At 39.7% G+C, this 144,179-nt stretch overlaps 4 protein-coding genes across 11 annotated transcripts; 1 reads left to right on the plus strand and 3 right to left on the minus strand.

The window, feature by feature from the left end:
* Nucleotides 1–6,449: 6,449 nt before the first annotated feature.
* LOC131257968 (transcription initiation factor TFIID subunit 10) lies at nucleotides 6,450–24,893 on the plus strand. 5 transcript variants are annotated; one of them, XM_058258958.1, is made up of 7 exons: nucleotides 6,450–6,586; nucleotides 6,717–6,812; nucleotides 6,903–6,967; nucleotides 20,376–20,438; nucleotides 22,008–22,065; nucleotides 22,146–22,199; nucleotides 24,632–24,893. In XM_058258958.1, the coding sequence occupies exons 2-7, from the start codon at nucleotides 6,729–6,731 to the stop codon at nucleotides 24,710–24,712; spliced, it is 405 nt and encodes a 134-aa protein (XP_058114941.1). In that variant the 5' UTR covers nucleotides 6,450–6,586; nucleotides 6,717–6,728; the 3' UTR covers nucleotides 24,713–24,893. The 5 variants fall into 5 exon arrangements, with proteins under 5 accessions (XP_058114941.1, XP_058114942.1, XP_058114940.1 ...); XM_058258959.1 differs by having other exon boundaries at nucleotides 6,501–6,554; nucleotides 6,719–6,812; XM_058258957.1 differs by having other exon boundaries at nucleotides 6,579–6,602; nucleotides 6,719–6,812.
* Nucleotides 24,894–29,011: 4,118 nt separating this feature from the next.
* Nucleotides 29,012–94,987, minus strand: LOC131257969 (uncharacterized). 4 transcript variants are annotated; one of them, XM_058258961.1, is made up of 34 exons: nucleotides 94,587–94,982; nucleotides 84,997–85,058; nucleotides 84,785–84,877; nucleotides 83,730–83,901; nucleotides 83,448–83,563; nucleotides 83,138–83,224; nucleotides 82,897–83,013; nucleotides 82,521–82,584; nucleotides 82,260–82,402; nucleotides 76,588–76,635; nucleotides 76,387–76,455; nucleotides 61,170–61,245; nucleotides 59,903–60,033; nucleotides 48,212–48,271; nucleotides 48,023–48,092; nucleotides 47,864–47,928; nucleotides 47,714–47,775; nucleotides 47,507–47,630; nucleotides 47,372–47,429; nucleotides 47,069–47,181; nucleotides 42,613–42,690; nucleotides 42,458–42,520; nucleotides 42,213–42,308; nucleotides 41,970–42,079; nucleotides 38,399–38,588; nucleotides 35,469–35,583; nucleotides 31,608–31,720; nucleotides 31,323–31,400; nucleotides 30,586–30,660; nucleotides 30,307–30,435; nucleotides 30,144–30,200; nucleotides 29,969–30,049; nucleotides 29,786–29,859; nucleotides 29,012–29,329 (listed from the first exon to the last, which is right to left on the minus strand). In XM_058258961.1, the coding sequence occupies exons 1-33, from the start codon at nucleotides 94,708–94,710 to the stop codon at nucleotides 29,803–29,805; spliced, it is 3,096 nt and encodes a 1,031-aa protein (XP_058114944.1). In that variant the 5' UTR covers nucleotides 94,711–94,982; the 3' UTR covers nucleotides 29,012–29,329; nucleotides 29,786–29,802. The 4 variants fall into 4 exon arrangements, with proteins under 4 accessions (XP_058114944.1, XP_058114943.1, XP_058114945.1 ...); XM_058258960.1 differs by lacking the exon at nucleotides 29,012–29,329 and adding an exon at nucleotides 29,336–29,528 and having other exon boundaries at nucleotides 29,783–29,859; nucleotides 94,587–94,981; XM_058258962.1 differs by lacking the exon at nucleotides 29,012–29,329 and having other exon boundaries at nucleotides 29,567–29,859; nucleotides 76,594–76,635; nucleotides 94,587–94,981.
* Nucleotides 94,988–111,849: 16,862 nt separating this feature from the next.
* Nucleotides 111,850–116,425, minus strand: LOC131257970 (uncharacterized). The gene is made up of 2 exons (XM_058258965.1): nucleotides 115,621–116,425; nucleotides 111,850–112,837 (listed from the first exon to the last, which is right to left on the minus strand). The coding sequence occupies exons 1-2, from the start codon at nucleotides 115,947–115,949 to the stop codon at nucleotides 111,982–111,984; spliced, it is 1,185 nt and encodes a 394-aa protein (XP_058114948.1). The 5' UTR covers nucleotides 115,950–116,425; the 3' UTR covers nucleotides 111,850–111,981.
* A 4,338-nt stretch (nucleotides 116,426–120,763) lies between these two features.
* Nucleotides 120,764–122,929, minus strand: LOC131257971 (uncharacterized). The gene is made up of 2 exons (XM_058258966.1): nucleotides 122,566–122,929; nucleotides 120,764–121,707 (listed from the first exon to the last, which is right to left on the minus strand). Exons 1-2 carry the CDS (start codon nucleotides 122,892–122,894, stop codon nucleotides 120,852–120,854), a joined length of 1,185 nt encoding a protein of 394 aa, XP_058114949.1. The 5' UTR covers nucleotides 122,895–122,929; the 3' UTR covers nucleotides 120,764–120,851.
* Nucleotides 122,930–144,179: the final 21,250 nt, after the last annotated feature.

Below are 144,179 nucleotides of genomic sequence, written 5' to 3' on the forward strand. Positions count from 1 at the left end.
CATCAGTATGCTCTACCTGGGGAATGGCCTAGATCTCCCCCATGTGTGCTACATGTGCTATATTTAGCATTTCAGAGGAAAATTTCAGTGCAAGTCTCACCACACGTATTTGAAATGTTAAAGAATGCCACAAGACATAAGGACGATAAGAAAATTGTATTCCTCGATGTCTTGGACGTTGATGATGATACGATTAGTATAGAAGATCTCCCTATCTATGCATTTGTAACGATTTTCAATTCTGACAAGGTGGGCCATGGTTGTGCAATCCAGACCATTGGTCCATGGTATTCGAGCTTGGATGTACCATCCTAAAAATATCCTTGATAGGACAACATTGACCTTTTGGTTGCTGGCCTGCGGATTAGATGGTCGACTATAATGATCTACTCTACCCATCTGACACGTTTGATTTATATGTAGAGGAAGAGTCCTTTCCAAGTGAACCACATGATTCTTTTGAGACGTGTATAGACCACTCTTGATTTATATTATAATATGATTAGGGGGATGAACAAGTTGCCCGAGATGACTCTGGAATTTGAAACCACTCAGTTAAGACCACCTTCTGAGCCGTCAACACTTGATGATATAATGCCTTTACTGAGTAGTAACAATGAACAGAGTCTTCACATCAATGCGCCTACTGATCCACAATCTGTTTATGCAGGGCAGGGTGAGATGTATTTAGTGACAATTGACTCTCACCAAAGTGAAGAGCAAGAGATCATGTTTCCTTTTATTCTAAGAGAAGATGAATGAATCATTGGGCATATTATCACAGACCTCGATGTGAAAAATGAGTCTCTTTCAGCTGACTATCTCAACTCTCTAGAAGAATGCTTGGTATATTTTGCAGATTCAAATGATCTCATGATAAAAGAAATAATGGATGCCTTGCAAAACAATACTTTGGTGGTTGTTACTGACCAATAGAACCCTTATTTTGAAGCCCTTCCTTCCACATATCTTGAATGTTTACCATTAAGGGAGGAGCTGAAAGTTGAACCGAAGTCTGAAACTTCGGAATATGTTGAAACTACATCTCTTACTGAGAATTTCTCTGAATTTTATCTACTTGTAGTCTCTGATTCATTATGTTACACTAATTCTGAAACTTTCTCTGTCTCAGGTGAATCATATGTACTTTGAACACTTCAAAAGATTAAAAGGAAACTTTATGCTGAGGTCTACAAATTTCTTTTGAAAATCATACTCTAGGGCATCAAAGCCTATTACAAAAAGAGCTTTTGGATAATCTTGTTATGAAACCTACTGAGAAATTTATTAAAATACTGACCGAAGGAGGAATCTTGCCGCATGACTTAGTAGCTTTCCTTTGTTTTCTTAGTTAGGTTTACCGCTTTCAAAGAATTTAGGATTAGGATAGTTTGCTTATTATTTGTTAAGTCTTTTGTGCTAACCCATCTTCACACTAAGATAATTGAAAAAACCTAAAAAATTCATTCTTCAGGTATTATCTTTCCATTACTTCCCTTTTCTTTTTATTACCTTTTTTGCATTACATGTTTATTTCTTTTACATTGAAGATAATGTAGATTTTAGGTTGGGGGGTATGGATTAAACAAGCTAATCAGTGTTTTCTTAGTCTTTGAACAAAAATTGCGAAAAATTGAAAAATTGAAAGTTTTTTGAAAAATTAGAATTACAATATACTTAATGTTGATGCCTTATGTCTCTTGGAGTTTAGTCACTTGGGAGATCTCAAAATTAAGTTATGTCATTAATCCATAAGTAAAAGTTTTAAACATTGATCGAGTCATGATTTCACATGCCACATCTAGCAGTCACATTAAAGCTTCAGTCAACATTGAATTGTTAACTTAATGATTATTAAGTATGGAAGGAACCAACCTGGGGAAGTTGTCCATCATGTTCAATGGAAAGAACTGAAAAGAAGGAAAAAGAAAATACCTTGCTAAAAAAAAAAAAAAAAACAATTGTCATCGAAAATGACCACCTATTAAATATCTTTTAAAAGGTTGATATAGTGTGAAAGTCATCGATGAAAAAATCACAAGCTGGAGGAATAAGAGAGAGAATTAAAAGATGAACTGTAAAACAAGTTTCGGTTTAGATTTTGGTTGTCCTGAATGCTCTTTTAATTATCAATGTTATCATGAAAGTGATGAGTTGAACCTTTAAATATGATAAGTCTAAACTTCATTATACACCCATGAAACTCAATGTTTGGAATTGTTCTAATTGGAGGATTAATGCTTTGAACTTGATTATGAAACTTACCGAGTGCTAGAGTTTAGGAGAACGATTTACAAAGTGGAAGATATTAAGACCCTATGATTTAAATGATATAACATGTTATGTAAGTAGCAAACATAAATTTGATTAAAAAATAAAAATAAAAATTACTAGCTTGGTTGCACATAAAACAATGCTCAAATAATCAAGCAATGTGATTGAGGTTTTTTATAATATTACTCTGGAAACATCCTCATAACATGATTGGAAACTTTCTAAAAAGATGGGGCATGGTTGCAAAAGTAGAAACTATTGAGAAGTCTCTATGATTTAAATAATAGGGCATGAGGGCACAGATGATTACATACGTTACATATGTAGCTGCATGTGTGTGCGTGCATGCACATGTTAATAGACAGAAGTTAGCATGCAAGTCTTGGTGATGACTATATATGTGTATATGTCACTCATAATAATTTTGGAATAAACAAGCTCGACTTTGTTAGTGCTGATAGAACTACATAAATAAGTCATAGGAACCAATCATATACTCCTCACAAACACAAATGAGCCATGGCTACAACAAAAAAGGTACGGGAAACAACGAAAAACATCTAAGACGAGTATATTAAACATGTGAAGAGAGAAGACATATTATCAAGAAACCATCTAACCATTTAGAAGATGAAAAGATTTGCATGGTTCCCGGAAACAAGTTAAGAGAAACAAAATATATGAAAGTCTATAGAAAGAACCTGCTCGCTTAACATATTTTCCACCCAAACTAATTGCAACTTCAATAATGAATGGATGCCCTTCAAAAACTTGAGGATTGTATTTAAAAAGAAAAAGATAAAAATAAAAAAGAGGAAATCTTTTATGAAAATATTGCTATAGATCGAGCTTTAAATGTTAAAATAAAGCATTTATTTCTAGAGATGGTGAGTGCCCAAGTTGAGAATTGAATCATGTTGTAAAAAATTAGACAACGACCCTATCTATGAAACTAAAACTTGCCTACATAAGTAGCAACCACATATGGACACACCACTTGTGTAATCCCCAAGTGAAGAGATTTCCCCGTAGAACTAAGACACTACAGATAGCATTAACTAGCAAACACTTTTTTTTTTTCTTTTTAACACGCACACACACAGCACCACACACTCACGGCGCCGTAGTGGGATTTCACCACCTATGGGTACTCGAACCCTCAACCAGGTATTGAAACTCCTGGGAGTCTACCTCTGGAGTAAGAGCAAGGACCCACTAGCAAACACATCTAATAAGTACTGCAAACCAACAAAGGGTTGGAATGAAACAATATCAGATAATCAAAATATACAATTGGTTAAGGAAAGAAATGATCTCCAAGATGAAGATTGAGCAGTTACATCACCGATAGGATTGTTAAATTTAAGATTTATATAAACTACTTGATGAGAGGTCAGAGATTTCACAGACATCTAAGGACTAAAACTCCGTGCCCATATCTCTTGTTAAAGGAACAGCATAAACATGTTACAGTAGTTGTATTGAACCTGACTCAATCTTAAGGCTCCCAAATGTGGAGCCAAAACGTGCAAGTTCATGTTCATCTCTTGGCTAATATTTCATATTTTTCATATCCTATTGATGCTGGAATTATGGAGACCTCTAACTGAAGACTAGGGTAGGATATCTTGAATCTCGTTGCATGTAAAATTTTCTTTAGAAAGGCAAATCAAGCCACTTGATATGATCATTAGGTGGTTGGGTGACAAATGTGAAAATAATCATAATCCTAAGTTTGAGAGCTTTTACATTCATGTTCACTATATTTTTACATGCTTTTGTTTTAGCCCGTGATTTTAATAGCTATGTTATGGCCCGTGTGGCTTATGCTACATGGTGTAGCATAGCTTTAATGCTGCATGGCTCAAGTCACGTTTAAGCCAACACTACATGATAATTTACAAATATTACACTTTACATAGACTACACTAAAGATTATTAGGTTACATTATCAGTTACTTTTCACGACATTATTAAAAACGATTAATGTTTTCAACAAATTGTTATATTTTCAATAAAAATTAGTTAATCTTTTCAATGATTTTAATAAAATGATAAGTGTATATTAACAATATTAAATTACTTTAATTATACTTTTATACCTAATCATTGCCCTTAGTTTCCTATTACTTTAGATTGTGTTTGGTTGTACACTAAATGTCATGAAATTTTGTTAATTTTCATAATTAATCAGTCCAATTTGGTGCAAAATATAATAAAATTGGTGCAACCAAGTACAATCTTGGTGAAAAAAAATTAGAAATAACAAGTAAACTTATGCTACACACTATGCGGGTCACTACACTTCAGGCTATTCGCTATTTAAAACAATGGTTTTCAACTTTGGATGGAACAATGCAGGTGGATTACGACCATAGATGACCTTCTTTTTCATTGGTAGTAGATGGTGCGGCCACAACCTTTGTTTACAATGCCATGTTACCTAGTTTTAAGGGAAGCAAATTGCATTCTACTCCTAAAATGATCTTAGTCTAGGCAGGGGCTCTTTGAGGCTAACCATGATGTATGGATTGCATACACAGTGTCCATTCATCTTGCCATATTGTTTTAGGGTAGGAACAAAAAATGAGGAAAAGCTCAAGTGGACCACACCACAGGAAACAACAATAACAATGATGCCCACCTTTGAAACCTTCCTAGGAACCACCGTGATGCTTACTTACCATCTAACCTATTCGTAATATCACATTATGAACTGGTTAAAGGGAAAACACAAATATCAATTCAATCAAAACTTCAATGGCTCTCAATGAGTTTTGAACGTTGTGAGTTCAATCCCCATTGTGTGGTTCACTTGAGCCTTCAATTTGCCTCATTTTTGGTGATGTAGAGCGGGTTGCGGATAGTTTCGTGGTTAAGATGGATCAGAAAAGGCCTGGTCAATGACAGAAGTGATCTAGACCATCAAACCTTAAATCCAGCTTGCGCAACCTTGCATGGCTGGGTTGGGTGGCCAAAGTAGCTCGTCCTACCCCAAAATCTTTGCGAAATATGCTGGAATTAAGGTCTGACGGTCGGGATCACTTTTGTCATCGATCGGGCCTTTTATGATCCATCTTAGCCATGAAACTCTCTACGACCCGCTTTACATCATTTGGGCTTATATAATTGGCAAAATGGGCGGACGACGAGGATGAAACCCATACATCATGATGGGCCGCAAGAGCCCCTCCCTGGACTTCATCCAAGCAAGGCGAACCTAGACTCGGATTCAGTAGTGACTCCTACATGATGTATGTATTTTATCCACGCTGTCCATCCATTTTTTCCAAATCATTTCATGGCACAAGCCCAAAATTAAGACTGATCAAAATCTCAAGTGGACCACACCATACGAAGCAGTGGTGATTGAATGGACACTATTAAATATTTCATGGAGGGTACAAAAGTTTTGGATCACCCTGGTATTTGTGTTTTCCTTTCATCCGTGATCAACAAGTTGAATGGCAAATAGACATTACATCGAGCCTTGGGAAGTTTTAAATGGTGGGCATTTAGGAATTAGATCTACCTAATTTTTGGGATCTTTTCCTGAGATGAGCTTACAAAATTAATGGACGGCATGGATAAGACACATACATCATTGTTGGGCCCACAGCTCTTTTCCAGCACCGACCGGTACGGAGCTCGGTACGGGTGGGGTCACTATCAGTCCGGACGACACAAACTCTATGGCCCCACCATAATGTATGTATCTTATCTACACCGTCCATCTGTTTTATCAGTTCATTTTAAATTAATAGACTAAAATTGAAGCATATCCAAACCTCAAGTGGACCACACCACATGAAACAGTGTGAAAATGATGTCTACCGTTGAAACCTTCCTAAGGCCCACGGTAATGTTTATTTGTCATCTAGCCTCTTCATAGCGTCACACAGGAATGGATAAAGGGAAAAACACAAATATCAGCTTGATCCAAAACTTCTATAGCCCTCAGGAAGTTTTAGCCGTTCAATTCCCACTGTTTCCTATGGCATGTTCCACTCGGGCTCTGTATATGGCTCAGTTTTGGTTTCATACGCTAAAATTGGAAAAATATGGATGAACGGCGTGGATAAGACACATACATCACGGTGGGCCCTACTCAGTATGCAAACCGCACTTATTCATTCCCCTTCCGGTTGAGTATAAGCGTTTGAGTGCCGGCGTATCAAGCGTCACACGCGCCAGAGTATCAAATAAACTCTATCCTATAAAGTCTTCGGCTCCTGTTGTCTCCGCGTTTTCGAACGGGTTCGAGACCTCTTCTCCTTCCGGTCTCTGTCCCTCTTCTTCTCTCGATTTTGTGTTACTTTTTCATTTATGTGGGTGTGATTGTCAATGCCTTCGTAGCTTTTTGCACAAAAAATGGATTCTCGATGCCGCTATAAAAGAAACCTCTGAAATTTTGTCTCATTTTTCTTTTGTTGTAATTTTTCAGGTGTGACGCGATGAACCCATCAGGTGAAACAAGACACGACGACGATTCTGCACTATCTGAATTCCTCTCCTCTCTCATGGACTACACGCCTACCGTAATCCATGCTCCTCTCTCTCTCGTCCTTTTGAGAAGTGAATTTCCCTTTATGCCCTTCCTTTTTGTTCATATTTTCCCTTTGTGACAGATCCCTGACGAATTGGTCGAGCATTACCTTGGCAAGAGCGGATTTCAATGTCCCGACGTTCGATTGTAGGTATTTTCTCCCATTTCTCTCTCTCTCTCTCTCTCTCTCTCTCATCAGTACCGTGATTCTAGGTTTTTTTTTTTTCCCTTTCTTATTAAACCGACTACAACCCTTTTTAATGCCTTTAGAATTTTATGTTTCCACTTTTGCCCTGGAGAAATGCTTGTAAAAGATTGGTAGTTGGTGAAGTTAACCTACAGCCGGTTGGAGGTAGGGGTGGCAATGGGCTGGGCTGCCTGGCCGGATTGGGCTTGAAATCTAGGCCCGGTGTGCGGGTTGGGCTGGGCCAGGGCCAACGATGAATTGCACGGCCCACCTGGTCCTCTGCGCTAGTGTTTACCCTATGGTACATATGTGTTAATAGTGTAAACTATAGAGTTCATATACTAGTCTATATATAGTAATATAGAGAACTCTGTTACTCTGGTTGGGTATGGTAGATGATACACAGGCACTTATAAATTGTCCAAATTGTCGACTATAGTTTAGATTGGTGAACTTATACATTGATGAAATCATTTAAGTCCATGCATGTGGTGGTCCTGGTGGATAATCGTGTGGGGCACATGCTTGGCGGATGACTGATATGTGGCACAAAAAAACTTGGTACCTTGGAAGAGCACAATGATTCATGAACTCCCACTCACCAACTGTAAACTTATTATGCTTGTAGCATGTATGTAACTTATCTCAAACTTGTTGGGTAGGCTCTGGTTTGACCCTAATCCAGCCCGCCCGACCAGCCTGACCCTCTAAAGTGAGGGCCAGGGCCGAGCTAAGGCCGTAGCTTAGGGCTCTTGGACCGGTCTGGGGCCAAGCTCAGCTCAGCCCTAGACGAGCCCATTGCCACCCCTAGTTGTGGGCATAGTGTTGTCTTGTTCTCGGCAATTTCTTGGCTCGAAAGTTTCTTGGGAGAATTTCAAGATTTGAGGTTTTTCTTGGGATATTATTGGGAAAAGTTCACGAAAAATTAAAATATTTATTGTAAATTATGAAATGAATTTATATAATATATATATATATATATATATATATTAATCAATGTTTTAAATAGCGGTAGCGTGTTGCGTAGTGTTCAACCCTCAGTAGCGTGTAGCGAAATAGCGTAGCGTGTAGCGTAAGCTACACAATACTTCTGTTTTTTAATTTTAATTTTAATATATATATATATATGATAAATATTCAATAGTAAGAAAAAAGCAAAATATATAAAACAATACTTCTATTTTTTAATTTTACACTCATACGCACACCATAGTGGGCCCACCATAGAAAACAATGCAAATCCGCCCTTTCACGCACCTCAGTGGGCCCCACCATAGAAAATAATGCATATCCACCCCTTCACGCACCTCAGTGGCCCCCATGTGGGCCACACCATAGAAAATAATGCACATTCCACCCCTTCATGCACCTCAGTGGGGCCCACGTAGGCCACACCATAGAAAATAATGTACATCCCACCCCTTCATGCACCTCAGTGGGGCCCACGTGGGCCATACCACAGAAAAAAAGTATAAAGAACAAAAAATCGACAGTAACCGGCATTTTAAAAGGGAAAAAATGAAAATACCAAGTTATTTTCATTGTACATCGAAAAAATTCAAAAAAAAGGAACGGGCGTACCTATTTTTGTCTCAAGATGAGATTGAATCAGTGAAAACTGCAAATGATGAAGCTCCACAGCGATCGGTTTGCGTCTGGAAGTAGTTTTTCCAACTCAAGATTGAAGAGTGAGGAGATGAGCAACGTCAATAGCGTTGGTTTGCGCCTGGCAGTAGATTTTTGACCTCAACATTGAAGGGTGGGGAGAGGAGCAGCGTCGGCAGCATCGGTTTGGGCCTGTAAGAGGATTTTCGATCTCCAGATGGAAGGGTGGGGAGATGAGCTGCGTCAGCTGCGTCGGTTTGGGTGTGGAAGCCCTTTCGAATAGGTTTTTTTTTTTAAATAAAAATAAAAAAATTTTAGTTGTGGCTTGTGGTGTGAGTTCACCACTGTTTCATGCAGTGAAAAAACAAAAAAAAAAACACCAGACAGGTAGCGCATGCTACCTGCGTTACACGCTACGTATCCGTAGCGTACGCTACGACCCCTGTAGCACATGCGCTACGTAGCGTATGCTACAGGCGCTACTGAAAACACTGATATTAATATAAAAAATTCCTTTTTTACTATTTTTAGAGTTAATATGACGATAATTTATAATATTCTAGATTCTGAAAATCTTACGATAATGTCGTTAAGTGTATTTATTGTAATATTGTCATAACATTTTCAAAATCTCAGCGATATTTGTTACACTGGTTGTAGGCGATCAGTCCTCTGAGAGAAAAGCGACAAAGCCCTGTTAACATGGTTAATGGACTCAACAATCCGGATGGACTCATTTGGCCTTGAGTTGGGAGTCGCACAAATTGAGGTGTCAAACTGGATGTATCTGACTGAGTCCTAGTCGTCTTGAACGAGTTGCATGGGATTCGTCCAAGTCTTTCAACCCTGCCTGCTATAACTTATAAATTATAATGGGAAATGTCACTCTTAATCGTGTTATTCTATGAAAAAGGCCTGTGGCAGTAATGGCTGACCATTTTCTATTGAACTAGTTTCCTTGAAACACATCATGGATTATAAGGCTTTCGTGGGGAGCTTTACCATTTTCCCACTTACAGTTTCATAATGGTCTGATTCTGTCGTATAACGGTAATGCCAAAGGGCTTTTACCAATCATAACACTGTTCTTGAAGTCATTACTGGATATAGCCGTTTCTTAAATCATAATGGCATTAGGTTGTGGACTCTACGGCTACTTTATTTGCTAAAAACTGCCAGCTGTTTCTGGTGGGCTGGATGTTTTTCCATTTCTCACTTTCCTGTTTCATAGTTGTCGTTTCCATCATTTAATTGCATGTTTGGTGGCTGCTAGTGTCATGTGCTAAGTTGCTGAATCCATCCATCCATCCATCCATCTATTTATACACAAATATACAAAATTTTGAAAGAAAAATTAGAAAATCGTGACTGGTAGAAACACACGACACATGGTTTCCATGCACCCGAAAATTAAAAAAAAAAAAGTGCTATTTCATGCCAATCCAAGCCTAACTTTAGCAGTTCTTCTTCTAGCAGGTACAGGTTGCATATCACCACCATCATCATATAAGCCTCATCCAACTAATTGGGGTTGGCTAACATGAATCTTCTTCCATGATTCTACTCTATCGAGGACTATATCCTCAGTTAAGTCATAGGTCATCAATTTTTTTCTTACTACCTCCACTCACCTCCTTTTGGGCCATCCCCATCCCATGCCCTAGCCTTTAAGTTGAGCCAACTCACTTCTTCTAACTAGAGTAGTTCTTGGTTTCCATTGCACATTGCTAAAATATTTATGTCAAGCTCTCCTCATCTTATTACCTGCTAGTGCTACTCCTAAGTTACTTCGAATGCATTCATTTTTAATTATATCCTTCCTCTTGCTGCGTAAGCATCTCAACATCTTTCAGCTACACATCCTCTAAACATGTTGTTACTTGATTGCCCAACTTTATGTCCATAAAGCATGGCTGGTCTTGTAGCCATCTTATTCACTCTCCCCCAGTGTTCGAAATATCGGTATCGCACAATGTATCGCACCCTTGGGATACAGATACGTATCGGTTATCGCATGGGATATATCATTTGTATCGCATAGTTTATCGCACTTTTTGGGAAACATGGGGAAACATTGGGAAAATGGTTGAATTTTTTAATGAAACTTTGGGGATTGTTAAAAAGGCCCTTAATACACACTTTTAAATCATAACATCTTAAAAAAAAGATGCACATAATAAACTTCCTTTGTATAAGGTCCTAAGCTATGTGATGTTTAACTGAACTAGCGCAACTATATTTAAATTGAATGCATGATATTTATAAATATATCATAGTCATGTAGGAAAACACAACTAATTCATTGAAAATGAAAAGTTACACATAATAAACTTCCTGTGGCCCACGAATATTTCAACTGTGTACGTTCAATACTCACATTTTAGGTCCACTTGAGTATTGGATACGGCTCATTTTAGGCTTATTATGTTAAAAATATCTCAGAAAACGGATACCCGGGGTGGATTTCTCAAAAACATCACGTTGGGCCCCACCCATGTTTCCAATGCAGGAACTTCCTATGAAAGGCTTTCGTAAGAAATGGCTGTCCGCACGACACGCGGATTGCGTCCTACCCCTGCCTGTCTCTAACCCCGAACGGGCAGTTCTGTGGGTGGGCCCACCGTGCAGTATCTGTACGTCCAAGCCGTCAATACCTTTTGCTGATATCATTTTAAGGCTTGAACACAAAAATGAGGTAGATCCAACAATCAAGTGGACCACACCAAATACCAAATAATAAGCTTGGTTGCATTTAATAACCATGCGTGTGGTCCATTTTAGCGTTGAATCTGCCTCATTTTTGTTTTTATGCTTAAAATAATCTGAGAAAAAGGGTTAGACGACTTAAATGAAGGGAACAAACAAAAAGCAGCTTGATCCAAAACCTAAATGGCCCCCAAAATGTTTTTAATGGTCGATGCTCATTCAACACTGTTTCCTGTAATGTGGTCCACTTGAGATTTGGATATACCTCATTTTTAGTTTCACATTGTAAAATGATCTATAAAAAATAGATGGAAGGCATGGATGAAACACACATCATGGTGGGGCCCACGGAGCACTGACCACCAGCGAAAGGCTGGTGTTGCGTGGAGTAGCCAATCCGTTTCCGCTATAAATCCTGGCGCGGATTAGATACCGACTCTAAATCGCTACTGAAGTGACGTCACCAAGTTACGTGGGTCCCACCATGATGTATTTTTTCTATCCACACCGTCCATCCATTTGAATAGATCATTTTAGGGCGTGAGCCAAAAAATGAGTCAGATCCAAAGCTCGAGTGGACCCCACCACAGAAAACAGTGGAGAGAGTAACTTTCACCATTAAAAATTTCTTGAGGGCCACAAGAGATGGATGGTCAAGATGTTATTTGTGTTTTCCATTATTCCATATCTTCCTGGACTTATGAACAGATTATATCACAAATAAACATTATGATGGGCCCTCAAGAATGCTACGAGTTTCAATGGTGGGCGTCACTCTCTCCGCTTTTTTCTGTGGCGGGGTCCACTAAAGATTTAGATCTACATCATTGTTTGTGTCAATCCCTAAAAAATTATTTCCAAATTAATGGACGGTGTGGATACGACACACATTACCGTGGGACCTACAGAACACGGACACCACTTTATGCGATTGTACAGTGAGTAACTCACTACGCTTAGCGTACTGTATAAACTCATGTGAGGTCCACCACAATTTATGTATTTTATCTGCTCCGTCCATCCATTTTACCAGATAATTTCAGGGCTTTAGCCCAAAAATAAACCATATACAATGTTTAAATGGGCCACACCTTACAAAACAGTTGAATTGAACATCCACCGTTGAAACGCCCTTTTTGGCCACAGAAGTCTTGGATGATTGGATCAATCTTAAATTCGTATTTTCCCTTCATCCACGTCTATATGATCTTATTAACGGTTTGGATACCGATAAACATCACTGCAGGGCCCAGAAAGGTTTCAACGGTGGAAATCAGTATCACCATTGTTTCCTGTGGTATGATCCACTGCCCGTCTCTAAGTTTTGGGATCAACCCCTTAATTTAGATGGGAAAACAGATGGACGGCATGGATAGACCACATACATTAAAGGTGGGTCCAACTGAGTTTACCGAGTACGATAAGAGCGTGCTCAGTAAACCAGCTCCTGCGCCGATCCCCATTTCACCCCTCCCACGCCATCTCCTTCATTTTCGCTATCCGTCATGAGCGCTTTCCCTCTCCTTCACGCAGCGAGGGTTCCGGAGGAGGATTTCTCGTTCCGTTTCCTCAAATCCGGCCTGATTTCTCGCCGAATATTTGAGAAATCCTCACAAGCACGCTCCAATCAGTGAAGAAAGAGAGAAATTGAAGAAAATAGCAAGAAAAATTCGAAGAAAGAGGGATACAGATACTTACTTGTCGAATGACCAACCTCCGATCACTGCTACAGCATATGGCTACTAGTAGTCTCCGATTTCTCTCTCTCTCTCTCTCTCTCTCTCTCTCTCTCTCTCTCTCTCTCTTTTCGAATTCAAAATTTTTTGATTCTCCATAACCTACGGCATCGGCTTTTTATCGCTGTGGGTTGTTGGCTACGGACACTATTTGTCGATTTCTGACAATAATGGAGAAGGAAATACCACGATATCGTCTGATGTGGGTTGTATCGGCGATATCAACGATGTATCGCACGATATATCGTGCGATATCTGAATTTTTGGATTTCGGTATCTTCTGGGGGTTATCGGACGAGTTTCGTCTCGCTGGGGGCCAATAACGATAATATCGGCCGATAGTATCGATATTTCGAACACTGCTCTCCCCTTTAGTTTGACAATCACTTAAAGCTCTAGAGGCACATCTTCATTTCATCCACCCAGCTCTAATTCTACGAGTAATATCATTCTCAATCTCTCTGCTCTCACGAAGTATTGACCTAAGACATCGAAAATAGTTGTTTTAGGGTACTTCTTGGTCGACAATCTTAAATAATTCCTTGTCTCCACCTTTTTTTGTATACTAAAATTGCATTCCGTATCCTCCCTTTAGTCTGATAATTTTAAAGCCTTTAGATTCTAAAGCATTTCTAATGCAAGGGCATTTTCGCACCGGGGTCGAGTGGGGTGGCCCGTGGGATACATGGGCACACTTGGGGTGGGCGGCCTGTGTGAGGCGGGGCGGAACTCATGTGAAGTGGGGCCCACGATGGGGGGTTTAGCCAAGGTCCTAACCCATGGGATGTGGGGCCTGGGCTATGAGATAAAGGAATTGATTCACTATGCTCTACAAGTGGTTAATTGTCTTGCATCTAAGTGGTATCAAAGCAGGAGGTCTCGTGTTCTAGGCTCCTTATCGGAGGTGATTAATGCAGGGGCATTTTCACATCAGGTTCGAGCAGGGTGGCCTGTGGGATGTAGGTACACACTCGGGGTGGGTGGCCCGAGTGAGGTGAGTGGCTCGTGTAAAGCGGAACCGCATGTGAAATGGGGCCCACGAGGGGGGTTCGGCCGAGGTCCTAACCCATGGGATGTGGGGCCTAGGCTAATTTTCACACTGGGCTCGAGTAGGGTGGCCTGTAGGATGCAGGTGCACACTCGAGGTGGGCGGCCCGTTTGAGGCAGGTGGCTCATGTGAAGTAGAACCTCATGTGAAATGGTGCCCATGAGGGGGTTTCAGCCGAGGTCCTAATCCATGGGATGTGGGGCCTGGGCTATGAGATAAAGGGATTGATTCGCCATGCTCTATCAGTTCAAGCTTTTAGAGCAAGTGGTTAATTGTCCTACATCAATTCATCTATAGTTTTAGTTGCTTTTACCCTCTCCCTCATCTTGTCAGTCAAAACTATGCCATCTTTGCAAACAACATACACCTTGGGGCCTCTTCAATGTAAATGCCTTGGTAATTTGCCTATAACCAATGCAAAAAGAAATGGGCTCAATGCTCCCTAGTGTAAGCCTATAATAATTGGAAACACACTTGTTTTTCCACTAGCGTTCCTTACATTAGTTTTCGCTTCTACCTTCATATCTTTAATCATGTTAGTATATCCTCTTGAGACTGATTTCCTTTTCAGCACCCACCTGATTATGTCTCAAGACCATGTGGAGATCCTTCCTCCTCTCCATATATTCCTCCATTAGTTGTCTAAGTAAGAAGATAGCCTCAATGGTTGACCTTCCTAGCTTAAATCCAAATTGATTTTATGATACATTCATCTTGTGCCTCAATATTTTCTCAATCTCTCTCTCAAAGTTTCATAGTATGACTCATAAGTCTATTCCATGGTAGTTCGTGTAGGTTTTTATGTCTCTTTGATTCTTGTAAATAGGTGCCATGGTACTTTCCTCCATTCGTCTGATATTTTCTTTGATCTTACAATCTTATTTGATAACATCGTCAACTAAAACAATTCAATATCTTCCATTCTCTTCCAAAACCTCCATTGGCATACCATCTGGTCCTACGACCATTATATCTTCATTTTTCTTAAAGCTTCATTCACTTCATATATTCTAGTCATACGAAAGTATCTATGGTTTCTAGTCTCATTTGAGTTTATGCTTCCTTCCATTCAAAAGATTTTAGAGTAATTGTCATTTAACCGGTTCTGGAAGTAGCCCCTCCACATTTCCTTAATTTCATAGTCCTCAACTAATTCCCCTTTGGTGAGCGCTTTTAATTCATCTAACATAATCTAGGTTTGGAACTCCGGAACCCCCCTCTTCAAATTTTCTCTCCTACTTGTGTCCCCAATCTATTGCATACATTGTCATATGCCTTAAGTTTATCTTTACTGCTCTTTTCGTTCTTCTTAGCATTTTTATATTCTTTAAAATCTCCCTCGTTTCTACTCCCTTACCCAATGTATTCCAAAACGGTTACGTTACATCACGGGAACAGTGTTACCTGTTATGCGATACGTGTGTGTAACGTGCCACACTGAAAAAACACACCGTGATGATGGTACCATAAGGTCCACAACCAATGTATGGACCAATTTGGGACGTTATTTATCAACCGTGATGGTGGTGATTTAAGTCCATCGAGTGCCCCCCTAAATCGGCGACGCTATTTATTCAAATTTAATTTCGATTTTTTCTTAAAATTTCTTGGGGGGAATGATGTTAAATGCTTAGGGATGTGCATTAGTAGGATGGGCTCTATAACTTGCATAAGTTGTGGACCAAGTTGGGATCAATCTAATACTGTCAGGTTAATAAAATCATCAAGCAAGCTAAGACAAAATTTTTACCAAAGAGTGTACCATTACACCATCATAAACATATTCAAAACCACAAAAGAATACATATTTGGAATCCTCTTAAGTATTTATGATTTTTCTGATTTTTTTGGAATTTTTTGGCAGATTTTTTTTTTTTGACCGTTACGCCCTCCATTACGTGTAACAGTAACAGTGGCCTGGCAGCCCACTGTTACTGTTACGACACACTTTGTCCTTACCAAGTGTGAAACATAATCGCTTTTGGATCTCATCATTTCCTTCAATGAGATCTTGAAAAAAAAAAATCCTTCCTTCAATGAGCGACGTTTCCCTTTAGATGTTCTCCTAAACTTCTTTCACCACTTTCATCAACATTTCCCTTTCTATATATAAATTTGTTACTAAGTAACAACCGTTTTCTCTCCCCTATTAAATTCCACCACATCATTCTTGGACACCCATTAATTTCACTCTCCTGTTTCCATTTCTTAATGTAAACAGCTATAACCATTCACCTTTGCTGTGTACTCAAACTTGTGGTGTTTACATATTGATCATTTTGTCTTCCTTAGCAGAAACAAGTCCATCGGGCTTATACCTATAAATTTCACTCCCCTGTTTCCATTTCTTAATGTAAACAGCTACAACTATTAACCTTTGCTGTGTACTCAAACAAGTGGTGTTTACATGTTGATAATTTTGTCTTCCTTGGCAGAAAGAAGTCCATCGGGCTTATGTATGATCCACTTTTTAAAGGTAATTAAATATTTCATCTCTTTTTAAAATGTCTTTGCAGTGCTAGATTGTATGCCATGGCAAAATCGAGGCTAGCTTCTCCCATCTCATTTCTTCTCTCAGAGTCATATCCTCTATATACCCTCCCTATTCATATTCCCTACAATCTTTTCCTACATGACTATTTATGTGTCCTCCTTGTATCCTCTTTCCATTTGGCATTCCCGGCATTAGTTTGTCCATATAATGTCTTTATTTGAAAAATCTTGGCTAAAGTTGCAAAGAGGATTGGAAAAATTCAGCAGGATTTTCTTTGGGAAGGAAAAACTGATCATCATCGTCATATAAGCCTCATCCCAACTAACTGGGGTCAGCTACACGAATCCCATTCCACCATTCCATTCTATCAGGGCTTGGGAAGCAAGGAATGCTGACTTTAAATATCATCTGATGAAGTGGAGGAGGTTCAAAAACCCAAAGTTGATAGGGGGATTGGTATTGGTCGAATTAAGGAAGGAAACTGGGTCCTATTAATAAATGGTGGTTGCGCTTTGGCAATGGACAGGGCTCATTGTGGAGGCAAGTTATTGTGAGAAACTACGAGAAGATGTAAGAGGCTGGTTGTCAGGTGCTTCGAGGGGAAGCTGTGGCATTGACTCATAGGTGTGGAAGAACATTCGGCCTTCGACAAGTTCAATGAAGGTTTTGGTAGTGCCTTTACAGAAGGAATCAAATACAAAAGTCTGCAAGGTTGATAGAATCAAAATTTGGGAGGACTTATGGGTGGGAGATTCCCCTTTGGCTCAGAGATTTTCCAAGGCTTTGTTGAATCTCTCCTAAAAGATACTCTGATTAAGGAGTGTTTTTATATCCTGAGAGGTTGTCTTGAATGCTCTGGTTAGGAATTTACTGCATGATTCAGTTTCTTTTAGAATTATAGGTCCCTCAGTAGCTTTTTCTTTCCGTTGGATGAGCCAGATGAAAGGTTTGGGCTCACTCTTCGCCAGATAATTCTCTGTTAGGGTTTCTTTTTTGACAGGAAACACTCTCTGTTAAGAATTTCATTATGGCTCTCATTAAAATTTTAAAAAAAGCTAGTTATCTATACTCTTGTGTGCAAGAGTGGGTATCGCCGGCGTCATCTTGTGTGGAGGCTTTCGTGTTGCCAATAAGATTCTCACAATTGGTAATTCGAAGAAAATAATTGGGCTTGGCCTAACATTTGTTACATGTGCTGGGAAGGCTAGGAGCTGGTTGAACACACACACACACACACACACACACACACACACACACACACATATTTACATTGCTGTGGAAATCTGGTTGTTCTTCCTTCGCCTGTTCTAGGTTGAGTGGGTGTTCCTGGGCTGGCTTTGTTTGCTATTGTTGGGTTGGTCTTCCAGGCATTTCATAAAAGAGGAATAATTCTTTGGCGCATCGTCTTGCTTTGGCTTGAGCGAAATAGAAGAATTTTTAAGGTGCCTGCTCAATGGACTGATTGAAGGAAAAAGTTAAAGTCAATTTGGTTTCTCAAGGTATGTTGGCTAAGGAGTTCTGTAGTGTCTCCCTGTTGGCCGTCTCTTGAAATTGGTTGGACACCATCAAGGACTTTAGAAGAAAATCCCAAGGATAAATTTGAGCGGGAAGCCGCCTCCAGCCAATCGGTGGAAGCTGAACACTAATGGGTGTTCATCGGGGAATCACGGGCGATTTGGAATAGGTGCAGTGGTACAGGATGAACTTGGTGTGATCAAGATGTCATTCTCTGGTCTAATCGGTATCAGAAATTCCAATAGTGCTGAGTTGAAGAAGCAATTCTCACTCGCATTAAGCTTACTCGGGAATCTTACAAGTTAAAACAGGCATCTTGTGTTTGAAGGCGACTTGAGGGGTGCCATTTCTGGGGCTTCTTCCTCTTCTTGAGCCCCATGGAAAAGCTCTTGGTTAATGAAATTATTATTGTAGGTAGCAAGGCTGATCTTCTTCTTCTTCTTCTTCTTCTTCTTTTCATTTCTGCAAATTCAAATGTAGATTCTCTAGCTAAAAGTGGGTTGGTGAGTTCTTCTCTTGTATCAACAATTACTCTCCATTGCCTTAAAGTATAGCTAGAGCCCATCCTTTCTTCTTGTTAATATAATAAAATTCAGTGTTCTATTAAATAAAAGGAACAGAAAGGAGAGAAACAAAAGAATATTCAAAGACACCCTCCTCGCAGTTCTTCTTAGTAAAGATCAAGTCATCCTTTGTGAGTGGGGAAGTGCATTTGAAGTGTTCAAAGTGGTCCCTTTTCTGTCCTTTGTGAATGAGAAGTTACTATTGACAAAGCTCACTGCCCTCCTGTTAAGATGAGGTCTTGGACCCCTCCATTAGGTTGTTTGAAGCTAAATGTTGACAGGAGCTTTTTGGGTAAAATCCAGGACAGTTCGCCATTGGGGAGCTGTAAATGATGAACATGGTGTAAATTAGGTTTACCTTTTCATCACAGGCGGGGATGGGAAATGCAAACAGAGGGGAATTGTTGGCTTTAAAATGGGAGTAGGCAGGGATGGGAAATGCAAACAGAGGGGAGTTGTTGGCTTTAAAATGTGAGTAATTTATTTATTTTTGCAAATCAAGCAGGTGAGTCCATGATGGTTGAGGTTAACTTGACTTCTGCAATTGCACAGATGCAGGGAGATGTGTTCCCCCTTAAGATTTTTTCATTTAATCTAAATGACCTCAAGCTTAGATTCTGTCATATAGAAATTTCCTTTCATCGAGTCCCTAGAAAGGCCGATTGTATTATCAATTCTCTTCCAAAGGAAGGATTACATGGATCTTCTCTTTGTATAGGGACTAATATCCACTGCTTTGATGGACCTTGTATTTGCTTTTTTCTTAATAAAATAATTTGGCGGCCAACGAAAAAAGAAAAAAAGAAAAAAAAGTATCTCTGATATCTGAAATCGAGAAGAAGAAGAGAACGGACATAAAGAGGCGCGGAATGAAGTGAAGAGTTTTGTCATGAGTTGCACTACATATATACCTCCATAATAGAAGGTCCATGGGAAGCAGCGCTGGCAGCAGTCCCAAAGGCAAGGGAAAGAGTTCCATCAGTCCCAGTTCCAGTTCCAGAAGTGGTGAGTTTCTCGGACTGGCAAGCAAGGGGAAGCAAGGCACAGTCAGTTAAGGATGGGAACTGCTGCTTAAGTGAGTTGAGCGCTGAACTAAACGTTGATGTTACCTTATGCTCAATGTTATGAGTGGGCATAGGCGCACTTTCTCAAAGGTGGATTTTCAAAGTGGATACAACCATCATTATTTGGTGGGGAGACGAATGGAAGACGCCGTTCAGCATGAAGGAGGGCCTGTACCTTAAGGATATAGGAGTATAGTAGAGGGCCCTTCATAAATGTATCAGTAACCCGAGCCAAGCAATATAGGTTAGGTTGATGGGGTTTCTTCTAGTATGCTTATTTGTGTTGCTGGAAACCCTGTTCGAAGTGATGTACAATATTGGTCTGCGGTATTGTCATTACACTACATAATACATATATACCTCCATAATCTAGTACGCTTATTCATGTTGCTGGAAACCATGTTCAAAGTAAGGTATAATATTGGTCTGCTTCTTTATATGCATGCATTGATACTGAATTGTGAACTTGACATCACTACCTTTCCTGTTGAACATTTCAGTCATCTGTGTTTTCATACATTTTCTTACATGGCCAAAAAAAAAAAAAAAAATTGTAATATTTTAGGTTTGTTGGTCACTTCTCTCCGAGTTCTCAATGTGCATAGCTCATGGGCTATTATTTTAACCTTTCTTGCAGAATCAGGCTGGTAGCTGTTGCTACACAAAAGTTTATTGCAGAGGTTGCGGGTGATGCTCTTCAGTATGTCACATCTTGTTTTACTTTGACATTAGTTTTGTCTCATCTGTTTGTAGTTTTTCTAAACAAGGCTATTAGTGTATAATTGTTGTATTCTTCCTTCATTTGACATACTTCATGCTCAAAGAGACTGAAATGCTTATGAGATTTTAGAGCTATTTGCCTGGATGAATTAAAGTACAAACCTCAAAGAGCCTAAAATTCTTATAAGATATTAAAAGCAATTTGCATGTATGCATTAAAGTATAAACAAGGTATGCAAAAACGGTTATGTAACGGCCATAACGTAATGGTAACAGTGGCCATTGTTACGCATTACGGGCGTGTAATGGCCGTTATAGAAAAAAATGATCCGTAACGGCTTTGAAAAAACAGTTCCGTAACGGTCCGTTACAGGGCCAATACAGTTTTTTTTTTTCAAAAAAGAAAGAAGAAGAAGAGAGAGACTGGACCGTAACAGCCATTACGGCCCATATTGTAATGGTAATGGTTGTTACGATTACGGAATACCTGGAGTATAAACCTCTTTCTAATCTAAGCGCACATGAGGAAGAGGCTCATTTAGGGGCTGTTTGGATTCTCACAAAGTCATGTATTGCAGAAGCTGTTCTGGCTAGACAGCTTGTTCGTAGGTTGTCAAACTCATTTTTGCATGTATGGCCCCGCAGATACACACCCTGAAATGTGCTAGCGTGGCACTTGTATATGAGATCCAAGTCATCCATTAGGAGGTGCCAACATCTAGTTGTGCCCTGGGCCAATAACCAGGCTGGTCTGCTCATAGGGTGGGGACACGTGTAGGTACCAGGTTGTGGACTGTTGGTGAACTGTTTTTTAACCATCCATTTCTTTCCTACATCACCTGAAGAGTGGACTCTATGATTCTTGGGCAAGGGCATCCATGTAATGGACAGCTTGGTTCTTGCACGTCCTGTTGGCATGTGTGGGCACATGTCACCTTGGGCTATTATGTTCTTGGGATTAGTAAACTTCAGTGACATGTAAATTAATAAGCATGACCATATTGAGACAGGCAGCTCACTTCAAAGGGTCAAGCAGGTCATTGCATTCTAGTGGTACTGCTAGGCCCTGTTCTTTGTCCAGATGATTTTATGGAAGATTATAGCTCTTATGCATTTATGCTGTTTGCGGGTTTTGAATGTGCTAGGCCAAGCTGGCCGAAGTATGTCCAAGTCCAGCCCATGAGCCGAAGGACCTGAACGGAAGCCCATCCCAACAAAAAAGGGCTTGGGCTGGGCCAGGTCAGGTCTAACATCTAAATACTCTGCTGCTCATGAATGTTAAATAAGTTTGGGCCGGGCCCATCCTACTTGTTGGGTCTTTATGAGGATGAAAGCCATGTCCAGCCCAATTGACTATTAGGCCGAAAACTCAAGCCTGGGTCCAACTCACAGGCCCCAAGGCTGAGCCCAAACCTGACCCAGAATGGGCTGAATGTAGCCGGGCTGGGCCAGCCCAAAATAGCCAATTTATTGATGTTATCTTTATTGTCTGTTTTACCCTATCCTAGAATAGTCTGAAGCAATTTCACTCTTTCTACTCTGGAACCAGGCAGTGCAAGGCGAGGCAGTCATCAGTGGTCAAGGACAAGAGAGATAAGCAGCAAAAGGTGCAGTGGTTGTCCCCTAATCTGGTATTTTCCTATTCTTATTATTTTATAGCTGTTCATACTCAAATTGACTTTCACAGCAGGACAAACGCCTGATCTTGACGATGGATGACCTCTCTAAGGCATTGCGTGAGGTAAGCAAATTTTAGCACATCATCAAATCTTCATTCGTTTTGTATTTATTAGTGTAAGCTTACAGTTAGCCATGAGCATGAAATATTTTCCCTCCCACTAAGTGGTGGTTGATTATAATCAACCCATGTAATAGACTAATAGATAGTGCTTGATTGTAATCAACCTATGTAATAGACTATTACATAGCGGCTGTGGGACTTGTTCTCTCATTTCTGGTCCTAAGCCTGGATAAAGGAGGGTTGTGTCAGGTTGGCAACCAGCGTCAAACTTTTGCTAGAACTACCATTCCGGACAATTTGACATTCCACACCCTTTATAGAGTGGAATGGTGGAAAAGTGTTCATACAGGCAACCCCATTAGTTGGGATAAGGCTAGATGACAAGTGAAAATGGAGGTTTGCTAGTGTTTCTCTTGTGCAACCTCTAGATGGTTGCTTGTCCATCTTGAGCATCTTCGCTCTCGAGGGTTACTAGTTCTGGCGTGATTGGAATTGTTGAAATCATGGACTATCAAGCTATCTTAGCTGCCATGCTAATGGCATGGAAACGGATGGTTTACAGAAGCACTAATGGATAGAGAGCGAGGGAAGCGGGGAAGGAGGAAGTGCATTTTCCCTGCAATTAATGGGATTTGGGCTGTCCACATAGTCGCCACCAGTATAAAATGGTCCATAACAAGTGCCCATGTTGCATCGTAGATGCTCGTGATGAGAAAGCAGCCATGTCTGGCTTGCACGCGAGTGCCTCTAGTGAACATGAAAGTAATATTATAGATATGTGTGTCCATAATGTCCATTTTTGTAAACATGTTCAACTGGTCCTTGTCCATCAATTGAAGATTAGCGGGACTGCTAGCCTGAAAGTTCTATGCTGGTGACTGCTACTCAGTTGCATAGTTAGCAAAAAGCCATACAGCCAAAAAAAAGGTACAAAAATGGAAATGACAAAAATACAGAGAATGACGAGTTTGGGTTTATTATGGTTCTAATTCAATAAAAAGCAATGAAAAATATGGCTATAAATGCATGCATGTATATATTATGTTTAAATGAGATCAAATTAAAAAACTCAAATTAAAATGATTAAAATTTCTATCTGCAAAGGTAATCGAGTGGTGGGTTAACATTATTCTTTACCTCTTTGAAATTCTTCCCTTTCAAGTATGCCCCATATAAATTGATCCGTTACTAAAATCTTCCACCATTCACTCGACTCTATCAATGGTGGTTAGTCGGTGACTACCAATTTCTATTTTTAAATTTGTCCCCAAAAGTTTTTTTTTTTTTCCCAATTATGGAGTCTAAAACGAAGTTTTGCCAACTAAGGTGTGCACTGCAGCTGTTGTGACTATAGATAAATAGTATTTTCTATGAGAGCCAAATACATGTGGCGCTCAAGCAGACCAGTGATATTGCAGTGGGTGATTTGATGGGAGGTGTCAACCATGGATTGGACATGGCCTCTATCCACCTTGGTTCGGGTGCTCACAGCCATTCAAATGAGGGCCTGCAAAGCGGATATCTACTATGCATAGATACTATTATAAATAGGAGCAGTACTTATGTGGGACCCAAGCAGGCCCACCTGTGGTCATGGTGGTTCCTTGGATGGGAGGCATCAACTATGAATTGCATGTGGCCCCCATACACCCTGATTGGTGTAAAATGGACATTAAGACCATTCTGCATGCCCCAACTTGTATGGGTATGATTATGCAGTCATGCATTCGTGGGTCATTTGCATTTTACAGTTCAGTTCCTCCCATCCAATGGTATTTGTTGATCATCGGTGAGCTCACTTTGGCCCCGTGCACTGGATCATAGTAGTATAAACAGAACAGGCATTTTACATTTTCTCACTCCTATTTATTTACGGAGACTGCTAACTTCTCCATTTAGCAATGTTGCCAAAGCTTTTCAGTGACACATGGGACAGCCAAGCATTCATCCAATCTATCCATCCGTTCCATGCCACCAATGGCAAGCCATGATGCAAAAATCATACTGATCAGATGATTCAAACTGCTACATCAATAGAGCATAAAGGATGGATGGTCAAGATCGTGCAGAGAAACAAAATAGGTTCAATGGTCATCTCGAAGCATCTTTTCAACAGGCACCATCATGATTTGCCTATGTTTCCATAGAGGCACTTGGTCAGATGATGCCAACCATCAGATCTATGCCTCATGAAAACTGATGCTTACTAGCAGAATGACCAACATCCAAAGGATTACAATCATACGATCCAATGTGAATTTTGTATCATCACTTGTCACTCCTGGTATATATTGAATGGTTGGTCTGGACTGATGATTTACTGCCCATGCGTTGTTCAAAAGCTTTGGTGATGTTGCTAGCATCTCTATCAATGTGGTGCGCATTCACTTTTCCCTCTTATCACTAACTGATGCATCTTTCTTCATAAACAGTATGGCGTGAATATGAAACGCCAAGAGTATTTTGCTGACAGCCCCTCGACTGGAATGGATCCTGCTTCAAGAGAGGAATAGCAGTGCTTAGATCTGTAAAATGCATCACTATCGCTCCATTTGGACCAACTAGCCATTTACACTGCCCAAAACAATTGCAGGTGATCTTTGGTTTCTGTTTCTTCTGCCATCTGCTTCATTATCATACTTCTGTACTGCAATTGCCTCGATATGAGTAATTTGTATAAGTTAATATTGTGCATATGCCATTTTACAGAGCTGTCCGTGAAGATTCTCATAGATGCAGTGATTCCTATTATCTTGCATTAAGAGGGCCTGATCCATTGCCTCTGGAGGCATGGTAGTGAATGTTGCATCCACATTGTTTATTGCACACAACAGTAATGCGTAGTTGAGTGATGGACTGCTCATTCATCAGGTCCAATAGTGAATAGCCCATCAACCAAAATTCACATTTATTGGATGATCCTACCCCTTTGATCGGTGGGGTACACGAGCCTGCATTGGATGTTAAAGAAATTCACTGGTTAGATGATGGTAATTGTAAATGCAGAATAATACTTGTGTCTGGTCTATTCACTATTGGATATTCTGAATAGGGCTGGATCTGGGCCAGCGTGTGGTGGCCTGTAGAGCTGGACATGAGTCGATCCGAGTCGAGCTTGGCACAGCTCGGTCCTTGAGCTTGTCTGGCCAGCTCAGCTCGGTTCGGTCAGCAGCTCGGGCCAATTAGAGCCGAGTTCGATCCTGTGCGGCATTTTATCAAACACCTGGAATGCATCTTAAATTTCTCGTAGAATGCAAAACAGTAACGATATTTTACAGTATTTCATCAAACACCCAGCATGCAGCTCAAAATCCCAGCATGTGCAGTATCAAAATCAAACAAAATCAAACACCCAGCTAGCAGCATCAAAATCAAACACCCAGCATATCCATTCTTTCCTTGCCAACACTTCGTTGAGTCATTTCATCAAACACTCGGCGAGCAGCATCCATATCAAAATAACCGAGTCACTGATCTGATGCAATCAGAGTCAGTTTGAGTTGAGGTTCGATCCGAGTCAAGTTGAGCTCGGGCAAGCTTGAAATTTCAAGCTCCAAAAACCAGCTTGACTCGGTCCGAATCCAACTTCGAGCTGAGGTGAGTCAAGCTTTTTTGAGTCAAATCGAGCAAGCTGACCAAGCTAACTTGACTCGTGTACAGCTCTAGTGGCCTGGTCATTAATTGGGTCCGGTCCATTTAGTAAGCCTTATATTAAAGCCCAAGCCTGCAGGTTTGGGCCTGTGTATAAAATTTTAGAAGATCTAGGCCTAAGATCCACATGTCTATTATTTGGTCCTTTAAATCCAGGTCTGTAGCTGACCCATATCCAGCCAGGACCTACTCCCCATGGGCCATGGCACTGGTTCAGATCAAGTGGTATTTTCTGGAACATACCATGGATTAGTTTTTCTGGTAGTCTGTTTGGACACACCCTCCAGAAGGGCCTTTGAGGCCCAAACAATGTTTTGATTTCAGAGGCAGTTGACCCAATGTATGTATGTATGCATGCCATGGCCCAAGAATTGGGTTAGGCATATGTGTTGAATAGGGGCTGTTGGCCAATTAATTTAAACCATCCATTTTGTTTGCACTTTGTGGATCACCTGATGAATCCACCAACCTGATTCTTGGAGCCATGGCATCTACAGTTAGGGCCAAGACAAGGGCATGTAGATGGTCCCAATGCCTGTGAGCTTGAACCCAAAACTTTGAGCGTTGTTAAACAACGCAATGCTCATGTGGCATATGGGCCCCGATGTATTAACCAGGGTCAGGCCGAAGTATGTTCAATTGAGGTTATTTTCTCAGCGCGTCTGACTCATTCAAATGTGCGAAGGGCTCCATTTGTTAAGGACTGTATTACTGCTGAGAAGTGCCGCATCGGTAGCTTGTGTCCTGTGATCGAGGCCAGTCATTAGGTGGGCTGCACCTTTACAATAAAAGATGCGCATTGCTAGAAGGAAGACGACAGCTCTGGAATATTCAATGCCCAGTGGTAGATAGATCACCCTGATATCAGCCCAAGGCGTGCCACTGAGTGGGAATCCCAACAGCACAAGGCTAAGCGAGAGGAAGCTCAACCTGAAGATGAAATGGGCTCAGTAAGTTCCCTACTGAGCCTGGCCTGCTTAAAAAATCTCTCAAGCTCAAGATCCAACCCTCAGTATAAGATTGTTGGATCCGACGAAATCAATTTCTTAATGATATATAATTCATACGTATGCATGACTAATATACGTTACCATTACATGGTCCAGTCCCCCAGCACAATTGCTAACCCAAGTCCAATCTTTTAGATCTAACCGAACCAGCTAAGCCATCTAAGTCGAAGACCAACACAGCTGTCCAGGCCTGACTACCTCGCCCAACTTATTGAGGCCCTTGTTCATGTTGATCCTTACCTGATGTGGTCCTGCTGCAAATTGCCTCAATATTTCTTTTTTCAGTTTAAGAATCCAATATGGAGGTCGTGAGTTTGGTACAATAGACCCATTTTCAATTTCCTTCAATGGCCCATTGTCCAGTGAAACATGTGGGTCCCACAATTGCATAGCCCATACACCAAAATCTCCAAAATGGGAAATGCATGCCCTACCCTTGGGCCTTAAATTTGTGGATGGCATATGGAGGATGTAAGTGTATTGATAGGCAACATTCAAAAAAGAGGCCTAAATACTCAGTAGCCAAGGGGTTTCAAATTTTAGTGCAAGCGCCATCCACAAATGAGTCACTTCAGTTTTGGGTTTCAGAGCCATCTGCCTCCCCTAAACTGTCATTGGCTAGACTTGACCCTGGATCTTTCATCTTGTAGGTAGGGCTGCAACTACTTGGTCAGGTCGGGTTGTCGAGGTCCTCAGGGGGTTAGGTTTGAATTGAGCAGATTTTGGTCAGGTTGGAAACAATCATATGCATTTAGGTCAGGTTGGGTTTGGGTGTGGCACCTTGGGTTGGAACTCAGGTTGGGTTAGGTGGCGGTTTGGGCTCAGCTTGAACCTCAACCCAACCCAGCGTCCCTGAGTCGCACCCCCGCTGGTAAGGGCATATGCCCTAACCAACTCAACTATCGAGCTTGATGCAGATCATCTACAGTTGCCCAACAGCTCACCTTTCTAGTGGAGATCCTAAGCTCATGTCCACTGGTGAATGGTTTCGGTCAAGGCAAGAGTTCAAATATACCCAACTTACAAAACAATCAAACAAACATACGCACGCACGCGAACACAAATCCACTGATGAACGGTTTCGGTCAGTGCTAGAGCTCGAATATACCCAACTTATGCAAAACGGGCACACACAAACCTAAATGAAATAGGAAGCTTAACTAGTTGACTTCTATACCGACTCTTAACTGTAAGGCCAGTTGAAACCCAATGTGATATGAAGAAACCAATAGAATCATTAATAACAAGTATGCTTTTGAAGGAACGAGGGAGCCAATGCATCTCACCTTTCACAGTTAGTAACCTCTAAGCAAAGGATTCGATTTCTGCATGTTACCATGAAGTTTTCCAAAATGTCCACTTTGGATAGCTTGGGTCAATAATTCATGACAGTGGAGAGACTAAATGGATATTGTCCATAGAATTCAAGCTAGCTGGAAAAAGGTGTAAATAGAGTTTTATGTGATCGTAAAGGGAAATTTTATAGGATTGCTATGAGGCCACCTATGGTCATGAAGAACTGATACTAAGAACCATGCTGGTTAGGAATGAGTAGGTCCAAGTTGAAGGCTTTAAAAGGGTCAAATAAAGGCTCAAAAGGCCACCTATGGTCTAACTGAAGGTCTAGCACTTGATAGAGTATCTGAGGAAACATGATTCATGGAGCTGACCCCAATGATTTGGGATAAGGCTTAGATGATGATGATGTACTTGCTGCGTGTTTTGGTTCTTGATCAGACCAAGTTCTTGTCCAACAGTGAGTTTCCATCACCAATGACTCTTATGCGTGGGGCAAACCCAAGGCATTCAATAATGGTAATGGTAGTCGTAACGGCCAGCTTTATGGCTGTTACAGTACCAGCCCTTACCGCCCTGTAATGGTTAAAATTTTTCTTAAAGAAGAAAATGTATTGGCCCCATATCAGCCTGCTATGGGCCATTATTATTATTATCATTTTTTTCCAGAAAGGAATGGCTATTACAGCCCTGTATCACTTAACGGCTCCCACCATTACCATTACATAACCGTTTTTCAAAAACCATTGGCACACCACCCAATTGTTAGGTGATGGTGATCATCCTTACCCAATATAGAAGCTATGAAAAAGCCAGATTAGCTGCAACCACAATTCAAACCAAAATTTGGTGTGGTTCATGCAACATCATTCCCCTTCTTTATTTCATTCCCTACTTGTCATACCGAGCTTTTCTTTATATATTTTTTTAATTTTTTTTCGGTTTTTGATGAATACTTTGTCATACCGAATTTTGAAGTAGAGGCAGGACTAACCCTTTTCCAAACTAACTATTTTCACAATCAACAAGATCTCGTTCTTATTTATATGGACATATTTTGACAGGTGGATAATGTAGCAGGACAAACTTGACAGTTACCAAGAAAAAACGTGACTTAGGGCACTGGCAATGCTATATTGGAGTTCCAACTTTCAATTGATGAAAACTGCTACCCTGTAGAAAAAGAAGAAACAGAAGGAAAGAAAAGAAGAAGAAGAAGAAGAAGAGGAAGAAAGACACCCATCATTATCACTAGCATCGTCCCAGATATCTGGGGTATGCTTTTTCTCGTGATTGCTTTGCAAAAGTTCAATGTCCAACCAACCCTCCTCTACTCAGTTGATGCATCCAACTGGGTGGGATTTCAAGCACATACAGAGATCCATGGGAAAAAAAAATAAAAATAAAAACTCATCACTAATTCAACTGCTGACAACCAATTACTGAAAATACACAAATAGAATACATATTTTTGCTTTTGGGTTCAGCAAGCATTTGTAAGGTGTCCCGACACCAATCGTCACTATATAACTCAACACCCACATGATCACATAAAGGCGGGTTTGGCAGGAGCAAAGCACATTTACTCACTGATCAACAATGAATGAAAGAAATGCATACTCATCGTACCTTGGTATTTACAAAAATCAGTTCACTACTTCAATAACTTTTTGTATAGCATTCTGCTGTGCCTTGGTTAGACTCTGCAGATTCAATAGAACAAAACCGTGATATCAGAGTAATAAGATGGTGAAAAGGCATAACCTGGAATACTTCTCAGGAAATGTTTACTACTAGGGCATGAAATCCTACCTGGAAGAGATGATCAAACAGCGGTCTGTCACCGTTGGAAAACCTTGTGAAGAAATCCACCATGTACTTTGCCAGATTAATCTACAAAATACGATGTAAGAAGATGATAAAGTAAAGATTAAAATGCAAAACAAAGCATTGTTGAAGAAGCAGATTTTGTGGTAAAGTGGAAAACCTCATTAATAGGATCATCTCCTTTCAATATGTCATCTTCACAATCATCATCTTCACTCTTTGATTTTATAAAACACAAAAGAAAAGGACAGTTTTCAGACAATGGTAAAGGAGTTTGTGCATATAAAAAAATACATATGACAAAACAGATGGTCTTATGGTACCATATTCATGGCTTTAGCAAGAGCATCAAGATGCTCAATGGTGGGTCTGGCAGTTGCAGAACTCATTGAATATAACATATCTTGGCGAGGGTCAGTATCTGGGTCTTTAACTATCTCCCAATCACTATCCTGACATAACGAGTGGTGCATGGGAACAAATTTCAATTCTCTTTTTAAAAAAATCAAACATGAAATCATCACCACCACAAACACAACCCTCTCCCAGCTATTTGGGTTTGATGTTTGAGTCAAATGTAAAGGTTAAAATGCAATGATTACCTCATCATCTTCGCCACCATCATCCAGATGTTGTTCTTGAATCTCAATCAACATATCTGCCAATAACGCAAGGATCTGTAATGCCAAAACCACAAATGTTTTTAGTCGCAAGAGAAACTGGCTCATCAACTTGCAACCCAGATTTATGGGAACTCTGCAAAATCGAATCCATATCAACTAAGCCAATTTCAGTACAAATTAGTAGATTTTCAGTAATTGACCTCAGAAGGTCTTTATCAAGGACGTCAAATTTTTTCTAGTTGTTTAACTGTGTCAACAGGTGTCAATACGCTAGACATGCACAAACCCCATCTGCCAGTTGCATCCAAGAGAGGCACACATCGTCCCACCATTAGATGGCCAGGATCAATGTAATGACTATTATTAGTAGGGAGGTCGTGCGCATGCATAAGATCTGGGTTGGCCTGTCAGGTTTTGAGACCTGACCGACAATGGGACAGGATTGGGCATGAAACTCAGACCGGATTTGCCTCCATGGTTAATAAATGGGCTGGCTTGCTCCCAAGTTTGACAACATGTTCTGTCAAGGCCTGGTCTGGTTCAGGGTGCATGCCCTCTTTTTTACCAATTTAGGCTGGGCCTGGACCAAAGTACAGAGGCTCAATTAATAAGTGGGCCATGCTAGGACCTCACTTTCAGGCCCAATTAAAACATGACCATTCAGAGCACAATTGAATATGGCAATATTCACGACAATATAGCCACTCAAATTATACCTTTGCAGGAAGAGGCATCATTGTCCATTGATCTGGGGCTAATTTCGCTTTCGAACGAGTGGTGATTCCTGCAGTTGTCTAAATACACAGATGAAGGTAAGTCTCAAGGATTTTTATGAGCACCAACTAGATGTAGCAAGATTTAAAATCAGTGAACCAATTAGGCCAATACATGCCAATACAGCCATATGGTTCATGGATGATATCGATACATATCGCACAATACGTATTGGTTTCAGACGATACTTTTAAACCTTGAGAAGTAGTTGGGTACTGGCCATAAACCTTGATGAGATAGCCTTGCACATATATTTTTCCCAATTCTACATGCCGTGTGGAGAGCAACAAAGCCAGAGCAGTTGTTGTAACTTTAATTTGGTATGATCCCTGAATTTCTCCTGCAGTCGAACAATAATAGCATATTACTCTAAAACTAATTAAAATTTACAATCTTGATTAAGATTGAAAAGAACTCGTATTATGGAACAACAATCAACAACCAACAAATTCAGAGTAAAAAGAGTATAGAAGGTAAGGCATAGATATCATCACAAATGATTTTCTACTTGCACTTGACATTGCAAATAATAATTTAGAAAAGCATTGGGAACTACTCTTAGTTGTATTTATGTTTCTTTGCCTTGTGTATTACGTATATCTCTACAATATATAATGCCAATAGCTTTGGGCATTTTCGCTCTCACAATTAGTCTACACAAATTGGTTAAGAGGGTAAATTCAATATAAAAATGTAGCTACTTGGGAACAGATGGTTGAGATTTTACCGCACAAGGGATGGCTTAGATTGAACCCCCTTCCTTCACTTCTTTTAATGCATTTAGTCTAAGGTATTCGATCAATGTAACAGTGGTGTAACAGACCGTAATGGCCGTTACAGCCAAAATAAATAAAACTGTATCGGCCTGTAACGCGTACAAAGATTACGTAATGGCTTGTTACGTAACCATTTTTTAATACCTAGGTGTAGCCTGCACAACTTATCATATTCTCTCCGTGTAGCTGGCACAAAGAGGAGACCATGCGAAGCTCTACAGGGTCCACCGTGTTATATATGTAAAATCCACTTCGTCCATCAGGTGAGAACCATTTTAAAAACTTGACAGAAGATAAGGCCGATTAAAAAAGTCACAATAGCCACACCAGTGGAAACAATGTAAAATTGATCCCAAAACTGCTAGGTTCAAACAATGTGGCCTAGCTGAGTTTTTTATCAGGCTGATTTAGGTTTCTCTTCATCCTGAAGAGTACCTGATTAACAGGTTTGATGAAAGATACACCGCATAATGGTCCACACACATACCTATGGTCAGCATCCCATTCCCACTATTCCATGTGGCGTGGCCCACATGAGTTGTGGATCTGGCTGAATTTTGACCTTAGAACCAAACATTTAGCAAAAAGCCTGATGAACAGAGTGGATTTTACATTCAAAACATGGTGGGCCCAAAAGCTTGGGTGTTTTACGTGGTGCATGAAACAAGTGCTCTCTCTCCCTCATGCTAGTTTACATAATGTTCGGTTTTTTCTTAATCAATAGTTTTCCATTACTTATACAATAAACAACATCAGCTGCCCATGTTACAAGTAGTGCATGAGATAGTGAGTAGTGACACATTGACCAAAACGCAACTTAGACAAAAATTCAAATATTTCAAGAAACGGGCAGGAGCTCAATTGAACAAAGTATGAGCAGGAACAAATTTTTGTGCAGGGAAGCAATTGTTTTCAAAATGTCTGGAACTCTGAATGCCGACAAAGAGGGAGCTGGAGGAGTGGCATGTATGTAGAAGGTTTGTCCCATAGTTGTACGAAATGTGAGGGGAAGCAACAACTAATTAAAGTGAGCTTGGAAGCACCTATTTCAAAATGTTACCAAGTATAACTGAAAGGAAGTGGTAATGGAGCAGCATCTGGATAGAAGATTCCTGCAACAAAGCTTCCTCCAATTGGAACGAGAAGTTGAATTGACGAAAAATTATATCGAAGATGGGAGAGGGACCCCAATGTGCATATTGCCAAAAGGATAAATATTCCCAGTCTGTTCTCATACTTTTTTTTTTTTTTTGAGAGGTAATGATAAATTTATTAGAAGACTCACAAATGCGAGAAATAATACAAGCCCGGCACAAAAAGTGGCCACTCAAACAGAGGTGCTGACTGGCCCTGCCTTAGCATGGACCGCCCACTCGGCTACAAAATGGCCAATCCTTTGAATGACCTCATTAACCCCCAGACTGACATTCTGGAAGCATCAAGCATTCCTCGCTCCCCAAATCATTCAAAGGCTAGCCATGATGAGAAGCCACTAAACCACTTTTTGGTTCTTACCAACTCCTCCATGCCATGCCCACAAAAGCTCATCCACAGACTTAGGCATGACCCACCAAACACTGTTGGAAGATAGGAAATATTCCCACACCTTATAAGTGAAAGGACAATGAATGAAGAGATGATCAATCGATTCTTCACTGGCCAGGCACATGAGACAAATGTTCGGCAGGACCATCACTCTTTTAAAAAGACTGTCAACCGTGAGAATGCGCTGCCGACCCACCAAGCAAACGAAAGCCACTACTCTAGGGGGAGCCCTGTGGAACCAGTGATGGAACGGGTGATACGGCCGCGAGTCCGAAGACAACCTGGAAAGGAAAGAGGAGAACAATCTAACAGAGAGTTTGGCGGAGCTATTTCCTGTCCAGACTATCTTGTTGTCTTCAAGTAAATTTGCCTTTTCTGAAACTAAAAGATCCAGTAACCCCAACAGCTCATCAAATTCCTCGTCCTCAAGATCTCTACAGCAGGGAGGGAGCCAAACTGTGTTGTTCCCTTCCCAGGAATAACACTCTTCCACCCGAATAAATTTGTTGGGAGCAACCAAAGCTATCCTTGGAAAAACATCCTGTAACGCCCGCGAGCCACACCAAACATCCACCTAGAAACGAATACGGGATCCTCTTCCTAATATGAAAGTGATGCCTCTGCTGACTAACTGTTGCGTAGATGCAATACCTTTCCAAACACCTGAGGCTTTATATAGGGAGGAAGTTTTAACGAACCAACCACCCTCTTGTATGCCATATTTTGCAGCTATCACCGTCCTCTAATATCTGTCCTCAATGGAGAATCTCCAAATCCATTTCCCAAGGAGGACTATTCACGGTAGCTAAGGGTCTTATACCTGCCCCTCATTCTGCAACCAGCTTGCAGACCTCTTCCCACTTTAAGAGATGAAACTTGTGCCCTTCACTTGACCCATTCCAAAGGAAGTCCCTCCTAAGTTTCTCAAGCCTATCCAAGACAGATCTCGGACATTTAGACGGATAGAAAATACACCGGCATATTGGAGAACACCAACCTGATCAAGGTTAGACGACTGCCCTGGGGCTTTGTCCCCACACATAAAATCAACCACTTTTTTCACTTCTTCTGAAATGGGCCTTTCTAGCAATGAGGCATCAAGGGGGGAGAGTTGCTGAAATTGCAAATTGTCTAGCCTTGGTCTATCCCACTGGTCGGCGGAAAGCAGATTTTTGTAGGAGATTGCTTCACAAATTTTGTCTTTGTTTGTTGTGGTAGAGCCATCCACTTCCAAAGAACAAATTGTCTTTGTTTCATACTTTTGACAGGATAAAAATGCAAATAACAGATGGAACTCCTGAAAATTGTGCATCTACTTGGGTGTTCGGACATGCAACTAAGACGCAACCATAAGAGAATGCTTGAAGCACCAAGTAGCAAGCAAATCCATACATGCACTTACATTTTCCTTTATGTTTTTTAATAGTTACATGTGCTTGTTCATGCTGAACTCAGGTAGGTCAGGATAAAGTGGATGCATGCAAAAAGACAACAGCGAGATTTTATTGTTGATTCATTCTTTATGAATTTGAAGTTAACAATTTTTTACCATGTCAACCAACTTTCTGATTTTCTGAATTGAAGTCACAGGCACAAGAAAGCAACAAGAAATGGAAAATTAAAATTAGAATGATGATCTGGAATCAAGTTGAGCACAATATGTGCAATAAACTTGAGCCGATCTGACAAGGTGCAAAGTTGCCGCTTCAAAAACTACTAGCTATACGGGCAGCATTATCTAATTGATGTTTGTAAATAAATGCTCACCCTGATGTTTGGTCCATTCTGACATCACATAGGCAAGGGAATTCTCATGGCCTTCAGCTGGTACATTGATCAGCAAATCAATAAATTGTTCAACATTTGGGACACTCAGATGAACCTGGAGGAGAAAGGATTTAAAATACTCATAAATTATACAAAGATTTTAAATATAATCATCAAAGCTACCAATATTTCATGATATATTCGAGTGCATCCAGTCCAGTTTCAGTTTCAAAGTTCCTCAGCAAGTCTAATAAAAAAGAAGGAAGAGTGTGATGACTACTACTGTTTTTTCAATTTTCAGGTGACTAATCTAATTATGCATCCCTACCACCCACTGCAAAGCACTAAGCCAAAAGAAGAGTTTGATGCCTACTACTGTATTTTCAATTTTCAGGTGACTAATCTAATTATGCAACCCTACCATCCACTGCAAAGCACTAGGCCTACAAACATGAGAATGTCAAAATAATAGAGGTGGTAATGGTTACCACTATTACTGTTACGTAACTGTTTTGGAATACCTTGATCCAGATAGTAGAGCCGCCATCTTTCAATGGGAGGACGTATCATGTTTATTAAAGTGGCTCTATCAAACTTGCCACTTTATGTCCTTATTCAGATGTCTGAAGGTGTGTTCTGGACAAGCTAGATGAGATGAGATGAGACTTTTGATGGAGCAGAGATCAAGCATAAGTTTCATCTGTTGAGGTATGAAAAGCTATGCAAGCCCATAGATGAGGGGGGTGTGGGAATTAGGGAGCTGGATTCCATGAACTTAGCATTGCTATGTAAGCGGTTATGGAGGTTTGGCAATGAAGAAGAAAGGCTGTGGGGACTGAGAGAGGTGATTGCGACTACCATTTGAGTTATTATTATTATTTATTATCGTTACAAGTTTCACGGGCCGTGGATATGGAACAATTTCTTTGTCGCTGATAATATCACTGATAATCGGAAATGCGGGGAAACACAAGGAAAAGGGTGGAGTTTTTTAATGAAACTTCAAGAAATGATAAAATACACATTTGCATATTTATGAATAAAAAATGCAAAAAAGAATGTATACATAATAAGTTTCCATTTAATAGGATCCTAAAAACATGTTATCGTAAAAAAATTAGTCCAATAGTAACCAAAATAAGTTTATATAATACAAATGCATCCATCCATGATCTATATACACACATGCATGCATGCATACATATACACACATGCAAACATGCATTTCATAAAACAACCATACACCCATAAAAAAACTGTAATGGATTTTTTTTAGTAAACAAAATTTTGGCGATATTGATACATTGGCAATATTATCGAAAATCGCCGATACACTAGCGAGACGATCAACACTTGGAATTTATACAGTCGAAAATATTGGTGATACAAGTGACACCAAGAATTTACACAGTCGACAATATTGGCAATATATTGGCGGTGCTTAGCGTTATATCGCCAATACCTTTCTGATACTACTAGTGTTATGGATATCGCTGAGCTGGAGATACGGACGATATCAGGAATATTATCAATATATCAGGGATACTCCAAACAATGATTGTGACCAAGTATGAGGTTCAATGGGGGGTCATGATATCTTCTACATACAAGGCTTTAGGAATGTGAATGCAATTAAGGAGGGGGCGTCTTTCTTGATTGGCGAGGGAAACTGCATCCAATTTTGGGGGGACGTATGGTGTGGGGACAGATCATGGCAGGGGGGATTCCCAAGACTTGCTTGACTAGCTCCAAAGAAAAATGTGATAGTAGCTTGCTGTTATTATCTGCATGGAGATGGTGTGGTGTGGTGCCCTCGTCGTAGGGATATTTCAAAAGAGAAAATAGAAGAATTAATGAAATTATTGGAGTGGTTGCAACATTACCTCATCTGATTGGGCAAGGACTTGATGGTTTGAAAATCTCATTCTTCAGGGTGGTGTTCAGTCTGATCCTTCTATTCCCTATCAAGGCAGCTGCCACATTCGAACGAAACGGAGCACACTCACTTATTTTGGCATTATGGTGCACCCCCTAACCTATGGTGGCTACTTTTGTATGGTTGGTGGGAAGGAAGAGAGTTCTTGCCATAAATAACATTCAAAAGAGGTCCATGATTTTCACCAACATCTGTGTGATGTGCATAAGCGACTTAGAGGTGATTGATTATCTATTCATCCATTGTCCTTCCATACGCAAGGTGTGGGAGGAGTTTCTAAAGTTGTTGAGCGTAAGTTGGGTGATATTAAGTTTCTAAAGTTGTTGAGCATAAGTTGGGTGATATTGAGTTTCTAAAGTTGTTGAGCGTAAGTTGGGTGATATCGAGGAAACCTTCCCCTGGGGGGGGGGGGGGGGGGGGCGCATTGTTTTGATGGCAATGCTATGGAATATATGGGGGGAGTGGAATAGGCGTCGCTTCCAAAACATAGGAGGAATAGTGGAGGAGCTAAAGTGGAAGGTCAGGAGGGAAATGGAGTGGGTATCCAGATTGTGTGTCGTGGGTGTGAACAACCCTAAGTCTTTCTTTCGGATGTAAATTCAGGGCTGTATTCTTTTATGTCTTGGCTTTTCCCTACGTAGCAAAGCAATAAAATATCAATTATTCTTCCAAAAAAAAATCACATAGTTTGCACTCGTCTTGCCTTCTACAACACTTTAAATTTATCGGTTGGAGATGCGTGCTAAAGTACCTTTCCCAAAGCAAACATTAAGAAATTCTAGTTAACAAATGAAAACCACAAACAAAATTGCTGTAATATATTGCTTTACTAATTCCTGAAGGGTAAGTTGTACACAAACATTATCGCATGAAGTTCAAAAAAACAGACATATAAGTAAATTGAAACCAGTTGAGTTGTACATGTGGTTATGAGAGAAAATTCAGTTAACCTTGGACAAATTAAAAAAAAAAAAAGCTTCAAAAGAAAAATTACCAGTCTAGCAAGGATAAGCAGCAATGAACTCTTCAACCCTGCCATTTGACAAGACTGCATGCGCCTAACAATAGCAGCAACAAGGTCTCGGATGTGTTGTGACATTTGTGCAGGCAAGTGCAAAATAAGCTGCAGAATGTAGCTACCAACAAAAAGTGATCCAAAGCCATCCAAGACAGGGTCCAGGAGCCTGCATGTAGATTCTCAAGAATTTCAGCAATCAACACCACCAGGAAGATGAAGGGCCAGCCTATAAATATATGCAATCCCAAGTAGAACAGAAGTCCACGAGAATAACATTGACAACTAACACAGATGCTTTTGCCCTGCATGTGGTGATTTATGTAGTCATGCAGAATACCATTATGGTCCCTTTTATTAATGCCATTCTCTTTTCATTCCAAATCTTTCGACTTGGTATCAGACCAAGGTTTGTAGAGTGCTCATCATAACTAGTTCTGAAGAGCCCTTTGTTGGTGTCATTTCCTAACGAACAAAGGTCACCAAGCAAAAAGAACACACACACACACACACACACACACACACACAGAGCATGATTTAAGATCATTCTTTTATGATTATTGGGCAAGATCTGATTTGTGTTCTTAGATCAAAGGAATATTTGGAAAAAAGTAAATCAATTCATGATTTCTTGCCCACATAGTTTTTGTGGTTTTTTGAGATATGTTACAACAATCCAAAACTCCGTAAGTGGTTTCATTTTAAACCATCAAGATTTGAGGTGTGCATGCGGCTTTATTTTATTTTATTTTTTTAACAACAGTTTTCTAGCTAATATATATGTATTTTTTTTTCCTTTTATTTCGTTTGATTCGATCTTTGATCAATGTTTGTACGTATCGACGATATTGACCGATATATCCCACGATATATCTTGTATCCCACCCGTGCGATACGAAAGACATAGGTAGTGCCGATATATCTCACATGTCTGATTCGGTGAGCATTTTCGATTTCCAACCCCATTTTTTTGTGGAAATTATGTTAAACCAGTGTCAAATGATTATAAATCCATTGCTTCTTCATGTTTTCCATGAAAAATCATGGAGTCGGAGCTTTGATTTCGATATCCATTGGTTCTTCATGTTCTCCATTTTCCTTCAACCAGCTATCAATTGAGACTAATTTTGAAGTTTTTAGGAGTATTTGATGAAATTATCATCACATACACTCTAATTTTGAAATTTGAGTGTAGGTGGTCCAATTCGGGAAAATTTCAAATTTTCTCAAATTTCTCCCAAATTACTTGCAATGTTGCACTTCAAACATGAAACCAAGCATGTGTGAGGGTTGATCTACTGATTTGTTAAGTCCTTGTCAATTTTCAGAAAATAAAAATCATTTTTAAATAAAAATTAACAAAAAATTTATTATTATTTTTCGAAATTTCCCTTCAACTAGCTGTTGATTGAGACTAATTTCGAAGTATTTACGAGTTTTTGATGAAATGATAATCACATACACTCTAAATGTTGTTTTTTGAAAGATCACAGAGTTATATTAAAAAAGGGACAAAATACAGGGCACATTGGATGACAAGATCATGCATTGGGCTTTTCTTTTCTTTATTTTCTTTTTGGCCCATAAATCTGAAAAATACCAAGAAAATAGGAAAAATAAAACACCGGAATCCTTTTCTTTCTTCTTTTTTTTTCTCCTCGTATTTTTAACATGCATTCATTGGTGTCTTAAAACCATTCTTTGATAAGAATGCCGTCTGTCATCTTGGCATGTTGAAAGTCAACCAATAAGCCCTAATCAAACACAAATCAAGCATGCTTTGGTGAATTATGGCCAATTTCATTTAAATACAACAAAAAGAAGATGAAAAAAAAAAACAAATGATGGTTTACCCCTTTTCCCAATTTTCCCCAATGGGACGCTTCGCTTTGATTCATCAAATCCCACTTCAACTTTGTGTTTGATTCCTAAAATAGGCCTATACCCAGTCTAAACTAAGTTTTTAAGCTTCCTCTAGGATTGAAACAAAGAAAAAAGTGAAAAGGTTGAGAGATTTTTAAAAGAAAAACATAGATGGCCTTTATGGGCCTTTATGGGCATATCAGTTCGCATCAAGCAATATGGCCCATTTTTTTAGTAGTTCAATTGCCTCATATTGTGCAACAACAGGGGCTAATACAATAGGGTCAACCATGGTTATGTTGTCTGTGGATACCATCACACCTGAGCGATCGACTTTGGCTAGTTCTTATAGTGGTAGTCGTGGACTTCAGGGTGGAGGTGTTGGTGGTCGCTTTCAAGGCCGACCGGATTGTGGTGGACGACCAAGTGGATAGAGTGGGGGGTTGCAGTGATTTTGGTTGTGGTTGTAACTTGCATTAAGACAAAAAGCATAGGCTCTATTGCATTAACTGTGGTCATCACGCGAAAGACATGTTGAAACTTAGTTGACCAACCACCAGGGAGGGCCTCCTCTGCAGCTAAATAAGTTGGTAAGGGCACTCATGGTGCATCTCAAAGTTAGGCCTCTTTGAGTGGTGTTAGCAATTCTACAACTGAAGAATGAGTTGTTGTCTAGATACTCTCATGGGTGCTCATTCAGCTCATAAGATTAGCTCTAATCAGTGGTATATCTGCTTCTCCTTGTATAGTGTCTTCATTCTCTATGAGTCTGTACTAGATCATTGATTTTGGCACCTCATAACATATAACTAGTTTGAACTGTCCTAGATCATTGATTCTGGCATTTCATCAAATATAACTAGTTTGAACTCTCAATTCTTCTGCCACTCATCGTTATCTATGTTTTATGGTCGTGTTAAAATTGTTGATGGGTACCATAATGGAGGGAACAAGAACTATTATCATGTTATTTCTATATCTATCCTACAAGATCTGTTCATGCAGTATTGGGCTTGGAAAACCCAAATGCAGAGACAAACATCATGGGGTTAGAGAGGAGGAATAAGACATAATCCAGCAGAATCTCCAATCACATAGAAGGCATGAACTTAATTACGAGAAGCATCTGCAATTTCCATGGTTTACAAAGCAACAATGAGCTAACCATCAACCTTCCCATGGTTTGCAAAACAAGATTGAGCTGACAATCAACCAGTGTCTTAAATAGCGGGTAGCATGTTGCGTAGCGTTCAATCCCTTGTAGCGTGCAGCATAAGCTACACGATACTTCTATTTTTTAATTTTAAAATGGGAAAATATGATAAATAGTAAGGAAGAAAAAAGAAAGAAAGAAAGATATATATATATATATATTTAAGTACAAGCATGTTCACACAAGTTATTAATTATCATTTATTAACAGCCAATCTACATATGTAAACCAAATCAAATCATTATCACATCAACAGCTTTCTAAGCAAACCACTTTAATTAATAATGTCTAATTGAAACCACAAGTCACAAGTATGAATAGAAATTAAAATCCCACGGGTTCAAATACAAAATGCAATTATCATTTATTTAAAACAAAAGGCAGTGTACACTACAAGGGATTTATGCTATTTGCTAACACTACAGTGTTGTAGCCATGCTACATACAGTATTTGAAACACTGCAATCAACCTACCTAGAAGCTGCATTGAGAAGACTTTTCATTGTAAACCCTGGATCACTACCCCAGGCAAGCAACTCTTGCTTTCCTCCCAATAGAAGTGCAGCCAAACATTCTGTGGCATTCTGGCAAGGTGCAAAAAATATAACAAACTGTTAACTACTGAGGGAGGGGGTGTTCTATCATTTAATACAATCATGACAAAGGTAATTCAAGCAAACAACCTAGAAATATTAGTATCATAGTAGAGAAGCCTACCTGCATCTCACTATTATCATCGCTCTGGAGTATTATCCCGACAACAGAATTGAAGCAAACATTGTATACTGTTTTAACTATATCAATAGGAGCACCCTGTATGTAATCTAAATCACCATTAGTATCATATATGCAATAAATGACAGGACTGAAAGTATGGAGTGCATGTACTTGTAGACACGGTTCAATCAAAAGTAATATCTTCAAAAATGGATCAGCACAAATGACCCAGGGAGAAAACTTACCTTCACTAGCATGGTCAAGAGATCCAATGAGCCAGCAACTAATCCAATGGGCTGCTGTTGCGGCTGATACAAGGCGAAAAGATGTATCTCATAGTATAACTATTAAGCTATACATCTGAAAATAAGTATTCCTAGGCAACTATAACAAGGCTTACTTTTTCCAATATAGGCCCAATGAAAGGTAAAATCCTAGAAACAAGCGGCCACATACAACCAGGGGCGAGTTTGATAGCCTGAGAAGATGAAGGGAAGAATTCTGTAAGAGTGATGATCAGTGAGGTTCAAAGAAAACATAGTCCAACTGGTTAATAAGTTCTAACATGAAAAATCAATGGTTGCTAATTCATTTTGATTTCACAGGTTGACATCCAACTCATCAGCATTTTAAGAACACAGAAAATACAAGAGTAACAGTAAGCAGCAGAGTCCCAAGAGAGCATCTTTGAATCAGGTAGTCAAGTCTGGAGCATGGAAGTTGAAAGTTCCTATACCATTAACTCAGCATGCAATTTAAGACTGTAAATTTACCAAATAATACTACCTTCAACAAGCTTTCAGCCAGATCACAATCAACATCATCATAATCATTATCACAGCCATGTCCCAGCCATTTGGGGTCATCTTTAAGAACCATGTTTTGCCCATTATCAAGATGTGGAGCAGGGATTCTTTTCTTGGCAGTTGGCAGAAGTTCGACAACCGGCTGCACACTTGATATCAACCCTCCTTTACCTAGGTTGGGACAGCCTGCTGCATCGCTACCAAGCAATGTGAATAGTGAATTGAGAACAAAGCTCTCATGTATGTAGCTCAATAATCACAGGCAGAAGTAACCAACTGTGAAAGAGAATGCTTTATACTTGAACCTCCAACTTCCACTTATCCTCTCATGCAATGTACTCCTAAAATCTCTACACTATAGAATACATATCAAGAAAACATAACAAAATCCTCACTTACCCAAATCGTGTTTCTAGAAATGAACTCCAAAGAATATTAAAACTCAATTTGGTGGCAATAGCTTTGCTCGAAAATCATGGCTCCATATAAAGTAGATATCCATGGAAAGAAAACAGACCGGAGGTGCAAAGTTGTGCTCTACAAATGGTCAAGGTATACCAGAACACTAGCAAATATCAAACATAGGTAACTTTTCAACTTTCCATATGAGCAATCTGAGTTACTACTTTTCCCTATCACTTTCAGAAGTTGACACAAATCAAAAGGAGAGAGAATCTACTGAAAACACTCAAATCTAGGTCTCAACGGGGAGAAATATGCAAAAGCTCAAATCAATTCAGTAATTCAAAAAAGTCAAATTACATAAAAAGGTTTTATGCAGAATCAAAACACTAAACTGGCTCAAATTAGGAAACTAGCTGAAAAAACAACTTACCTATTCCGAACCTAGATTTACCTAATTGTCCCTACTCTATTGTTTCATATTTTATTTCATAATATTAAACAAGACAATACCATCAATCTACATCCCTCCTTCCCTCCCTCATGTGTGTGTGTGTGTGTGTGTGTGTGTGTTTTACATTATTGTAAATAATTAAAATACAACAAGCATCACTTTATCATAATAAGGTTGCCAGAATGCTGAACAGATGCAGGAAATGATGCACGAAATGGATACATGAAACATATAATTTATGACAGCATTATAATAGTTAGCTGGAAGCATGAAATGAATCTGGGAAGCAGGAAGTGAGAAACAAGGTGTCTGCAAACGAAAATGGATTTCCTGGTAACTATGAAAGATACCTTATCTCCTCTTCAATCACAATTCTCAAAATTAACCCAACAAGGAATTCTCGAAAACTGAATTTTGTGGAAATAGCTTTGACAAAACGCATCTCCATCTTAGGTATGTTTACGTGCAATCAGTGGTCAAAATATTGGTATCATATTACATATTGCACCCTTGGGATATGGATAGGTATCGGTATTCGCATGGGATATATTGGTTGTTGGAAACATGGGGAAACATTAGGAAATTGGTCGAATTTTTCAACGAAACTTCAGTGATTGTTAAAAAAGTCATCAATACACACTTACAAATCAAAACATTACAAAAAGCAAGTGCATATAATAGGTTTTCCTTGTATGGGGTCCTAATCTATGTGTTGTCTAACTGAATGGATGCAAGTATATTTAAATTCTATTAATATAATTTATAAATGTAAGAAGATGTGAATCTTAAAGATTTGTAAGAAATTTCATTTACTCGATTGGAAGGAGGTGTGTCAGCAATATCAGGAAGGTGGGGCTGGTGTTAGAAATCTTAAAGATATGAATCGGACCATATTAGGCAAGTGGTGGTGGAGACTTGGGACTGAAGAAGGGGCGATTTGGAACAACCTAATCAAATGTAAATATGGGCGCTCGCCCAATAGCTGGTGGTCCAAGGAGTCCTCCTATAGAGCTTCTTCTCTATGGAGAGGGGTGCTAAGCTCTAGTAAGGAAGTTCGCAATAGGATCGGGCACTCTATAGGCAAAGGAGACAAGACCAGATTTTGGGAAGATATTTGGGTTGGTACTTCAGCCCTGAAGGAGGACTTTCCCTCCATATTTCGTCTGGCTCCCAACTGCTCCATCACGGTTGCTGATTGCTACTCATTTCATGGCAATGAAGTGGTTTGGCATCCACCATGTAGAAGGAATTTCCACGACTGGAAAGTTGAAGAATTTGTGGCTCTTCTGCAGCGCATCGGCAATTGGCATCCTAATATTCTCCAAAATGATAGGTTGTTTGGCACCCGGACAAGAAGGGCCTATTTTCAGTGAAATCCCTATTTCTTTGCATAGGCAGAAAATCAGTGTTATCTGATGAGGTTATTACAGCTAAAGTGTGGAAATACAAAGTGCCTCCCAAGATTTCAATTTTTGGTTGGTTAGTGGGGAGAAGGAAAGTCCTTACTGTTGACAATCTAAGGAAAAGGGGAATGATAATATCAAACATTTGTCTTTGTTGCATGGCAAATGAAGAAACGACAGACCACCTATTCATTCATTGCCCGTTCTTCCATCAGGTTTGGTCAATTCTGTTGTCTTCGTTTGCGGTCTCTTGGTCCTTTCCGCATTCTACGGATCGTCTGCTCACAGCCTGGCATGGTGTGTCCCTGGATAAAGATATTGTGGTGGTTTGGAGAATGTCTCTTTTAGCCCTTTGGTGGGCAGTCTGGGAAGAAAGAAACAACAGATGTTTTAGAGATGTTTCAAATTCGGTACAGGTCATAGTTAAAAGGGTGCACCAATTTATATTCGAATGGGCCTCGAATGTCATTAATCTGTCTTCTTCTATTTTTTCTCTTTTTTGATAGGTGTGAGGCCTGCTATCTCAGCGGGTTTTCCCCCTTCTTGTTTTCTTTTGTTCTTTAATGAAAATCGCAGTTAATTCTTTTTTTTTAAATGTAAGAAGATGTGGAAACACAAGCAATGCATTCAAAAGCAAAAGAAGAATCACTAGATCAGGTTACATACATGTTTGATTTTATGTTTGGACACAAACATTGCAGCTGATTTGCAAGAAATTTGGAACTTTTGATTTTTTTTTCAATTTTCTGCAACTTGGCCCATCTCTTCCAAATCTCGAAAATGAAGCTCTCAAAAAACATGAAAAATCATGGATTTGTAACAATTTGACACTGATTTAACATGACTTACAGAAAAAAAAAAAAGAATCGAAAATAAAAAATGCTCACCGGATCGAACATGTGGGATACATCCCACTACTTGTGCGTTTCATGTCACATAGGTGGTATACAAGATATATTGTGGGATATATCGGCTGATATTGTCGATACTTAAAACACTGCGTGCAAGTTAAGCATTTTCTACTCATGAACATTTATTAGTCAAGCGATCAGCCAGATCAAAGACGTTCAAAGCACAAAGCAATAATTTGGTAAAAGGAGAAGCTAGGAAGCCTTTACATGCAATTTGAAAGAGAAGCAAACAACTAATGTTTGAACTTGGATATAGCTTCCAAGCACAAATACTGTGCAACTGGAAAATTTTCAAGAGGACACATTAATGCAGTCAATATATACCCTTACTCTTTGAGTAAGACAGTTTTGTGAGTCAACATTGAGCATTCTAGAAAAATCTATTAAGCAAGCAAGCTGAAAATCACACAAAATAGTAGACTGTTCAGATTAAATTCTGTAGAAGAGAGCCAATGCATACACGAGGGCACATAGACGCAAATACAGATTATTAATATGTATGTAAGCACCAATATGAAAGATGCATATAGATTCCATTTGTATGAAGGTGGCTACAAAAGTATTTATCTATTTAATAGAATGCAAGCAGATTATGTATGCATCTATGTAAGTATGTACCTGGGTATGCAACTAGAAAAACATACCGTAACATGACAATTTTAACCAAATAAGAATCGGAGAACCAGATTTAAATTCTTTAAGGGGATACTGTACATATAGAATCACAGTCGGACAACCTTCATACGTACCCCTAGTTGTCAACTGCTTAAGAAAGCTGTGATCTTTTACTAAACTAAGCACATGGTATGAACAACAAATATGTGTCAAATATCAGCATGCCATCATACACCATTCACATATCTGTACTCGATATCCTTACCTCCAAAATCTCAACAATGTCAATAGTAGTGAATGGGTCTGAAACATGTTCCGCCCACATGTTAAGTATCACAGGGGAGATAATTGGCTCTACAGATGTAGATGCTTCATGGCCTAGAATTCAGAAAGGGAGAGAGAGAGAGAGAGAGAGAGAGAGAGAGAGAGAGAGAGAGAGAGAGATGAAAACAAGGATAGATTTCTGTCACATACAAATCCAGACGAATATAACAGTAGCATACTTAAAGACACAAGATCTACAATGGATTAACATGGAAATCTGAACTTGATACCACTCAATACAGACCTGCCTTAATTGCTGCTTGCAGTGTTTCTAGTACTAAATGTAGGGTTTCATCACAAGCCTGCACAGAACAAGTACCATGCCTATTGAAGTTTTACTTCAGCCAACAAGTCAAATCTTAGAAAGGTCATGCATTACCTGCTTAAGAAGATCTAATAGTGATGAAAGTAAACCCATTATCTGAGGCTGTAGAATCCCCTGGCTCGATTCTGGTAAGAGCTGGGATATCGTTCGACAAGCACCTACTTTTACTGGTGGGGGACTGTCAACATAGCAATTCATTCGCAACAATCACTTTCGGGTTATTTATATCCGAAAACATCTACATTGGGAGAGAGTGCTTACACATCTAGAGCAATTGCATTAATAGCAGCACAGAGAAACTGATCAAGAACACTCTGGCCAATCTGGAGAATTTGCGAGAATTTTAGTTATGCAGTTGATAACAGGAGGCCAAGCTATCCAAGATAAAGTGGAAAAGATGATGTCAGCTACCACTGACGAAAACTTAGCAACTGTTGAAAATGCCCGTGCATGAAGGAAGGCATATTCATAAAACCCTGCATGTATAAAGGATAGCATCCAATTATTCCAAGGAATCACAAAGAAATCAAAGATCTTGCAGAAAAAGAAAATTAATAAAATAAGTTCTACCTGTTCCTGTATCTGCAGTGAGCATTTGCTCTAGAAGACTTCCTAATCTGAATTTGACTGATTCTGGAACCTGTAGGAAAAAGTCATTTACGTGAATCGATAGATATTTGAGTTCCCAATGAAAGAAGAAACTGCATTATAGCTGTGGACATAAATTCCAAGTGTATGCATGATAAGAAATAAACAAACCTGTGCTTCAGACAATGACTCTGAAAGAGAAACCATTGCGAACATAGCTGCCTCCCACAACTGCAACAATGAAAATTAAAAACTGAGATATTTTGTAGGTGAAAAGAAACAAAATAATTGAAACAAAAGCCTCATAGACATGAAAGTCAAGAAAAACTATAAAGAGAATGATCTGCTAATACAAGAGAAGATCAAGCACATCTTCCATTCATATGCAGATTGTACCAACCAAGAAATCATAAAATGTTAAATAAAAGACAGCTTGAGAAAACGGCCCTAAAGGAAGGCATGGAGGAAGTCAAGAAAATCTAAAGAGAAAATTACAGAATAAAAGAGGAGATCCTGCAAGTCCTCTGGTCATTTACAGATTCTGCCAACCAAGACATCATATATCAAGGCAGATAAAGGACAGCTAGAACAGGAGACAGCTCAATAACTCCTTCCACAAATGGAAGGAATTATAAAATTACTGTGACCCACTTATGCAAATTATAAAATAGAAAACTTCTGTGCCCAGAAATCCAGCAACAGAAAGTGCATAGCTATAAATGCACAGTAAATGGTAAGTTAAAACAGCTGACACTCTTCAGGACATCAAACTACTGATACAGTTAAAACAGCCAAGGAGCTCTCAATGGCAATCCTGCTCAGGTCACTGCAAGCTCTCTAAGCTCTTCATCAGAACCCAAACTTTGTCAAAGCAAAGCAGGCCATGTTAGACAGACCACCTGGTTCATGTCTCGTGCCAAGAATCGCCCCTAAACAGCTTTAGTTGTGTGTAAGTTTAACGAGCACAAAAAGGCAGGAGCACACTGCATCCAACGATGTACCTTCCGAGGAACCCAATAGAAGGAATTTCGTGTTTTTCCAATTAAGTCCATTTGTCTTCCTCCACTCCTAGTAGATACAGTCAGTCTTCAACCTAACCCAAGCCTATCTACCCACAGAAATACCAAGAGACAGTTACCTTGCCAGAGCATAAAGAATTAAATATCTATAACAACCAAACAATCATCCAACCCAAATCTAAAATGCTAAAGCAAAGGATAGAGAAAACAACACATACCATCCTCATGAATTCCAATGTTACATGAATTAAGTAAACCTGGCAAAAGCTTATCCCTTCATTAATACATAGGCAGTAACGATCCAATCAGCTACTTAATTGGTTAGATCTTTGTCACCCAAGATTACAACACTACTTCAACATCCAAATGATATTGACGCACCATTTTTCAACACTGATTATTATTAGAGAAAGCAATCATCATCACCATCATCTAAGCCTTATACCAACTAATTGGTGTCAGCAACATAAATCCTTTTTCTGCCGTTCCACACTATCAAGGGCCACAACAACACTCTGGCATTGAGTTTGGAACGCCATATTGTTCGGATTCATGTTGGAAGCTTTGGCATAAGTTTAATGCCAGCTGCCAACCTGATGCAACCCTCATCATTTATTAGGGTTGGGGACCAGCAATGAGAGCATAAAAATCCCATAGGAGCAATGTAATAGATTATTACATAAGTTTATTACAACCAAGCACTATCTAATAGTCCATTAGATAGACTGATCACAATCAACGAGTTGATTGTAGAGAAAGCAATATTTACAAAAATATATAAACAAGCACGGGAGAGATTAGGAGGACAACTGTCCACCCATGCTCCCAACAAGCCTGAAAAAGCAACTCCACTTCTTCCATCCCATGTTCCTTGAAAAGAGAAGACCCTTGGGCCCAATACAAAATACTTTCTTTAACCATGTGGAGAACACCATGTCAATCGATTCCAATCTATTGTTGGAACTCCTATTATTTCATTCTTAACATAAAGCCCATAGTATCGCAAGAATACACAGGTGCTATAATATTGATTCTTTAAAAAATAAAAATAAAAAATCACCCACTCACGCTTGAAAAGAAGCTTTAACAGATTCTAGAATAACCATTGCATTCTGTAGAAAGGGCATGCTTATTTTACCATTTACTGCAGCAATTACAAGCAAATGGGCAATGATTACTTTTTGCCAATGTTAGGATGGGAGATGGAAATACCCAGTCAAAATACACCAACTTACACTGACACAGTGTCAGTGTGACAGCAGGTCCCACTAGGATAATCCTGACCATCCAATCGATGGCCCACAGGCATGGTGTGTTGTAAAGGCCATTACGTAGATGTAACAGTGGTAACAGTTACACGTTACAGGGTCATAACAGCCATTATGAAAAAAACATGACATGTAACCACTGTTAATGGCTCGTTACGACCCCTTGTAAAGGCCATAACAGCCTTGCCACGGTCTGTTACAAGGAAAATATAGGTTTTTTAGACTGTTTTCAACGTCATGAGGCAGATACAAGTTTTCAGACTTAAAAAAAAAAAAAAAAAACCATAACGGCAGTTACGGGGGTTATAACTCGTAACAACTGTTACGGCCCGTATCATAAAGGTAGCAGTGGTGGCCGTTATGGCCACCGTTACTGTTATAGAATACCTTGCCCATAGGAGATTGGTCAATGTAGTTAGCATCATCAAATTGATATGATACTCAGATAATGGGCCGCCGAATTTTGAAAATGGAAACAAATAGGCCCCTTGGTGTTGTCAAACCTCACCGTAAATGCATGTAATTTCCAAAAAGTGTAATTATTACATTGTTACCTATCGAGTCTCATGCGCTGATGCGTTTTCGATTCTAGTTTCTCAGCGGTCTCATTCCCATCCAGTTTGGTTCCTATACGAACATGATGTGGTGTGATGTTTTGCCTATGGATGTAGGCCACATTAGCAGACTCTTGTTGTATGATCATGATGTGACACTATTCAGTCACTCGAATACGTGTTCATTTATGCATGAGGGTAGAATCCTATTCCATCCAAAAGCACCCCAGAAAAGAAGGGCGTCTAGAAATGCGATCCTAAAGATGTGAGGAAATTCCAAATTGAGTCTCTCCCTATAATAAATGCTAAAGAGTTTGAAAGGGAGACTAAAGTTGATTTGACCGTGTATATCCACGTGGCAAGTAAGGACACACCTAAGGTTAGTATGGAAATGCCACCTAAGGTTACACCCAAGGGTATTGTGGAGTTATCACCTGAGGTGAGTCCGGTATTTGAGGAGTCTAGTGATGTTATCCTAGAGGACATACCGGATGAGCTTACACTCGTTTGGAGCATTCAACATGCCCTAGATCTTATCCCTAGGTTAACTCTACCAAACCTTCCTCATGATCAAGTGAGTCTCGCCAAGGAAGCGTATCTGGAAAGGTAAGTAGATGAGCCTAGGAAGCCCATAGATCTTATTCCAGTGTTTGTCTCACATAAGTCATCAGAGTCCGCAGATGCATTTACATGTCATATCCATGATTCGCATGTTGAAATTAGAAAACGAATTAGCATGAGCAATGAAACATACAAGATATTTGTTGACTCTCATCACAGGTTCAGAAAGTTTCAAATAGGTGATTATGTGATGGTTCATATAAGTGCTAAGTGGTTTCCGCAAGGGACCATTAAGAAATTACAAGCCCGCAGTTAGAACCCTACGAGATATTGAGTAATTTGGGACAATGCATATGTTGTAGATCTTCCACCTGACATGGGTATTAAATCTACATTTAATGTGGAAGATCTTGTATCTTTTAAAGGTTCAGCATCTATACCTAGTAGCCTTTATTCAGATCACCACCTTGATCATGAATGATATCCCTCCCAACCCGTCCTAAGACCCTTAGCCTATACCTGACCAATGACCATTCTTCCTAACATCTACCTCTTTTGCTGTACACACCTACCAAGAGAGAAAAGATAAGAGGGCAACTGGTATGAGCGAGTGATTTCCACATGACATGGAGGTTACCAGGAGTACCTCATCAAGTGGAAGGGTAGGCCAAAGTCAGACAGTAAGTGGATCACAGAGGTAGAGCTTCAACGACAAGACCCGAATCTCCTCGAGTGTCAACATAGTTTTATTTCGCCAAAGGCAAAATCTCCTCAGCCGAGGGGAATTGATGAGGACATCGAAGCACCATATCAAAGGAGGGTTGAGCCAATCTCCTTATGCCTAGACGACCATTACATGGGACCCACTTGGCCCTATTTACATTCCTAACCACATTGAAGACCCCCACACTTGGAAGATACACGTTGGCTATATATAGAAACATGATGAACACATCGGACAGTTGGATCGAGTGGGCATGATGATCCGACGGTTGGATCATCATTATCAGACATCTTGACCGTGGACCTCCATGGGCCAAGAAATAGTTTAGTTGTTTAGTTTACTTGTATGTTTTGTCATTTTTTATATAGCTCATATTTGTGTTGAGAGTAGGGAGTTAGGAACAACTTTTAATTCATTAAGCGTATTTATGTTGAGAATCTTATCTGAGGGCGCCTTTTTGTAAAATGTCTTTTCTGAGACTTAAAGGGTTAGACTTCCCCACCCTAGCTAATATACATGTTATGAATGAAAGAGATTTCTCTAATTTTGCTTTGAGATTGCACAAAATTTAATCATGTGATTGGATTGGTGGTGTGAAACCACGGGAAGTGATTCCCTAGTTATCTTTTTTACTTTTCTCTATTCTCAACAATGTATTATCCTCCTCTTTTCTTTTCTCTTTCTACTTTCCCCAATCTCTCTCTTCTTTGATCTTTCTTGTCTCCTTAGAACCCATATCTAATCAAACCTTAACCCATCCAAAACGCTAATCCACAAACCCTAATTTTCAAAACCCTCCTAATTTTCCAAACCCAAATCCCCAAAATCTGAAAATCCCTTGTCCAAATAATAAATCTCTAATTCCCACAACCTGAAACCCATATTCTCAATTCTAGAAACCCTAAGTCATAAAATCCTTAACCCAAAATCTAAAATCCCAACCCAAAACCTCAATCATAATGTTCCAAACTTAATTCCTCTAATCCTAGATACCCAAACCCATTTCCCACATTCCCTAGCCTCTAAACCACCATAACATGTCAAAACTCGTACAAGACACATGATTTTCATTGAATTCAGATTTAACCCTATGCTAGGATGGGGGTTCTATCTCTCATAGGTCCAGTTAATAAGTAATTTATAAGATTCGCATTGCGGGATTCTCATAGGCTTGAAATTGAACATGTCACGAATTTAAAATTTCTGAATTTATAGTAAGTTAGCTTTATTTTGTCGTTCCATTGTTGTAGTTAATCCGTCTTTTAATTTCATGGCATCACTTAGGTTAAATCATTTCGTCCTACATCAGTTGAGAAAGATTTAATGATGATGATAATGTGAAGAAGAGAGGAAAATATTGAGAGAGAAGAAGGAGAGTTTGGAAGAGATGTTGTGTGTTAGGCTTGCTTGCCCTAACACATAATATTTTATTATAATAAAACATATACACCGCTGGAGAAAAGGGAAGTGTGCACGTGCACTTACACTAACCACCAAATCACATACACGATACATAGCATTCTATACTCCCCCTCAAGTTGGAGCATAAATGTTGATCATGCCCAACTTGTCACGAACACGATGAAGAGCATCTCGACTCAAGGACTTTGTAAGAACATCAGCAAGTTGATCCCCAGATTGAACAAAAGGAGTGACGATTTCCTTAGAAGCGACTTTCTCCCGAATAAAGTACCTCAATATGTTTGGTTCGCTTGTGGAAAACTGGGTTACGAGCAATATGGATGGCCGCTTGATTGTCATAGTGAAGAGGAACAAGATCCGAAGGAGGATAACCAAGTTCTTCAAGAAGGTTGCAAAGCCACACGAGTTCACACGTCGCATGAGCCATAGCATGATATTCTGCTTCAGCCGATGACCGGGCAACAACTGGCTGCTTTTTGCTCTTCCAGGTTATAAGATTGCCACCTAGGAAGGTACAGAAGCCGGATGTAGAGCAGCGATCAAAAGTACTACCTGCACAATCAGCATCGAAATATCCAGAAAGATGAAGATGACCATGAAACTGAAAGTGGATGCCAAGACCCGGGGATGATTTTAAATACCGAATTATGCGGTAGACAACCGTGAGATGGGAATTACGGGGAGCTTGCATGAATTGGCTAACAACCCCCATCGCAAATGAGAGACTGGGCGAGTAATAGTCAGGTAAATAAGTCCGCCTACAAGTCATCGATACATCTCGGGATCAGTAAGGAGAGCACCATCATCTCGTTGAAGCTTTTGTGAAGTATCCATGTGAGTGGTAGCAGGCTTGCACCCAAACATACCGGTCTCCATGAGAAGATCGAGCACATAATTTCGTTGTGACAAGACCAATCTGGATGATGAGCGAGCAACTTCAATTCCGAGGAAGTAGTGAAGACGACCAAGATCTTTGATCTCAAACTTAGTCTTCAAAAAATCTGACCTCCCTCATTCCAGCAGAATCACTACCATACAGAACAATATAATCCACATAGACAATGAGAACCATGATACCCGTCGATCGTCGACATATAAAGAGAGAATGATCGGCATGACTACGAACAAAGCCAAACTCCAAGAGAGCCTGACTAAATTTTTCGAACCATGCACATGGGGATTGTTTGAGTCCATAAAGAGCCTTCTTCAACCAACAGACAAGTGCAGGGTTGTGAGAAGCAACAAAGCCAGGAGGTTGATGAATGTAAACTTCCTCTGCAAGATCCCCATGGAGAAATGCATTCTTAACATCAAACTGAAACAAGGGCCATGATAAATTAACGACCAAGGAGAGCACGACGCGAATCGAATTAAGCTTAGCCACAAGAGAGAATGTCTCGAAGTAATCCACACCATGAGTGTGTGTAACCCTCAACAAAATGGGCTTTATAGCGATCAGTTGAGCCGTCTAGAAGAAACTTGATCGTATAAACTCATCGACAGCCAACAGGTTTATGGCCTAAAGAAGTGGCATAAGGTCTCAAGTATAATTCTTCTCAAGAGCAGACATTTCTTCTATCATCGCCTTCATCCAATCAGGACTCTAAAGAGCATGTGAGAGAGATTTAGGAATAGTCTGTGATGAAAGGGAAGCTGCAAACGACTGAAAAGATGGTGAAAGATGATCATATGAAATGAAATTACTAATGGGGTGTTGAGTACAAGATCGTGACCCTTTGCGCAAGGCAATGGGAAGATCTAAACTCGAGATAGGAGAGTCACCTGAGCCAACATCCAAAGTGAGCGGAAGGGTGGATGGCTGAGCGTGTGAAGATTTATCTCGACGATGATACACCTGCAGAGGCTTAGGCTCACCCATATCACCAACAGGATGCTGATTAGAGGGGAGAGAAGTTTTCCCATGATCACTAATAGAAAGAGGATAAGAGTCATACTCCTCCTAACTCGCAAGAGGATCACAGAGGGATCGGCCGAGAGCGGAAAAAAAAGAAAGAAATATCCTCAAAGAAAGTTACATCGGCGAAGACATATTTCTTGCGAGTTAATGGGTCAAAACATTTATACCCTTTCTGACTCCGAGGATACCCTAGAAAGACACATGTAATTGCCCTCGGGCTAAGTTTATCATTACTCTCATCCAAAATTTGAACAAAGCATGTACAACAAAAAACTTTAGGTAGTAATGGAAATGGATTATCATGAGGATACAATATAGTAAATGAAGATTTGTAAGACAGGATACGTGAGGGTATACGATTAATAAGAAAAGTAGCAGTTAGAAGAGCATCACCCCAAAAATGTTTAGGTAGATGCATACCAAGCAGAAGGGTGCAAAGCAATGTCAAGAAGATGACGATTCTTTCGTTCTGCAATACCATTTTGTTGAGGTGTGCAAGCACATGACGTCCGAGACAAAATACTAGGTTCCTATAAGAAGGATAGAAAGGCAATAGACATGTATTCCCTCCCCCCCCCCTCCCCCCCCCCCCCAATCAGAATGGAGGGATTTGATGGAACAATGAAATTGAGTGCACACTTCATGATAAAACACTTTAAACGCATCAAACACTTCACTTTTAGATTTCAAAAGATAAATCCAAGTCATGCGTAAATAATCATCAATAAAGGTAACAAAATATCTAAATCCAAAAGTCGAGGTAACCGGAGCTGGTAACCAGACATCCGAGTGAACCAGATGAAAAGGTTGAGATTTCCTCCCAAAAGAGCTAGGAGGAAACGTAACGTGATGATGTTTAGACAATTCACAAATATCACAGCATAATGGTTTAGTGACAGATAAGGAGGGAAACAAAAGTCTCAATCTAGCTATGGATGAGTGGCCTAAGCGGCAATGCCACCAAGTCATGGACTCTCGATCTAGATAAAGGGAACTAGAAACGACAACGGGTGTATCATCGAGAAGATAAAACGCCTCCTCACTCATGCCCCCCACCAATCACTCTCTTCGTCTATAGGTCCTGAAACAAACAATAAAAAGGGAAGAAGGTAATGGAACAATTGAGTGATTTAGTAAGAGAGCTAACAGACAATAAGTTTAATGAAAAACAAGGCACATGCAAGACTGAGGACAGACAAGGAAGAAAAGAGAGGGATGGAACCAATTCCAGAAATGCACTCTGAACTCAAGGATGGTACTCGAAGACCAAGAGAGGACTGATCGTCAGCAAGATGTGCCGAACGCTCGCGTGGCACAAATGAATGAGAATGAAGAGTGGAGACAGTAGCACACTAACACATGGTATAGACGGTCGTCAATGGGGGGAAGAGGATCCTGCATAACAACTTGATCTCGAACATGAAGATAATCAGAACTCAACCCAGCTAGGAACTGCAAGATACGAGTATCATCCAGCTGCTTATGAGCATGTTCATGATCCTCTTTACATTTGGAATGAAGAGGTTGATACATTTCCAACTCATCCCACATACCCCAAAGCGTCGAATAGTAATCTTTTAAGGATCTTGAGTTTTGTTAAAACCGACCAATTTCTTGAATAAGCTAGAATACCCGTGAAAAATTCTGAGAGTCCGAGAACATATCATGAAACGTATCCCAAATGCCTTTAGTCGAGGATAAAAACATCACTGAGTGGCTAATCGAGGAATCCATACTATTCAACAACCACGCAATAACTTGATAATTCTCTTTTGTCCAAGACTTGAAAGTAACATCTGTAGAGCTTGGGGGATCATCCAAAATATACGACAACTTGTCCCGGGCTCCTAAAAATACTTTTACAGATTGTGCCCATTGAAGATAGTTGTCACCATTCAACGTAGTGGAGATAATCTGCAAGGGGTTGGATTCAAGAGACCCTACGCCAAGAGATGAGGGCCCTTTGTCAGCCATAGGAGAGTCCAAGAGAGATAAATCTATGCCAAGAGAGCCCCTACGCCAAATAAGATTGATTCAAACAACTCTATCTCACTCAATCCTTCAAGATAATAAGAGATAAACCTCAAACAAATATCAATCATCCAAAAATACCATGAAACACAGTCAAAAAAGCCCTAACCGAATGAAAACGGCCCAGCCGCACGTCCGTTTGAGGTTAGAAACCTCTCAAACAGTAATCTTAAGTAAAAAATCCACCATGGGTAGCTTGGGAGCAAGATTTCGGTCCATCTTGAGCAAAGAAACCAAAGAAAAGCTTACCGATTTGAGGTAGATCGAAGAAAAACGGAAGATGGGGCTGATTTTCCAATTTCTCTATTTCGCCCAAAATACCATGAAAGGAGATCCAATAAATTCTAAAAAAATCATGACAAATCTTCTAAAATCAAGATCTATCAAACCCCTAGACTTTTAGCTTAAACGGAGTCCATGTGTCCGTACAATGCTGACGTCAGCAAGGTGACGTGTCGCCTCTCAATTTGTTGGATGCGGAATGCCTGGATCTATGCTCTGATACCAAGTAGAGAAAGATTTGATGATGATAATGTGAAGAAGAGAGAAAAATATTGAGAGAGAAGAAGAAGGAGAGTTTGGGAGAGATGTTGTGTGTTAGGCTTGCTTGCCTTAACACATAATATTTTATTATAATAAAGCATATAATACACCGCAGGAGAAAAGGGAAGTGTGCACATGCACTTACACTAACCACCAAACCACATACACAATACATAGCTTTCTATAGCATCAACTAGTCTATTGCCTTCTTAATCATTCTGTTAAGGGCTTTAACAATAATTATGATCAAATACAGGGTAGAGACTAAACCGCATCTAATGAGCCCAAGATCAAGCATATCCAACGAGAATTGAGTAAATTGCGAAGTAAAGATAGGTATAGTCCCTTCCTACGTCATAGGGAAGCTTGGATCAAGTTGGATAGGGTTTGTTTCTTCTACAAAATGTAGTTGGATGGGTTTTATTGCTTGTTAAAGAAGTTTAAACAATAAAGAGCAGTTTGTTGCTTGTTGGAAGGTATGTTGGTTTACATTGGGAAAATTAGTTTGAATTTGGGTAGGTAACTAGTGGAAGCTAGTTTTTATAAAGAAACTTAAAAAGAAAAAGAGCACTCCACACACCAAACCGTTGAATATTTGGTGCTATGCGATCAGTATGCGCGCCCTTTCTAAACCATGCGGTTAGGAAAAGGACAACACATTCAACCAGAACCCTTTCCATAGCAACCACGGGCTTTTATGCATGCATATGGGTGTAGTTTGCAACACAAACTCCATTATATAGCTTTTTTCCTGACGGATAAACTCGAGTATATAGTTGTATAATTACAACTGTATATCCACATAAAATAGGGCAACCGCATGATGCGTAGGTGCTGAATCTTTCTCCGATTGGACTGAGGCTCCACAGTCCAATCTGTTACTTATTTTGAAGTGTATTGATTGGATAGGTGGCGGCAGGTTCCAATTGGATGTCGTTTTCCTACTTAATCTTCAATTGCCTATGCATGAAAGCATCTGGCTGTATGATGCAGGATAATTAACCACTTGCTTTAAACGCTTGAACTGATAAAGTATGGCGAATTAATCTCTTTATCTCATAGCCTACGCCCCAAATCCATGGGCTCCACCTCACACGGGCCCCAAATACTTGGGTTCCACGGGCTACCCACCCCGAGTGTGCCCCTGCATCCCACAAGCCACCCCACTCAAGCCCGGTATGAAAATGCCCCCGCATTAATCACCCCCGGTGAGGAGTCTCGAACACGAGACCTCCCGCTCTGATACCAATTTGATACAGTACAAATTAACCACTTGCTCTAAAAACTTGAACTGATAGAGCATGGCGAATTAATCACTTTATCTCATAGCCCAGGCCCCAAATCCGTGGGTTCCACCCCCTCGTGGGTCCCAAATCCATGGGTTCCGCGGGCCGCCTACCCTGATCGTGCCCCTGCATCTCACAGGCCACCCCACTTGAGTCCGGTGTGAAAATGACCCCGCATTATTGTATATAATTGTACAATTGTAGATCCACATAAAATACATCAACCACATGATTTTTAGTAGCTGAATCTTTATCTGGTTGGACCTGCAAAACCACAATCAAATGGTTACTTATTTTGGACCTTCTGATTCGCTGCAGGGTCCAATTGGATAACATTTCTTGCTTAATCTTCAATCGACCAATCAACAAATCCCATCGACTCATTGTTATGAATGTATATCCTGGGTGCACCACTGAGTAATATATATAGTTATCAAATAAGCATATTAGCAAGAAACAAGGGAAGAGTAGAGCGAATTCAGGTGGAAGAGAAAGAAATGAGAATGTTGGAAGAACTTCAAGTTCATTTTACTCACTCTCCACCAATCTGTAGAACCAGCAAGTTTTGCTTGACAGGACTCAGTAAATCGTCTTTGTGCAGATTCTATTATAGCATCAATCCCATCAGCACCATAAGAAGCAACCACCTCTTCAAGTAACAAAAGCCCTGAAATGATTCCATTTATGGGGGAATGAGAAATTAAAAAATGAATACACACATAAAAGGAAAGCTACAAAAGCATGGAAACATTAAGAGCAAAAAAGTTGCAATTCATAACACAAGGGATTCACTACAACTTAAAATATATAGAACACATCAAGTTTAGACGGTCATCTAACTAGAGGACAGGGGCCTCAAAGGCATCTAAGATGGTACCGAAACCTATGATGTTTTGAAAAATAAAAAATAAAAAAAATCGCAATATTCCACAGTATTTTCAAAAGCAAAAGAAAAGCATAGGAATAGTGATATTTTAATTAACTCAAAGTAACATTTATAACAACATAGCCGCTACCTTGGAACTTTCCTCAATAACAATGATTTTACTTATTCCTAAATATTTATTTTTGATACTTATTTATCAATTTTCCCTATTTTAGATTTCTAGATTAGTTTCACTTCTGCAAAATCGTCCCCAATTTGTGCAGAGAAAAATCCACAATTTTAAATCTCCCGGGGCATGATTTAATCCAATTGAAGTGCTCAAGCAACATTGCATCAAACAATTCAGTCAGCATGGCAGCTAGAACCCTTGCAATTGATTGATAAGTAATCTCAAGCTGAGGGACAAAATAAGAATTACAAGATACCTAAAAGGATTTATCTTGAATCGCACATTGCACCAACCAAAAAGATAGGCGATAAACTTTTAGATGCCAAAGAGTACAAGAAAGAATTTTTCCGAGGCATAAAAATCAAGAGAACCTCCTATATCCATTCAGAAATATCAAGGAAGAACTTGTCATAAAAGAAAAGGAAACAACAGAAAAGGAAACCATTTTTATCATCAACAAAAGAATCAAAACCATATGCCCTTGAGATGATTTCTTCAACACAGCGAATGTGGAAAAATAGTAAGTTCAAAAAACGCAACCATAATTCAAAAAGCACATCAATGCCATGAAGAAAGGATTAATAGTGAATGAAAAACACGCAGATAAGGAATAAGTTCTAATATCTCACAACCAGCTTCAGAAAACGATCTAGGTTATCAACACACGAGCCACTAATCCCCTGTATAAGTTGTGCAATTTCCATACACAAGTTGAGCAACATGTCATATGGTATAAACAATTGCATACCTGAAATACGGCAACTACAGGTAGCATCATCCTCATCAGCAACATATTGGTTAGCATCTAACGACCAAGTATGAACCTATAAAACAGTCACTGATGAGCAAAATGAAAACTGGCATACTTTCTTGTTTAAAGAACATGAGCCTATATGATTCAAACAATTCCAAGAAAAATAGAATAGCACAATGTTAATTATCCCAATAAAAAAGGAATAGCACAATATTTAAAACCTAGGCAAGACCTTTACCATTTCTGTTGGCAGTTCAGTCCAAACGGGTCCAACCAGCATTCTGGCTTTGACCAGTTAGGAGTATAAATAAATAAGATGATAAACGCCTGCAGGGCAGTTGGTATTGTGTTTGGTTTGTAATAAGTTGGTCATGGGTTTTAAACCCACACAACTCATTTTAAATTTTACCCACAAACAATTGAAACTGACCATTCCAACTGGCCACAACGAGCAACCAGGACATGCAGGCGAATTGGACCAGATGGTTCAAAACGTTTCTTGCCCAAAACAGGTCCCAGGAGATCAAACCTTTTTCTGTGGCAGGTTTCAGTAAAAACCAGTCCAACCATTCAGCTGGTCCACATTTTAAAACAAGAGTAGCACATGAATGGATGCAACCAATCAGTAAATGCATTGCATAGCCAAAAAACAGCCATGCTCAGAGTTGTTGCAATTATAAGGGAGGATACCTAAAATGTGTGCACATTGTTTTAAAAGGAAAATAAAAAAGGCCAAGCATAAATAATACTGATTCCTGCTACTGATCTTATTTTCTTGTGGTAAAAAAGAAATGATTGTTGGTAAACACATTCTCAAGCACCAATTCTTGTAGGGCTGGAAATGTAAGTTTTTTAAACCAAAATGGTGTCTATAAATTTTTAAGACTGCTGATACCAGAATAATCGTTCTTTTTCCTCAGTCATTCTCAGTATTCAAAGATGGTTGTTCTGCTATGGTTCAGTCTAGGATTGCAGGCAATAATGAGAAATAATGGGTGTGTCGCTTATATGCGTACTCCTGAGGAGTACAGTCTTTTTTTTTTTTTAGTATTAGGGCTTCATTGTAATAATAATAATGATGATGATGATAATAATAAGAGGGGCATCTTATGTGTGACTACTCTCTTTTCTCTCCATTCTTCTCTCTTTTCTTTCTCTATCTTCTCTTTTATCATGTAAACATGATACCAGAGAGGATTGTAGTAACAGCTTTCATTTCTTTTCTTTTCTTTTTTCTTCTCCTCTCTTTCCTTTTCTTTTTCCCCATCTACCCACTCCAGGGTCTCCACCACATGTCCAGTGCCGGCAGCCCAATCTTAGGCCATAGGCTTCGATGTAGGGGCCAGTTGAGCCCAACCACAGCACTGGAAACAGTCTAAGGGACCAGCCGGCCCCCTTGATTGTAAGGGCAGCCCACTGGTCCAGTCACAAGGGCCCTTCCAAATTCTGGCAGCCCTATCAGCGGTAACCAAGACAGTTGTTGGGGCTCACAGGTTTCTCCAGAATTAACTGACGATAACCATAACCTCTAAGGGGCCAGTCAGCTTCCTCAATTGTACAGGCAGCTCCACCGGTCCAGCCCTAGGGACCCACTAGCCCTTCCAAATGCTGGAAGCCCTCTCGGGGGCCACCAAGACAGTTGTTGGAGCTTGCCAGCTCATCCAGAATTCACCGGCAGTACCCATAACCTCATCCTGGAGCATCGACATTGATTTCAAGTCCCAACCGAGTCTCGTGTTTGGACAACTTATCTGGAAGCCTCTAGTTACTCGATTTAGCCGTCATTCTTTGCACCAGCCACCACAGAAGTTGTCCCATCACTCCAAAAAGTGTGGTTGGCTTTCGTTTCAATCTAGGGTTTGCTCAAAATCCAGATCTGGCTCTTTTATGAGGTTTGTTGTAATCTAAATTCTTTTTTTCTTTTTTTTTGGGATTCTGTGTTTTTTGCAGCTTGATGCATAATGGCAAATAGCACCACAATGGGGGATCATAAAATTTGATTGATAATGGCAAGAAATCATTAGATGAACTGGTGGGGACAGTGCGGTGTGTGTGAGTGATTCAGGGTTCAATCCCTAACAATGTTACCTTTCAAAAAAGGAAAAAAAAAAAGGGCAAAAAATCATAATGATCATCTTTGGTTAGTAATAACCATTGTCAAACATGACCAAGGTATTACCCAACGAGGTTTGGGCGAATGGTCTTCACCATAGGTTTGCTCCCTATAGGTGAGGGTTCGATTCCCCTCCTTGGCTTTACCCGATACACGTGGTTGTGGGTGATTGCGTGTATCCGCAGGGATTAGTCTCACTTCAAAAAAGAGGTGGGGACACCTGTCTTCAAAAAAAAAAAAACATGACCAAGGTATTCGATAACAGTAACGATGGCCATAATGGCCAGCCTTATGGCTGTTACAATATAGGCCGTTATGGCATTATAACGGCCAAATTTCCTTTAAAGGAACAAAATGTATCGGCCCCTGAAAGGCCCGCAATAGCCATTACAGGGCTTCTTTTTCTTTTTTATTTTCAGAACGGGCATTACATCCCCATATCGCATAATGACTCCCATCGTTATTGTTACGTAAAGGCTGTACGTAACTGTTTTTTTACCATGAACAAGACAAAAGGAACTACTTAAAATGGTCCCAGTCCACCAAAATGTATATTGGAGTTATGAGGAAACTTGGTTACATTATAGGAATGAGGGTGGATCCTATCTGGAAGCCTCTAGTTACTCGATCGAGTTGTCATTCTTTGCATCAGCCACCACAGAAGTTGTCCCATCACTTCAACAAGTGTGGATGGCTTTTGTTTCAATCTAGGGTTTGCACGAAATCCAGATCTGGCTCTTTTATGAGGTTTGCAATCTAAATTCCTTTTTTTTTTTGGATCATGTGTTTTTTTCAGCTTGATACATAATGGCAAATAGCACCACAATAGGGATCATAAAATTTCATTGATAATGGCAAAAAATCGTTGGATGAGCTAGTGGAGACAGTGTAGTGTGTGTGAGTGATTCAAGGTTCAATCCCTGATAGTGTTGCCTTTCAAAAAAGAAAAGAAAAAAATGGCAAAAAATCATAATGATCATCTTTGGTTAGTAATAACCATTGTCAAACATGACCAAGGTAGTAATGATGGCCATAACGGCCAGCCTTATGGCTATTACGATATAGGTTGTTATGGCACTATAATGGTGATGCAGGGACATGTGATGACCTAACCCTAGATGCAAGTATAATCAAGTTAAAGAATATTCAAATAAATACACCAATTAACTAACCGTTTCTAATCAAAGGGATTAGGTAAATCTCAACACAAAGATGAGGTTATTCCGTCAGGATCATGCCTCTTAGCATAAGATCACGTAAACAGTAAAAATGGAGGACCTAGAGATATAAGGATATCCCAGATCTAGCATAAGTCAGTCCACGGTCAAGTTTGGATCTGATTTTACTGACTAACCATCCCTCTTTTCCATTCAAACTAGAAAGGGGGTATCCAGAGAGGAACGAAATGGGTGAAGAACGAAGGGTTCGGAATGAAGAAAGTACGGGTCCTTTTGTCGTCAAAAGAAAAGAAGAAATATGATTCCTACCTTTTCCTGTACCTCGAAGATCTAGAAAGAAGGAAACCTGAAATCGGAGTGGAATCCTCAACACCCAAGGGTCAATCCCGAAACCCTAATCTCTTGAATACAGAGGAAGAAAAGAGACGAATTTCTATTCATCCAATAATAATGAAAATAGGGTTTCTTACAATGTATATATAAGCTATGGAAAAAGTAAAAGTGTGCTAAAACCCCTGAAAACAAGAAAAATAACAAAAAAAAAAAGACGAAAAGTAAAGAAAGTGCAATGAAGCCCCTGAAATAAGGAAAAGAACAAAAACATGCCTAAAACTAAAATACCCGTGTGGTAGGGTGTGAAATCCGACCCATGGATCTATGGTCAGGGTGCGGTCATGCCGCTCCTGGCCTCCTGCACTCATAGCGCATCAGAAAATGGGTCTGATGGACCCAACGTCCATCCACATCAACTCCTCCGCTCTGGTACTTTGTCGACGACACCTCCTCCTCTAGTAACTCTAAATGGTGCACCACTGATGTCCGCATCAAATGGTCAAATGTCCTTTAAAGGAAGAAAATGTATCGGCCCCTTATGGGCGCACAATAGCCATTAAACGGCCATAACAAGGCTTCTTCTTTTTCTTTTCAGAACGGGCATTACATCCCCGTATCGCATAATGACTCCCATCATTACTGTTACGTAACGGCTGTACGTAAATGTTTTTTTACCATGAACACAACGAAAAGAACTACTTAAAATGGTCCTAGTCCACCAAAATGTATATTGGAGGCATGAGGGAACTTGGTTACATTATAGGAACGAGGGTGGAGCCACCATGTAACAACCCATCCCATGACAACAGGGAAAGTGGCAACTTGATGTTATAGCTGTTCACGAGTCGAGCTAGCTCCAATAACTCGCTCGACTCGGCTCGAGTTAGCTCGGATTGACTCGGCTTGAATGGTTGAGTCGGGCCCGAGTCAAGCTAAAATACTATATCTCGATTTGAGTTCGAGTCAAGTTCGACCATGGGCCATTTTACCTCGACTCGACTCGACTTGAAACTAGAACTCGAGCTCGACTCGGCTCGTTAGAAAATAAGTTTTTATATATTTTTAAATATTATATATATAATCGTAAAAACTAAAAAGTAAAAACCCTACCCCTCGTCCCCACCCCACCTGCACGACTGCCTCCCTTTTCTTCTCTTTCTCTGTCTCTACCCCACGGTCCCCACCCATCCCGCTGCCCCTGCTCGCCGCACGCTCGCCCGACCAACATCATCAAGGTGAGTTCTTCTTATTCTTTTTTCCTCTTTTTTGATTCCGTTGGAGAATGGGGTCCACCTGATGAGTGGCTTGGATTTTGAATCGGGTTCGTGATGGCCCACCTGATGCCCCACCTGATGAGTGGATGGATTAGATCTCTCACGTATCTGCCTGTAGCGTGGGTCCAAGAACAACTATAATAATGTAGGAGGGCTGGAGGTGGAGAGGATGGAACGGAACTGAGGTTGCAGGTTTTGTTCAGAGGAGGGATACGGATCGGCTACTCATCTTGACACAAGCCTCTGGTGGTCGGTGCTTTGTGGGCCCCACCATGATGTATATGTTTCATCCATTCCGTTCATTCATTTTTAAAAATCATTTTACGTCTTTATCCCAAAAAATAGAGGGATATAAATCTCAAGTGGACCACACCACAGGAAAACAATAGTGATTGGACATCCATCATTTAAATCCTCTTAAGGCCCACTGTACTGTTTATTTGACATCCAATTTGTTGATTAGGTCATAAAGACCCAGATGAAGGGAAAAACCAAAGATCAACTTTATCCAATACTTTTATGGCCACCAAAAAGTTTTTAATGGTCGAAGTTCATTCAACACTATTTCCTGTAATGTGGTCCACTTGAGACCGGGATATATCTCTTTTTTTGAGTATTAGCATAAATTGATGTAGAAAAATAGATGGACGGAATGGATGAAACACTTACATCATGATGGGGCCCACAAAGCACCGACTATGAGTAGCCAATCCATTCAAGAGAATAGATAGAAATCTGCCAAAAGGAGCTCTGGCAACGTCAATTCAAGGCATGGGCTGTGAAGCCCTCCTTGGAGTATGCGCTGGAGCAATGGATTCATGCACTCCGGCGTTGGATTTGGTGTGCATAGTGGTTGGTGCTATGTGGGCCCACCATGATATATGTGTTTTATCTATGCCATCAATCCATTTTGAAATATAATTTTAGGGCTTGAACAAAAAATTGAGGTAGATATAAATCTCAAGTGGACCACACCATGGGAAAACAGTAGTGATTAAATTACACCATTAAAAATCTCATAGGGCCAACTGTTATTGTTATTTGACATCTAACCCATTGATTAGGTAATAAAGACTTGGAGGAAGGGAAAAAATATTTATCAGCTTGATCCAAAACTTTTGTGGATCCTAAAAAGTTTTTAACGGTGGGCGTTCAATCAATACTGTACGGTTCTTTATATTTGGATCAAACTCATTTTTGGGCTCATATCATAAAATGATATGAAAGAATGGGTGGACGGCATGGATAAAACACATACATTATGGTGGGGCCCACAGTGCTTGGGCTGACCTACCATTATATATAATGGCGACCACATAATGCCATTTAAAAGGTTTAGGACGTCATAAACCGTATGCTAGATGGTATGTTACCATGCCATTGCCATCGTTTACAGCCATGGAGACATGGCCGTATGAGATGACCATCATCCAAACAGTTGAGTTTTTTATAAACTAGAAATATAAGCCATGAAGAAATTCTTCTTGAATCACTCTCTATGAGTAGAGAAGGTAGTTACCATACACAACACAAACTCTTCTTTGGAACTCCATATATATCATCTTAACAGAATCGTGCCAATAAACCTTTCCTAACTGGATTTTCAGTAAACAAGAATCTGGAATGTGGTTACTTTAGGACCCTCTCCTATATTGGCTTTGAGATTTTGATCTCCAGAATTGGCCACAGCTGCTGGAGCTTTGTTGCTGATTATTTCTAAAGGGCCTATAAATAATGTTAACTGTCCATCAAATGGATTCTACAATTTAATTTATTTAATTTGAGTCAATATATTCCAAAAATATATCATTTTTAAGTGACTGCATATCAAGCGTCATAGGCAGGCAAGCAGAGTATCAATTAATTTCCCATCTCTCTCTCCGTTTACATTGGTATACAAATAATTCAAATGAAACCATTCAAATATTGGGTACCGGATTTTATGTATCATGAACTGAAAACTGAGATTATTAGATAATATAACAAGTGTTCAAGAATCAAAGGCCAGGATTGTTCAACTAATCTGATTTTTGGATGGTAACTCAATGAGGGTGGATCCCATGGGAAAAAACTAAATGCAGGTGATGATTTCTCTTTCATCCACGACGACGTACACTTACGTTGATCTACGGTGCCCAAATCACGGCCCCCAATAGTCACACTGATCAAATGGTCTTGATTATCTAAGTATGGCCAGCAAATGGAAAATTAAAAAGGTGATCATCTATGGTCCAAACCTTATAGGTAAGGCCGTATCCTAAGTGAGTTGTTTTAGATGGTCATGATTGACATACATGCATGCCACTTGTTTGGTTAATAAGTCATCAATATTTAGACAATTGTATAAAAAGTACATGGGAAGGCAACTATGTTGGCAGTAATTGACTTAATTAGAATTACTGGCTATAAGATATCATAAAAATACAATAATTACAAATTACAATCTCTCTTTGATTTACAAAAAAAAAAAAAGTAACTTGACTGACCATTTTTATATTTGAATGTAAGTGGTAAGATCATAATAATAATATTTTTACATTACTAAAATATTAAATTAATAGAAAAAATATTATACAAATTATTTTTTTCCATACAATACAATATAAAATTGTGATATGTATGTATCCTGGTAAATTTATTTATTAGGAGACTATTTGAGACACTTGTGTCTTACAGTTTATGGAGGGGCTCGATATTATTTGTATTATATATTTATATATACGTATAAATGTCATTGACTGATTTCTTCAACCTATAAAATCCCTGATCTTACCCTACTCTTATTAACTTTTGATTTTTAGATGACTACTGAAGAAAACCCAAGTACTCCTGGCCCTGGTGCGTCAATCAATTCTTCTTTTTCCGTGGATGAAGAAAAATTAGAAAACAAAGTTGAAACAGCTTCAGGTTCTATGAAAGGAAAAAAAGATCGATAATATGGGAATCTTTTGATGAGATCACGCAACCAGATGGTTCTGTCAAGATTAGATGCAAGTTTTGTAAGACTCTTTATAGTAAGCATTCTGGTTCTTCTACAACTCACTATCAGAGGCATCTAGATAAATGTGTGAAGAGACCAAGAACATCGAAGGGTGGAGTCCAGCAACTACTTTCATTTAATATTTCTGAAGATGACGACTCTAAAGCTGCACTCTCAACGTATAAGTATGACCCGGATAAATTAAATGAGTGGTTTGCGAGGTTAGTGATAGTCAATGAGAAGCCATTCAGCATGGTGGAAAGCAAGGTTTTCATGGGATTTTGTAAATTTCTAAATCCCAGATGTGAGAAGGCCTCTCGATATACTGTGAAAAGAGAGTGCATGAAGATGTATGCCGTTGAGAAAGCTAACTTGAAAGCTCTCCTGGAATCCGTATCCAGAATAAGTTTGACATCTGATATGTGGACGGCCTCAAATCAGAGAAAGGGATATATGTCATTGACCGCACACTTCGTTGATGCGGATTGGAAACTACAAAAGAAGATTTTAAACTTCCGCCATGTTCCTCCTCCTCATATCGGTGTGGTACTGTCCGATTGCATTTACAACCGTCTTGTTGAGTGGGGCATTGAAAAGAAAATTTCTTCAATTACTTTAGATAATGCCTCGTCCAATGATATGTTGATTTCTTTCTTACGTACTCAGTTCAAGGCTGCTGGAAATTTATTCTTCGAAGGTAAAATATTTCAAGTTAGATATTGTGCTCACATACTCAACTTGATTGTGCAAGAAGAGCTGAAAGCAATTGATTCGACGATTGCAAACATACGAGATAACATTAAATATATAAGGGGGTCACCTTCAAGAATGAGTACGTGGAATGATATAATCCAACGTTTGGATTTGAAATCTAAACAACAGTTGAAGTTAGATGTCTGCACTCGCTGGAATTCCACTTATGAAATGTTGGATACGGCTTTACAATTTAAAGTTGCATTCCCTGAACTTGCGGCGCGTGATAAAATGTATGCATACGTGCCAAGTGATGAAGACTGGAAGAAAGCTGAAGATGTTCATAGGTTTCTCAAAGTTTTTTACAACTGCACGAAGATTTTTTCAGGAAATAAGTATCCCATGACAAATTTATTTCTTCCTGAAATTATTTTCATTATGAAGGTGCTAAAAAAGTGTGCCGCTAATGATCCGAAAGTTTTAAAAGCATTGGCTCTGGGAATGCAGCTGAAATTTGATAAGTATTGGGGTAAATGTCACTTGTTAATGGTTATTGTAGTTGTCCTATATCGACAATACAAGATGGCAATGGTTAGATTTGTTTTCAGATCACTTTATTCCATTTCTAAAAGAGTTTCAATGGAGACCGCTATTATTAGTGCTGCAATTGAAGAGTTGTTTGCTTCATATGTTAATAATTCAGCCGAAACATCAAGTGTAGTAGGTACTTCTCAAATTGTGGGTAGTTTTTTTACTGAGGGCGAGTAACTTCGTGACTTTATGTCTTTCTTAGATGAAGAAGAAACAGAGACGCAAAAAACCAAATTCAAAGTGGAGGAGTATTTAAAGGAGCCGGTCATAAGGCTACAAAATAATGATTTTGATGTTTTGCAATGGTGGAAGTATCAAGCTCGTGAATACCTTTGACTTTCATTGATGGCATGGGACATTTTATCAATTTCAATTTCGATCGTGACATCAGAATCAGTGGCAGCAGGGTAGTTAGCAAGTATCGAAGCTCACTCGCCTCGAATACAGTTGAAGCACTGATATGTACGCAAGATTGGTTGCATCCAGTTTGGGGTGGTAACACTTTTGATGCTGAAGAGTATGAAGAGGAGAATGAAATTGAAAATGCGGGCCAGAATGCTTGAAGGAATAAAAGCTTTGAAATTTTTCATGAACGGATCTAACAATTTTTTATATATTTTAACTATTTTAAATTGATGTTGATTTTGATTGTTGAGGACAAATTATATTTTTTGTGGTATGATATTAATAGTATTTAAAGGTTATCATTTATGTCTTAGTAATGTGGCATTAGCATATGAGATATTTAATTTATATTTTTTAGCCAAAATTTTAATAACTTAACATATGATGATACGAACAAGCTCGAGCTCAACTCGAGGTAAACTCGACTCGACTCGAACCACTAGCTCGACTCGAACTCGACTCAACAGCTTTGGCAAACAAGCCAAGCTTCAATGTTGAGCTCGAGGCTGAGCTCGAACTCGAGTACAACATCGACAAGCCGAGCCAAGCTTGGCCCACCTCGACTCGACTCGGCTTGATGCCCACCTCTAGTTGATGTTATACCATGGCTTCTCCACTATGCAACCGAGCACTAGTCGGCATTGTCACGGTCTCTTATTCTTAAGAACTACAAAGGAAAAGGGATGTTGTTTCTTGCATGTACTCCCAGCATGACAATGTAGCCTGCTTTTATCATTTACTTGAAGAGACGATGAATATATAACATGGAGACATAACATAGAGGAATATTTCAATTTTATGAGACAAAAAAGAAGTAAGACTATTGTCAAACTCTTGCTCCGACACCCATGCACATAAGGAGGGAGACTGAGTAGTGGAGAATCTTTGAATTCCTTGTTGTCGTCGTCCCAACTTGGAGCCATAGAGAGTTTGGATTCTTAAAAAGGATAATGTACCTTCCATTAATTTGTACATAATTATATTCAAGAAGCAAGTACAAGAGCCACCACTATTACTCTGGGCCACGAAAGATCTATTTTGGTGGTTAATCTGAGCCCATCAAGACCTACTCCAACTGGGAGAGGATTAAGTCGAGTTACTGTTGATAAAGATCAGTTGAGGTCTACTCACGAGAAACAAAGACATGAGAGCATTGTCGGGAACTCCACCCTTATCTTCGCCCTAAGACGAATATTGTGGCTAATGCTACTACATCTAAAGGGAAGTACTTATCAACTTGGGGATTTAGTGCAAACCAATGGGACCAAGCTATTAACAAGTCGCAACAACTTGCTACCCTCAATGAATATTGTATCACTGATAACGGCTGATGTTTTCAATGTTGCACCTCCACGATACAAAATCCCTAGAAAGTATCCAGATTTTTTGGTGTCAACGATATATCGTTTGTATCACGATAGATTGTCAAAACGAGAGAGAGGGTTTCGTTTTTTCAAAAAATATTTTTTTTTTTTTAAAGGAAAGAAAAAGAGGGGAGAATGGAAATAAAAATAAAAATATCGGTGTCGATTTTTATTCTGTGTGTGTGTGTTGTCATGCACCTGTAGCAGGTAGACCAAGTTCACCAAGTTGTGACCGTGGGGCCCACCTCTATTTATGTGTTGTATATCCACACCATCCATTCATTTTGCCAGCTCATTTCAGGGCATGTGCCCAAAAATAAAATAGATCCAAATCTTGGATGGACTACACCACAACTCCAACCTGTTAATAAGGTCATACAAACCTGGATGAAGGGAAAACAAAAATATCAGCTTGATCCAAAACTTTCGTGGCCCAAGAAAAGTTTTTAATGGTCAATCACCACTATTTCCAATGGCGTGGTCCACCTGAGATTTGGATCTGTTTCATTTTTTGGGCCCATGCCTTAAAATGAGTTAGTGAAATGGATAGACAGCGTGGATATGCAACATATACATCGACATGGCCCCCCATAGGTCACAACCTGATTGAATCCGTGCCTAAAAAGGGCACTAGTGTGGTGTCATTCATCCATCGTATTTAGAAGGTGGGCCTACCGCGATGCTTGGTGGAAATCCACCCTGACCTCCAAGTGGGTCACCCAACGTCAGGCCCAAGGCCCATAAATCACTCTAATGAGACAACTCTAATTGTTTCTGCGTTCAGTTGTAAATACTTCTTTCTTGACAATCAATCTCACGTGACTAGGATAAATTTGATGAAACATAGAGATGAAGTAGTTTCTACTGTTAGTGTTTCATAAAATGGCTCAAACACAATTTGAAGGTTAAGGACCTTAGATCTGATAATGCATATGAGTTATGATTTGCAAAGGTACTTGCAGAACATGGGATGCAGTCTTAAACGTCTTGCTCCTATACACCAAAAAAAAAATCGGTGGCTGAGACGAAAATTGCTATCTTCTAGAGGTTACTTGGACCATCGTGTTGGAAATGCATGTTCCAAAAATCTATTGGGAATGAAGCACTCTCGACTACCGCTTATATGACTATCAAGATGTTGACCCTAGTCCTATCGGTATGCATCCTCTAGTTTTGAAGCCAGATCTCCCCTTATTTTCCTTACCTCCCAATTCCCATAGTGTTAAGATGTATTTGTTTTCTTCATGCTCCAGATCCATCTCAAAACAATTGGGCCCTTAATTAACAAAGTGCATCTTTCTAAGCTATGCTCATTCATAGAAAGGTTATAAATGCTATTGTCTTGTGATGAAAAAAAAAACAATATATCTCCAAGGCCGTTTCGTTCCTTGAGAATGTAGAATATTTTTCAACACAAGGCATGACTTTCAAAGATCTCAAAAGCGAGTTTTTTCCTCTTCGGCTCTGCCCATGTTAGTTTATCCTCCTCCCATTATAGAACGGTAATGGTTGGAACCATTACGTGTCATGGACCTTTTTTTTTTATATATAAAAGAAAGGTAAGGGCCATAACAGCCGTTACGGAACCATTACGTGTCATGGACCTTTTCCATCTTAAAACTCCATTTCTCCATCTCTTGGGTGTTATTTATCATAGATCTGATTGGTTATGGACGGTGATATCGATATTAGTGTCAATAATATCAGCAACGTTGGGTTGGCAATATGAAAACCTACTTTAATCATAGAATTTCAAGGTCACCGATTTATTGAAGTCTTGTGAATCAAAACAGATTATTTGGGAAGAAATCGAAGATCTAAAGGTTCGTGGGCCGGAAACGCTCAAGGTGTGAAAATTTGTAGATCTTTGTGATTTTTCTTTTTTCTTTTTTTACATGGAGTTCGTTCCAAATTCATGTCTACACATGATTCTCATGCATTGACATGGATTTGAATGAAAAATCGAGAGATTAGAGGATCAATATGGGGAAATGTTGAGGAGATTGGGGAAATCCGATTTTTCCCTATTTTATTGCCTAAATTAAGTAATCGAGGAGGGTGTCAATTTTTAACATGATGATGAGGGTTTGTTAAAACATATAATTATTTATATTTTCAAAATTAAAAATAAATTCTCTTTAATTTGAAAAAATATATATTTCAAAATTTTTTTTTGGGGGGTTTAGATTACTTATTTGTTTTTTTAATTTTTCTTATTTATGGTTCCATGCTTATGATTAATGGGTTGCATTTGTTGGTCAACAACAATACATTTCCTAGTATTGGTGATAATATTAACGATATTGATACATGTTTCCATATCCCCAGTCAGCGATACATGTAACGATATTGATACTAAGAACATTGATTTTGGATACACAAAGTGATTTGTAATCAATGCCGCGGCTGTCATTATTAGTTTTTGATTGAGACAGTGATAGAAAATATTTTTGAAGAAGTTATATGGAGCAATGTTGTCAAAATCATTATCGTATCGCAAATCGTAATAGGTTTGAATCGTATCGAATCACAAATCATATAGTAAATTGTAAGATTTTTTATGATCTTAAAATTATGAAAAATATAAATAAATCATAAATAAAAAATAAAAACTTTAACACTATCATGACATGGTATTACTTAAAGATTAAATGATTCTTATCTTTCCTTTTTGTTCGTCTTTAAAGAAAATTTCTTTAAAAAACATACAAGGATCCTTTAATAATTTATGTTCTTATTACCTTTCTTAAATGTAGAATAGCATTTGGAAAAGCGGCATTTGAATCCGTAGACCGATGAAGAAAGATATTTGAATTTCTAACTATCATTCCACAATACATAAGTCAACATGATTGTAACCATTCATAAAAACTTTCTAGATAAGTCATACATCAATTTAGTCTTTTGACCACTTGAGAAGTAAGAAATCATTATAATAATAATACAAAAAAAAAAAAGCTCCAGGATTTAACATTGAAGAGAATATATATCATTTAATCTCTTATAAAGAACAAAATAAAATAATTTGCCTTCTCTAAACGTTTTTTTTTTTTTTCAATAGGTTTTTTTTATCTAAATGATTCTTAAAGACCCCCACCAATTTGAAAACATAAAATGAAAGCTGACTAAAGCTTAAAATAGAAGAAAACAAGTAATCATAAATTGGGATTCGAATTGTAAATCGTAGGATTCAAATAATAAAATCGTAGGTATATATGAAAAGGGATTCAAAGGTGGGATTCAAATCACTTAAGTAAATCGTAAATCGTAGGATTTTGACAACATTGATATGGAGCACTTCCAAATTGAATCATGATGGGTGGACCTGCTCCAAACAGAACTGCAGGGATTTCATAGCACAGTTATGAGCCTTACGACATGCAACAACGTTTTTTTGTAATGCCTAAAACAAGATGACAGGAAAGGATTGAAACCTATACTTCCAGAGAGGATGAAATGGAATGTCTCTACTAGCTTTGAGAAGCATGGTTTAAAATAGAGAAGATGATGTAGAAGAAAATTTCCATTACTGGAACTGTTAATCATGTAAGCCCCACCATTGAAATTAACACAGATAGACCATCTAATGGACGATCAGAACAAAAAATGTCAGCAGACCTAATTCAAAATTGAATGCAAGAAATATGATATGGAAAGAGGGTTTTTCCTTTGTCGAATGGAAGGAAGGTGAAGGTTTGAATCAGAGGCATAGATCAAGAATTGCCCAGATCCATGTAGAAAAGGAAAATGGGTTTTTCAGCTTTTGCAGGTTTTTGCAAAGCATAAAGATGGAAAACTGCATGTAGCATTTACTCATGAAATGATGAAAAATTCACACGATCAACATGTAACCATAGCATAAATACCGATGGAAACTCATAGACCATGAGAGAATGAGACTTGACATCAATGAAGGGGAAGCCCCATTATTAGTCTAAAATGTCTATGCCGCAGTCGCCAGAAACCTTTCAAATTGGATTTTCTGGGATAAGCATTCTAGTGTAGTTGATCTGATTTCCCAAGCATAAAGTCCATAAAGATAAATATCAACATATAATAAGTGAAAGTTAAGCTTTAACACAGTTTAGATCAATACACAGGTAATATATGAAGCAGGGTATACTCCATAAGGATTTAAATCAGCATTCTTCGATAACATCTTGAGCAATAAACAATAGCAACCTGATAACAATTATCTGCAAGTTCAAAACAATGTCATAAACAACAAACTGTACAATGTACAAGACAGATCAAACAAGAAGATGAACTTTGAATCATACCTGTTCCTCAGTCATTTGCAAAAAAGCAATAGTATAATATACCAGCTCTTTGAAGTTACTTCCAATGACCTAGAATGTTAAAAACAATAAGTTCAAACAACTATCTTCCAATTTATTTTTTTTATTTGAATGACTAAAGAAAATAGCAGGGAACCATGAGAAAGCTCATTGAAAGAGGCAAGAGCATAATCTTGGACTTACCCTTGCCAATTTGTAGTTACCCACGATGGTCAATAACAACTCGAATAACTGTAGATTAATAACATGCAAGAAATGGGTCATTAAAAAAAATGCCTGGAAATTCCATTGGATTAAAATCAATAAAATAATGAAACTACTTGGTTCCAATTAGAAGAAGAGTTATTTCAATCCATATCATATGATCCATGATACTAATAAAGGCCAAAATGGAACGAATGGGAGTGATATTCAGGTGATGGTATCCTAAAATGCAGCGTAAAGAAAACATTAAAAAGAAAGTACAGTCCATTACAACATCATACCACAAGAAATTCATAACATCCATGAGATATTATTAGAGAAATTGAATAGTTTTTAAACCAGAAATACAGCCCCAAAAATCTGCAATAAACAAACCAAATATCTCTTAATGCTGACCTATTTTACTAACCTCTAGGAGTGCCAGCAGTTGCAAACTGGGTATCCAGATGATCAGGAAATTGCAAAATCTTTCATGAGAGTACAAAACACTGTTTTGCTCAAGTGTTTTACAGGTCTTTCAGAAGTTGGAGAAGGTTCATAGTTATTCCTTGTCATTTTGGTCGGCATTGCATACTGAAGCTTATTTAGCTCCTGAAGTGGGGTTTTCGAAATTGATAGAAGTAGCAAGGCTGAACCTAGACTAATGGGTTTTAGAGGGATGATTTATGGCCAAGGTAGATTATCCATCGAGTTTTCTAGCTCAAATAAATGAATAGGCAGCAAAAGCAATAGATTTTAAGAAATTAAGGACCACTTCCAAAATTGGTGTATAGATTTCTCTCCACATAATCCATTATTTTGGATATCGAATCACATAGTGCTATTAGGTCATTTTACTTTCAATTCTTTGTTTGTATATTTACAACGCGCATCAGAAAGAATAGCATTCACTCTTAGATATCCAGCTACCCAGTTTCCCTTCTCTACTATCTATTTGCCACTCTCACCAACAACATCATCATAATTTTACATGGCACGGAGACGAAGGATCTAAATCTTAACCCCTTCCAAGTAGGACGCAGATTAGGTGAGGCAAGGGTAACGGCTTAGTGGGTGAGGCCCTGACCGTTGGGCCCTCCTCGATGTATGTGTTGTATATCCACGCTGTCCATCCGTTTTGCTTGCTCATTTTAGGGCATGGTCCCAAAAATGAGGCAGATTCAAATCTCAAGCAGACCACATTGTGGGGATTGAATTCCTACCATAAAAACTTCTTGGGGGCCACGAAAATTTTGGATTAAGCTGCTATTTGTGTTTTCCCTTCATCCAGGTCTGTCTGACCTTATCAACATGTTGGATGGCAAACAAACATAACAATAGGCCCCAAGAAGTTTTTACCGATGGACGTTCAATCACCATTGTTTTCCAGTGGTGTGGCTCACCTGAGATTTGAATCTACCTCATTTTTAGGACCATGCCCTAAAATGAGTTGGCAAAATGGATGGAAGGGGTGGATATACAACACATACATTGAGGTCGGCCTCATGGTCAACATCTCTCACCCACTTAGCTATTTACCCATGTCTCACCTAACCAACAGTCTTTCAAGTAACCTTTTGATGCAAATGCATCTCCACACTGGGGTGGGACCTGTGGGATGCAGGATGGGCATGAGGTGGGTCCCACTGTGGACCTATGAGATGTGGGATAGCTCACGAGGAGGTCTCAATCGGGTTGCCTAGCAGGGCCAAGATAAGGGATATTCTGGTGGTTCCCCAACGACTTTGGATCTTTTAGTGTGTTGACTGGTACTCCTTGCATCAAGAGGTATTAGACCAGGAGACCAGTGTTCGAGTCTTCTTACCGGTGTGGGTGGATGATGCGGGTGTATCTCCACATTGAGGTGGGGTGGCACACAAGATGGGGCCTGTGAGATGCAGAATGGGCACGGGGTGGGTCCCATTGTGGGACCCATGAGATGCGAGGTAGCCCACAGGGAGGTCTCGGTCAAGTTGCCTAGGAGAGTCTGGATAAGGGATATTTTGATGCTTCCACAACAACTCTGGAGCTTTTAGTGTGTTGACCAATAGTCCCTACATCAGCTTTAACCTTCTTTTCTCAAGAAAGAAAGAGGAAACAAAAGAATCAATAACCCTTTTTATTTTACTCATGTCTTCTTCATAATTGCATTCTTTTGATCAAATGACTTTCCCCTTTGATCATACGTTCTTTGTCTTCTTAGTATCGAATCTAATGGATATTTCACCTTAGATATACATACTTCTCCATGACAATTGTCCAATTTGTCCTCCCTATTCTAGACAGTTTCTTTTTAGATCCACTGTGTTTGATATGTGATCCTCCCTTCCTTCATATTCGCATTCTTTCCTCAGATCATGTTTCCCTTTGATCTTCTGCCCATTCCTTTCTTTTATCATATCTAACTCAGATAAGATATTATCTCTTTAGATCTATAAAGCTTTTAGCAGGAACTGTCCTCCACGACTCAGATTTAACCATTTCGTCATACTTCCTCAAACTTTTCATCTTGTTCGTTTTCTTTCAATTAGATCTTATTCACACATGAGCTTTCGTTTTTTTCAATATGTGATAGTTAGATCTTTATGGGGAAAGGGAATAAGATATTTGGTCAAGTTTGATGCAAATGGGGCACCAGATGGTATTCCAAATCGGTTATATAACAGCCGTAACGGCCATTACGTAACAGTAATGGTCATAACCGTTACGCGTTACGGGGTCGAAACGGCCGTAACGGCTGTTACAGAAAAACATGCCATAACGGTCCCGTAATGGACCGTAATGATCCCGTAATGGTCCTGGAAGTACATTTTTCAAAAAAAAAAAAAAGGTCGTAACGGCCGATACAGGGGCTGTAACGGCAATTACGGCCCGTATCATAACGGTAACGGTGGTGGCCATTACAACCACCGTTACCGTTACAGAACACCTTGCCGCCACCAGTAGGTATGGTCATTATTAGGAATGCAGATGTTAACAAAGATCGGTGTGCTACTTCTTACCTGCTTACTGTAGTTCTAGGGAGCATGTGTGTCTATGAACGTGTGTATAAGATTTTGCTAGTGTCCCCACCCTCATGAGGACATTAACAACATCCACAAGCCTTTTAAATGGCACACAGGGTGACCTATTGTTGATCTGAACCATTCATTCATTCATTCATACAAGATACAGCTAGGAGCAAGTCATGGTGCAAAAATCATGCCAATCGAGTGATCCCAAATTTCCGATCAATAACATGAAAATGGACGGTCAAGGTTGACCGGAGAAACAAAAAAGGTCCAATAATCATCTTGAAACATCTAGTACATAGATCCCTCTTTGTTTTTCTTATGATTTTAAAGTAACAATTTGATTTGATGATTCTAAATGGCTCATAAACGATGGGCGGTTATAACAAATTGGCCATGTTCAAAGGGTTGCACCATGGCTTTCTCCTAATAGTATGAATGACAAAATGCTTCAAATCGACAATGAGTCACCCTGTGTGCCCCCATGATTTTAAGGTAACAATTAGATTTGATGATTCTAAATGGCTCACAAACAATGGGCGGTTATAACAAATTGGCCTTGTTCAAAGGGTTGCACCATGGCTTTCTCCTAATAGTATGAATGACAGAATGCTTCAGATCAACAATAGATCACCTTGTGTGTCCCCATGATTTTAAGGTAACAATTAGATTTGATGATTCTAAATGGCTCATAAACAATGGATGGTTATAACAAATTGGCCCCATTTGAAGGGTTGCACCATGGCTTTCTCCTAATAGTATGAATGGCAGAATGCTTCAGATCGACAATAGGTCACCCTATGTGTCCCCATGAAGGTACCCCCTAAAAAAAAAAAAAAAACACACACACACACACAAAGACAATGGGAAAGTACACTTGTCAGTACTTTGTTCATCATCAAGAACATTCTCTTGTAGTTCTCTTGTTTTAAATCATTTACCCTTTTGTTACATCTTTTCTCATCATGGTTTTCAAGCATTGTTCACTGCACAACAATGGGATGCAATGCACTCATGATTATAGTGTATGTTCCTCTTACAACATATCTACCTCAAAGCTACCGACGTGATGCGGACATCAGTGGTGCACCCTTTAGAGTGTACCAGAGGAGGAGGCGTCGTCGACAAAGTACCGGAATGGATGAGTTGATGTGGATGGACGCCGGGACCATTGGACCCATTTTCTGACGCGTTATAAGTGCAAGAGCGACATGACTACACTGTAACCGCAGGCCCATTTGGCAGATTTCACACCCTGTCGTGCGGGTGTTTTTTTGTTCTTTTCCTTATTTTCAGGGGCTTTAGTACGTTTTTATTTTATTTTTTTCGTCTTTTTGTTATTTTCCTTGTTTTCAGATGCTTTAATGCACTTTTACTTTTTCCATGGCTTATATATATACTATGAGAAACCCTATTTTATTATTATTGAATGAATAAGAATTCGTATATTTTCTTCCTCTTTTATCAAAGATATTTGGGTTTCAGGATTGGCCCTTGGTTGCTGAGGATTCCACCCGGTTTTCAGATTTCATTCTTTCCAGATCTTCAAGGTGCAAGAAAAGGTAAGAATCAACCGTCTCCTTTTCTTTAATGCCCTGAAATTCTTACTCCCTCTCTTCTCGAACCCATTTCTCTTCTTCATTTATTTCGTTCCTCTCTGGATTTCCCTTTTGGTTTGAACGAAAAAGAAGGATGGCTAGTAGAGTCGTACACGAGTCAAACTAAGTCGAGCTTGGCACAGCTCGACTCGGCTCAGCCACTAGCTGACCCCAGCTCGAACTTGGCTCGGCTCGGTCCCGACTGGCCAGCTCGGCTCGGCTCGGTCTCGACTAGCCAGCCGGCTCGGTTCGGTCAGCAACTCGATCTAGTTCGAGCCAAGATCAAGCTTGCGCGGCATTTTCTCAAACACATGGAGTGCACCTTCAATTTCTCATGGTATGTAAAACAGCAACAGCAGTTTACAGGTATTTCATCAAACACTTAGTAAGCAACATCAAAATCAAGATACAAGGATATTTGTTTCATATCCATACCTTCCTCGCCACAAGTTGACACTTCGTTGAGTCATTTCATCAAACACTGAGCAACATCAATATCAAAATAACCAATCACCACACTGGTTCAATCTGAGTTCGATTCGAGTTGGGGTTTGATCCGAGTCAAGTCGAGCTCAAGCAAGCTCGAACTCGGCTCAAAATTTTTTCGAGCTAAAAAAATCAGCTCGAACTCAGTTTCAAACCAAGTCTAATCGAGCTCTTTCGAGTTGAGTCGAGTCGAGTCGAGTCAAGCGAGGTAACCGAGCTAACTTGGTTCATGTACAACTCTAATGGCTAGTCAGGAGAATCGGATCCCAACTTGACTGTGTACTAGCTTATGCTAGATTTGGGATATCCCTATATACTCCCTTTTACTGTTTACGTGATTCTATGCTAAAGGGCATGATCCTGGCGAAATGACTTCATTTCTGTGTTGAGATTTTCTTAATCGATGTGATTGATAACATTTAGTAACTTAATTTTATTATTTGAATCTCTTCAACCCAATTATACATGCATTTATGGTTAGGCCATCACATGTCCCTGCATCACGAGGAAACCCTTATCAAAATGATTGTTTCACTAACACGAGAATAGAAGGAAATGCTCTGGTGGCAGTCTATACCTGAACAGCAAAGGACTCGAGGCTTTTTTCTGAACCATCTGAATCAACTCTTCCAGTATAAGAATCCTCTATACCTTGGATCGAGGACGACTCGTATACTTTTAGACATGATACAAATGTCTGCCACAAAGGTGCCAAGATGACTGCAGCAATATAGAAAATCAATGGGACCATCAACAAGATAACATAGAAGCATGAAATCTTCATCTAGAAATTAAAGGGAATGCATGTCATATTCTCAACCAATAGAGGTACACTTACCAGTGAATTCTGCTTCTGTCATGCTTGGGAAATTCTGAACAAACTGGATTAAGCATTTCAATACCTGAGGATAAGAAAAATCAGAATTGTAAACAATTTATCACCAAAATATATCGACATTTTCCATATGCAAACTCTTGACTTATAGTTGCACAAAGCGTGAAGCAAGGTGGTAACAGATTCAGGTGCAGGAACAGGCAGCATCTGTTTCAAAAGCTACCAAGTATGAACAGCTAGGAAGTGGGAGTGGCAGCACAAGTCCAAAGCATGATTCAAAGCGGGAGCAGCACCTAGTTAGAAGGATCCTGCTACTAAGCTCTGAATCTATGACAGCAGTACGATAAAAGTTTCTGGAGAGCAGAAGAGAAAAATCTACCTCCATCCTAAAGCTCCAGTCATCAGGATCTTCAGACTGCACTGCAGGTTGCAAAATAACTGAGAATTGTTCCATCCATATTTTAAGCATTGGCATCATTAATCCTCTTGTTTCTGTCTGAACCAACAGAACTATATCAATCACCAAATTCAAAAAATATCAGAATGAATTGAGATCCAATCACATGCAAGAACTGTGGCCCAATAATGCAATATTATTAAGACATGCTACAACATGGTACCTTATATACACCACTCATTGCCCCCAGCATTGATGTGCAGGAGTGAACAATTAAAAGAGCTTTTGTGCGTAAAGGTTTGCCATAGATCTGTACAAGCAAAGAAGCATGTATTGTAAGTGAGACACTTACACAAGCAGGCAGCTAATACCTCGCATATTTCAGAGGACCCAAAATATTTTGCATAAGTGGACGATGAAGAACCATTAACAGAATAACAAGGGTCAAGAATGGACTCAGAACTCCAAAAAAGAAAAAGATAACAAAAAAGAAAAGAGAAACAAAATAAACGACATAATATTCACAAACTAACATGAGGAGATGATATGATTGTGTATAAGCACGGGAATAGAACAGGCACTAATTTCGGCACCAACTTGTCGTCCATATCATCGGAGATAAGGGCCAAGCATTTAAGAGCTCCGCGTACTGCAAAAGTGAAAAAGAACAAATGGAACACCAAGGCAACTATTGGTATTAAGCCAAATTATATTAGGCTGCCATCAATAGCTGAATATTAAAGCATAATAAATGCTCAAACCACAAATAGAAGTAAAAGGAAAACTTAAACAACAGGTAGAGCTTGCAACTACACCTCCATTCATGTTGGCCTGGTCACTAATTAGCCTCAAGAGTAATGGCAGCAAGTCGGGCCAATCCTCTGGCCAATCGTAATGTGCAATGGATGCCACAGCCATACCAACCGCAGTGCAGATTTTTCCATGAGGGTCATCCAAAGCCTGTAGCAGAAGTCTACGTACAGCTTCCTGACATTGTGACTTGGCAGAATAAGTGACAACACCATATGATTATCACAAAGAAGAAAAGAAAATGCTTGAAAAAAATGAGGTTCAATCATGTCCAGGTTCTACTCTACTCTTTAAAAATTACAAGCAATAACTAGTCATTTCAGTAAACATGTGCAAAAACCCAGATAACATATAAAACAGCAATGCTTGGTGAATCTAAATAAGGAATTATACAAAGGTAGATGAGCAAATGATACACATTTTGACACAAATAATGAGCTGTTTTCAGGGAAAAATCAACACAATTGGATGGAAGGAGAGGTTTGCTTAAAGAATAGTAACCGAAGTTGAGTGCTAACTATCTTTAGAATACAACTGACACTGACACAATTAGGAAATGGCGGCATATGTTGACAAATTGCAGTGTAATTTGTTTAAGGCATCCTTTGTAATCTATTTAGATCTTTTAGACAGGATAGAGAAGATCTCTAGGGTCTCTCCAGATACTCTTTGGAAGATTTCTAGAATCTTCCAAGGGAGACTTGAGAGGCCTATAAATACCATACTGTTGTACCCATTTGATTTAATCAATAGAGAAACAATTCATATACTTCAAGTTTCTTTATAGTATCAAAGCTTTTATCCATTTTCAAAGAGTTTTTTTTAAAAAAAAAAAAAAAACATCTCTGTTCTTTCTTCTTCTCTCTTTTCTCAATTTTCAAAAAAATTAAAATTAAAAATCCATCTCTTCTTCTTCCTTTTTCTCCCTTTACCACCAAAAAAATAAAAAAAAAAAGAATGGACGTACGAATGAATGAACAGAAATCGATAGCATCTTCTCAAATCCTTTCTACATCCACAACTTAAAAATTCCAGAAACAATTATCAGGCATTGCACGACCTTTTCTGCAGTTGAAACAACGGGATGTATGAAAGTCTCTTCATCTTCCTGCCAATGCTGTTTTATGAACTGCTTTAGCAAGACGGCAGCCAGGTAAACTATGTTAAGGTCAGGAACATGTGAGTTCAGGTCATTACTCATATAGAAGAGATCAAGAGAATAAAATAGAATTCATAATAGATTAGACAATAATTCTATGAGCTTTAGGATATCTGGCGCAATCCCAGTGGCAGCTCCTTGCTGACAGTGACTTTGGATAATGCAACTCCAAAACCTTCAGGACAACAAAAAATACAACAAATTACTATCAGAATTAAGCTATAAACCAAAGTGCCGCACAGATCTAACTGCAATTGACAACAGTAACGGAACAAATATGGACAATGGGATTCTGCTGACAAGATCGGCACGCTGATAGCTAGAACCAAACGGAATAAGAGATGATAGATTCAACAATTAACAACCTAGATTGACTGCTCCGATACCATGTCAGGATGACAATGGATACTAGAAAGAAGGGAAATCTCGTGTTTCATTACAGACCCCAATAGGGGATTACATACACGCAAGTTCATAGTATCAGTATTGTTACATTTATCGCTGGCTGGGGATACGGAAACATATATCGATATCGCCGACATCTGGAAATGTATTGCTGACTGAGGGAAACATTGTGAAAACATGGGGGAAATGGTGGAATTTCTCAATGAAACTTCAGGAGATGCTAAAATACAAATATTTGCATATTTAGGAATCAAATAATTGAAAAAAAAAAGAAAAGAAAAGAGCATAAATAATAAGTTTCCCTTTAATAGGAGCCTAAAAACATGTAACTTTGACTCAAGAAAACATTGGGCAAACATGGAGAAAATGGTGTAATTTTTCAATAATACTTCGGGAGATGCTAAAATACATTTATTTGTACATTTAAGAATCAAATCATACCAAAAAAGACATATATTTGCAAATTTAGGAGTCAATAAGCTTCCTTTTAATGAAGGCCTAAAAGCATGTATCATTGACTCAGGGAAACATGGGGAAAATGGTGGATCCATCCATCCAACAAACCATCCATGCATGCACATACATATAAACACAATGCATGATCCATCCATCCATCCCTTCAACCATCCATCCATCCATCCATCCATCCATGCATGCATACAATGACACATATATACACACATGCATGATGCATGCATGCATACACACATATATACAGACATCTATCCATCCAACCAACCATCCATCCATCCATCTATCCAACCAACCAACCAACCATCCATCCATCTACCCAACCAACCATCCATCCATATACACACATTCCGCATGCATTTCATCATTTAACAATGCACCTATAAAAAATTTTGAAAAGGAATTTTTTTTTAATAAATAGATTTTTGGCAATATCGATTGATTGGCGATATCATTGAAACATCACCAATACATTGGCAATACAAGCGACACCTAGAATTTACATGGTCGAAAACATTGGCAATACATTGGTGAATGGTGATACTTAATAACATATCGCTAATACCTAAATTTTCTGACACTACCTGCAATATCGGTATCACCGAGCCGGCGATGACAATAATATCGTTGATACTCGGAACATTGAATTGACACAGGATTTCTCTAGCCAACACATACTAAATATGAATATTGTACACCTAAGACTAATATTATATACAACTATCAAAGATCTTTGTCAAGCTCACTTTGTTTCTCTACATGAACAATGTTGTTCCTCGACTGGCCAACATTTTGTCCCATAAAGCATGGCTGATCTTATTGCTATCTTGTAAAACTTTCCTTTCAGATGTAGTACACGGCGATCACATAGAACTCTAGAGGCATATCTCATTTCTTCCACCCAACTTGAATTTTATGGGAAAGTCAGGGTTTTGAATATCTAATTTAAATGAATTTTGCTTTTCGTGTCATATCGTTTATTGTTTTGATTCCAGTATTATTTAATGAAGAAGAAAATTGGTGTGCATCATTAGCATGTTAACCTTGTCCACAAAGCTTTTAAGGGGTCATTTGGATGTGAGTAAAATCCCACTTATGTAAACACTATACGCTTCAACAAGCAAACCATCTCACTGGTAAAGACTAAAGACTTCCAATCTATCATGTTTGGATATTTGGATAGTCTTTGCATGGATTGATCTGTCTGTGTTTGGATAGTTGGTAAGAGTTGCTGGAAAGTCTCCCATTTATAAGCCAATTCAAGAAAAATATTCTTGGTGATTGAACTCTTTACGCGTAAACTGCAAGTTGAATTTTTTGGATGAAAGAGAGTAAACTTTCCTCTACTTTCCTAACACCCAAACACATGAAAGGACACAAACAAATGAAAGAATTTATGTAAGTGGGATTTTATTGACATCCAATTATCCTAACAAACCCTAAATGACATTTGATGCACTCTAGCCATTGACCCAGACCATCCGTTCATTCAAAAACACTGTTGGGAAGTGAAAGCCCCCATGTTCAGTAACCAGACACAGGCACGCCACTGGATGCTACCAATACAACAATAGACAGACTAGGTCGAACGGATTGTGGGTTGGCACAACAATGATGGAGTGTGGCACAAGGATAGGTTCAACAAGACCAGTGCAACAATGGGACGAAGTGCTGGCAGTTGGAATAACATGCTTGAACTCCAACACCCATGTGGGCAAACAGTCACATGGGATAAAATGAGGTAGTTATGAGCAGTTGTGGTAGGGATGGTTGTTATGAGAGTTAGCACCCAGTCATTGGGCCTGACTCACTTATTGCCAAGGACCATAGACACATGGCGGCAAGTTATAGCTGCTTGTAACTTCTTCTAACCATATTCATCTCCTTTAAGAGATGGCCTCAAGGCATTGTAGAATGGCCATGGGCAAGTGTATCATGTAGATGACATTTTTCTTAGTGAGACATTATAGACGGATTCCCCATGGCATTTTTCCAAGTTTTTTGGAAAGTTGTGAAAGATGATTTAATGGATTTTATTGTAGATTTCTACAACAAGGGGAGGATTCCTAATGAGTTAGGTGCCTCCTTTATCACGTTAATACCTAAAGTCGAAGGGGCAAAGGGGCTAAAAGATTTCAGGCCCATTAGTCTTGTAGGGAGTCCGTACAAGATTTTAGCAAAGGTACTCGCATTGAGATTTAAAGAGGTGGTGGGCAATGTGATTTTTCCTTATCAAGGGGCCTTCGTGGGAGGGAGGCAAATTTTAGGTACAGCTCTTATTGCACATGAATGTGTCAACTCGCATGTCAAGGAGAAGGCAGGGGTTGCTTGTAAGTTGATGTGGAAAAGGTGTACGATCACATCGATTGGGGCTTCTTGGATTATATGTTGGGTAAATTGGGATGCAAAGAAAGGTAGAGGATGTGGATGCTAGCTTGTGTCTCTTCTCCTTCCTTCTCAGTGCTCGTGAATGGTTCTCCCAAAGGTTATTTCAAGCCCTCTAGAGGATTAAGGCAAGGGGATTCTCTTTCTTTGTACTTATTTCTAGTCATTGGGGAAACTTTCAACAGAATGTTAGTTAAAGCTCAAGAAACTGATCTCATTAGAAATTGAAGGTGGTTAATGTGGGAAGTTGAATCTCTCATCTTCAATTTGCAGACGACACAATCATCTTTTGCGAGGCAAATGTCTCTCTAATTAAGGATATGCGTAAAATGGCAATGTGTTTCAAGCCAGTTTCAGGCTTGAAGATTACTAAAGGGAAATATGAAATGTTGGGGATCATCTCTAGTGATGAGGTGAAGGCTCTTGTGAAAGCCTTTGGGTGCAAGGAGGGCTCATTCCCATCCTTTTATCTAGGTCTTCCTTTGTGCATAGGAAAACCATCCATTCATCTTTGGGATAGGGTGATTGAAAGGGTTGAACGGAAATTATCTAAGTGGAGAAGCCATTATCTTTCTCTAGGAGGTAGATTGATGCTCATTAAGACAACCTTTGCCAACATGCTAATGTATTTCATGTCTTTATTCAAGTGCCCTAGGGCTGTTCTCGAAAAGCTCGACAATCTTAGAAGAAATTTTCCCTAGAAGGGCTCTCAAGAACATAACAAGTTTCATTTGTTGAAATGGGAGGAAGTCTGTAAACTAGGGGTGTCAATGGGCCAGGCTCGGGCTTGAAAAATCAGAATTTTGAATAGGCCCAGCCCGACAGCCCGGCACGAAACAGTTCAAAATCCGGGCCAAGACCTACCCCAGGCCAAGCCCATTGACAACCCTATTGTAAACCGGTATCTCAACGAGGGGCGAGTTTGAGGCATCTTGTCGAAATGAATTTGGCCCTTATAGGAAAATGGTTGTGGCACTTTGGGACAGAATAAGGTAGCTTACGGCAAGTTGTCATTGCATCCAAGAACGGTCTGAGGAACAGGGGGTGGGAAACAAGGAGTTATTCGTTATATAGAGCTTCTCACATTTGGAAAGTTGTTATGTCTGTTAAGGGGCTGTTTTGGCAAAGGATTTCTTTTTCCGTTGAGGACGGCTCCAGAATTAGATTATTAGAAGATGTTTGGTGCAACAACTCTCCCCTGCATGTGGACCATACTAATATAGCTCACCTTGCCCCAGTCGATGAATTAAAAGTGGTAGAGTGCTACTCCCTTTCCAGGTTGGTTGTGAATTGGGGTTTGCCTTGCAAGCGAAATCTCTCGGACAGTGAGAAGGAAGAGTACCTTCAGCTTTTGGTTCGTCTCTAGAATATTCACTCTTCTGGGAGCAAGGATTCCATGGTTTGGTCAGCCAATAGTTCGGGCCGTTTCTCAGTCAAATCTTTTTATAGTGTCATTCAGTCTCGAGATTCTGAGCCCCAAGGGGGTCGTGCTTATCACTTTTGGTTTTACAGTCTTGCCTAAAGTTGCGGCTTTCACGTGGTTAGTGGGAAGGAATTGGGTGCTCACGATTGATAATCTTCAAAAAAGATCTCTTCCAATTCCCAATATGTGTTGCATGTGCTTGTAAAGTGTGGAGACTGTTGACCATCTCTTTATTTCATGCCCTTTTACTTATTCGGTATGGTCTTCTATTTTGGTGGATTTTGAGACAATGTGGGTGATGCTGAGGTCGGTGATGGATCTCTTTTGGGCGTGGCATGGAGGTGATGGGGGGGAGAAGAGACAAGTCTTCATGGCTTATGACTCTTCCAGCTATATGGTGGTCCATTTGGACAGAGAGGAATAGGCGCCACTTTGAGAATATTCCTCAAGAACAGTTCGGTCGGTTGTGACTTGTGAGTCAAATTAAACGATGAGTCTTGGAATGAAAAAATGTCCAGTTGTAATCGGTAGAGGGAATGTCAGTCCTCGTGGGCCTTATTCTTTTTCCTTTGTATTTTTTCCCTGTTCTACTGGTTTACGAGCGGACCTTTAATAAAATTCCATTATCCTTTTAAAAAAAAGGATTGGGCTAGTGCCTATAAAAATTGTGTTGCTTGTGTGTGCTTTTTATCCCTTCTTTCCTGAGCCTTTGTTGTGTTGTTTGGTTGTCCTAAGAGTTGAAATCCTTAGGCCGATTCACGGAGTAGCCTTCATTCTCTATTCTACCATGACAACAAAGCCCTGTTTACAGACATGCGATTGGCTCTAGACGATGGCTGGTGGGGGTGCAAAGAGACGATAAAAGGATTGAGGGACGTGGCTTGAGCAGCAAGTCACATCTCTAGCGGCCACCACAGTAAGTGTCGCTTCAACTTCGCCCACTACGGATGGATTGAGGGCACATGAGGCACGTCTGGTTGTACGAGGGGAGAAACTCAAGTCGTTGGAAGAGTCCCTAGATACCCAAGATGCCCATTTCAAGCAATGCCTGGACTATCTGGCTGATGAATTGGACATTGTGAAATGGGTCACTCGTGGGTCTTCTGTTGCTGGTGAAACACACAAGGTGAGTTCCAAAACCAACTCCATATGGTGGCATGCATAGCACCAAGGAGTTGGAGAACTTTCCTTGGGGTACAGAGCAATACTTCAACATTGCTCATAACCTAGAGAGAGAGATAGTGAACATCACAAGCATGTACCTTTCAGGTGATGCAAAGTTATGATGGCGAAATTGTGTCGACGATTACTTGGTCCAAGTTGAAAAGTGAATTGAATGAGCAATTCCTCCTATGCAATGTCACTTAGCTAGCCCTGATTCACTGTGAAAGTTGAAGCACACAGGTACTGTTCATGAATACATCAAGCAATTCCACCTTGATGCTCGATGTGAAGAAGATGTTAGAGGATGATAAGTGGTTCAACTTTATGGTTGGATTACGGCCACAAGCTTAGATAGACTTGAAACGGAAGGGTGTGAAAGGACCTTGTGTCGATAGTAGAACAGCAGATAGTCTGGTGGATGGAGAGAGAGAGAGAGAGAGAGAGAGAGAGAGAGAGAGAGGTCCTCCAAGGATAAGGAAAAAGTCAAGCCAGAATAAGAAGGATAACCCTCAGGCAAATGGACAGCAGGAAAGGCCTTCAAAGGCAGACTTGGTCTGCTTTATTTTTAAGGGTCCTCAATGGGCATGAGATTGTCCAAAGAAGGAGAAACTTAGTGCGTTGGTTGCCAAGGAAGAGAATGATGAACCCCCAGGGTAAATCCGCCACAATTGCTGAATGCAATCACCATGAGAAGCCTACATCTGTTGGGCCTATGTAATTTGATAGTGTTAAATGACCACAACGTTCGTGCAATGGTCGCAATGGTCGACATGTACAACTTCATTGCCAATAAAAGTGTAGTGTGGTTAGGCCTTTTGGTGGTGAAAGGCCAAAGTCAGATCAAAGAAGTGAACTTCAAGATGAGACCAATCATCTGTGTAACCAAGAATGTATCACTACATGTGGTGGGTGTGTCTTACAAGTCAGAAAGACAAGACAAAGCAACGGAAAATCATTGCCTATCCCAGAGAAGCCGTGGGTGAGCCTCTCCATGGACTCCATCACTGGATTATCGAATGTAAAGGGTTTTGCATCCATCATAGTGGTGGTCGATAGGTTCTCATGGTACACGACATTCATCCCCCTCCACATGCATGCATGACTAAGGTAGCCACACAACTGTTCTTTAAGAACGTTGTGAAGTGCCGGGGGCTACCTGTGAACATTGTTAGCAATCGAGAAACTTGGTTCACGGCACGGTATTGAATGACGTTGTTTGAGTTGCTTGGCACGCAACTGAACTTCCCAACAAGCAATCATCCACAGTCGGACAGTCAAGCAAAGTGGATGAATGCATTACTAGAGGAATACCTTTGTCACGATGTGACAGCCAACCAACAGAATTGGGTTGACTTGCTAGACATTGCCCCAGTTTTGCTACAACTTGCTGGTTGCAACAGAGTTCTTCAACAAAGCTAATCCATTCAAACTAACCACAAGCTAGCAACCAATGACGCCTAATGAAGTTGCAAAGCAGCATTCAGGTGGGCTTTGCCCTGCAGCATATCAAGTTGCTAGGTCAAGAACGGAGCAAATCGAAGAGGCAGGGGACTGCTTGGCCAAAGTAAGTTGAATGAAAAAATGGGCTGATCAGGATGAAGATTCTTAGAATTTCAAGTTGTGGACAAAGTCATGCACAAATTAACCCCCAAATCCGGAAGAAATTAATAAGAAACAGGTGCATAACACAAAAGCATGATTCAGAGATATGATGAGCCAATTTGAAGTCACAAGATGGGTGTGAAAGTTGACGACTTGACATACAGATTGGATCTACCAGAACAGTTCAAGATACATCTAATATTCCATGTTTCCTTACCCAAGCCTTTCAATGCAACACAGAAAACAACAGTCAGGCCGTATCTAAGCAGGTGTTGCTAATGATAAGGAAACCATTTGAGCCTGAGGCTGAAGCCACTCTAGATAGAAGGGTTGAAGAGCAAATCAAAAGGACTCGACAGACGTACTATTTGGTAAAGAGGAAAGGTGATCCTAACCACGAGGTTAGTTAGGAGAATGATGTGATGTTATGGCAAGTAGAGGACCTAATCCAAGCGTATCTAGAGTCGACACGGATGTCAACAAGTTTAAGCGAGGGAGGCAAGTAAACCCCATGTCCAGCAGCCACACAGAGGCACATCATTGTACACTGCCAACACACGATAAATGGACTCAGCAGGACAGACTTTGGGCTGGCACAAGCGGATGGAGTGTGGCATACGGCCAGAGTTGCACAGGCCAACAAGTGCAACAACAGGACCAGGCATTGGCAATTGAGGCAAATGCTTGAAGTCCAAAACCCATGTGGGCAACAAGTCACATGGGATAAAATGATACAGTTACAAGCAGTTGTAGCAGAAAGGGCTATTATGAGAATTGGCACTCAGTCAATAGACCTTGCACAATTGTTGACTAAGGACCTTAGATACATGGCAGCAATTAAAACTACTTGTAACTTCTTGTAACCATATCTATCTCACTTACGAGATGACTCAAGGCATTGTTGGATGGCCATGGGGAAGTGTATCATGTAGAAGACATTTTTCTTAGTGAGAAATCAAAAGGTTAGGTTGCTGCCTATAAAAATTATGCTGTTTGTGTGTGCGCTTTTGAGTTCCCTTCATTCCTTAGCCTCTGCTGTGTTGATTGGCAGTACCAAGGGTTGAAATCCTATGCCAATCAACAGTTTGGATTATTGTACCATAGGCCCACTGTTACAAACTAAAAACTGAGTGTACTGTTGAAACTCTCAGCCCAAGCATCTATAGTAATGGAACATGCATATAAGAGCAGAGAAATCAAAGATTTCATTTTTATTAGGAAAATGTCCAATTCAGCTGGCGCAGAAGATTGATTAGAATACTGCAACCAGTTCAAAACAGGCAGGATATCATTCCGCATTTCTCGCTCTCTTTTTTTCCCTTTTTTCCTGAGGGAATAATGATGACTGAATTAAATTAGAGGTAGGCAAACTTCCAAAATACAAGGCTGGACTTGCAGAACCAAAGACTGTGAGGGACACTGCAGGGTCATTAGAGTTAAAAGACCTATGAGCAAACAAAGTGTTTAGCTGATCAGAAATCACTCTGATTTCCTTGAAAACATCCACAACAGTATCTGGAATAAAGCCTCCTCCAGTTGCCAAGAGGAGGATAGCCAGGGGCGAGCCATAAAAATCCACCTCGATCTGGGGGAAGAAACAAGCATGAGTAGTACAAATCACATTGACCGGAACAGAGAAAACTGTTTCAACTCAGCCTCCAGGGTTGGAAAGGGTGCCCCCACGGCTGCTTCATCACTCTGCCAGTCCCAGAATCCATGGACAATAGAGGACCAGAGTCTCAGGGTAGAAGGGGGGATAGGAACAGCACCCAAGGAGTATGAACACTTCTCCCATAGAATCCTTTTTCCAGGAATCCAGGGAGGACTTAATTGGGATTTCTTTAAACTCCTTGAGATTGGAAGACCAAGAATCATATCTTCCTTGATCCTATCTGCTACCATTCGAGCTGGTCTTTCAGCGTCTTCCAAGATCCCGCTGGGATTCCAGCACAACGCTGACAGAAGAAAATTCCACAAAATTCTGCCCCTGAAATTTAATGGACTACTACCCCAAGTATCCAAGACTTAAAACTAGTTCCGCATTTCTCATTGAAAGTTTAAAGGCCGCATGCCATATCACATATCACTCCACAGTTCTAACAACGTTGGAAATATGCAGGTCCAATTCCAGAGACTAAAAATGCTAACAGAAGATTTCATTAAAACATGCAGTCGATGTGATTGAAAAACATAATAGCATTTTAAGGACTGATCTGAGACTAACAAAAAGAAAATCAAAATAACAATGCAAACCTGGCTGCAGAGATGCCTGGTGCAGCGATGCCTCCGCAAACGATCGGACGTCGTGGTTCGTATCCAGCGTTGCAGTCAGGCAATCGAGCAGCCATCGCTGGTCTTGATCGACGGAATTCGACATTGGGAGTTCTGATATCAGTTAACAGGCAGTGATCAAAGCTGAGGCGATTTTAGATCGACCGACGCAGGAGATTGCAAGTGAAACCCTAATTTGGAGTTTCTCGAGGGTTGGAAATGAGAGAAATGGAGATTTTTTTTTTCAATCAGCGGTTCCCCGCTCTTGAGAGCGAGGAAATGCCTTTGAATTAGGGTTTATATAGGACTGAGGATTGACGGGGATTTTGGCGCCAGGCGGGTAGGGAGCGGGCTTGGGGCTTAGGGTTTTAATAGTGACGTGGCAATTTTTAATTTGCGCGTGGTGCGTACTGGCTTAAGATGTATGCCCTTCACAGTGGAGTGTTTTTATGCTCCAGCGGAGTATGGTGGATCATATACGTGAACTAAGAAGTGTCACACAGTTGGGTCCCAGGAACATCTGCAGCATAAATTAGGCCGTTTAAATCATGGGAAGAAAATTAGATGGACGTAGATCTAAATGCAGATTGATTGGATAATTCTAGCGTTTGATCAACGGACCTTTTCTTGTTGAATCAGGACCGTTGCAAGTTTTACAACGGGCTGGGCTCGGATACGGAACTTTGGGAAAGTGTTATACTTGGAGAAAATGACCACTGTAGACAAAACCTTTTACCCAGCGGTTTTTATGAAGGAATACAAACTTAAGTTACCAACTTAGACTAGCACGTGCGGACAGCGACTTTGAGGACGAAATTACCCCTCCTTTTCACTGCGAAGACGAGCGCTGACGCTCCTCCAACTGAGAGTTGTACGAACGGCTTAAAAGAGATCAAAGTTACATGGCCCCACAGCTATGTATTTATTATATCCACAACGTTCATCCATATTTCGAGATCATTTCGGAGCATTATCAAAAAAAGGAAAATCATATCCAAAGATCAACTGGGCCACACCACACAGAGCAGCGGAAAATTGATTTTCATCGTTGAAACTTTTGTAGGGCCCACCATAACATTTATTTTCCATACAATCTATTCATAAGGTCACAAAGACCTAGATGAAGAGGAAAAATAAATTTCATAATGATCCAAAACTTGTGTGGCCCCTAAAAGGGTTTCAACGGTAGACGTTCAAGCAGAATGGTAATGGTGTACTGAAGGGATACGGATATAGCTACGGTTATAATCCGTAGCCATAACAGCAGCTCGGCAATCAATCGTGGATCACGTGATTCCACCGTAAGTCGCTGTCCCTATCGGCGATTAATCGTGGAATCAGCGATTCCACCCCCGATCTATGGCTACGGATTATAACCGTAGTTATAACCGTATCCCTATGCCCTTTCTTTTTCTTTTTTTTCTTTTTTCTTTTTTTTTTGTACATGGAAAATTTTATTCTACTTACATTTTTTTCTAACACATATTTATATAAATATGTAAATATAAGCATATAAAAAAAAAATTCTCTTTTTTTTCATTTCTTTCTTTATTCATATAACAAGAATGTTTTCTAAACCAAAATTAGTTACTTGACGTACCATATATAATTTTAGGGTTGAAAGTTGGGCCGGCTCAACCCGACCAACCTGTGACCGACCCGATATTGGGTTGAGCTTGGTCAGGATGTATTGAGTTTGGTCTTGGGGTTGGGCCATACAAATAGCAACTCGATAAAACTTGGGTTGGGCTTGGGTTGAGGTCTCGGGAATTGCCAAGAAATGCATGGAAATGATCGTGAAATGAAGGAAAATGACCGTGAAATGCATGGAAATGACTGTGAAATGCATAGAAATGACTGTGAAATGTATGGAAATGACCGTGAAATGAAGGGAAATAACCGTGAAATGCATGGAAATGACCGTGAAATGAAATGGAATCGCCGAGATTGACTGTGAAATGCATGGAAATGACCGTGAAGTGAAAGGAATTGACCATGAAATGCATGGAAATGACCGTGAATCAACACGGAATCGCTGGGAATAACTGTGAAATGCATGGAAATGACCGTGAAGTGAAGCAAATTGACCGAAAATTGAGCGGGACAAAATGAAAATTGAATGGGCCAAACTAGAAAATGAGCGGGCCAAACTGAAAAATGAGCGGGACAAACTAGAAATTGAGTGGGACAAACTGGAAATTGAGCGGGACAAATTGGAAAATGAGCGGGCCAAACTGAAATTTGAGTGGGACAAACTGGAAATTGAGCGGGCCAAACAGGAAAATGAGCTGGCCAAACTGGAAATTGAGTGGGACAAACTGAAAAAGGAAGGGTATTTTCGTCCTGAAATTCAATCTCCGCACATGCAGGTCTAAGTTGCAAAACAAAGTTTGTATTGTTTCATAAAAACAGCTGGATAAAAGGTGGGGTCCACAGTCCTAAATTTCTCAAGAAAATACCCCTCCTTTTCACATACTCTTTTCACTGCATTGCTTTCAGCGTTGCTTTCACTCCCCTTAACGAAAAAACAGGTGCTTCCAGCCCTACACTCTCTTGGAACGAAGAACTGAAGTACGAAGGGTTTTCTTCTCATTTTCCTGACGAAAATCTCTGTGAAGCATCTAGATATCCATCTAGATGTCATTAATCTACATTTGCCATTTTTCATCTTGGCTACGGTTACGTGAAATCCCACGAACTGGTATGTTAAGGAATGGTATGTTGTACAAGCTTTAAAACCTGAATGGTATTTTGTACAAATATTAAGGAATGGTATGTTGTACAAGCTTTAAATTCCAAACATTTCTGTGGGTGGTCAACAAATAGAAGGGCCGTAATTAAGGAATCTTAAGCTCTTTCGTGGGTCCTAAAAGCAACCATCAGCAGTTTGGATAACTGAACAATGGCCCCCACATGTGGAACTCCTTAAAACCTGAATGGTATGTTGTATAAGCTTTAACAAACACTTTAAAAACCAGAACATGGCATAACAGAGCATGCCAAACAGCCAAATATACCCAACACTACACATTCTTCAAAAATCAAAACATAGACATGAACAAAAATAAGCCAAAGATGTAAACACATGCACACACACTTTCTTCAAAAATCAAAAGGTGGGAATCAACACAAACAAGCTAAATATTATGAGAACATATACATTTTTCAAAAGTAAAAAAAAAATGGGTATCAACACAAACAAGCTATTGATCATTAATGGGTCGCAAAAGTTTTGGGTCAAGCTGATAATTGTCTTTTTGATGCAGGGAGGACGTGAGGTCGAGCACCGTCTTCCTCAAGAGGATAACTATTCCGAATCCACGGAACTTCTCTGGACTCCTCACAGAGACTTCTCGAATCCACGAGGAAAGAAAGCAGAAAATAGAAATAAATTCTAATAAATTCGAAATTGATTGATGAATGAATAAAATCGAGTTCACAACCCTTTAAATAAGGGTATCAAGCAATGGGAAAGAAATCATAATCAAACTACAACTCAAACTCCTAGAATCCGCGACTTACTATAAATAGTAAACTAACTATTTATAGACGGTCGTGATGTCTACTAGTGCGCAAGGTTTTCGGCCAAAAATAGTAAGTGTCCTATTTGGCTTCACCAAACCGTTCCCCTAATTATTCTAAGCTCTTTTCACGTTGGGCGCAACTCCTAAAGCCCAACGGATGAAGAGTTATAATCAAACTAAAACTTACTATTTATAGTAAAAACGAAATTAAAACAGGGAAACGACCGTCGATCAAGGGGTTTTTCGCAATTCCAAGTTGCGCAACCCGACGTAGCTGGGTTGGTTGGCTAAAGTAGCTCGTTCTACCCCAAAATCATATATTTTACGTCGCTAACTCATTCGGATTGCGAGATACGCCCGATCTAAGGGTATCAACACAAACAAGCTAAAGATGCAAAAATAAAATAAAAATGACATTTTTCAAACATCAAAACATGGGAATCAACCTAAACAAGCCAAAGATCACATTAGCAACGTTTCCACAAATCAAAATTGAGAAAGGAAAAAAAAACATATTCTTCACAACTCAATTATAATCTATAGAAACCAAACAAAGCCCATAACAGTTACAGTAATGCAAGATATTAAGAACACGGTATTCAGACTCCAAAAAATGTTATGCATTTCAAGATAACCAAAAATAAATAAATTCCAATCCTTTACAAGGAAAAAAAGAAAAAGAAAAAAAAAACCCTAAAAATAGAATTCAATCCCATATAGCTAAATCACTATATCATATTAATATTTGTCATATTATCTCATATTAAGTCAGCCCCATGTCTGGCTAAAGATCCACAAGAGAGAGAAGCATACTAGATTAGCTCAACCAATAGCTATTAAAAACACAATTGAATCTCTAAAAATATAAAAATAAGAAAAGACCTCAAAAAAGGCCACAATCAACTGAAACCAAAACTTTTGTAGAAAACATAATCTTAGAAAAATCATAGACAACAAAGAAGAAGATTGATTGGATAACAAAGATTGATCAATCAGTATGATTTTATATTTATGCTCCATCGACAATAGGGCCCACAATAAATCAGCATTTCTGTATGATATAATCAACTGCATCTCTCCAAAAGTACCAGCTATTAGGGAATTTTCTTCCAACTATGGTTTCAACGATGGAAATCATTATGCCCACTGTTTCCCATGGTATGATCCACTTGATCTTTTGACATGCTTCAAGTTGTGGCTAAACCGCTTAAATTAGATGGAAAAATGGATGGACAGCGTGGATATACTACGGGCCAAACTAGAAATTGAGCGGGCCAAACTGGAAATCAAGAAGGACAAGCTGAAAATTGAGTGGGCTAAACTAGAAATTGAGTCAAGCCGAGCTTGGCCTACCTCGACTCGAGTCGAACTCGACTTAATCCATCCATCATGAAGGAAAGAAAATTTAATAAGAGGTCCCAACTTAATGACTCCAAAAACCCACTCAGCTACTTCTTCTATGTACAACCGCATGGGCTTGGATATATCATTTTAAAGCTTATTTCATACTTTTGATGGATTGAGCACTCTAGAAAAATCTCAGGTCCACTTATTGAGATTCCTCTCGTGTTCTTGTTCTTCTATCTAAGAAGGAAGTCCTCTTGCTGTCGAGTTATTTCAACAAAAGTCATATCTTGTTTCTATGGCCACTGCATATCATCATAGCTTTGTTTTGTTAAAGTCAACTGTTGAGATATTCTTGCGTGGTGGATTGAAGTAGCATTGTTTCTTGAAGTGTTATGTTTTGGAGTACAGCTGCACAAAGGGTAAGGGGGAAGCAGAAATAGGTTTGGGTATGGGAGTGGGGAAGCGTTTGTTCAAAATGTTAGCAAATGTGAACAGCTTGGAAATGGGAGGGGAGTGAGATTTATAGTGGGAGTAACACCTAGGTAGAAGGTTTGTGCAACTAAGGATTTAAGTCATTAGACACCTTGATATCCACCGGCCAACACCTCTCTGGTCATCAAGGATAGCATTGATCCAGAACATCAAGAGTTTTCATAGTCAGGCCTATTTGGATAGGAAGAATCCAAAATGTGCATATTGGAAACCTCCATGGAAAACTAAAAATGTGAAAATCATGGAAGGAATCCACAGTCTGCAATTTGTTTTGCAACTAAAATTTCCACGGAAATTTATTTGTTTTTACTTTTGCCATTGTTTGGATTGATGCTCTTTTTAGTGTGAAAAACCAAAAAGAACTCTTAATGGTTGGTTGGTGTTTCCAGCGAAGAGAGGAAATGCCCACGGAGTAGCTTGTTTGGGAGACATCAATTCAATTTTTATTTTTTTATTTTTGGAAACAATAATCATTTTATTCAATTCAATTGTTTTTCGAGGAAAAGACAATCAATTTCAACAGATACTTTATGTAATAGAAATAGTTGAATACATATCCATGGAAATCGATTTCTTCCAACCAAAAAATACTTTTTGAGTTGGGAGGGTGATTCTGCCAGTGAACTGACTATACACCCTATTGACACAGGTGAACAATTATATACTAGAAGCTCGAGAGAACCATGTTGAAGGAATGTCTTTTCTTCTTCTTCTTCTTCTTCTTCAAGGCATTAATTATTAACAGAAGCAATTAAGCACATGCAGACAAAATATCTGCTTCACTATTCACCTCTCTGTAAATGTGCTGATCTTTCCTTCTAGTTATGCTGTTGAGCAAATTCTTGCATTTCTTAAAAAACCATTCTTTTTCCAGCTTGGTGTTACAGCCTACTTGCTTTGTCCTCTAAATGGATGCTCTCCTTGGACCTCTGTTTTCCTTTTGCTCAGCAACGAGTCATTTCCATGCATTTCACGGTCAATCCCGGTGATTCTGTGTTGATTCACGGTCATTTCCATGCACTTCACGGTCATTTCCCTTCACTTCACGGTCATTTCCATGCATTTCACGGTCAATTCCAGTGATTCCGTTTCATTTCACGGTCAATTCCCTTCACTTCACCATCATTTCCATGCATTTTTTTCTAAACAAACAAACTAAAGTATAGGACTACTCCATTACAAGTCGTATTTTGTATCAAGCAATTTATTTGGGAGAGGGAAATCCAGCATATCTTGTTAGCTTGAGGGGAGGCATTGGAATTTCCTTTGCCTTCAACATAGATGATCTGCACTCAATTATAATTAATTTATAAGAAACTTATATATTAATCGGGTTCCTGTTGGGTCAGGCAACCCAAGACCTCAATCCGAGCTCAACCCAAGTTTTATCAGGTTGGTGTTTATATGGCCCAATCCCAAGACCAAACTCGATACATCCTGCCCAAGCCCAACCTAATGTTGGGTCGGCCACAGGTTGGTCGGGTTGAGCCCGCCCAACTTCTAGCCCTAAAATCATATACGGTATGTCAAGTAACTAATTTTGGTTTAGAAGATATTCTTGTTATATGAATAAAGAAAGAAATGAAAAAAAAGAGAAAAAAAATTTATATGCTTATATATACATATTTATATAAATATGCATTAGAGAAAAATGTAGGTAGAATAAAATTCTCCATGTAAAAAAAATAAAAAAATAAAAAAACAGAGAATGAAATAAAGGATACGAATACGGTTATAGCTACGGTTATAATCCGTAGCCATAGATCGGGAGTGGAATCACGGGATCCACGATTGATCGCCGATTGGGACAACGACTTGTGGTGGAATTGCGGGAGCTGCCATTGATCGCGGAGCTACGTCTATAGCTACGGTTGTAATTCGTATCTATAGAAAACCGTAGCTACAGGTTCCTAGTTTTTTTTTTTTTTTGCTACTGTAATCCCCACCGCCTTTTGTGGGTCCCATCATGAGGTCTGTGTTATATCCAAACCGTCCATATATTTGGCGACCTCATATTAAGGCTTGGGACAAAAAATACGATAGATCTAACTATCAAGTAGACTACACTGTAAAAGGCATTGGGGAATTGAACGTCTACCATTGAAACCCTTTTAGGGGTTATCGAAGTTTTGGATCATTATGAAATTTGTTTTTCTTCTTCACCCAGGTCTTTGTGACCCTATGAATGAACTTAGACGGGGAGGATTTCTCACAGACATCACAGTGGGCCCCCAAAAAGTTTTTAATGGTTGACACTCATTCAACACTTTTTCCTGTAATGTGGTACACTTAAGATTTGGATATACCTTATTTTTGGTCTCATATCATAAAATGATGTGAAAAAATATATGGACGGCATGGATGAAAAGAATACATCTTGGTGGGGCCCACAGACCACCGACCATCCACCATTGGCTGGTGGCAGGGGGAGTACCCAATCTGTTTCCATGAAAGAAGGGGTATTTTCGTCCTGAAATTCGTAATCCGCACGTGGAGGTCTAAGTTGCAAAACAAAGTTTATCTTCTTTCATAAAACACAGCTGGATAAAAGGTTGGGTCCACGGTCCTAAATTTCTCAAACCTAAATTAGTTACTTGACGTATCATATATGATTTGATGGTTGAAGGTTGGGCAGGTTCAACTCGACCAAAATGTGATCGACCCGACATTAGGTTGGGCTTGGACAGGATGTCATGGGAGTTGGTCTTGCGGTTGGGCCATACAAACACCAACCCGATAAAACTTGGGTAGGGCTCGGGTTGAGGTCTCGGGTTGCATGGAAAACGGATTCGGTGGGGTGGCAGAGAAAACAGAAAAACATTATGAGGGACATGTTTTCATGATTTTTCAGTTATTTGCATCTGGAGAACTTGTAGCATGGAGGAATTTCGGAAAGTAGAAATTGAGCGGGCCAAACTGGAAATTGAGCGGGACAAACTGGAAATTGAGTGGGACAAACTGGAAATTGACTGGGATAAACTGAAAATTGAGAGGACCAAACTGGAAATTGAGCGGGCCAAACTAGAAATTGAGTGGGACAAACTGGAAGTTGAGTGGGACAAACTGAAAATTGAGCGAGCCAAACTGGAAATTAAAAAATTGAGTGAGACAAACTGAAAATTGAGCATCATTCAAAGCATTCCTTAGAAGATCCATAAAGTATTCTTTTGGGACACCTCCATAGTTTAGTAGTGAAATTAAAGTCTTATTTAGGTACGTTTTCCTTAGCTAGTTGCTAAAAAAGGAAGACAAGTAATTTGGATCAACTCTTCACATCACATTTGTAGATAACCCATAACCGTTACATACAAGCACTAAAAGCAAACAAGGTATTCTACTATTATTCACACAACCAATTCAAAGATGGAGAACCCCAACTTCTCACCCTAATAAAATTTCAAATACTCCCAACAAGGATGGAATTTATTCATAGAAGGATTGAAATTCTTCCTACAACATATGATGTATAATCCTAAGAAAAGGGCGGAAACAACACTGGCAAATGAGCTGAGGAGTCTTATTAGGACATGGGAGATCATCAATGTATATAACATAATCCTTCACGGGTGATGCTACAACCAATTCACTACATAATTAACAAAGAAGTGGTCACGGATTTATCGATGAACCAATAGGGTTGGTTCATAATGGAGTATCCCAATATTATTCTGATTTTTCATCCAAAAGGATTTGAATCAGAAAAGGTTGGATGTTTGGTACCTCCAAGACATCCAACACCAAATTGAGAGATATTCTTGGCATTCTAGAGGCATGCAGCCTCAAGAGGATAAGCTAGGATGTTCGTTTGAGGAACATTTTCATAAAAATTGAGTAATCTGGTAGATATACCCTGGGTTGTTGGAAACTTATATTAGGCGCATCCCCTATAACTGATGAAGAATCTTGGATATACCCTAGCCCTATAAATGTGGGATCCACCTTAGGTGGTCTAAATAGTTCACATTTTGGCTTCATTATGCATAGAACATCCCCACAATGTTCTATGTCTTCTACTACAAGTTTTATGGCTTTATATCGAAGAGCCATTGTTTTATGTTATGTTTGCAGCTTTTCATCTTTTCATTGCTTTATGTTCAATTGCCAGCAGTTACGCCATCCAGGCATTGCAATGCCTGGTAATTGAAATATCCAATGCATCTAGATGCCCCCAATTCAAATGATCCTGAAGTAATCTCACATAGTTTTGTTTCTTAAAATTCTAAAGACTTACCTTTATAATTGGTAAAATTGGAGAAGCTATATTGGTGGGTATTTTGAAAGTGGCTTATTTCCCAGGGTATTCATTATGTCAAAGCATAGTTCTAACGTACCTAAAAAAATGCTATGACCAGTCTGATATTTGCCATGTTTCAGGACTTGCACATTTCTATAAGGACAATGGATTTTCAATCTTTTAGAGTTTATTAACTACTCCCAAGAGCAATTGAAGTTGGCAAAGCTAGCCCTTCTCTCCTTGTTCAGGTTTGTTCATGGCTCTAGAGGTGGATGGCCTGCTCATTTTCCAATTCGTACCACTCAATTTCCAGTTTGGCCCACTCAATTTTCAGTTTGTCCCGCTCAATTTTCAGTTTGTCCCACTCATTTTCATGTTTGCCCGCTCAATTTCCAGTTTGACCCGCTGAAATTCTAGTTCTTCCCGCTCATTTTCATGTTTGCCCGCTCAATTTCCAGTTTGGCCCATTGAAATTCTAGTTCGTCCCGCTCATTTCCATGTTTGCTCACTCAATTTCCAGTTTGTCCCACTGAAATTCTAATTTGTCCCGCTCATTTCCATGTTTGCCCGCTCAATTTCCTGTTTGTCCTGCTCAATTTACAGTTTATCCTGCTCAATTTCCAGTTTGGCCCGCTCAATTTCCAGTTTGTCTCGCTCATTTTCCAGTTTGGCCCGCTCAATTTCTAGTTTGTCCCGCTCAATTTCCAGTTTGGCCCGCTCAATTTCCAGTTTATCCCGCTCAATTTCCAATTTGGCCCGCTCAAATTTTCAGTTTGGCCCGCTCAAATTCTAGTTTGTCTCGCTCATTTTCCGGTTTGGCCCGCTCAATTTCCAGTTTATGTTTATCAATAGCCCTTGACCTTGAGTCAAAAATTGAAATACGAAAAGATTTCACATACACCAAAGTTGGTTTTTACCTTATTTTAAAAATTTGTTTCTCCTCATTTCAATTATTAGTGGAACAAAAAATGATCTCAAATGTTTGGGGTGTGAATGCCATTTGCGGGGTCTACCGGGTTTCCTCGCTATTTCCTAGGTTGTCTTGTTTAATTTGTACGTTGCCTCGCTCAATTTCTAGCTTCCCTCGCTCACGATCAATTCGCTTCACTTCACGGTCATTTCCATGCATTTCACGGTCAATCTCGGCGATTCTGTTTTGATTACAGTCATTTCCATGCATTTTTACGGTCAATTCCCTTCACTTCACGGTCATTTCCATGCATTTCACGAGCAATCCCGGCGATTCCGTTTCATTTCACGGTCATTTCCATGCATTTCACGGTCAATCCCGGCAATTTCGTTTCATTTCACGGTCATTTCCATGCATTTCACGGTCATTTCCTTTCACTTCACGGTCATTTCCATGCATTTCATGGTCAATCCCAGTGATTCCATTTCATTTCATGGTCATTTCCATGCATTTCACGGTCAATTCCCTTCACTTCACGGTCATTTCCATGCATTTCACGGGCAATCTCGCCGATTCCGTTTCATTTCACAGTCATTTCCATGCATTTCACGGTCAATCCCGACGATTCCGTTTCATTTCACGGTCATTTCCATGCATTTCACAGTCATTTCCTTTCACTTCACGGTCATTTCCATGCATTTCACGGGCAATCTCGGCGATTCCATTTCATTTCACGATCATTTCCATGCATTTCACGATCAATCCCGGCGATTCCGTTTCATTTCACGGTCATTTCCATGCATTTCACAGTCATTTCCTTTCACTTCACGGTCATTTCCATGCATTTCACAGTCAATCCCAGTGATTCCATTTCATTTCACGGTCATTTCCATGCATTTCATGGTCACTTCCATACATTTCATGGTCATTTCCATGCATTTCATGGTCATTTTCCTTCATTTCACGGTTATTTTCATGCATTTCACAGTCATTTCCATGCATTTCCTGGCAATTCTCGAGACCTCAACCCAAGCCCAACTCAAGTTTTATCGAGTTGCTATTTGTATGGCCCAACCCCAAGACCAAACCCGATAAATCCTAACCAAGCCCAACCCAATGTCGGGTCGGTCACAGGTTGGTCGGGTTGAGCCCACCCAACTTTCAACCCTAAAATTATATATGGTACGTCAAGTAACTAATTTTGGTTTAGAAAATATATTTTTTATATGAATAAAGAAAGAAATGAAAAAAAAAAGAGAATTTTTTTTTATATGCTTATATTTACATATTTATATAAATATGTGTTAGAAAAAAATGTAGGTCGAATAAAATTCTCCATGTAAAAAAAAAAAAAGAGAGAGAAAAGAAAAGAAAAAAGAAAGTGCATAGGGATATGGTTTTAGCTACGGTTATAATCCGTAGCCATAAATCGGGGGTGGAACAGCAACTTGCGGTGGAACCATGGGATCTACGATTGATCGCCGAGCTACTGTTATAGCTACGGATTATAACCGTAGCTATATCCGTATCCCTGTTCGTACGCCATTACTATTCTGCTTGAACTCTGTCCACCGTTGAAACCCTTTTAGGGGCCACACAAGTTTCGGATCATTATGAAATTTGTTTTTCCTCTTCATCCAGGTCTTTGTGACCTTATGAATAGATTGGATGGAAAATAAATGTCATGGTGGGCCCTACAAAAGTTTCAACGATGAAAATCAATTTTCGGCTGCTTGTGTGGTGTGGCCCAGTTGATCTTTGGATATGATTTTATTTTTGTTGATAATGCTCCGAAATGATATCGAAATATGGATGAACATTGTGGATATAATAAATACATAGCTGTGGGCCATGTAACTTTGATCTCTTTTAAGCCGTTCGTAGAACTCTCAGTTGGAGTAGCGTCAGCGCTCGTCTTCGCAGTTAAAAGGAGGGGTAGTTTCGTCTTCAAAGTCCCTGTCCGCACGTGCTAGTCTAAGTTGGTCACTTAAGTTTGTAGTCCTTCATAAAAACCGCTGGGTAAAAGGTTTTGTCTACAGTGGTCATTTTCTCGTTATAACTTGCCTCAGATAAAAGGAGAGCACATCTGGTGTTACGCGTAGCGGGTGTTTCACTGACCGTGGGGCCCACCTTCGTGTATTTGTTATCCATCCACGCCGTCCATCGGTTTTTTCAGATCGCTTTAGGGGTTGATCCCATAAATGAAGCAGATAAATATCTCAAGTTGACTACACCAAAGGAAAGAGCGGTTGTTGACCATTGAAAACTTCTTATGGGCCACAAATGTTTCGGATCAAGATGATATCTGTGTTTTCCCTTCATCAACAGGTCCACTTGACTTTATCAACAGGTTGGATGTAAAATCAATATTATGGTGGGCCTCAGGACGTTTTTAATGGTGGCCGTTCACTGCCACTGCTTACTGCAATGTGGTCCATTTGTGATTTGGATCTGCTTTATGTTTGGGCCTGCGGCTCTGTTCGGTCCATGCCCCCGAAATGAGCCGAAAACTATGGACAGGTGACTTGGATATAAAGCACATACATCAAAGTGAGCCCTGCGGTTTACTTCATCCGCTGGCCGGATTGAGCCGCGTGAATGATGGCCCCTACTTTAGTAGGGCCACAGATAAATAACAACGATTATTGTTGAATCAGTGTCCTAAGGTGATTGGACATCTAATGAACGGTTAGAAATGAAAGATTCCAAGGTCAATAAGCAAATGTGATGAGACGTTGCGCAGGAGCCTGTCAGCTGCGGCCAGGGCTGTACACGAATTAGTTAGCTCGGTTAGCTTGTTCGACTCGACTCAACTCGACTCGAAAGCACAGTTCGACCTGGCTTGATACTGAGTTCGAGCCGAGTTAAGCTGATTTTTTTTAGCTTGAAAAAATTTCGAACCAAGTTCGAGCTTGCCTCGACTTGGATCGAACTCAACTCGATTCAAGCCTGTTCGGTGACTCAGTTACTTTGATATTGATATTGTTCACTGGTTGTTTTATGAAATGATCCAATAAAGTGCCGGTTGGTAGCAAGGAAGGTATATTTCATCAAACAAATACTATTTTTTTACTTTTTTTAATGTTGCTTATAAGGTATTTTATAAAATACATGTAAAACCATTACTACTGTTTTATATATTATGATTATTTGAAGGTGCAGTTCATGTGTTTGTGAAAATGCTTCACAGGTGAACTCGACTTGAACTAGCCCAAGATGCTGACTGAACTGAGCCGAGTTGGCCAATTAGGCTCGAGGACAGAGCCGAGCCGAGTTCAAGTTGAGGTCAGCTAGTGGCCGAGCTGAGTCAAGCTACGCCCAGCTCGACTCAAATTGACTCGTGTACACCTCTAAGTGCGGCCCCATCATCACCCAGTGCAACCTTTACGTACGGACATTTTGGCAAAATACTTTTGGGTGACTTGGATAGGAGCAAATTGAGGTAAGTAGGTCTACTTGGATAAAAATAAATAAAGTAGAATGAGTGAAATTAAAAATAAATGGAGGTATATGACGTTTGAGATGTGTCTGGAGGAAGTAAATAAATGTAAATTATATGAAATTGAAGTAAATGGAAATGTAAATGGAAACTTTTCTATAAGTGAGAATTTGAAAGTAAATGAGGTGAAATGTCTTTTTAATCTCTCATGGAGAGTTACGTGAGTAAACAAAGGTGTTGCTATACACATCTCTCTTACGTGCACCACTTCGATGATATTCCAAAATTATCCAATTATCAAGTACATTAATAAAATTATACTAAAAGAATGATCTAAACCATACAAAAGTTAGCCATTTAAATAAACGATTAAAAAGCATTGTCAACTTATTTATGATCCTTATGTTTATGTTTTACTCAAATATCACAATTTCTTTATTTTTTATTAAAGTAAATATTTTAATGCACTTATTACAATCATTCTATTAAATATTACACATGTACATTAAGTTATGATATTAAAACTTATTTAAGGTATCACATGTATTCTTATAAATATATTGAAAAATTCAAATATATTTCAGTTCCTCCCGTTTACTATTATCCAAACTAAATATTTGAATTTTAGATGCGTTTCATTTTCTGTCATCCAATCACAATTGAGCGGGTCTTTTATGTACTCCCAATTCATCCCATTCCGTTTTCCATTTATAAACTATTAATTGAACCCATAATTGGGACTAAATAGAGGTAAATGACATTTAAAGTGTGTTTGAATATCAATAAATGCATGAAAATGAAATGCAATGAAATTGGAGTAAATGTGCTCGCACATGAAATCCGGAGGATTTGGAAGTAAAATGAAGTGAAATGCCTTCTTGAACTATTTAGAGAGTCACATGAGTAAGCAAAAGCGTCGTTACATAAATTTTTTTTTGGATCAAGCTAATATTCATGTGGTCTCTTCATCCAAGCCTTTGTGACCTCGTCATCAAGTTGGATGACGAATAAACATCATAGTGGCCCCCATGAAGTTTTTAATGATGAGGATTCAATCAAAACCATTTCCCATGGTATGGCCCACCTAAGAGTTGGATCTGCTTCATTTTTTCATCATGCCCTAAATATAAGCTGTCAAAATGGATGGACAGTGTGGATGTAAGGCAAATACATTACAGTGGGCTCTATGGTTAGGGATCCAAAAGGGATCCACCCAGACCATGCTCGGCCCAAAGTGCAAAATGATTACGCAGGGAGTGATCCAAACTAATGTGGTCTGGCCCAAACATTGATCAAATCCCTATTCCCAAAGGTGAATGTTCCTAATCCATCAACTAATTAATCAACCCCACACACACATAAATAAAGAGGTCTCAAGTCAAGTCGATTAGACCATAAGCCAAGGTCCACAGAGCAGATAATTTTCAACTAATTAAGTGCACTTGAAATCTAACTTTTCTAATAGATTGGCTCAAATTGAGATTCACCAAGTGCAAAAATCTACCACATATATTTAACCATTTGATAGGACACATGATAGATAAACGTTCTAGTCATGATAAATATAACATACAAATATGGTCCCCTCGATGAAACTTGTGTGAACTTGTGTGATTTTTTTTGAGAAATCATCGTACGTGATGTGACTACAAAATCTGAATGGTCCACGTGAAGCAGCACCTCATGAAACCACTTGGGCCCAATTTTTACTTTGATCAAAAACTTTGGTGGGTCATGAAAAATGAAAACAGTTTCCTCCCTTGATTTGCATTTCTCTTTTCTATGGCCCACCAGAATTTTAGATCAAGGTGAAAATTTGTCTTCTTGGGTTTCATGGGATTCCACATCACATGGGCTGTTTAGATTAGATGCCCATGACACGTGTGCAAAGATGCGCTTGTGCATAGGTGCACAGGTGTGTGTTTATATATATATATGATTTTTTGCCAATGGTGATCCTATTAATAGACCAACATATTAGATGGATTGGATGGCTCATCGTTGGAAGTTATCCACTGGGTTAACCTGAACTTATAGTCCAGCCACTTTGACTTATACCTTCTCAATAAGAAGATATTTACAAACATAAAAACCAACGGTCTTGATGCAAGTTGCATGTGTTGCCTCATAGAAGATTTGAAAAATATCTACAAGAGGGAACACACATGTATACATATAAGTCAGGGTCGGCCAAACTAAAATGAAATGAGCTATAAAGACTAGCTTAAAATTCAATCAAATCCCTATTTTCACGGTTGGACTTTCCTAATCCATCCGTTGATCAGTAGGCTACACATGCATAAAAAGAGTACAGTTAAAAAAATGAAAACGACTACAAGATGCATGCATTGCCTAAGCAATGGATGGAACGGATATTTGTAGGATAGAACAAATTTATACATAAGTTCAGGTCGAGCCGGTCTAAGATAGGCCGGGTCAAGCTAAAATGACCTGGGTTCAAGTCCTTACCTCAGTGGTAGACTCTTAAGGAGTTTCAACACAAGTTCTTGGGTTTGATACCCATAGGTGGTGATATCCCACTACGGTGGGTGTGTGTGTGTGGGTGCATGTGTGAAAAAAAAGAAGAAGCTAAAATGAGCTGGGCTCACGCCTAGATTAATTGTGCAGCTTAAACAGCTCAAAATCCGGGCCAAAGCCAACCTCAAGACTAGCATATTAACGGTGTGGTCAGTACTCGATACTGTCAGTCAGCAACGATGGTTCACCAGGGCCTCTTTCCTCCTCCCTTTTCCGCTCACTCATAGGGGTCCAGACCCCCACAAATGGGGAGAGAGTCGATTGGACATTTAAGCCATTGATGGGAATTTCGCCTCCATTCGATCCCTAATTCTTATTCGCACCCCATATGATCGTGCTAGATGAATTGTGACCTCGCACGGTCGTGTTGTGTGAGCAACAATTGCTTTGTCACAGTACTGACTTATAGGCTAATGGGTCACACTCTGGCCAAGTATCCTACAAAGAGACTCCCCAGAGCTAGAAGTATTGAAGGAATGGCCTTAGAAATGGGCATATCATGACACCGTAAGATATCTCACAATTACAAGTGATGTTCACTGCGTTCGCTTGGGTGTGCATGGTCTCCGTCTTCTCCATAAAAGTAAAAGCACCATGAAAGTTGACTCTAGAAATTCAAGCCAATCCTACCATCATGTGTGGGTTATAAATAGAATTCAAAGGCGTTATAATGGTTATCCATTATTTTTTATCATGCGGTCCACCTAATAATTGTATAAGCTTGATTTTAGAGCAATAAAGAGAGTATAAAAATGAAGATGTCAAACAAATTCTAAATTTTTTTGAATGATTCAATCAAATTCAAAAAAATTCTTCCTTGTTTACTTCACACATCATTTAAAAAATAATACATATGAAATAGAATATCCAACACAATGACATGAGAAATTTTATCATTCCCATTTAGATTGAACTACATGGGTGTGCCTAAAATCATAATCAAGCACTGAACTCCCATCCATCCTTTTCAGAGCAAACCTCTCCACCAACACATAACAACCAAACTTCCTCCATTCCCTCTTCCCTCCAAATTCCTCCACCTTCTCTACCTTCACATCCCTTTCTTTCCCATCAATCCAACCTCCTTTACAAGCTTCCCATTTCATTCTATCCACAATTCCCATATTCAATCCCACACTCATCCTCTCTTCCATGCTAGTAAGCGGCCCACGCAACCACATCATCCCATCAACCACACCTGCATCCTCTTGCACGGTTTCTACCCCGAAAATTTTTGCCGACTCGCTTCGTATTGTCGCACTCACAACAACAACATTTCCTTCGTTCCCATCGTTCTCACATGTATGAATCTCTTCCCATAACCGCTCGAGGTGCATTTCATAGAACATAGACCTCTCCATTTGAAATTTTAAACTATATGCTTCCTTAATGAACATGAAAGGACAATACCATTTCCCCACAACAATGCTCGCCGAGCGCTTAGAAGAGATCGGGAAGTCGAATTCTGGTAGGCGCATGTGGAGAGCGGCGTTGGCGCCATGAGCTTCGCCTAGTTGGCGATGGACAGGAGTCCATGTGTAAATCTTCCAACCTTTTCTCCTCAGGAAAACTGGAGGGAACCCATCTGGAGCTACAGACTTAGCAATGTAGCCACCACTGCGGCAGCTGCGGATCTCTACCTGTTGATATACATCTCTGTGGTCGAAATCTTGTGGGTTTTTGTCTATGATGCGTCTGGAGAAACAGCAAGTGCCCACGTCCGCCTCCCTCGAGCATGTATGTGCTTTCCTGTAAGAGTTATTCCAAAGATAATCAATGTGTGCGCACTTACATTTTTTGGGCTGTCAATGGGCCGGGCTGGCCCAACGGCTTGGCCTGTTGGGTTTTGGGCCTAGCCCACTTAGGGTCAGGCATGGGGCTGAATAGTAGGGAGTAGGGCTGAAAGTCGACTTGGGTTGGTGCTCAACCTTATCCCAACCCCAGGTTCCTGTACCTCAACCCTAACTTAAGCCAACCCAATCTCGGATTGGGAATTCTCAAACCAAGCCCAACCCAAGTGGTCTCAGTCGGGCTGGTTAGTTTGGTCAAGTGGATACATGTTAATATTTTTGTTATCATGTTAGCCTACTATATTTCAATACACATCTTATTTTTTTGTACCTATGATTTTATTAATTATATATGTAGTTTAGTATAAAACACTTCATTTTCTTCTAAACAAATAAGCTAATATATAAGACATGCAGCTACTCTTTTAAAAGTCGTGTTGTGTAGCACACAATCTATTTGGGAGGGAGAAATCCAACATATCTTGTTACCTTGAGTCATTGGAAATCACATGACCAATAAAACCCGATGGCACTGGAATTTCATTTGCCTTCAAGACAGTTGATCTGCATTCAATTATAATTTATAACTTATATATCGATCGGGTTCAAGTTGGTTCAGGCAACCTGAGATCTTAACTCGAGCCCAACTCAAGTTTTATTGGGTTGGTATTTGTATAACCCAAGCTTGAAACTGAAGCCGATACATCATGCCCTAGCCCAACCCAATGTCAGATTGGTCACGGGTCGGGTTGAACCTGCCACTTTCAGCCCTGGTAGGGAGGCAGATTGAGTGGTGTAAGCACACACCGGAGGGGGGGCGGGGGGCGTTGATGTCAAAGTTATGTGGGCTCCACCATGATGTATGTGTTATATCCACATCGTCCATCCATTTTGAGATATCATTTTAGGGCAAAAGTCCAAAAATTAGGCAGATCCAAATCTCAAGTGAACCACACAATAGAATGTAGTAGAGATTGAATACATATCACTGAAAACTTCTCCCAAGCCTCAGAAGTTTTGGATCAAGCTGATATTTGTGGTTTTACTTCATCCAGGTATCTAGGTCAGTGTGACCTGGAGCATAGATTGGATGGCAAATAAACATTATGGTGGGCCCGAGGAAGGTTTCAACAGTGTGCATCATTATCCCATTGCCTTTTGTGGCGTGGTGCACTTGAGATTTGGATAATGGGTTTCAATGGCCAGATTTGGGCCAGAAAAATCAGAATTTTGAATAGGGTTAGCCTGACTGCTCAGCCCAAAACAGTTCAAAATACAGGCCAAGAGTTATCCTAGGCCCAGCTCGTTGGCAGCCCGTATCTGCTTCATTTTTAGGCTCATGTCTTAAAATTATCTCTCAAAAGGGATGGATGGAACACACACCATGGTTGGGCCCACATAACTTTGCCAGGTCAACACACCACCTGCTTAAGAATAATAAGCCCGATGGCAGTGCCAGGGCATGGGTCCGACCTAAGACATTCAAAATTTGAAACATCACAGCCATCAAAAGGATGGTTAAACAGAATGGTCAAAAATCAAAGGCCAACTCAACTCAGATGGTTAATATCATCTTCTCAGTGAATTTTCTACATTATGCTCCATTGCAGTTGGGTTAGCCATTCAGACAGTTTGGATTGCTGTACCATTATGCCACGTGTATGGTTGAAGAGTCATCATTAAAATTTTCAAATGGTGCCAAAATAGAAGAAGAACAAGAAAGTAGAAAGATTGCCCACGAGTTGTATGGACGGCCCTGATTGACAGATGCATTGCTCATTTGTCCAAACACAACAGTTGTTTCTAATATAACTCTTGAAGGGTGTAAATTATAAATATTAACTGATGGCTAATGAAATCAGATTAATATTTAGTATGCATAAACGTTCACCTACAACATGTAGCCCCAGTTTTTCCCGCCAAAGTATCACCTGAGCAGTAAAATCCAACCCATCTAAAATGTGGGGCCCACTATAAAGACTACTTGTCCTAAAAATGGACTCGAATTCGGTAGTGACCCCTCTAGGAAGGGTGTAGGTGTGGGCCCACCGTGATGTATTTTTTTTTAAAAATCCACGCCATCTATCCGTTTTTCCAGCTCATTTTAGCGCATGAACCCAAAAAGGTGGCAGATCTAAATCTCAGGTGGACCACACTACATAAAACAGTGGTGACTAAATGACTACCGTTAAAAACTTCTTGGGGCTCACAAAAGTTTTAGATAAAGCTGATATTTATGTTTTCCCATCATCCACGTTTATGTGATCTAATCAATGGTTGGACAGTAAATAAACATTACAGCTGGTCCTATAGGAAGTTTTAAATGGTCAGTGTTGAATTACCACTTTTTCCTGTAGTGTGGTCCGCCTAAGATTTGGGTCTACCTCAATTTTCAGTTCGTGCCCTAAAATGACATGGAAAAATGGATGGACGGCGTGGATTAAAAAAAATACATCATGCTATGGCCCAGAGCTATTCCAACTTAAAGGGGTCACTACCCAATCCGAGTCCCTCGGAAACCATTCCCATCCACTGATTAGGTTGTCCACACCTATACACGGAATCATACCATCATCATCCATTTTTTTTCTCTGACCGTGTGGCCCACCTGATGCTTGGATCAACCCCCTCCCCCCTCTGCAGTGATGATCTTCATGGTAAAATCCAAAAAGAGAAAAAAAAAAAGAAGAAGAAGAAGAAATTAAAAAGCTACAATGAAATCTAAGATGAAAGAGATTTTACCCTTTGAATTTCGCATCTGCATTTATAACATAGTACCGATTAGAAGACAATGGCTGATCAAGAACTGGAATGAAGAGGGCCTTGTTGGAGACAATAGTAACCTTCTGCTGTACGGGATGTTGTATGTATTCGACGGTGAGGATCTTATTCTGAGGAAACGGGAGGCTCTTAACACGATCACTTCTACAAGTTCCCCAACAACACGTCCTCTCCGCCTCTGATTCTTCATCCATGTACGTTAGATAACCCGAATTCGGGCCTTCCGGCGGTGGCTCAGTGGCCGCTCCTGGAGATTTTGTGTAGATCGAACGAGGCCGTGTCACATACATTTTTTTCTCTTCTTTCTTTTTCTTCTTTTGTTTAGCTACTTCAATCTAAAAAAGACTCTTCTCAGGTCGTCTTGTGAGAGGTAAATCCTCCACTGAACTTTTGACGAAATTCATGGTGGGGCCCACAGTTGGATTATTGAGCAGGAGCTCTGAGTGGCTTCCTGGCTACCGTGATGTATGGGTTTATCCACACCGTTCATCCATTTCGTTGCGGGGTTTTACAGAATAAGACCAAAAGTTAGGTAGATTCCAAGACTCAATTGAGCCACACCTTAAGAAGCAGCAGTGATGATGATGCTCGCTGTTCAAACTTTCTTAGGACCCACTGAATATCAGCTCGATTCAAAACTTCTGTGGCCCCAAGAAGTTTTCAATGGTAAGAGTTTAATCCCCAATGTGTGGTCCACCTTTTTCTTGGATCTGCCTCAGTTTTGATGCTATATCTTGAAATAACAGGAAAAAATAGATGAACTGTGGGGATAAAACCCCTTGTATCACGACTGTTGTAGAGTGGGTCGCAGACAATTACATGGTCAAGATGGATCAGAAAAGGCCCGGTCAACGACAGAAGTGATCCAGACCATCGAACCTTAAATCGGGCGTATCTTGCAATCCGGAATGAGTTATCTGACGTAAAATATATGATTTTGGGGTAGAACGAGCTACTGAAGCCAACCAACCCTGCTATGCCGGGTTGCGCAGCCCGGAATTGCGAAAAACCCCTGGATTGATGGTCGTTTCCCTGTTTTAATTTCGTTTTTACTATAAATAGTAAGTTTTAGTTTGATTATAACTCTTCATCCGTCGGGCTTTAGGAGTTGCGCCCAACGTGAAAAGAGCTTAGAATAATTAGGAGAACGGTTTGGTAAAGCCAAATAGGACACTTACTATTTTTGGCCGAAAACCTTGCGCACTAGTAGACATCACGACCGTCTATAAATAGTAAGTTTATTATTTATGGTAAGTCGCGGATTCTAAGAGTTTGAGTTGTAGTTTGCTTCTAATTTCTTTCCCATTGCTTGGTAGCCCTATTTAAAGGGTTGTGAACTCGTTTTTATTCATCAATTAATCAATTTCGAATTTATTAGAATTTATTTCTTTTTTCTGCTTTCTTTTCCTCGTGGATTCGAGAAGTCTCTGTGAGGAGTTCAGAGAAGCTCCGTGGATTCGGGGTAGTTATCCTCATCACGTTCATCCCTGCGTCAACGGTGGCCACTCAGTGCCCCTGCCCTTTGGAATGGGTAAGTGTAGTGAGCAACTAGTTTGGTAGCCATCCTAATAGTAATGGATGGATAATGCAAAAATAAGAAATAAAAAATCTCTTGAAACATCATAGCTGGCGTTGAGAGTGACTGGCCTCAACTTGACGTGGCTTGCAGCTGGACTTCTCTGACTAGCATGACAGATGGGAGCGGATTAGGTGAGACCCCTTACTGCAGGGAAACGGATTGGCCACTCTCGCTGGTCGGTTCTCTGTGGACCCCACCATGATGTATGTGTTTCATCCATGCCGTCCATCTATTTTTCTAGATCATTTTATGTTATGAAATAAAAAATGAGGTATATACCACTCTCAAGTTGACCACATTACAGGAAAAAGTGTTTAATGAACATCGACCGTTAAAAACTTTTTGGGGGCCCATAAAAGTTTTGGATCAAGCTGATCTTTGTTTTTTCCCTGCATCTGTGTCTGTATGACCTAATCAATAGATGGGATGTCAAATAAACAGTACAATGGGGCCTTAGGAGGATTCTAATGGTGGAATCCAATCACTATTGTTTTCCTTTGGTGTGGTCCACCTTAGATTTATATCCCTCTCATTTTGGGATAAAGTACTAAAATGATCCGTAAAAATGGATGAAACACATACATCATGGTGGGCCTACATAGCACCGACCACCAGCCAATGGGCTGGTGGCAGGGGGAGTAGCCAATCCGTTTCCTCACCCTGGGGCTTACAGTGATGTATGTGCCTTAAATCCTTACCATCCAATCGTATTGAAAGATCTTTTTAGTGGATGATCCAAAAATGAAGTAGATTCAAATCTTATGTGGACCATACTAAAGGAAATAATAGTGATTGAATTCCCACCATTAAAAACTTCATGGGGCCACTGAAATGTTTATTCATACATCTTGATAAGGTAACAAAGATTTGGATGAAGAGACCACACAAATATCAGCTTGATCCAAAACTTTTGTGGCCCATTAGAAGTTTTTAATGGTCAATTACCGCTTATTCTTGTATTATGGTCCACCTTAGATTTGGATTTGTTTCAATATTGATGGACGGCGTGGATTTAGTCACACACGTTTCAATGGGTCCTTAGAGTCTCACCCTGGTGGATTCAGGGTCTTACCTAATCTGCTCCATAAGAAATGATGCTATTAACTCTCAAAGTCCAACCGGTTGGACCTAGGGATGCACATCGACCCGTTGGAATGTGTAACCGGACCGGAACCGTTGGATCAATCCGGTTTGGTCCGGTTCTAAGGTGCTAATGGTCCGGATTCAGTTCCAAAATTTTCAAAAACGTTGATTACGGATCGGTTTCGGTTTAGGACCCTGTAGAACCGAATTGAACCATTGAATCGAATCGTAGATCCGAACCGTGGATCCAAACCGTTACACAAATCATAGATCCGAATCGTGGATCGAAACTGTGGATTCGAACTTTCGTTTAAAATAAAAAATAAAAAACCCTAAGTTCCCTGTATTATGTTTGTTTGTGTATTTACAACTAATAAAAATTTTCCTTTCTTCTTTGAATTTAGAACCCATCATGATTTTTAGCTAGCATTCACTGCATTATGCTTGTTTGTGTATTTTCACTAAAATTTCTTATATCATTATGCTATTATACTTTGTAAGTCCTCATTACAAAACACTGCTACTCTAGGATAGGGTATCCAAATTAAAAGCATTTCTGAGATTTTTCTTTATAATTTAAGGGGACATATGAAAATAGAAAATAAAGAGAAGCTCATCCGCACAATCCTTTCTATCGGAAGTCAGGTCCTTGAGTTTGTAGGAGTGGAGCCCATGTTTGGTGATCGGACGATGGGGATCCCTTCATGGATGCTCTCACGTAGGAAGATCTTATTTTAAAATCAAGGTGGGACATTTATTCCCGATAAAGAAGCGGATTAGGAGGCACCCGAGTAACACATTAGTGGGTGTTTCCCTCACTGTGGGGCCCACTTTGATGTATGTGTTGCACATCCATGCCGTCCACAGGAAACAATTCTCATTGAACACCCACTATTAAAAACTTCTTAGGTCCCACCGTAATTGGGCTGGAGTTTAAAAAGCCCAGAACCGTGGAACCGATCTGGAATTGAACTGGTTTTCACGGTCCGGTTCCAGTTTGGTTCTAGGGTGCTAACAGTCTGGTTCCGGTTCCAAAAATCCTAGAACCGTAGGGAACGGTTCAGTTCTGGTTTCACCCCAAAACCGGACTGAACCGAACCGTGTGCACCCCTGGTTGGACCTCCAACCACATTTACCATTAATATTATGGTCGCGATTGCGTCCAACCCTGTCTGGGCAAGGCTCTGTAGGGGCCACCATGATGTAAGTGTTTTATCCATGCCGTTCATCACTTTTCTTAGATTATTTTAAGATATGATCCAAAAAATAAAGCGCTTTCTCATATCGTTTTAAGATATGACCACACCAAAAGAAGCTGCAGGGATAATGACATCCACTGTTTAAACCTTTCTAAAGGCCACAGTGATATTTATTTATTTATTTATTATTTATTTATAATCCAACCTATTTATAAGGTCATGCAGACGTGGATGAAGTGAAAAAACGAATATCAGCTTGATCCGAAACTTACCCATCTCCCAAGAAGTTTTTAATGGTGTACGTTCAATCCCCACCTTGTGATCCACTTAAGACCTGTACCTGCCTCATATTTTGTCTCATACTATAAAATGATTTGAGAAAAACAATGATCTGAGAAAAACGATGAACGGTGTGGATAAAACACTCACATCACGGTAGCCCCACGGAGCCCTGCCCGGACGGGTTGGACGCAATGGGCATCCTAATGTAATGGTAATAAACAAGACTTAAACAAAGAAAGGAAGGAAGGCTCAGGTAGGCCTACCTTGGTGTATATGTGAAATCTGAAATTGGATTGCACATTGAGTTACTCAGTAAACTTTGATCGTACTGAGTAAACTCTGTTGGACCCACTTTGAGTGTATGTGGTTTATCCACACCATTCATCCATTTTTCCAGCTCATTTTAACGGTGGAGGCCAAAATTGAAGCATATCTAAGCTCAAGTGGACTACACCATGAAAAAGTGTTGGCCGCACCTTCTTTAATAACAATGAAAAAGTGTCACGTGCCTGTATCAGATATGGAACATTTAGTAAAAAGTTAAAAATTCACTATACAAAATGATGATTTTACCTTTTACATTGTAAATCTAATGCTTAACACACTTACATGGCTCTTTTTCATTAGTGCTAGATGCCATCGGTGTCCTTTTAAAATTGCCTACAGGCTCTAGGTATCTAGCAGCTGCCATAGGGTTGAGCCTGGCCTTGAGTCTTTCACCTGATCAATACTCAATCTGGCTTGGACCTAGCACATTAAGACCCATCAGCCCAGAAATACAATTAAGAAGGATGCATTGAAATATTTTTACCAAATCAGGTTCTCAAATGATTTAACTCCCATGCAAACTAACCATCATCATACACGCGACATTAAAACAACGGATCAGATTAGGTTATAAAGTAGGCCATACATAAATGACCCAAAAAGTAAAAAAATGAAGGTGTTGGAACCAATCAAATTCTAAAAATTTCTTCCTTTTTCACACATCATTTAAAAAATAATACATATGAAATAGAATATCCAACATAATGACATGAGAAATTTTATTATTCCCATTTAGATTGAACTACATGAGTATGCCTAAAATCATAATCAAGCACTGAACTCCCATCCATCCTTTTCAGAGCAAACCTCTCCACCAACACATAACAACCAAACTTCCTCCATTCCCTCCTCCCTCCAAATTCCTCCACCTTCTCTACCTTCACATCCCTTTCTTTCCCATCAATCCAACCTCCTTTACAAGCTTCCCATTTCATTCTATCCACAATTGCCATATTCAATCCCACACTCATCCTCTCTTCCATGCTAGTTAGCGGCTCACGCAACCACATCATCCCATCAACCACACCTGCATCCTCTTGCACGGTTTCTACCCCGAAAATTTTCGCCGACTCGCTTCGTATTGTCGCACTCACAACAACAGTATTTCCTTCGTTCCCATCGTTCTCGCATGTATGAATCTCTTCCCACAACCTCTCGAGGCGCATTTCATAGAACATGGACCTCTCCATTTGAAATTTTAAACTATATACTTCCTTAATGAACATGAAAGGACAATACCATTTCCCCACTACAATGCTCGCCGAACGCTTAGAAGAGAGCGGGAAGTCGAATTCTGGTAACCGCACGCGGAGAGCGGTGTTAGCGCCATGAGCTTCGCCTAGTTGGCGATGGACAGGAGTCCGCGTGTAAATCTTCCAACCTTTTCTCCTCAGGAAAAATGGAGGGAACCCGTCTGGAGCTACAGACTTAGCAATGTAGCCACCGCTGCGGCAGCAGCGGATCTCTACCTGTTGATATACATCTCTGTGGTCGAAATCTTGTGGGTTTTTGTCTATGATGTGTGTGCAGAAACAGCAAGTGCTCCCGTCCACCTCCCTTGAGCATGTATGTGCTTTTCTGTAAGAGTCATTCCAAAGTTAATCAATGCGTATGCACTTATATTTTTTGGGATGCCAATGGGCCGGGCTGACCCATGGGCTTTTGGGCTTGGCACATTTGGGGTCGAGCATGGGGCTGAATAGTAGGGAGGCAAATCGAGTGGTGTAAGCACACACCCCACCAGGGTGGTGTGTTGATGTGGCAAAGTTATGTGGGCTCCGCCATGATGCATGTGTTATATTTACATCGATCCATTCATTTTGAGATATCATTCTAAGGCATGAGCTAAAAAACGAGGGATATCAAAAGCTCAAGTGAACCATGCAACATAATGCAGTGGAGACTGAACTGGAAGTTCTGGATCAAGCTGATATTTGTGTTTTTCTACTTCATCCAGGTCTATATGACTTGGAGTACAGATTGGATGGCAAATAAACATTATGGTTGGACAGTAAATAGACATTACTGCTGGTCCTGGTAAGTTTTAAATGGTCAGTGTTGAATCACCACTGTTTCTTGTAGTGTGGTCCGCCTAAGATTTGGGTCTACCTTAATTTTCAGCTCATGCCCTAAAATGACATGGAAAAATGGATGGACGGAGTGGATTTAAAAAAAAGTACATCATGGTATGGCCCAGAGCTATTCCAACTTCAAAGGGGTCACTACCCAATCCATTGATTTGGTTGTCCACACCCATACGCGGAATCATACCATCACCATCCATATTTTCCTCTGACTGTGTGGCCCACCCGATGCTTGGATCAACCCCCTCCCCCTTTGCAGTGATGATCTTCATGGTAAAACCCAAAAAGAGAGAAAAAAAGAAGAAGAAGAAGAAAAAAGCTACAATGAAATCTTAGATGAAAGAGATTTTACCCTTTGAATTTCGCATTTGCATTTATAACATAGTACCGATTAGAAGACAATGGCTGATCAAGAACTGGAATGAAGAGGGCCTTGTTGGAGACAATCCTAACCATCTGGCATTCGGGATGTTGTATGTATTCGACGGTGAGGATCTTATTGTGAGGAAATGGGAGGCTCTTAAGACGATCACTTTTACAAGTTCCCCAACAGCACGCCCTCTCCGCCTCTGATTCTTCATCCATGAACGTTAGATAACCCGAATTCGGACCTTCCGGCGGTGGCTCAAGTGCCGCATCTGGAGATTTTGTGTAGATTGAAAGAGGCCGTGTCACATACATTTTTTCTTTCTTTCTTTCTTCTTCCTTCGTTTAGCTTCTTCAATCTAAAAAAGACACTTCACAGGTCGTCTTGTGAGAGGTGGAGTCCTCCACTGATCTTTTGACTAAATTCATGGTGTGGGGCCCACTGTTGGATTATCGAGCCGGTGGATTACGTCCTACGCTGCTCGTCTCATGCTGAGAACGGGCAGGAGCTCTGAGTGGCCTCTGCCTACCGTTATGTATAGGTTTTATCGACACCGTTCATCCATTTCCTTGTGGAGTTTTATAGATTAAGACTAAAATTTAAACAGATCCAAGACTCAAGTGAGCCACAACTTAAAAAGCAGCAGTGATAATGATACTCACTAGTCAAACTTTCCTAGGGCCCCTTGAATATCAGCTCGATCAAAAACTTCTGTGGCCCCAGGAAGTTTTTAATGGAAAGAGATTAATCCCCATTGTGTGGTCCACCTTTGTCTTGGATGTGCCTAAGTTTTGAGCATATATCTTAAAGTGATAGGGAAAAATAGATGAACGGTGGGGATAAAACCCCTAGATCACGGTGGCCACTCGGTGCCCCTGCCCTTCGGAACGGGCAGGTGTAGTTTGGTAGCCCACCTAATGGGTGGATAATGCCAAAATAATAATAATAATAATAATAAAATCTCTCGGAACATCATAGCTGGCGTTGAGAGTGACTCGCCTCAAGTTGACCTGGCTTGCCGCTGGACTTCTCTGACTGGACGCGGATTGCGTCCTACCCCCGCCCGGACAGTAATCCGTCCGGGCAGAACGGATTGGCTACTCCCCTCGACACCAGCCAATGGCTGGTAGTCGGTGCTATGTGGGCCATAGCATGATGTATGTGTTTCATCCATTCCATCCATCTATTTTTACAGATCATTTTACGGTGTAAGTACAAAAATGAGATATATCCAAATCTCTAGTGGACCACATTATAGGAAAAAGTGTTGAATGAGAGTCGACCATTAAAAACATTTTGGGGGCCATAAAAGTTTTGGATCAAGCTGATATTTGTTTTTTCTCTTAATCTGGGCCTGTATGACCTAATCAACATATTGGATGTCAAATAAACAGTATAGAGGGCCATAGGTGGATTTTAATGGTTGATATCCAATCATTTTTTTTTTCATGTGGTGTGGTCCACCTGAGATTTATATCCCCTTATTTTTGGGATCAAGCAATAAAATGATCTGTAAAAATGGATGAACGGAATGGATGCAATACATACATCATGGTGGAGCCCACAGAGCACTGACCACCAGCCACGGAGCTGGTGTCAGGGGGAGTAGCCAATCCGTTTCCCTGTGGGGTATCTTGAGAAAGATGAAAATGGTTAAGGTCATGGTAGCTTCATTAACATCTTTACTTTCATATTTCTATCTTATACGAACCTTTTAATTTATCTTTACATTGTATCTTTGCTTCATATCATAGAGCTTATAATTTTTCTATAGGTTGTGGGAGCATATTTCGAGAAGATTGGGTCAAAATCTTTTGCAGTTTATTCAATTGCTGTGAGGGATGCAGAGAATAAGACTTGGTTTGTGAAAAGAAGGTACTTCTCTTTTGAAATACTTTTATCTTAGCTATGTATATCGTAGGTCGAGAAAATTTTTTGTCCTCTAGCATACCTTCTGACCACCGTTCTTTTCTCATCAATCCTGTTGGTAGTCAAATATTTTCTAAAATCCATGGGACTAAGAGTCTAAGACAGTTCCTAGAGTGTCTTTCTGCATCAGAATGGAGAGTTCTACATTTGGGAATTTCGACTGATATTTTATGACTTATTGTCTGCAGATACAGAAACTTTGAGCGACTCCATCCGCATCTTACAGATATACCCAATTATACATTACATTTGCCTCCAAAGAAGTTTCTTTCATCAAGTATCGAGGATTCTTTTGTTCACCAGTGGTGTATTCTGCTTGACAAATATTTGCAAGTGTGATATAGTTGCCCTGCTTTGCATTCCTTTGATTGTGTATCGGTTCTGTCAGGCTGCTTTCTGATATGTTCTTTCTTTCAAGATCTTTTTAAGTGTTAGCTCAAAGGTATGCAGCCATTCAACATGTTGATTTCTGCAATCCTTAGTCCTGTCACTTCTGGTGGACATGCACATGTTTGTATCTTTAGGCACATTTAGGTTCTTTTAAACATGAACAATAGTTGCCACCCTCTAATCCTTTATATTGTTTTATTTTGAAGAATTATGCTTTTGGAAAATCTACCTTAGTGATGAAGACATTGGCGGGTATGTGTTTCTCCTTGGTTGCTTTCAATTATTTCCATTTGTCTATTTTCCATTCAGCATTTTATATTATGTCTATTCCTCTGTAGAGCTTCACTAAGCCCATACGCATGTACTAGAAATGCCATCTATACTCCACCATATGTGCCACTATGGCCGGAAGATGCAATATTCAAATCATGAAATACGTGGGTCTAACTAAGGTGTACCAAAACGGTTACGTTTTGGCCGTAACGACTGATTTGTACTAGTAATGGCCATGGCCATTATGCGATATGGGCCCGAAGCGAGGTGTATGAGAAAAAAGGAACCACAATGGCCGTTACAGTCCCCATATCGGCTGTTACAGGTTTTTCTAGAGAAGCTCAATTCCATTTACCTTTTTATGTGTTTTTATGTTAGATGATGAGTTTATAGGTCTGAATCTTTCAAATTCACTTGTGTTTTAATCCAAAACACCAATTTCTTCACTGGAATCTGAAATTGCGGTAATGAGCCGCAATGCGTCTAAGTGCGGAATATGACGAAGTTATATAATATAGACTAAGTCCTAGAAGGGGGTGATTAGGATCAATTAAAAATTATACCAATTTAAAATTCTAATTGCCTAACTTAAAATGATTTGCAATAAAACTAAGCAAGGCAATATAACTCTAAAAGCTTCCAAGCCAATAGAGGGTCCAATCACATAGGTCAGATATGCAAGATAAGTAATTAACTTATATAAGACTGTATATGAGTGTGTGGGATGTGATTTTTGTCAATCCTAAACATTCATCTAATCATACATTACAATTAAACATTCAAGACACATAAACATAATTAAATAAATGCGCAAATAACAATCCCAAACACGATCATATATAGTGGTTCGGTTATGTGCCTACTCGACTCCCGGCATCCACACTCAATACCAGAGTACACCGGATTTCATTACCTAAGGTTTAAAATCAGGTTCACCTCAAACCTTTATAGCCCTACGCAATGACTCTACAATTTATGCCCTACACAAGATCAAATATCATAATTCCTAAACTTAAAGTTTAGGCCACATAGGCCAAGGTCTTACTCTCGAACCCGAGATTTATGCTCTTCACATGAACAAGGGTCCTACTTCCGAACTCGATAATTTAGGCCACATAGGCCAAGGTCCTAATCCCGAACCTTCATTTAGGCCCACCGACCAAGGTCTTAATCCCGAACCTTCGTTTAGGCCCACTGGCCAAGGTCCTAATCCTGAACCTTCGTTTAGGCCCACTGGCCAAGGTCCCACACAAGGCACATACGTTTAGGCCCACTGGCCAAGGTCCCACACAAGGCACCTACGTTTAGGCCCACCAACCAAGGTCTCATACTAGGCACCTACCGTTTAAGCCCACCGGCCAAGGTCCCATACAAGGCACAAACATTTAGGCCCACTGGCCGAGGTCCCACACTAGACACCTACCGTTTACGCTCACCAGCCAAGGTCCCACACAAGGCATCTAACCGAGTTTGTGGATAGCAAATTCTTAGCCTCAATCCTTCATAAGGAAGGAGGCTAACCTTTGGACTCCTAACAATGACACTTGTCGGATTGAGTCCCTTTTTGTAGTTTCTCTTAGGTTGCTTGATCTCCGCTCTCTCGTGCTTCAATCAGCTCCCCGATGCTCCCCCGATCATGTTGTCGTTGTTTTGCGAAAGCTTCAGCTCCACGGTCAATCTCCTTGCATTTGATTCTTCTTTAAGATGACCAAGGTGATGAGAGTGGGTTGAATCTCCTACAACTAATGAGAAGTTTATCCTAAGAAATTCAACTAATGGATACTCTAGAGTATCATAGAGACTATAAATATACGTATAAGGTTAGTCTCAATACTCTAGAGAAGGCATGAGATCATGTTCTTCCTTAATAAAAGCATGAAATGCTTGTTGAGTGATGAATCACAAGGAAGAGGAATCATAAGGAAGAGGATATGAATCTCAATGGAAAAGAGTTCTAGGTTATATATTAGGCTTAGGATGCACTAGAGTCTCTAAAATGCCTTAATCCATCAATTTTGCAAGTTTTTACAAGCCGCTTTTATAAAGAAAAGTCCCAACGGATAAAAAATGGTTAGTTTACGGTGCTACCAAAGGTACCTTCGGTATCACTGAACTTGCTTCGGTGGTACCGAATTATATCCTGAAGTTGCTGGACAAAAATAGTCACTTTCAGTGGCAGCTTCGGTGGCTTCTTCGATGGCACATTCTGCTACCTAAACAGCTTCGGTGGCAGCTTCGATGGCACATTCTACTACCTAAATTGGACAGATTTTTCTGTTTAAGTTTTTTATCCTTAAAATCTTCAACACTTCATTCTTCCTTAAGCCAACTCTAGAATGATAAAAAATATGAACTTAGAATGACTTGAATAGATGATCTAAGTGGATTTTCCTATTTGGGTCTAAATCATCTAGAGGTTAATAAGTTGTTTTGGGATAAGGGTTAGGATCACCAAGGCTACTTGTTTACCTGTTCTTGCCACCTTGATGCTTCTGTTTCGCTGTGTCTTCGATCTTTACATTCCAAGGACTCAACCGACTTTACGACACAACGACCATGTGATTGACAAACCAGGGTGCAAAAATAAATGCACTAACAGAATCGATATTAAATCCTAATGAAATTAAGTTTTGAATGCAAAACCAATAGCAATTCGAAATCTCTCTTATTGGTGATGGATTATATTGAAGTTTTCTTTGTGTCCAAGTTCCTAGAGCTTGTGGAGGCAAGCCGTGTGGCCAAGGATGTCAACCACCTATTCAGGAACCTCATCAAGCGAAGTAGCCGCCTGTAGCTGATAATTAGATAATTAGATTATTAGATGTAGCTATGTCTGGTAATATATAGTATACTAGAGCTTGTCATGACCATTGTGCTTGTGAAAATTTCAAGGAATTCCACAAATTATTTTGTTGATGCTATATTGTTTTATCAGTCCAACTGTTTTTGTATTTCCTGAAAATTGGTTTGAATTTCTTGTGCATTTCATCTGTAGAGTTCTATTTAATTCACTTATAGAGTAGATGCAAATGTTGCATGATTAAAATCATGTCCCCTTTTCTCTCTTAGGGAGGGGGATGGTGCAACAATGTCTTGCCTCTTATGAAAAGAAAACCATTTGGGTTCATCCAAGAAGACTGGGTTTGATGTCTACTTCTCCATGGCTAGGGGGAATGCCACTTTGCCTGCTATGGAAATGAGTGTTTCGACGTTAACTAGTAAGCCACTGTTATTAAGTTGTCTCTTACTTGATTATATACATTAAGGATATGTTATCATATTCAATTTGTAAGATGCTCCAAGTGTACAAGTGTACATGGATCCTGGCCATTTAAGTTCACAAGAACTGGATACCATTAGTGCCATTGACAAGGCTAGGTAGTCACTGGAAACCATGCTATGGAATTTTTGCAGTTTGGATCTTCTGAACATTTCTGATTTTAAGTATTTTTGCAGTAACTACCCCTTATCAATCGTTCTGGTTGGCGTTGGTGATGGACCTTGGTGATAACCTCTCCAACCAGCAATGAGCTATCTATTGGTCGACCTTCCTTCTCTCCAGAACCATTCCAAGCACATACATTACGTAAACTGATGGATCTCAAGGTATAGTTTGGTGGATGAAAATCATATATTGAGGTTGGGGGTGTGTAGTGGCAAGGACATTATTATTATGTGTGTTTATTGTATGAAAATCATCCAATGTAATTGGAGGTTCACTTGATTGATCAACCAAGGTAGTAGATTGATCGAATCCCTGTTTGCTCACTCAATTAATCGACTAGGGTAGTCAATCTAACCCCTGTTTGTTCACTCGATTAATCAACTAGGGTAGTCGATCTAACCCCTGTTTCATATACAAATTGAAGACATCTGCCAAAATTTTCAAGATGGATCTCAAGGTATAGTTTGGTGGATGAAAATCATATATTGAGGTTGGGGGTGTGTAGTGGCAAGGACATTATTATTATGTGTGTTTATTGTATGAAAATCATCCAATGTAATTGGAGGTTCACTTGATTGATCAACCAAGGTAGTAGATTGATCGAATCCCTGTTTGCTCACTCAATTAATCGACTAGGGTAGTCAATCTAACCCCTGTTTGTTCACTCGATTAATCAACTAGGGTAGTCGATCTAACCCCTGTTTCATATACAAATTGAAGACATCTGCCAAAATTTTCAAGACTTGTTCAGGAGCTTTGAAAATACTTTGGGATGATTTTCTTTTCAAGACAATGATTTACTTTTCCTTGTTTAGTTCACTTTTTTTACAACTTTGCCATATATGAGATAATATTAATATTTGATGGAAAAATAAATAAATTTCAATTTTTTTTTATAACGTAAAATATGATTCTATTTGGGAACTTGAAAAGTTAAATGAGAGTGAAATTTCTTTGAAAGCCATGTACCCAAAAAGCATTTGGAGAGTGGGAAAGAAAAGAAAGGGTAAGAGATTTTTTAAAGACTATGATTTTTAATAAAAATTTAAAAATAAAAATAAAAATTGCCATGCCTAGGAGCTAAGAAAGCATTTTGAGTGGAAAAATATTTTTCAAGAAAATGACATTTTCCTTTATCTGAGTTCACTCTGGGTCACACATCTAACCTGAAATGCTTGTTGGACATCTAAATCATACATAAGGTAGCCTACAAAGATGACCTCACACAAGGATTAGGCTGCTCATCAGGCGGGCCACCACTGTATGAAAGCAAAGGACATTTGAAAATAATGCCCCACAATCCATATTCAATATACACACTTGTCTTTCCTGGTAACTGATAAGTAGAATATGCTGACATTCTTGCCGTCACATCGCATAGTTCGGGTCCATCTTTTGCAGGGGTCAGAATTCCACAAACATATTGACTTGGCACATGCAGCTCTTGCAAAGGTTGTGGTGGGGTCCAATAAGCAAACCTCAGAGAGATTCAAAGCTATAATTCTGCTAAACCAAATCTAAAGCTGATATATGATTAACAAAGAGAAAAGTCATGACCGATGTTTGTTATATAGCTTGTGACTACTAAGGTGACTGAAAAATGAGACGTAGCCCGAGAGTTGTAGCAGGTGATAATGGAAAGGCATCCTGAGGATATAATCTCCTCATGTGGCTAAGATATACTCCATAAGAAAGTATTTGACACACACCTCTTGCAACCGACGGATAAGATTGCAAAGAAAGTCGTATTTGCATTGTCAATGACCCTTTCTTACATTCGGCTTGATCTAGAATCTCAGTCAACCAAGCCACATATAGCATAAGAGCTAGTCTCCAGCGTCTTTCCATGCAGTTTTAATGCCTCAACTAAAGAATCTCATAGTATAATTTGATGGATGAAACTCATCAAGTTTGTGGGTAGTGTTGCAGTGAGAACATGATTAGCCAAGGAATTTTCTTAGTAACATTTTCAAGTGTGTAGAATGAATAATTGCTAGGATTAGAGAACTGATGCGGCCTGCTTTCATCACCCAATCAATCGAGACAGAGCCTATTCACACAGCTAATTGCTATTATTTAGGATTTTATTTTCATTAGGTTTAGTAGAAAGTTTCTATTTGTTTGATTTTAGACAGTAGTATCTGCTGAAATAATAAGGGGACAGGATTGACTATTGACATTGTCAGTGGCCAGTAGCAATTGGACGGTGCTCTGTGGGCCCCACAATGATGTATTGTGTTTTATCTACGGCGTCATTCAAATTTTTTTATTTTTTTTTTTCAGATCATTTTAAGGCATGAGATGAAAAATGAGGAAGATCTAAATCTCATGTAGACCATACCATAGGAAACAATTTTTATTGAACACCCACCATTGAAAACTTCTTGGGGACCACAAAAGTTTTGGATGAACCTGATATTTGTGTCTTCCCTTCCCCCATGTCTTTGTGACATAATTAACAGGTTGGATGGCAAATAAACATTACTATAGGCGCTAGAAAGTTTTTAATGATGGACTTTCAATCGTCATTGTTTTCTTGCGGTGTGGTCCACTTGTTATTTGGATCCACGTTATTTTTTGGGACAATGCCCTCAAATGATATGGGAAAATAGATGGAAGGAGTGGATAAAACACATATCATGGAGGGCCATGGAGCAGTACTAGCAGAAAAGGTAGGCTGGTGACCCAAACACTAACCAGCTAACTGGTGTCAATGATTCATGGGCTTCACCATGATATATGTGTTTTATCCATACCGCCCATCCATTTTTCAAGCATAGGGCATGAGGCCAAAATTGAGGTTGCAACTCCAAAGCCCAAATGGACCAGACCATGGGAACACACTAAGGATTGAAAGATTAGTATTAGAAATTTCATAGTGGCCACAATTTTTGGAGGGAGCTGGTATTTGTGTTTATCCTTCCTCTGGTTCTTTGTACCTTTATGAGAAGGTTCATGAGAAATAAACATTATTGTGTGCTCTAGGAAGGTATCAATTTCCCCATTGTTTTCTATGGTGTGGTCCACTTGAGCTTTGGATTAATTTGCCTCATTTTTTTGGCACATGCCCTAAAAAATAGATGAATAGCATGGATAAAACACACACACCATGGTGTTTTGTTGTGGGCTGTGTACTTTTATGAACATGTTGATGATAAAGTAATATTACCGTGGGCCTCATGGAGGTTTCAATGGTAGACGTAGCTCTCCCAATTGTTTCTATGGTGTGTGGTCCACTAGAGCTTTGAATGTGCCTCAATTTTTGGCCCATGCCCTAAAATGAGCTGGAAAAATGAATGGATGGGGCCGATAGAACATACACATCATGGTATTTTATCATGGCCGTGTACCTTTATGAACAGGTTGATGATAAATAAACATTAATGTGGGCCTCGGTAAGGTTTTAGTGGTACACATCTCTCCCCATTGTTTCCTATGGTGTGATCCACTGTATCTTTGAATCTCATTTTTTTTGACTCATGCCTTAAAATGAGCTCAAAAAATGGATGAATGGCATGAATAAAACACATAGATCATGGTGGGGCCCACAGAGCTTTGGATTGCATCCTACCCTGCGCAGATGATAATTTGTTCAAGCAGGGCTCTATGGGGCCCACCATGTAGGGCTTTTATCCATACCATTAATCCATTTTGCAAGATCAGTTTAGGGTATGTACTCAAAAATTATGTAGATCCAAAGCTAAAGTGAACCACACATTGGGGATTGAACTCTGACCGTTAAAAGCTTCTTGGGAGCTGCGGAAGTTTTGGATCAAGCTGATATTTGTATTTTTATTTTATCCATATCTATATGACCTTATGAATAGGTTGGATGGCAAATAAACATCACTGTGGCCCCGAAGAAGGTTTGAAGCCGTCAATATCACTGCTGCTTCCTCTTATTTGGTCCACCCGAGCTTTGGATCTGCCTCATTTTTAAAATAATATCCTGCAATGATTTAAAAAAGAGTAATAGCTAGACAGCAGGAGTAAAATCCATACATTATGTTAGACCCGACAGAGCCCCTGCCTGGCGGGATTATTTTCCAGGCTGGGGCAGGAGGCCTATCCACTTCCAGCTAGTTGGCTGGTGTTGGGGTTGCTAGCCAAACCTGTCCCTACTAGGAGGGTCAGTAGCCAATCCCGGTCCCTAGTAGATTAGGCACAGTCTAAGCCTCACTCAAGACTGTGCAGCCTTTACCATTGGGCTCACCTTGATATATGTATTCCATATCTACTCTGTCCATTCATGTTTTAGATCATTTTTGGTCATGAACCCAAAAATGAAGAAGATCCAAATCTCAGGTGCACCATTCCATATGAAACACTAGTGATTGAACGACTTACCATTAAAAACTTCAAGGGCCCACCATAATGTTTCTGTAACTTTTATTTGCCATCTAACTTACTAATAAGGTTACATGAAGATGAATGAAGGAAACAGCAAATATCAGCTTGATCCAAAACTTTTGTGGCCCATTAATGGTCAACAACCATTGTTTCCTAAATTATGTTGGAGTTGAGGATTGGATCGGATTTATTTTTAGGGATCATGCCCTAAAATGATGGACAGCCGGGATATAGAATACATACATCACCGTGGGTGTCATTGTAAGGGCAGCACATAATCCACTCCCGTTTGTAATAAGGTCTTGGTATCGATCCCTGGTGGGGGTGGCTAACATGGAGTGTGCGTACTGACATGGGTGTGTACTAAGAAGCTAACCCCAAAAAAAATTAAAAATTAAAAAAATAAAAAGAAAGAGCTTTTCACTTTTTTTTTTTTTCCTTTTAAAAGTGACTTTGAAGGATGTGTTTCATCGATAGAGTCTATCCATTTTGCCAAGTCATTTTAGGTTAAGTGGCAAATAAACATCAAAGTAGGCCTTATGAAAGTTTCATCAATAGGCATCATTATCTCCATTGTTTCTTATGAAGTGGTTCACTTTATCTTTGATCAGGCAAAACAGACGAACCACAGATAAAACACATACTGCATGTTGGGCTCCACAAAGTTGGGTCATCAGGCAATCTGCATCCAATTTAGAAATACCACGTGGCCTTATTAGTGCTCTCAATGCTCTAGCACAACATTTCAATGAAGAGATAACTTTATGAATGTACTCTAATATAACATTTTAATATAGAGCTCACTTTTTCAATATACTTTTAAACTAATTAAATTTATATATGATTTTGAGAATACACATCAAAATAGTGCGACCTTATTAAAATTTTTGCTATGTAAAGTAATAAGGACACATGAGTCACTCAGGAATGACATAATTCCATAACAAAGCTGGACCACAGGCCTAATATTTAAATTAAGGCTAGCAATGGACTAAGTGACCTGCATAAGTTCTATGACCCCATTTCTACTTCGAATGCAGCTTGAAAATACTAGCTTGGCCCATGGGGAAATCTTGGGCCCTTCAGCTTTTGGTCATGGGCCTGGGCTCAAGTCATTTTAGAATCACCTAATTTCATTTTCTCCCATAAGTATCCCATTCTAGTCATCCCTTAGACAACAACCCATTCTCCGTGAATGAATACCACTGGTTTCATTTCTCCAGACATCTATTTCATTGTGTATGTGTGCCCCACTTGATCAAAGGATATATTAACAACATTTAAGTGGAAAATAGTGATTTTACCAAATTTAGGCTCGGCAGGATTGAGTTCGGGCCTAACCAAATTTTCGGGCTCAGGTTTGAGTTACTTTGCTGGGGCTGGTGTGGGCCATGGGTCATAAGTGTAGCCTGGCCCAAACCAGGCCTAGCACAAACCAAATTTGAGTCTAAAGTGGGCCTGGCCCGAAGCCCAACAATGCTTTGGACACCAAAATATAAACGGCTAGAGAAAGCATCGGAGTGCTTGGGTTGGAGAAAGGTTGCGGGTTTCTCTTCTCCCACTCCAAAGGGGCGACCGAGAAGAAGACAGTCTCATTGAAGCCAGCAAAACCTTTCAAAAGGTTCTTATAGGGGTATTCATAAAAGCTAAGGCTTGTATGACAAATTGCAAGGTTTGTAATTCTATAACGCCTCTTCAATAAATCATGGTGATACAAGGAAAGGCAACAAAGTTGTAAGCTTCATTATTCTTCTCTTCTCAGTTTTGTTTCTTTTAGTTTTATTATCTATGTTTCATCCATTTATGACCAAAGATGAAGTATTGAGAGAGGGGTTCTTGAAATGGGCAATGGAAATCCATTTTCAATATGAAATTATGATGGTATTGACATGTCTGAAGGCATCTTGTAAGAGATAAGAGGGTTTTGACGACAAACATTGCATCCAACAGCAGGGCAAGGGAAAGTTTATAAAGCAAATCTACCAATGGGCTAGGTAATAATTATGAAGAAACTTTATCTACTTAAAGGTGGGGATCAATCTGATCAGATAACTTTTAGAAATGAGATCCAAGAATTAATAGAAATCTGTGAATACAACGTGTACATGGAATAGGGAAGCTTAGCTAACATCAGTTGGACTGGATTATGACGCTGAAGGTTACTAAAGGTGTGGCCCATGCTTTATCTCACATGCTCCATGATTGCATCCAACTAATTGTCCACCGAGACCCGTCAAGTGACAACATTCTAGTAAATTCAAAAATTAAGGCTAGTATCTCTAATTGCTGATACCAGATTCATCCCAATTGGACTATGCTTGTGGGCACCTACTGATATATGTCACTAGGTTAGTTGCTAATACATCTTTAATGCTGTAGTATTTTTAGTAGCTTATATGATCACTGTTTTCCTCACAAATTTCTATTGTTCTCTAGTCAACAGTGCACTATAGTGTGGCGGTGGGAGAAAAATTTCCTAATCACCTCCGAGATTCCTTAATTCAGTAGTTGTAAGACGCCTTGATCAGTGACCACTACATATTTCATTGCATTGAATTATTCCCCTGCCTTTATTTGGTCAAATAATTGCAAAACATCATTATTAGGGGTGGCAATAGGCAGGGTTGGGGTACACTGCATAGAGAGGTGGTATCATGCAATGCTCAGCTTAAAGAGTTTTTAGTCAGGCTATCAATGAGCCAAGGTGACCTGCTTCAGGCCTGGCTTGGGGTGGTCCACTAGGCACAAGGTTTAGGCTTTGTTAATACTTACGTGCGTCCTAGAAACGCCATAGCTTGGTTCATTCACTTTAACAGCCTTTGTTTTCAGGTTGAAACCAATGCATAGCCCAATAAAGTATACCTGAGCCCAAGTTAGAAGAAAGCTCGGCTAGTTGGCTAAAGCATCAACCAGAGTCATAGGCCCACTGCTAGCCTAAATTATTGCTCCACTTAAGCTTGGGCTTTTCAAAATAAAAACCTAGATTTTAACATGCTAAGCTCAAACAAAACAGTAAAAGTTGTGCGCCCATATCCAGTCCCAGGCCATATTACTTAGAATCTGGTAGCACTAACCAAAAAAGGACACTTAATTGTAAAATCCACATCCAAACCCATCTGTCGAGGCTCCACACCTTAAAATCTTGATCATATCAACATAGAGGAGACTTGACTCTAAAAGCAAAGCCATCCCGTCCCTAGCCCCACTCTTTCAATTCTCGATGCTCTCAACAAAAGAGGAGACTTAATATGGGTCCATGCCAATCTAGTACCGAAGCCTATTTCTTGGAATCTCAATGTTCCCAACAAAAGAGGAGACTTGACTTTAATAGTAGAATTTGAGCCAAAACTCATCTAGTCCCAGGGCCCACTCGTTGGAATCCCTATATTCAGAGTTAAAGAGGAGACGTAAGGCCCCATTTGTTAAATCTGAAGTCTAAAGACTGAATCTGAATTTGAAATCTAAACCCTAAATTTGAAATCCGAAGTTAAAAAACTTGTTTGATAATTATGGCTGAAGTCTAAAAATTAAGTATTGAATCTGAAACAAACGGTTTGTTAACAAACATCTTAAATGTCTGAAATATGTTAATTTGACACATTTGCGCCTATCTCTTGTTTGGAAATGTTTTACATTATAAAGAAATTATTTTTTATTAAATGAAAATAAAATCATTAGCAAAAAAAACTTCAAATAAGGTCCATCTTATATTTTTATGCTATCCAAATCGTTTATAAGGTCATTACAAATCGGATGAAGTGAAAACATATTGATCCAAAACTTCTGTGACCTATTTAAGATTGGGTTTCAATCCGCATCCTTTTTCGAGCTTTAATAGGAGCTTCTGTGACTCCAAAAATCATATTGATCCAAAGCTTCTGTGACCCCAAAAATCATATGCATATTATTTTTCGTCTCAAGCTTTAATACGAGCTTGCCAAATGGATGAATGGTTTGGATATAACACATACCTGATGATGGGACCCACGGAACTAGCAGCTATATAGCTGGTGTGAAGTACACCAACCAATTCGCATCCTACTTGGAAGGTTGAATAGCTAGATTTGCTACAGAAGTCACGTCATCAAGTTCCATGGGCCCACTATGATGTATGTGGGCCCACTATGATGTATGTTCTAATTGACCCCACCGCATAAAAATAGTGGTGAGATTGATGCCTACCGTTGAAACCTTTCTAAGGCTCACCATGATTTTTATTTGAAATTCAACCTGTTCACGAGTTAACACAGACAAGAAGGGAAAAAACAAATATCAGCTTGATAAAAAAACTTTTGTGGCCTATTTAAGTTTTTAATGGTGGCGTCACTCTCCCCACGGTTTTCTGTGGTGAGGTACACTGGAGCTTTGGTTTTGACTCATTCTTTAGATCTTTACCTAAAATTATATTTCCAAATGGATGGACGACATGGATGAAAAACATACATCATAATGGGGCCCATGTAACTTGGTGACGTAACTTCAGTGGCGAGTCACAAAGGACGCGGATTTCCTGCGAGAGCCTTTAGCAGGAAGATCCTGCCCTGTGAACTTAGGTGGGGCCCGTTGTAATGTTTGTCAGGAATCCACTCCGTCCATCCGTTTTGTGAGCTAATATTAGGAGATTAGACCAAAATCGATGTGGATCCAAGACTCAAGTGGGCCGTACTAAAGGAAAAGGTATTTAGGAAAATTCCTACCGTTGAAACTTCCTTGGGTTCGACAGTGATGTTTACATGCCATCCATACCATTAATAACATCATTCCTATTGGGATGAACTGAAAACATAAATATTAGCATGATTCAAAACTTCTGTGGCCCCGAGAATATTTCAACTGTAGACGTTCAATTATCACGTTTTCGGCCCACTTGAGAATTGTATATGGTTCGTTTTTGGCCTTATGTTCTAAAATGAACTCACAAAACGTATGGACGATGAGGATTTACCACAAACATCTCACTTGGCCCCACCTGCATTCCTAGCGCCGGAACTTCCTACGAAAGGCTTTTATAGGAAATCTCCGTCCGGAAACGGATTGGCTACTTCCCTGCCACCCGCCCATGGCTGATGGTCAGTGCTATTTGGGCTCCACAATAATGTATGTGTTTCATCCATGGCGTCCATCTAAGTTTCTAGATCATTTTATGATATGAGACAAAAAATGAGGTATATCACAATCTCAAGTGGACCACATTACAGGAAAACAATGTTGAATTAACTCGACTATTAAAAACTTTTTGGGGGCCATAAAAGTTTTGGATCAAGTTGATCTTTGTTTTTTCCATTCATCTAGGTCTATATGACCTAATCAACAGATTGGATGTCAAATAAACAATACATTGGGCTTAGGAAAATTTTAATGATGGATATCCAATCACTATTTTCCTATGGTATGGTCCACCCGAGATTTATATTCCTTTCTTTTTGGTATCAAGCCCTAAAATGATCTTTAAAAATGGATGAACGGAATGGATGAAACACATACATCATGGTGGGGGCATAAAGAAGTTTCATAGGTTAAAAGTTGATTTTGTATTGCGTAAACAATTTAAAGAGAAAAAATTTGCGTGCTAACTTGAAAAGGGGTAATTTTGGAAACAAGTTTTTGTTTGTTTAAAAAATTCACTGAGCGCATTCTGCGTTCACTGTTAAGTCACACTCCTATCACGGAAAGAATTCAGTGAAAAACCACTTAACGCTTTCCTTCTTTTACGTTAATGATGCATTAACAAACACCACTAAACACCAAACATATTCCCAATTCCGCATTAAGTGCAAAAATTCAGCATTAACAAACAAGCCCTTACTCTAAAAGTAAAATCCGAGCCTAAAGTCATACAGTTATAGGATCCACTCTTTTGAAAAATTGATGCTTCCAATAAATAAAAAATAGAAAAAACAAAGAAAGAGATGACATTGGTTTCAATAATGATTCCCCAAGTAGTGCTAAAAAAGCTCTGTGCGCCCCCACCATGAAGTATTTGTTTTATCCACATCATCCATCCAAATTTTCAGCTCATTTTAGGGTATGAGCCCAAAATTGAGGCAGATCCAAATCTCAGGTGGACCACACCAAAGAAAACAGTGGTGATTTAATGACTACAATTTAACTCTAACCACTAAAAATTTCCAAGGGCCTATTATAATGTTTCTGCCATCAGACCTATTGATTAGGTCACACAGACCTAGCTGAAGGGGAAAACACAAATATCAATTTAATCCAAAACCTTTGGATTGAAGGTAGGGCTATCTTAGAAACTAATAATTGTGGCTACTAATTGAGGCTTAGATTTCATCCGCAAAAGCTCACCAATAGCTTATCTTTTACACACACAAGTCTTTCCACCTGAGTTTCTCTCAGATTTCCAAAATGCAGTTTCTTATATGGATACCGAGCATTACTTTTGTTTGATGAAGAAGAATAACTTTATGTGGATGAGATCTACTATGTCAATCAGGTGTGCCCCTCTTTATTTGGACCAGCACTGATTTAAAAGTAAGGTAGTACACACTGCGAGAAATAGTTGAAATGAGAAGTCTCACTAGAGCTAGGCATGTTTGACCCGATCCGGTGGATCTGACCTGATCCAACCATATCTGACCCAATTCGAGCTGAACTGATGGCCTGGATTGGTGTGGATTAAGTAGGGCCATTTAGATCCGACATTTTTTCAGATCAAGTACGGATCGTGATCAATCCAGACTGATCCGATCCGATCTGAAACCTGATCTGATCCAATCCAACCTGATTCGGCGCCGGCAGTAGAAGCTTTCATATAAAAATGTATTCCTAAGTTGCACTGAGCATGAAACCACTAACAACGTTAGTAGCAGAAGAAAAATGGGAGAGGATCTGGGTTTAGAAGAAGGTATCTGTTTCATCAGTAGCAGAAGGAAAATGGGAGTGGATTTGGGCAGAAGTTCGAACCAAGAAGGACAACACCACCATTTTCAAAATTGTGCTAAAAGTATCTAGTCTCGTCGCACGACACTATGATTCTTCAGGAAGGACTGCTCGCTTTAAACCGTCTAATTTAAGGGGCAAGTTCAACGGTCAGATGTGAATCCCAATTGATGTATTAATACAATCCAACCCGTTTATCAGATGATTCACCTCAAAAAAACTCAGTGGGCCAAACGAAGCTTAATCCAAAACTCAGGTGAGCCACAGAACAATGAGAACAGTGAGAGAGGAGATACCTACTGTTGATTTGGTTGGGGGCCCACTATACTTTTTATATAAATTCCATGACGTTCAGACCTTTCTTCCGGTCCGGATGAAGGGTTAGGCAAAAAACTATGAAGGTTTCTCGTCTCAGGTTGACCCCTATAAAAATCAATGGTGAGCATCCCATATAAACTTCTTTCCTATTCTATGGCCCACCTAATTTTTGATCCCATTTATTTCGGGTCCTAGGTATTTTTTGAGATGATTCATCTGATGGACAGTCATGTGGATGATACATAAACATCACGTGCACACTAGTTCTACCCTCTACCACCGTAAGCTTAGGGGTACCGGTCACACTGGCGTGCACCTCTTAATTTTAATGGCGGTGGCTCTCACATGATATACATGACATATACGTGAGCATTAAGGAAACATAGACCTTCCAAATAGCTGATCCAACCGTCGATGGAGCATGACGTAAGATATGCACTCAAAAAACTATATCGAACCATCCGATTTTCTCTTCGAATTTGGACCACTGACTATGCCACTTTTGGCCATCTATTTAATCGGCATTAACTGGATGGTTAGGATTGCTTGATTAGTGTGATATTAAAGATGCAGTATGCTCGTCCACAGTACATTTATTGACTGGAATTTGGATGGTCTAGATAGCTCTACATTAGTGCCTAAATATCACGAGTCACCACCATTTTAAGTCGTGCTAAAGAAGTTAAACTACAGGGGAGTCTAGAGTCACCGTTGAAACATTTATAGGGCCCACCATCATGTATTTTTTTAGATCCATTGTATTCATAAGTTATCATAGAGATAGATGAAGTGAAAACAAAAATATAAGCTTGATAAGAAACTTCTGAGGCCCTTAAGAATTTTTGAATGGTGGATGTCACTGTCCCAACTGTTTTCTATGATGGGGTCCACTTGAACTTTAGATCTATCTCATTCTTTTTATCATGCCATAAAACGATCTCTCCAAATGGATAGACTGTATGGATACAACACATGCATCATCGTTGGGTCCACAAGCTTGGTGACGTAACTTCAGTGTACCTAATCCGCGCCGGAGTAACACACAGTCTGATGTCGTGTGAAACACGACCCCAGCGAGTGCAGATACGTGTCGTTTGAAGACGAGTGCAAATGCGCCTCGAGCTCCGAGTTGTACGAATGACTCAAATGAGATCAAAGTTACATGGGCCCCACAATGATGTATTTATTATATCTATACCGTTTATCCATTTTTCGTGATCATTTTAGAGCATTAGAAAAAAAACTGAATAATATTAAAGCTCAAATGGACCACACTGAAAATAGCATAGAGGATAATGATTTTCACTGTTAACTTGATCTGAACCATACCCAACCCAATCTGACTTGGTTTCCCTAACTAAGTCGAAGTCGGTTCGGGTTAGGCCAGTCGTGCATTGGATCGGATCGAGTCAGCTAACCCAGACTTGGTCCCGGATCAGATCGAGTTCAGGTCAGTTACTTGAAAATTCGAATCGAGTCGAGTTGGACCCAATTCGATCTGACTCGACTCGGTGCCCACCTCTAAGTCTCACCATTAAAATAGTCCAAGTTATATGAGGTGCCACCATGCTGTGTATATACCATCCAATTGATTCACCTCACATTTCACACTAATTGATTTGCCAAAAATTAGGACATTTTGCTAATCATGTTGGCCAAACAATATGAATTTAAAGTTGCTAGGAATGATTTTACACCATTCCCTACGGTGTTGCTAATGTAAGTTCTAGATTTCACTGAATTTTTGGGATTCATAGCGAAAAATTGATGGCCCAAACTATTGGACAAGGTGGATCAGATGCATGTTTATCTTACATAGTGATTGGTTAGCCAACAAAATTCATCCCCTCTATGTGACTATGTAATTCAGGCTACTATAGACCTGAATTCTTTCCTCTCCCCTTTCTCCATATGATTGTGCACCACATCTCCAAGTTAACAGTTTCAGGCTATAAATGAACTACAACACAATAAGTATACCTATGCCCGACTACTGGCCATCTGGCCCATGAACTTAACAGACTTAGACCATTGCCAGCTGTAATTTAATGGTCCACTTAAGCTTTAAATGTGCAAAATTAAACTTGGTAATAGACTAGGCTTGACAGGCCCAAACAAATCAGTTTAAATCCAGACCAAACCCATCCATTCACGAGCCCCCACTTTTTGAAAATTTAGAAACTCAACAAAAATGGAGACTTTGACTCTACAAGTAGTTAGAATTGTTTGTTCTAGTCATGTAGCCATAAATAGGAAAAAAGAAGTGTTGATATTAGTTACAATAAAGGAGATCCAATCACTGGACTGGACTACACAAGATGTGGAGTCTACTGGAGAAAGGGTGAGAGAGATGGAATATGAGAGAGAGTATATGAAAATGACTAAAAACTTATAATTCTAATTGGGAAAACTGGTGGTTAGAAGAAAGACTACTTAAGGTCATACATGTTGGTCCCACTTCCACATGCGGAAGGACCTTCAAACTAATCCATTCATGGCCCCACTTCTTGGAAATTTCTAAAATATGGCAAAAATGGAGACTTTGACTCAAAAAGTCGCTAGACTTATTTGTTTTAATAATGCAACTGTGTATAAGAAAAATAAGTGGTGCGTATTGGTTAAAATCCTGGATTTCACTAAATTTCCAGGATTCATAGTGAAAATTTGACGGTCCAATTGATGGACAGGGTGGATCAGATGTATGTTTATCTAACATAGTGACTGGTTAGCCAACAAAATTCATCCCCTCCGTGTGAACATGCAATTCAGGCTATCGTAGACCTGAATTCTCTCCTCCTCCCTCTCTCCATGTGGTTGTGCACCACATCTCTAAGTTAATGGTTTCAGGCTATAAATAAACCACAACACAATAAGCATACCTATGCCCAACTACTGGCCATCTGGCCTATGAGCTTAACAGACTCAGTCCATTGCCAACTCTAATTTAATGGTCCACTTAAGCCTTAGTTGTGCAAAATAAAACCCTGTAATATACTAGGCTTAACAAGCCCAAACAAATCAGTTTAAATCCAAACTAAACCCATCCATTCACAGGCCCCACTTCTTGGAAATTTGCAAAACCCGACAAAAATGAAGACTTTGACTCTGAAAGTCGCTAGAATTGCTTGTTCTAATAATGCACCCATGGATAGGAAAAAGACGTTGTGCATCTTGGTTATAATCTAAATTTCAACGAATTTTCAGGATTCGTAATGAAAATTTGACAGCCCACTGATGGACAGGGTGGATCAGATGCATGTTTATCCTACATAGTGATTGGTTAGCTAGCAAAATTTATCCCCTCCATGTGAATTTGCAATTGAGGCTATTGAAGATCGAATTCTCTCCTCCCTCTCTCCATGTGGTTGTGCACCACATCTCTAAGTTAACAATTCCCAGATATAAACGGACCACAGCACAATAAGCATACCTATGCCCGACTAGCCATCTGGCCCATGAGCTTAACAGACTCAAACCATTGCCGGCTCTAATTTAATGGTCCACTTAAGCTCCGTGCAAAATAAAACCTTATAATAGGCTAGGCATGACAAGCCTAAACAAATCAGTTTAAATCCAAACCAAACCCATCCATTCACGGGCCGCACTTCTTGGAAATTTGCAAAACCCGACAAAAATGAAGACATTGACTCTGAAAGTCACTAGAATTGCTTGTTCTAATAATGCAACTGTTGCAAAATATTGATTTTATAAATATATATTTTAAAATAAAAATAATATTAATATAAAAAAGTGTTTGAAAAATACCTTTTTTTTTGGGTTTTGGGAATAGTCCCACATTGGAAAAAGAAAAGAAGAAAAAGTAGTTTAAATAAAAAGTGTGGAGTACCTTATTATTTGCCCACATAGTCCATGGACCATGGGACTTGCGCTCGGGCACGGGCTCGGGCTCGGTCTCGGTCACGGTCACGGGCTCAGTGCGAGGGCATGGGCATGTGAGGTAGTGTGGCTGTAGAGATGATAGTGGCGCACT

The sequence above is a fragment of the Magnolia sinica genome, chromosome 10 (genome assembly GCF_029962835.1).
Source record: "Magnolia sinica isolate HGM2019 chromosome 10, MsV1, whole genome shotgun sequence".
Taxonomy (NCBI): Eukaryota; Viridiplantae; Streptophyta; class Magnoliopsida; order Magnoliales; family Magnoliaceae; genus Magnolia; species Magnolia sinica.

Bases quoted from the DNA above. Each gene is read 5' to 3' on its own strand.
- LOC131257970 (XM_058258965.1), bottom strand. From the start codon at position 115,949: ATGTATGTGACACGGCCTCGTTCGATCTACACAAAATCTCCAGGAGCG. The intron at 112,838-115,620 runs GTAAAATCTCTT...TAACTCTTACAG, and splicing joins GCAGATGCGAAATTCAAAGG to GAAAGCACATACATGCTCGA.
- LOC131257971 (XM_058258966.1), bottom strand. From the start codon at position 122,894: ATGTATGTGACACGGCCTCTTTCAATCTACACAAAATCTCCAGATGCG. The intron at 121,708-122,565 runs GTAAAATCTCTT...TGACTCTTACAG, and splicing joins GCAAATGCGAAATTCAAAGG to AAAAGCACATACATGCTCAA.
- LOC131257968 (XM_058258955.1), top strand. The intron at 6,968-20,375 runs GTAGGTATTTTC...CCTTTCTTGCAG, and splicing joins CAATGTCCCGACGTTCGATT to AATCAGGCTGGTAGCTGTTG. The intron at 22,200-24,631 runs GTAAGCAAATTT...CTTCATAAACAG, and splicing joins TCTCTAAGGCATTGCGTGAG to TATGGCGTGAATATGAAACG.
- LOC131257969 (XM_058258961.1), bottom strand. From the start codon at position 94,710: ATGTCGAATTCCGTCGATCAAGACCAGCGATGGCTGCTCGATTGCCTG. The intron at 35,584-38,398 runs GTAATTTTTCTT...TTTCTCCTCCAG, and splicing joins TGCTTATCCTTGCTAGACTG to GTTCATCTGAGTGTCCCAAA. The intron at 30,050-30,143 runs GTTTTCCACTTT...CGTATTTTGTAG, and splicing joins GAGATGATCCTATTAATGAG to ATTAATCTGGCAAAGTACAT.